The 143,712-nt window shown below is 49.7% G+C and overlaps 5 protein-coding genes across 5 annotated transcripts; 2 read left to right on the top strand and 3 right to left on the bottom strand.

The window, feature by feature from the left end:
• Nucleotides 1-25,882: 25,882 nt before the first annotated feature.
• On the bottom strand, nt 25,883-34,369 carry LOC114662935 (uncharacterized). Its single transcript, XM_028816681.2, has 4 exons — nt 34,045-34,369; nt 29,317-29,979; nt 26,511-26,668; nt 25,883-26,099 (listed from the first exon to the last, which is right to left on the bottom strand). Exons 1-4 carry the CDS (start codon nt 34,196-34,198, stop codon nt 26,052-26,054), a joined length of 1,023 nt encoding a protein of 340 aa, XP_028672514.1. The 5' UTR covers nt 34,199-34,369; the 3' UTR covers nt 25,883-26,051.
• Nucleotides 34,370-43,265: 8,896 nt separating this feature from the next.
• jund (JunD proto-oncogene, AP-1 transcription factor subunit) lies at nt 43,266-44,935 on the bottom strand. The gene has a single exon (XM_028816682.2). It carries the CDS (start codon nt 44,684-44,686, stop codon nt 43,703-43,705), a length of 984 nt encoding a protein of 327 aa, XP_028672515.1. The 5' UTR covers nt 44,687-44,935; the 3' UTR covers nt 43,266-43,702.
• Nucleotides 44,936-56,697: 11,762 nt separating this feature from the next.
• lsm4 (LSM4 homolog, U6 small nuclear RNA and mRNA degradation associated) lies at nt 56,698-106,165 on the bottom strand. Its single transcript, XM_028816684.2, has 5 exons — nt 106,050-106,165; nt 85,420-85,461; nt 79,044-79,142; nt 63,934-64,120; nt 56,698-57,117 (listed from the first exon to the last, which is right to left on the bottom strand). Exons 1-5 carry the CDS (start codon nt 106,050-106,052, stop codon nt 57,017-57,019), a joined length of 432 nt encoding a protein of 143 aa, XP_028672517.1. The 5' UTR covers nt 106,053-106,165; the 3' UTR covers nt 56,698-57,016.
• A 12,094-nt stretch (nt 106,166-118,259) lies between these two features.
• Nucleotides 118,260-139,217, top strand: pgpep1 (pyroglutamyl-peptidase I). Its single transcript, XM_028816683.2, has 5 exons — nt 118,260-118,435; nt 122,348-122,400; nt 129,379-129,495; nt 135,250-135,482; nt 138,179-139,217. Exons 1-5 carry the CDS (start codon nt 118,402-118,404, stop codon nt 138,369-138,371), a joined length of 630 nt encoding a protein of 209 aa, XP_028672516.1. The 5' UTR covers nt 118,260-118,401; the 3' UTR covers nt 138,372-139,217.
• A 735-nt stretch (nt 139,218-139,952) lies between these two features.
• LOC114663206 (intraflagellar transport protein 46 homolog) lies at nt 139,953-140,883 on the top strand. Its single transcript, XM_051935435.1, has one exon. It carries the CDS (start codon nt 139,953-139,955, stop codon nt 140,844-140,846), a length of 894 nt encoding a protein of 297 aa, XP_051791395.1. The 3' UTR covers nt 140,847-140,883.
• The last annotated feature ends 2,829 nt before the right edge of the window (nt 140,884-143,712 follow it).

The raw sequence follows: 143,712 nt of genomic DNA, 5'->3' as shown, positions 1-143,712 counted from the left end.
TTATGATGGTAGTGGGTGAAGGTGGGGTTTGCGCGCGGTGCCCCCTCTGCTCTAACAATCGTGTTACCGTGACAATGGGGTCACAGTGCCCACATTAACACTTGGGGTCATTCAGGGGGTCAGAGATCAGCCTTGAACCGGTCGCCCTGTGGTGCTGAGGCTGGTAGCCCCCACATCTCGCCACTCACCTCCCTTTGGCTCTCTTAGAAGCCGTTTAATAATTCACAAGGTTTTTATTAAATTCTTTGTCATCTTCACATGGCAGCCTTTGCCTCTGGCATGACTGATGCAGCCTCTCACTGCCTTGGCACAGCGATTCATCTTGACTGGTACTAAAGCCGTCACTGACCGTCCGACTGTCCATCAGGCAGACAGACTCAGCCCGGTTATTTGACCCGAGGGTCTGCGGCTCTCTCATCTCATGTCTCAAACGTGGGTACAACAGACAGACACACTGGCAGCTCAGTAATCCTCACACTGCCCCCGAGGCAGGTGCCAGTTAAACCCTGAAATGGAGCAGCAGGCAGCCCACTGTTCCAAAGGTAGGTGCCCGCCATGGATGAGGGAGTCAGTGGCTCATTTGCACGGGGTCAGACTCAGCTTTGCGCACCAAATCCAAATCTGACTGGCACCTGCCAGGCTGAGACTGGCATTGTTAGTCCTCACAGTTGCAGGCCAGGTTCACATTTAAGGGTCCAGTGATGTGGTCTCTGCTGCCTATGGCACAGTATTGCCTGTGTTGGCTGCCTTAATCCTGTGCCAGGCTGCCAGGGCAAACAGTCCTCTTTCAAAAGATGGCACATCAGTGCTGTCGATATGAGTTGTAAGACCCCCCCCACCACCACCACCCTTGGCTACTACACCCCTTGACCGCCCAGGAACATGCTTTGGATGATTTAACTGCAGGCTCAGCCTCGGGCATTGCCATATCTGCTATGACTTGGCACACTCGAGATGACAGTGTCTGTTCTATCAAATCTGAGGTCCGAGATTTCCTTAAAGTCCACCAAATTCAAGAACAAAGGTATCACATTAGTACCCACATAATGCCACCCTAGATAGCACACACGTTCCATACAAGGCCCTCAGACACTGGCAACAACATGCAAGCACAACAGGATGAAAGTCATGCAGATCTGGCAAACTTCTGTAAGACTGCATGTGGGCACCCCCCGGTGGCAGGAAGGGGAGTTGACCACAGCAAAGGCACATTAAAAATACTCCGGGCATCAAAGAGCGCCCCCGTTACTACCACCTGGGGCTTTGGGTCAGTAGACTCCTACCTGAGTGTTGGGTCTCCGTCGCCGATTTCAAAGATGGCCGGTCTGGAGGTCTGTGGCTCAGTGTCTTGCCCCCTTCCGCCATCGTGACCTGAGAGTCGCCAAGACAACGGTGGAAGTTGGGGCATCCCGGAAACGAGGCGCCTGACTGCACTGAGTGTCGGAGCTGCAGGACTGGCAAGGGGGTCCACTGCATCCCTGCATCTCTGAAAAGAAGATGGAGATTTCAGTTAGAAATTGGAATGAAAGGTGTGGAACAGGTCAGAAAGTTGGAGAATAAGTTGATGCCCAGCTATGCCCACCACTCTTTGAGATAACCAGGAAATAAGTGGTTTATGTATTCAGACTGCACAGTGAATTGGAGGCTCCACAGGATCTTACAGATCCACCAACACGTCTGATCCTGCCGACTACACCAGTCCTCCTTCTCAGTGAGCCTAAAGGCACACGTCTCCTTCACCCTGCCATACACTGGCACGACTGCGCTTGGTCACTTGGCATCTCAAGCATAATCCCAGGCGTTTGACTCACATCTTGCTGACTACGCCATTCTTTCTTTGTTAGGAGTCTGAGGCCTCACATCGTGCCGGCAGTGCTGAGACCACCGAATGCTGCCGGATCTTCCAAGTTTTTAGATTCTGGCATATTTAGGACGTGACCACCAGACTCCTAAGTCACCCACCCCAAGCATAAGGCCACCACTCGTGAGATGATCAAGGAGACATGCCCTCGGACTACTGTGGCACAACACCCTGAGGTCAGCTCAGGAAGCCTGCCACCCCTGCTCCTAATCGGGGCACCTCTAGTAGGTGCTGACCCCTCCTGGGATTGCCAATGTAGAGACCCTGGCTGCTCATTGGACCTCCACGCTCTGTCCCAGGTATATTATTATTTAGGATCCTGAGCCCCCCAATGCTCATCTGTCCCACCCTTTTCTCCCCTACGCCTGCTCACGTGAGCGGCGCACCCTGCAGGATACAACGATGAATTGCAATTAGGAACAATCAGCCTCCGAGGCAGCAAGGTGGAGCTGGCATGAGAGCCCGCTGTGCCAGGCTGGCCTGTTACAAGGGACCCAAGGGACCCATAGGCCTCCCCCGCACCCCCCAGGAGGCAGGTGCCAGTTAAACCCTGAAATGGAGCAGCCACCATTCCAAAGGTAGGTGCCCACCATGGATGAGGAAGTCAGTGGCTCATTTTCATGGGGTCAGACTCAGCTTTGAGCACCAAACACAAATCTGACCTATAGGCCAAGGGTCTGTGGCAGAGGGGGCACTTTAGGCTTTGAAGAACTGAAGTGGGCTGCAGAGGATGATGGGCAGGCAGTGTGCAAGGCACTACATCAGATGGGCGGCTGCTGAACGGCCTCAAAGCAACATGACAACATACAAGTGAGAGCAAAGTGAAACCCTGGGGGTCCGAGCCTAGTGGGTTACCTCATGCCACTGGCTGATTGTCCACCTACCTTGCATGACTTGGAGTGACCTCAGGGTCAGAGTGCAGTGACAGAAAGCCTTGAGAGGCCACAGGATTGTCAAGTGAGAAGGAGCAGAGTCACTGGGGACCCAAGAGGCCAAGAATGACCCCTAGAGGGCACTCGTCACAGTCCCAGCTGGACAACGTGGGCATTAGATGAGCATCACCACTGTGTTTAAGTAGACCTACTGTCAGGTGTGCCCAACAAGATAACTCTCCAGGGGATAGTGGCATGTGATGTGGAAATTGATTGATTGATTGATTGATTGATTGATTGATTGATTGATTGATTGATTGATTGACACCCGTTTGCCCCCTTTGACTGCCTGGTCTGAGTTCCTTTCCTCAGGTGGCTCTTGGTCTGCCTATTCAGAATGCCACTCACATGTTTTTGATTTGGTGCCACCTTCACGTGTTGCCTTGTGCATGGACCCCTCACACCAGGTCTCTTTAGGGGCTCAGGCCGACTTCCCAGCTGGACGCCCATGCGACTCGTGCCCCTCGTTAATAAATCTCCCGGAATCGATCGAATTTGGAGAGAGCTGAGCACCAAGCAGACAAGCTGTGGATTTATGAAAATCAATCCTGAGTCATCTGTGGCTGCTCTCTGTAGTGACAGGAGGGAATGGGGGGCTCACGGTCAGCAGGTGATGGGTGGGATAGCCAGGCTGGCGACCTCTGACAAAATGAGCCTTTGCTATGCAGAAGCCACACAGTGGCCTAAATGCTGACATCCCACTGCTGCCACCACTGAAGACTCTCCCGAGACGCTAAGAAAGGCGCTATATAAACGATAACAGGAGGTAAGCCTGGACTTGTGATTGTCACCTCCGTGTCATTTCTCATGCCACTCCATTTTCATTGAAATGCTTCCTAAGGCGCAGAACATGGAGAAGGGCGCTATGAGGTTAGTGGCCATCTGGGCACCCCTCCACTGACCAGTCAGTCAGCCTTCACTGTCATAGGCCCCCTTGCCAACACACTTTGCTTAGCATCTGACAGGGCACTTGTGTGCCAGTGGTGAGCCAGTCCTTTGCGTGTTGGAAACACAGGGCATATGATGTCATATAGCGCCTTTTGTGGATGGCATCAGCCCAGCGCCAGACGCTTGTCAAGTGTCTCACACAAAGAGCACACAGCAGAGCAGGAATGACAGGCGCCAACTGTCAGTGACAAAGCCCAAGCCAAGTAACGGTGGGCCACATCACTTCTCAGTCAGAGGCCATTAGACAAAGCGAGGCACACGCTGTGCGGCATCTGGCCGCCGGAATTGTCATCTTCATGGAGATGACACGAGTGCCCAGCAGGGCTCACGCCAGAAGAGTGGAGATTGATCTGGAGGGGAGGGCACAAGCACTGGCATCACAAAGGGCACAAAACCCAGCTGAGCCGCCATCTCTCTGTCTCCCTCCCTCAGTCTGTGTGTCTGTTGGGAAACTCAAAAGGTGGGAAAGAAACTTGAAGGTGGGCATCTTCAGAAAGCCTTGAACACCAGCTGGATGGGCAATGGCTGAGGGTGTGTGGCATGTGATCATAACATTCACCATCTGTCTATGCCCCTTTTCACTGTGCCGTCCAGCGCTCTCAAGTTTTTACTGAGGGCAGACCATTAACTGGGCACTGGAGAAGACTGTGTCGAATATAGCGCCTTTCCTGAGGAGAAAAGTCACAAGACACGCCCATGGGGACACTGGCATAGCCTGGACTCTTTATAATGTGCTGGGCCTGCGTGCCCGCCTCTGTGCCGATGGGGCAGCGGTCAGCCCGCCATGGCACATGGTGTGTGTGTGTGTGTGTGTGTCTCCTCTGCTCGTGTGTGGTTGGTTCTCTTCATTTTAATAGTAAAACCCCGGCCCACCCCCCACCCCCATCTCAACACCGCCCCCAGCTCACCCTCCCCTTCCCACCCCCGGTGGGCTCCTTTAATTCGGCCGTCAACATCGCGAGAGCCAAAGCGATTTCTGCGAGTCCCGCTCGTTTTGTGAGACCCCCGGGATGGCCGTTGTGAAGCCCCCCGACTGATACGCGCTTACCTCCATGGAGAGGAAGGACAGGGAACTTTTGCTCTTCCTCATCGTCGCCGTGGGACGGAATCCAGTCGCTCTGAAAGAAAGCAGAGAGCAGAGCGGCCGTTAGCGGGGGGGACCCCGACACGACAGGACCGACTGGACACGACTCGTCACCCCATGTAGCGCCCCAGTCGCGACAATGACGTCTGCTTAACAAACATTTGATTAAATGAGAAGCTCGAGGGAGCGCCGCGACCCGCGGGAGGACACACAATGGAGGCCGGGGGGCAGGAGCGGCACGAGGAGCTGCAATGGCAGGCCATAGCAACGCGAGAAACACAAGAGGACGACGTGTCCTGGGGGGGGGGGGGGGGGGGGCAACCAAAGTGAAGGCCAGAGCCGTCAGACCGGACCGGTAAGGGGGCGGGGCGCAAAACAACAAGGAAGCGAGGGCGCGCCGTGCGCACACCCGAGAGCTTAGTGCGTTCCGTGTGACGCCCCCTCGGGCTTTCTCTTTGGATGGCACAAGTGGCACCTTGGTACTGCCATTTTTCATGTAACCGTTCATAGAAGAGTGCAGGATACCCCTCAATATAGTGCCTTGCATACTGAACAGAGGCAACAGGGTCCATGCCGGCGGGCTCCTTTCTCATGCCTGGTGCCGTTGGCTTTCCGGGACCTTACAACGGATGGATGGCAGCTGCGCCGATTGTGGGCATTTCACGGTTTATAGCGCCTTTCCTAATGGGCACAACGATGTATTCCGTTACGATGAAAATCAAAGCGGTGGACTGACGGCCCCTCTCTGCGAATGGAAAGCGCAAAGTGCGTTAATTAAGCACAATGGCTGGGTTTCGGGGGTCCTCAGATGCTTAAGCCCCTGATATATCATGATGCGGTAGCCAAGGGTGGCAAAAGCTTGGGGGGGGGGGGGGGGGGTAATTTTCTTTAAACGCTGAAGACATTAAAGAAATAATTGGAGCCAATGCTGCACAAAGGTGGCTACCCCATAAGCCCCCCCCCCCACTTACTATAAAATGCGTTGTTTGTCAAAATGCCAGTAGGAACCCAAAACCACATACAACCCCCCCCCACCCCCACCCCCACCACCACCACCTAAGCCCACTGAAACAGTGCCCTCATCACTGAGCTATAAAGAAGGTCTGGAGTGGCACTGCGTACCCCCTCTGCCACTATCCCAGGAGGATCCCCCAAAATGAAACCAAAGGTAGAACCCCTTCACACAAAGACTGATAGAGAGGTGGACCCCATAAATGGTCCTCGCAGCATCGTGTGTGTGCTGACGTCGCTGAACATTCAACTGAGAACCGCAAAGAGGAACAAGACGCCAACAAGGGGGCTAAGACCCCGATACCGTCACATCTGAGAAATGCCCCTGCCATGGGCTTTTTGGGTTGGAGAAGACACGGGAAGAGCAAACAAGCTGCCAGCAGAGGAGACTCTCGGACCTCAAACGTTGTCTTCTTCTCTCCCTATTTGCTCATTTGATGCCTTCATCCGCGGTGACTTATGACATTTGAGACACAACTCGTGACAATTCTTTTGTTTTTCTAATGGGAGCACAGCCAGGTGAAGTGACTTACTGATGGTGTCAGAAGTGGGATTGGAACCCACAACATCAGGGTTTAAAGTCCAAAGCCTTAACTACTACACCACACTGCCTGCCAGTTTAGGAGAGATAGTGTGTGTGTGTGTGTGTGTACCCACTGTTGGACTGGCATGTCACCCAGGTCACCTTCCCATTTTGTGCCCACTGCTGTCTGAATCAGCTTGACTAAAATAAGCAGGTTACAAAACAAACAGAATGTTAGGGGATGCCGCTGTCCTGCACTGGTGGCATATTGTTAGGATTCGTAAGCCTCAAGTCGCGGGTTCAAATCCTAGCACTGTGTGTGACTTCACGTGCCAGCACTCCAAAGGGCAAAAAAAAAATGTAAACCAATAAATAGAATTAATAAAAAGTCCAAAGGACAGCAGCCCCCCAGAAGCTAACAGCTAAGGGGAGCAGCTGTGACAAATGCAATGAAACGTTGACAGGGCAGTCACTGCGCCTCTCCAGGAGCGACCCCGTCAGAGCTGAGCCCACCAGAGCAGACTGGCAGGAAACTGAGGACAAGAAAAACAAAAGATATTGAAGTCCGCAATGCGGTCTGAGTGCGTGGATGCCGATAGTGTGGAAGGCGCTATATGGCGGGTGGGTGTCATGTCGCACCTTAAGGGTCACAGGGACGTTGTGACTGCACTTCCTCAGACAGCCCAACTCTTTCTTGTGTGACACGAGTGAGTGGACGTCCCAGCCTCAGGACACCAGTTGGGCCCAATGGAGCGGACATCTGCAGCCCCCCGCACCGACGTGTCCGGCCATGGCTCACTAATTAGGGTTTCCCCTTGGGATTAATAAAGTATCTATCTATCTATTTATTATATAGTGCCTTTCACATATCTCTATCTATCTATGATATAGTGCCTTTCACATATCTATCTATCTATGATATAGTGCCTTTCACATATCTATCTATCTATCTATCTATCTATCTATCTATCTATCTATCTATCTATCTATCTAACGGGCTGATCGACGGCTGTTTGGCGCCACCTTGCGGATTCTGAACGCGATCGCCCGGTCACTAGGAGCCGCTGCCCAGCCTAGTCCATCACAGGGCACGCGCACGCGCACGCGCACTCTCTCACTCCTACAGTACAGACACTTTAGCACCAAAGTTTCACATAGAAGGATGGTGGTGTCGTGGTGGGCGTCACCCACACCTGAATGAAATCGTGACGTCAAATGCGAATATAAACCCGCCATTGTTTAAAGAAACGTTTCAGAAGGCAGGCCACTGTTTGAACGTGCCGATCGCAAAACTGACCAAACAGGCCACGTGGCACCACCGACCACCTCGCTGCTGTAAAGGACACGTGCACGTGCCCCCGGTCTGCCGTCACATTAGTCTGTCCCCGTTGTCATGCCCTCCCATCAGGCTTACGACCACGAGTGCCACCTCTGCTCATCAATGTGCTTGTGTTAAGTGCCCAATAAGGTCACTCACAGCCACACGGCATCCATAAGGCAGAGTGGTGGGTGGCATGGTGGGGGACATTGTCAAAACACAAACAGGGTTCAAATAGCGCACTTCTCAATTGGGCACCACCCCCACTGCTACCAAGACCAGAGCGAGTGCCCAGTGTGAACACCAGAGGTATCAAGATGGGCAAAGGGGCTCTGAGCTCATGTGCCCATCCCTCATCCAATGATGGTGGCAGTTATGGACCTGCTTGATCTGTGGTCCACTAAACCCGGTGGGATGAATGGAGGCACAACTTCTACAGGCTGGCATGCTCTACCGTTCTTTACTATTATTAGTGGCACCTGAAAATGGCATCCAGTTCAGAGTCCAGGGAAGTGACACTAATGGTGTCAGCAACTGGTGCAATGCAGGGCGTGCCCAGTAGGGCCCTGCCAGTCCAGCACAGAGTTTACACACTCAACAAATGGTGCCAATGTGTCAGAACACAGAGAGAGCATACAGGCAGCACACAGAGGACAATAATGTCCTCCATGCCATCTGCTGTTCCACCATTCAATTCCAAGAGTGGTACCCACTTCATTGAACACATGACAGTGCCCACCTGCAGCTTTGATCCAACACAAACGTCACGACACAAAGCTCATAGTGAATGTCACTGCTGCTACTCCACATTACGGGCACCGCTGTGTCTGTTGACCTCCAAAGTGCCCACAGCAAATCTGGAGTGTGCCAGGGCTACCCCTTGCTGGCCCCCCTTCCCCCTCTGACTAGGGCAGGGTGACGTAGGCCACTCTCTGCGCCTGCCCCGGTCACGTGACGCCTGCCATCCGCTGTACCCTCAGTCTGCACGTCTCCCTCTTCCTGTGCCAGCCTGCAGACCCCCGTTAGAAAAACAATGGCGGCCACGCCCTGCCACTCTCCTCCTCCTCCTCCTGCAGTGCCCCTTCGCTTCTAGTGGCACGTAGTCGCGGCACGTCACCGGATGGCCCGTCTGCTATTTTTACACTGCAGCCACTCATCGGACGACAGGCGGCACTTCCACCCTCAAGTGCGGCTCTGGGGGTCAAACGGGGGCCACTTGGTTGTGACTGACCTGTCCGTGAAGGGCGCTATATAACAGATGGTGACCACCTGCATTGCTCTGAAACAGGGGGGATTGCGGGCAGGTACGCGCACAAGACCCGCGTGTCCCACCCCGACCTCAGCTCCAGTCCTCTGACGTCACGAGCCTATTGCCAGGGGGAAGAACGCTCGTCCCGCACAGACGCCCGCTGCCCACCTGCTGCCGTTGTACCCCAAACACGAGGTCCGCAGAAGTAATGGCTGATGAGCCCCTCCACACGACGTGCCCCACCGTGCAGCCGACAAAACCTTAAAGTGAGGAGTGGACACTAAGCGGTCACTCACTCTCGCGCTCGCTAAGGTGGGCAGCCAGCGTCCTGGCAGGTGGCATCCCAGGGGACCCTTAATGCTCACTCCAGTTGGGGTTTACATTATATAGAATAAGACTGGCTCTGATTTGCTGAGCAGTGCCCGACTGGCAGCGCACGTGAATGTTTCTTTGTCGCATTTGTCGTTATAGTCACGTGCCATTTGAGTTTCATACAGCGCCTTTCAAAACAGCAAAGGTCGTTTCTCTGCCAGCTTCAAGGGGTTGGGGAGCGGGGGCTGTCCGGTAGGCCCGAGGAATTGTCCAAGTCACGGTGAAAGACGCTATATCACCCGCAGTAATGCCCTGATTCTTGATTTAATTACTGACGACTTACAGATCCCAGACGGTGAAGTGACCTGCTCAGGGTCACACTGTCACAGTAGCGGGATGTGAACCACAGCTCAAAGTCGGAGGTCCAAGGCCTTAACCACGACACCACACTGCCTGATCTGAAAGGCGCTATATTACGCGCCAAATGCACTTTACTGGCCTGTCCATCGCATACAAAGCCCCCCGCCGGCCCGTCCTTCCGCCATGACGCCGGCGCACACAATAGAAAATCTAAACAAAGCGCACAGCCAGCGCCGTCAAGGGCGACCGTGAGGCGAGTGGCCGCTGCGCATCCGGGATATCCTGTCGCCACCCCTCTGCCCCTCCGCAGCTGGCACTCGGGCGTCCCGTCCTGGAGCCGACGTTAACTAATAAAGCGTCTTTCACAATCACGAGATGCGGTCAGTGCGGCTAACAAAGAAAATGAAAACCGCAGTATATCCATCCATCCATTTTCCAACCCGCTGAATCCGAACACAGGGTCACGGGGGTCTGCTGGAGCCAATCACAGCCAACACAGAGCACAAGGCAGGGAACCAATCCTGGGCAGGGTGCCAACCCACCGCAGACCGCAGTATATGCCAACGTTAAAAACTACAAAAAATGACCAGAAGGCGGCCCCTGCTGGACAGTCCCCATTGGAAACGGGGGCGTGCTGGCCAGTAGAGCCCAGAGGGACATCGGCAGCCAATGGTCAGGCTGGCGGGACGAATTCGGGGGTCCCCACAATCAGAGGAACGCGTCTGCGCCGCTCTGCTTGTCGCCAGTGAAGGTTGTAAAGTCATCTGTTGCCCGGTAGCGCACTGAAATGTCGCCCGCGCTCCGTTTCTCCGCTTCATTTGCAAATGGCGTGAAGATAAACGAGAATACAAAGGGCGTCAGTAAATCAGATCGGGGTGGCATGGCGGCGCAGCGCTCAACCGTGAGTGACCTTTCGATGTTGAATGGCGGACTGTGTGGCGTGGCGGTTAAGGCTTTGGACCTCAGACTTTGAGCCCGTGGGTTGACATCCCGCCAGTGACACAGCGTGACCATGAGGAGGTCACCTCGCCTATTGAATGTCAGATGTCGTGGTTGTGCTGACATAGTCCCCGGTGCGCTTTTTTAAGTTCGATGCCGATACTTTCCCCGCTTGCTAAGACCCCCTAAAATGGTCTTTGAAATCAGTTGCCACCCAACCTGGCACAAAGCGCACCCCTGTGTGCCCATCCAAGCGCCTCTGTTTGAATCAAACATTTCACAAGACCTAAGACGGCAACTTGGAGGAGCAGAACGGCTGCGCACGCCGGCGTGTTAATTCAAAGCCTGCATTGGCGCCTGGCCCGAAACCGAGGACCCCCGGACGACCAGCTGGAACCAGATAGACGTTATGTGGCCACAAAACGGACTGATGGGCTATAGGATCGGTAAGCCGAGGACTCGAGGGATCGGGGCAACAAAATGGGACGATTCTAACGGACCTGGGGGGGGGGGGGGGGGGCGCGGTGGGCATCAGGGTCACACAGCGTCAGTAGCGGGGCTTGAACCCGCAGCCTCGGGGTCTCAAATCCAGCGCCACGCTGCCTGTGAAGGAGTGCCTGCTGTGAAAGGCGCTATATAATGCATTTATTTGATTTATGTGAACTAATCCTGCGTTGAATGATTTGGAAAATCAACATTTAGCGTTGAACCTGAGAACCTGTCATGGTGCACCGTGAAAGGCGCAATAAAAAATAAACGGAATTGAGTCCACCGTCAGGGTGATTTGGGTGCGCCCCCCGGGGTCCGCCTCACAAAGGGGCTTCGGCACATGTAAGAGAAACAAAAATAAAGAAAAACTTCATAACATGTAAAGAGGAACCCTGATTGGCTGATGGGTGGGGCACGGCAAGAGCAGGTGTCTGATTGGTCAGTTTAATGAGCTCGAAAACCGAAAAAGTCCACATGGACGGTCATTCAAAAGGAGAGCCCGGTGGGGCAGCGAATAGCAACATCATAGACGAAGAAGCAAAAGACGTTGTGCTGCCGAAAACCATAACTATCATCATCATCATCATCAACCGTAAACACTGCAGTGGGCACTAAAAACAACGGGGTCGTCAGAGGGCTGAGATGGACGCTTCTAGCAGCTTTAGCGTCAACGCGACAGACGACAGGGACACAGAAGGAGGGATAGACGCACCAAACGGCGACAAACCCGAACCAAGGATCCCCTTCCGGTCTTTTCTTTGGTTTGGTGCAGACCCCAAAACACTCCATTACGGTGTCTGTCACCTTTCACCTTATAGTAGCGACATGCCTTTAAAAACGTTAAATTGAGGTTCATTAACTGCGATAAAACGTGGATTTCCAGGCACACGTGATGTGACACTTGCCATTTATAATAATAATAGTAATGCTAATTCTAGGGCAGGGTGGCACGGGGGCGCAGTGCAGTGCTGCAGCGTCGCCTTCCCTGGTCCTCTCTGTGTGGAGTCTGCATGTTCTCGCCGTGTCTGAAAGGCTTTCCTTCCATAGACATTTATGTTAGGCGAACGGGTGACGTTAAATTGACGCTACTGTGTGTGTGTGTGTGTGTGTGTGTCCTGCAATGGACTGGCGCCCTGCCCAAGGTTTCATCCTGCCTTGAGCCCTGGGCTACCTGGCATTGGCTCCAGCACCCCAGCGACTCTGGTCTGGATTAAGTGCGTTAGAAAATGAAATAATAATCCATTCTGTTTATATAGCGCCTTTCCCAGGGTTCATCGTTTGCGAGTTCCTGCGCAGGCCTGGTGGGTGGCAATGGTGAGCGGGGTCTTTTGAACCCTGGGGCCGGTTGGGGTCTTCATTCGCCCTTTTTACGAGGTGAGCACCTCATTTTCGCCAAGTGGCCGTTCTGGTTTGTTGTCGCCATGAGATGCTCTAATGACCAGAAACGACCTGACAATCAGTGACTTAAAAAGTAACTGGCCGTCCAAAGGCGGGCGAGCTGAGGTTTAATATTTAACGACAAAAGGCCGCCTCGGTCGCTCTTGTGTGACAGAATCCAGTGAGTCGGTAAGGCGCTATATACACACAATGCATGACTAGTCGTGGCAGTAATGCCGCCCACGCACGCGCCTCCCTGACCGTGACGTTTCACAGCCCCCACCCCACGATGAAGGCGTGAGATCGGATTTGTAAACCAACGTGTAAAAATGAAAGATGCGTTACCTGAAATTGGACAAACGGAGGGTGGGGGCGACCCTGCTCGCTCCGTGAGTCCGTCACATTGAGTGCAGGAAGTGGGGTTTGCTCTTCTTATACGGGTGGGCGTCTGTTCCGTTTTTGACACTTTGCCCTGAATTCGCCACCCAACGCCTTGATGTTTTTAACATCCATCCCGAAGTTCTGCTGTGTGGGAAAAGAAAGAAAAAAGCAAACGAGGAGCCTCTGGAAACTCCAACTATGTGACCGCTCGCCACCCGGGCGTTTTTTGCCAAAAATAGAATTTTCCGTAACAGCCCGTGCCGCGCGCGTCAGGATCTGCGAGTCTCATTAAAGGTCGGCGTGTCGCTTTGTCACGTGAGTCCCCTCTCCTGTCACCTGCAGATCTCATCGCGCCCACCAAGACGCCACGCACCATTTGTGGGATTTGAACCCGCAGCCGTGCGCCTTGCCTGCCGCGACCCACACCCCACACACACAAACAGAAAAACGCCGCCCACGTGTGACTTACTGTCGCCTTCCGAGGACCGCGCAGGTGCCGCTCGCAGCCTCAGTCCGCCCGCCGGCGTCCCGACGAAGTGCCGCGACCTCAGTCCGCCCGCCGAGCACTTCGCCTCGGTGCCGGAAGCTGGAAGGGGCGGGAGGTGGGACGGGCCGGGATGCTCCGGTGCTCTTTGGTGGGAGCGCAGCGGAAAGACCAGCCGCCTCGCTCGGACCTCCGAGTGCCCGGGAGGGGGCGTGGCCGGGCGGGGCGGGGCGGGAGGTGCGGCTTCAGTGTCCTGCCAAAGTTCGGCTCCGCCCCCACCGGGGGCTCCCAGCAGGTCACCAGGGTTCGGTTAACAGTCCAAGTGAGAGCCCGGGCCCCGGTGAGGTGGTCCTCAGCCCCCCAGTGCTCGCGCGTGCCCAGCGCGGCCTCAGCGGCTTCTTCTTTCTTGCCCACCTGTGCCCACGTATAGCGCCTTTCCACTTCCTCCACACTTTGATTTGTGAACCTCTCAGTACCGCAGAACGGCAGAGCAAAAGTGGAATTTTGGACTTTTGTGTAAATTCAGTAAACGTAAACGTAAAACGCTGACTTCACTTGGCGCTTCATGATGCCAGCCGGGGGTCTTCTTGGCTCACTCAGCTGGCTCTCCTTCTCTATCTGGTTGAATGGACGGCCCCTCTCAGGTCTCTGATGTTCAAGTCTGGGCTCTGGTCGGGTTGTCTTTGCTTTGTGACTCTTCAGCCCACTTTGGGGTCCAGAGTGTCCCTCAGCAGGTTTCCATTATGGTCCTTCCTCTGTCCAGCTTTCCCTCCACCCTGATGCCCCCCAGTCCCTGGTGCTGCGCCAGCATGTTCACCCTTGGGATGATATCGTGCTGGTGAGCGACAAGTGGGGAGTGTCGCAGTGATGGTGGTCCTTCTGGAAGTTTCTCCCGTCTCCCACAAAAGACCATATAAATATTTGTATCTTAAGAGCCTTGAGCAAGGGAAAGGCGCTATATAAATAAAATGATGATGATAATGATTATCAGGTTCTCTGGAGCCCATCCAAGGTGACCTTCAGGTATTCAGTCACCTTTCTTACTGAGATCCCTCCTTCTCCCCTGATCGTTCAGCTGCTTGTGCCAAACGTCTCCCACTTAAGAATTCCGGCGACCGCTGTGCCTTTGGGACCCTCCAATGTGGCATCCTTCCCAGATCTTTGTCCCAACACACTCCTTGGACCTCACGGTCTGGCCATTGTCACCTGAGGACATTCGGTGCTAATCGGTCCAATCCACTGAATCGAGCCCAGAATGGGATGCACCTGAGCCACAGCACGGGGGTCTCAGCCCTGGCACCAGCGGGACAGTTCAGTGTTTAAATTTAGTACTTTTGCTGAAATTCCTCTGATGTTGCCCCCATGCTGCCATCCTGGGGGCTTGAGTGTGGATGGACGACGGTCTGAGCAGAAGACTACCACACGGTAAAGGTGACCAAAGTGCCACTCAGGACACTGTAGACCCTCCTAGGTCAGTCTGGGGGTCTGATATACATGTCCTAAGCTGATCAGTGGCTGGACCTGAGCACCCCCACCATTAAGGACAAAGCCCAGTACCAACCAGATTAGCCCAGACCTTTGAGGGGACAGGGGGAGACCCTCCATTGAACCTGCACTCAGCGGCCCACCTGAACGTGGATTCATTCAAAAGCCGGGGATGTGACACCACCAGGACAGCTGGTCTTGGGTTCAAATCTCGGAGGGCAGTGCCATTCTTACCTCAGGGTCATCCCAGGGATGGCTGTTGGGGTCTTCTGGGTGCCCAAAGAAGGCACAGATACTGTATGGTGATCATTTGACTGGCACTCTGCCCATCTTGTCAGCAGCTGGCTGTGCCATTGGAGTGCTGACTGTGGAGAGGATGGCCAGGTGCAGACTGGGTGGCATGCTGGGTGAGTGTGGACAGCGCTGTCTTCGGGCAAAGCGGAAACAGTAGGGACCTCGAGCGGCCACCCCAAGTGTGGGGGTCTTACTGACTGCTGTGAGCAGAGATGATTGTGAGGATGACCACCGTGGTGGTGAACTGGGGCTCTCAGCACACAAACGGCTCAGTCTGCCCACCCGTCTCCTGCCCGCTCCTGACCTCTGATCACCAGCTTGGGTGGCCCCATCAGATCAGATCACGTGGAAAGGTGGATGGTGAGATCCCGGCTCGGCTCAGCTCCACGGTGGACTACATATGCAGCCCGATTCATGTGCCAGTTGAGCCAAGTCAGGACTTTGGTGGTGCCCTCCTGGCTCGGCTGTCTCTCCGCCTTTCGCTTTCCTTCGTTTATTTATGTGGAAACTAAACAAAGGCGTCCTTTTGTTTAAAGTCGTGTAAACTCAGTGAGGACCTCAGATGCTAATGCCATGACGTCCAGGCCCCTGCACGCCGCTCTGACGTTCTGCATGGCTCCACTCCAATTTCCACACTGAAGCTGTCCCTGGTCAAGGGCCGGTGAGAAGCCCACCTGCTGCCAAGACTCTCTGCCCGGATGTGCCATCTGTGATGACGTTCGCTGGGTGGATTTGCATCATGGCCTGAGTGAGCACCGGCATGCTGTGGACGTCTGGGTCCTGCCATGTCCCTTGAGCATGCAGAGTGTCACACATGTGTGCCCAGGGACCACCTTCTGCATTCTGAGAAGGTAAGCAATACCATCTTGGGACAACAGGGGGCGCTGTCGCTAACCATTTCTTCTCTCTCCACTGAGGGATGACGCATAGCCCCGCCCACAATAGCTGGCAAAGTCTCCGCCCCCTCCACCCTACACGCCATAAAAGCGGGTCGTCCCCTGATGAAGGAGCTCCTATTGGACGGTGACAGAACTCCCACCGAAGTGCCATTCCTTCTGGCCGTGAAAAGCCTTTGTGACTGAAGAGTTGAGGGCACCTCAGTCTGTTCACCCATTCGCCACGGTTATTGACCAACCGGCTGGCACCCAACCCTGTTTGTCATTATCTTCACCCACTTGATGTGTGTGACTTCATTTCATTTCCTTCACAATGCGAGGACTCACTTTATTATGCCCTGCTGTGTTTGGTGTGGGCACACGTTGGCTCTGAACTTGGCTCTTTTACTTGGTGGCCCCAAGCTGTCCACAAACATGGGCATACATCTCAAAGCAGGTGACAGAGGACAAAATGGTATGGCTTATTGTGGGGACCTAACAAAGTGTTTGTCACCTCATCACTGTCACCGTTGTTACCATCATGATTGTCATCGTCATCACCATTGTCACCAACATCACTACAGTATCACTGTCATTATTACCACTGTCGCCATCATTATCATTGCCATTGTCACCTCCATTGTTACAGTCCCCATTATCATTATGATCACTGTCACCATCATTACAATCATCACCTTCACTAAATGCCATTTTCCCCATCATTATTATCACTATTTTCATCATCATCACCATCATCATTGCCTTTGTCACCTTCATTGTCATCGCTGACCTGTCACCTGTGTCCAGGCAGCTTGGACTGGACAACAGACCTCCAAATGCCTGAGGGCTCGATGACATCTGACGTCTGGCCACATCTGGACATGACACCATTGTGACCAGAAGACCGAAGCAGCAGGGTGGGGTGGTGTACTGCATATTCTGTGTTGTACTGAGGTGACATTGTTTTGGGGACTCAGCCTGACTTGTGAGGACAGTACGCTCCACTAGATGGCACTCCAAGGGGACTGAAGTGTCCCTAGAAGTGCTTCAAGGCTGAGCCTTAAGAGAGCCTGATGTCCCATAAGGCCAGCGAGCCTGGAGTTGGGGTGAACAAAACTGGCGAGAGGAAGGAGGAAAGGGTGCATTGTGGGTAAGTGCAGCGGGCACTCACAGGCCAGTAAGGTGCCAGTGGACACTTTGGGCAGCTCAAGGGTGCCCCCATTGGCCAATCTAGTGGAGTGTGATGGACAGCACATGGGCAGCCAATCAATTATTCGTCCCTTGTTTATCTCTCATAGCACCACCCAGCATGGCCACCGTGGGGCACTTTATGGGGACAGTAAGATGACAAAAGTTCATTCATCCATCTTCCTCCACAAACCTGAAGATGGGTTGTGGGACAAAAGTCTTAGCGGTGAGGCCCATGTGTCCCTGTCCCCAGCCTCACTTGCCAAGGCATTCCCAACAAGCCCTGGGTCTTCCCCAGGGTCTCCTCCCAGCTGGTCATGACCCATAAACCTCCACAGGGTGGCATCCATGAGACCCCCGTATTGACGCCTGAAGCAGCTCAATTGGCTCCACTCTCCCGGATGTCTCACCGTATCTCTGAGGGGGAAACTCCTTTGGGCCACTTGAACCCACCGTGTCACCCTTTGAGTCATCACCCAAAGCTGATGGGCACAGGTGAGATTAGGGACGCCCAGTAGACGGAGAGCTTCGCCTTCTGACTCCACACCTCCTTCCCCACCACAGATCTGCTTAACGACCATCCCAGTCCGTCCATCGAGCTCGCAAAGAAGACCCCAAGGGGCTTAAACTACTCCACACTCCTCAAAGCGTATAGGCATATAGCGCCTGGAGCATTGGAAAGGCGCTATATAAATAATTTTTCTTATTAAAGCCAGACAATAACACACTGCCCAGTGAGTCCTCACCTTCCCCTTCTGAGACCCTAATGCTTTGCCAGGACCCCTTCGACGCGATCGAGAGTCACCTTCCATGGTCCCTCCGAACTCCTCCAGCGCCCCTGACCACCAAAGCTGCGGCCCTTCTGCTGCTGACTTCACGCGGAGAGCCTCCTGTCTCAGCCTGATGGCAACCCTCACCCCTGGTGTCCACCACCTTGAGAGGCACCGGTGGTCTTCAGGCCGCAGACTCCCCTGGGGTGCAGAAAGGTTGGAGATGAAAGTCTCCTGGACATTGGCCTCTCCTAGATGTTCCCAGCCCACCTTCACTACTCACATGGGCTCTCCAGCTGTGTCCACCTCACCCACCATCCGAGCCAGGGGGTGATCAGTTGACAGCTCTGCCACACTTATCAGTCACAGATCTTTGGCCTAAGGTGCTCTGTCACCACCTTATGTCCCAACATGGTGCTCGTTGTGGACCAATCCTGCTAGGCACAGAAGTCGGCTTGGGCTCAGGGAGGCAGGCCGGTCCCACCAATGGCACCTCTCCAGGTGTCTCCATTGTTGAAGACTCCCAGCAGAACTATGGAGATCCCCACGCTGGGAACCTTCCCAGGATCCCCTCCAGTGACTCCAAGAAGGCCTGGTGCTCCAGCTGGCATTTGGTGCCCAGGCCTGCCCTCCACCACCTTCTCTTTTACTCTGGAGGTGCCCGTCAGGCGGTCAATGACATGTAGGCATTTGTCTCAGTGATTACAAAAGGGTGTGGAAATGAAGGGTGCGAGTAGAGCATCAGGAAACAGTAGGGGGCGCTGGGGTGGGTGTCCAGAACAGAAGACAAGGCCAGGCCATCCGGTGGTCTCTGTGTCTTTGTGAAGAAAGAAATGCAAACGAGCACAAGAGAAGTGATGAGCACACAAGTGACAGAATCAAATCTGGATGGGACGGGATGGGCCGGGCCACTTGAACCCAGAGTCATCGAGACCTCGATATTCAGCAGGCTTGGAGCAAAGCCTGGTATCAGCTGCCCCCTGATCACCGCTGCTATGCCCTCCATTGTCAGTCTGCCCAGTGAAGCACCTCATGACCTTCAGCTCGATATGTCCCACCCAAAACTGTCAGATAATCTGCTACATGAAGATCGCGGAGACCCTCCACAGATCGGCTCGACCCCCGCGCCACGGCACAGCACTGAACTTACAAGGCCGGCGGAACGACCAATGTGCGCATGGTCAGCCCGTCGCGCTAGCCGCCGCGTTGCTTCATGGGATTTTGAGTCCAGGTACTGAAGCAGTGACGTCACCGCGGCGCTCTTTTCTGCCGATCTGCGCAGCGGCTTCGGTTCACGTCGCGATTCTTTCAAAGAGTGGTGTTCGCTACTCAAAGACAGAAAAACGCGACAGTTCGTCCTTTTAGGTAAAATACCGAGGAGCTTTGACGTTATGTGCTCGTTGTGGTGACCCAAATCCCCCAATTTTGGATCACATTTTAGGGGGAAATTGACGCCCCTGTGATAAAGAAAAAAAACACTTGAGGATGAGCATCAACCGAGCCTAAGGGGTCACCCCGAATGGGATACGAGGGGTCATAAAACGTATAAAATGGGGGCACCTGGAGTGTCGTCTTGTGCTAGTTCGAGTTTGCTGATCATATTCTTGATATTTGGTTCTTTACCGGTGGTCGTCGCCCTCTAAGAGACATTCGAGAAAGTTCGAATGACAAATTCCAGATATACAGTGGTGTGAAAAACTATTTGCCCCCTTCCTGATTTCTTATTCTTTTGCATGTTTGTCACACAAAATGTTTCTGATCATCAAACACATTTAACCATTAGTCAAATATAACACAAGTAAACACAAAATGCAGTTTTTAAATGATGGTTTTTATTATTTAGGGAGAAAAAAAATCCAAACCTACATGGCCCTGTGTGAAAAAGTAATTGCCCCCTTGTTAAAAAATTACCTAACTGTGGTGTATCACACCTGAGTTCAATTTCCGTAGCCACCCCCAGGCCTGATTACTGCCACACCTGTTTCAATCAAGAAATCACTTAAATAGGAGCTGCCTGACACAGAGAAGTAGACTAAAAGCACCTCAAAAGCTAGACATCATGCCAAGATCCAAAGAAATTCAGGAACAAATGAGAACAGAAGTAATTGAGATCTATCAGTCTGGTAAAGGTTATAAAGCCATTTCTAAAGCTTTGGGACTCCAGCGAACCACAGTGAGAGCCATTGTCCACAAATGGCAAAAACATGGAACAGTGGTGAACCTTCCCAGGAGTGGCCGGCCGACCAAAATTACCCCAAGAGCGCAGAGACGACTCATCCGAGAGGTCACAAAAGACCCCAGGATAACGTCTAAAGAACTGCAGGCCTCACTTGCCTCAATTAAGGTCAGTGTTCACGATTCCACCATAAGAAAGAGACTGGGCAAAAACGGCCTGCATGGCAGATTTCCAAGACGCAAACCACTGTTAAGCAAAAAGAACATTAGGGCTCGTCTCAATTTTGCTAAGAAACATCTCAATGATTGCCAAGACTTTTGGGAAAATACCTTGTGGACTGATGAGACAAAAGTTGAACTTTTTGGAAGGCAAATGTCCCGTTACATCTGGCGTAAAAGGAACACAGCATTTCAGAAAAAGAACATCATACCAACAGTAAAATATGGTGGTGGTAGTGTGATGGTCTGGGGTTGTTTTGCTGCTTCAGGACCTGGAAGGCTTGCTGTGATAGATGGAACCATGAATTCTACTGTCTACCAAAAAATCCTGAAGGAGAATGTCCGGCCATCTGTTCGTCAACTCAAGCTGAAGCGATCTTGGGTGCTGCAACAGGACAATGACCCAAAACACACCAGCAAATCCACCTCTGAATGGCTGAAGAAAAACAAAATGAAGACTTTGGAGTGGCCTAGTCAAAGTCCTGACCTGAATCCAATTGAGATGCTATGGCATGACCTTAAAAAGGCGGTTCATGCTAGAAAACCCTCAAATAAAGCTGAATTACAACAATTTTGCAAAGATGAGTGGGCCAAAATTCCTCCAGAGCGCTGTAAAAGACTCATTGCAAGTTATCGCAAACGCTTGATTGCAGTTATTGCTGCTAAGGGTGGCCCAACCAGTTATTAGGTTCAGGGGGCAATTACTTTTTCACACAGGGCCATGTAGGTTTGGATTTTTTTTTCTCCCTAAATAATAAAAACCACCATTTACAAACTGCATTTTGTGTTTACTTGTGTTATATTTGACTAATGGTTAAATGTGTTTGATGATCAGAAACATTTTGTGTGACAAACATGCAAAAGAATAAGAAATCAGGAAGGGGGCAAATAGTTTTTCACACCACTGTAAGCATATAAATTGGGGGATCTTTTGGACTATTTTACGAATGTGAGGTCATTTTGGAGTTTTGATCCTCCACTTGGGGTCTACGGTCAGCGGGTGACAAGTGTCCATTTTCCGTTAAAATCGAGGAGAAGTCACCTTTGTCAACTGAAGGGCACATTTCAGACATGTGACGCAGCCTTTCTCGTTTATTCATCGGGTTAGACTTTGGGCTTCTCGATCATTCGGACGTTTATCTGCTGTGGCAGGGAGCGATGAAGAGGAGGGTGCCAGTCAAAAATAAAATGAAGCTTTACAGCAGGAGACTCCTGACAGCGCGTGTTCTCTCCCCTGGTGGGACCGACGGCGTCACTGAGCTCAGACACGCTGGCCCGCCGGCGCGCGCTTTCCGGACCCTCCGTGAGCGCGCGTCAGGTTAGGATGACGTCGCGTGTCGTCATTCATTGTTTAGTTACACTTAATCGTCAAAGGGCGGCGCACCTCCCGAGTCAAAACGCGTCGTTGGCCACGTCAGAGGATGACAACGGGGTCCCCTCACCCCCCCCTTTCAAATGGCACCGTGTGACCCTGAGTGAGTGACGTCACCTGCCTGCCCTCCAGTGGAGAAACAGAAAGAAATGAAGCGACTCGCAATTCAAATGTGGCTGAAAGTCCTGTAACATCTAACAGGCCGGAATGATGAGGACCTCAGACAGGACAGTGTGACATCCAAACGAAAATGGAAATCTACTTGAGAGCAAGATGGCGGTGTGCGTTGAATCTCACAAATGCCTGGCATCTTGTAAATGTGCCAAGTCTCCCTGGCACTGAACGGACTGTCCATGACAAATTGGCAGCGGCGAGGCTTTCTGGACGAGTGTGTCGTTGAAGAAGCCCATCTGGGCAGAAGTTCTCTCGGCCAGCGCCCAAAGAAGAGGGCCACCCCAGTTCTGTCACCCTGTCACATTTGATGATACGGTGACTTAACGTTTGCTTTCCTGTAGTTTTTCCAGTTGGAGCCCAGGCAGGTGAAGTGACCCGCTCAGGGTCACACTGTGGTGCCAGCAGTGGCATTTCAAGGCGCTGCCTCAGGATTGGAGGTCCAAAGCCCTACCCACTATGCCACGCTGCTCTCCTATTGGCTGTCACCTTCCACAGTCAGACAGCTGAGGGGCCCACAGAAGACCTGTGGGTTGGGAGCACAAACACAGCAGGGCACTAGGAATGCCAGGGCCAACATTGGCATTAATGACATGGTCAGGTGTAAATTAGTCACCTGAGAACTCGTCACAGTCTCAGTGCAGAGTGCTATTCAAAAATAAACTGAATTCCCCCAAATTGAGCTGATCGGGATTAGGGTGGCATGGTGGCACAGTAAGGAGTGCCAGGCTCTGTGTCTCAGGTTCTCCCCAAGTCCAAAGACACGATGCCCCCACAATCTTCTGGATCACAGAAGGACTACGTGACCAACAGATGGCAGTTTGTGAGGCTCAGGGGCTGCGTGCCAATGATGGTGGAGTGCAACACCAGGGTATCCCAAAGTGCCATCTGCTCTCCCTTGCTGTTCACCTTCCACACAACGGACCACCAGTACCATACCAGTGCTTGCCATCTACCAAAGTTCTCAGCTGCCTCCTCCATCAAAGGCTGCATTAATAACGGTACAGGGGGCCGGTGGAGGACTTTGTCTTGTGGTGCGGAGAGAGACACCTGCAGGTCAAGGAGACCCCCGAGGCCAGTCACTACGCAGGATGTGGAGATGATGCAGAGCTATGAGAACCTGGGGGTCCATAAGAACAGCAAACTGGACACAGAATGCCAACATTGTGGTGCCTCCCTTATAAGAAACGCACGCCAGAGCCAACTGTGGAGACCCCCGGCTGTGGTGGGGTGCAGAAGCCACTACAGAGGTCTCGCCTGGGGTCCTACAGTGTGGTCTCCTGGGGAAGCAACTGAGAAAAGCCATCTCCATGCCAGGGCTGACCCCGAGCACTCTGGAGGCTGTGCTGGAAATGAGGATGGTGGCCATCCCGTCGAGGGGACGCAGGCTTGGAGTACGTGAAGCCTCAGGCTCAGAGACACACGAGGTCCGGGCAGTGACATTACCATGTGACATGGGGGCACACGACTGGCATGTTACATTTGTGTGACTCTGAGGGACTTTGTGGGACATTTGTGTGATGCTGCATTACCTTATGTTGCATTAAACACTGCAGTCCGGAAGTTTCACCCGCCATCGTACCCTCATCTTGGTGAGTGCCAAGGTGTCCCTACGCTGTCACGTTACACGCCATGGCAGCGGTCAGCGATGTCACGTGACCTCGTCAGATACCCCGATGGAGTGACGGGAGTCTGGGGCCCTGAGTTGGCTCCTGCTGTCTAAATTTCCGTTTTTGTCCCACAACTCACCTGCAGGTGGCACACGAGCGCCACGACTGACTTTCTTCCTTTTTTTTTTTATTTTTTTATTTGGTTGCCACCGTCACCCTCAGGAGGTCCAACATCAGTCAGGGGGGCATCTACAGGGTGTGGTGTCATAAAGCTAAGAAATCCAAAACACAGCAGTGCAGTGGATACCATCTGGGGGGCTCACCACAATATCTGCGGGGGCTTTGCCAAGCTGAATGACCCCTGGAACCAGGCCTGGTCTGAGAATTTGGATCATCGGGGGAACCAGGCATCAAAATACGCATTTAAAGGGGGCGGCAACTTGATTAAAGAATGAAGAATTGAGGTGCTCAGGTGCATTGGCAGCTGTGCCCGCATGTTCCCTTGATTGTGCCCTCACTCGAGCCTTTTGGTGACTTTTGAGATTTCGGTCTTTTAGGGAAAGTGAGCGAAGGAGCAAAGCCTGGTATCAGCTGCCCCCCAATCACCGCTGCTATGCCCTCCATTGTCAGTCTGCCCAGTGAAGCAGAGCGTCTCAGCCTCATGGGGGCGCTAGCCCGTTGCCAGCCCTTCTTACCCATTGTGAGGGGCAGCAGATCCTATCCCTGGGCATCAGACAGCAGGGCACTTGTAGGGCACACATCTACATTTACCAATTTAGAGTCACCTTTTGTGTAATTGGGATTGAAAACAAGAGCCTGGAGGTGACCATGCCAGCCACTGTGCCACCATGCCACTCATTTTATAAGCCTGTTTAGGCTCCCTGATTGGCCTCACCACATTTATACCCAACACTGGTGCCAACGTCATCAGATTCACCTGTCGTTGTCGTGTTCCTCCCATTTCTGCCCCATATGGCATTGAACTGAGCTGCCTGAGGTGAGAATCACGCCAACGTCTGTCCAGCTTGACCACCATCAAGTGTCACCTCACTTGGCTCCTCTGCCAAACGCCATTGGGACCACTGAGGTGACATAAGGCCATGTGGGTCACACCAGGAGGGTCCTGATGAGTCCAGCATGGCCTGGCACACTGACCAGTGGCTCTTCTAAAATCAGCTGGGATCTACACAGCAGGGGACAAAGGGACAAGGACACAGAAACATTGACATGCACAGACTTGGGTTCCAAACATCTATGCAGTGGTTGGGGGAGCTGAGGAGTGCCCACCATACACACCGACCACAACTGAGTGGTCAGACTGATGAACAGCCGATGTCAGGATGGATGGATTCCACAGTGGGTTATATAGTGCCTTTCATGCCCATCCTCTTCGGTGTAGACAGGTGGCCAGGGGCTTTGACCAGGAGGCCTGGCACCGTCAGTGTGAGCAGCATGGCCATCATCTCATCCTCAGCCTGCAAAGGTCCCATGGGCCACACTAGGATATAGCGCCTTGAGCAGAGTGGTGAAAAGCTGTGGTCCCCTCACACTTCACTCGAATTGGCGTCGCTGTGAGGACATGGGCATGGATGGACGGGCATGTGCCCCCACCCCATATGAGGCTAAGCAGCTTCAGTGAGGGTCACACAGAGACATGCAGTTAGGGAGTCGAGACTCTTAAGGAATGATTATTGTTGCTTTATATAGTGCCTTTCTATAATAAGCACCACCTGGTGGCACTTTTTGGGTTCAGGCAAGTTGATATATAGTGCCAGTGTTCAAAGGAGTTCATTAGGACATGCCTAGGGGGTCCACAAGGCCCAGGGGACCACACACTACGTGCTGGATGTGACATGCTACCCTAGGCTCACAAAGTTGTCACAGCGTGAGGATCAGCATTGGCACCAGAGGCCAGGTCAGCTCATTCTATTCCCCTGCCAGATAACATGGGCACTCAAGGCACTGACGTGGTCACCCCACTGCCAAGGTGGCACCACTCAATGACCTTTTTGCTTCACCAGCTATATTGGCCAGCATGCCCACACCTGTATTACATTCTTCAGAACACTCCTTGGCATGAAGCTTGTTGTTGTGAAAGGCGCTATATAAATGGAGTGTCTGGGATTCCTGATCTGCTGCCGCACAGTGAGAACTCAGTGGTGATGGTCAGCTGGGTGGCTCAGCCTCTCGCTCCACTACAAAAACCAGCTGCTCAGAAATGTCCTGTTGAGATGGGCATGTTTGGCTTCAGTGCTGAAGGTGCCCACTGGTGGGCACATCAGGAAGTGACACCAACAGGAGGCTATTTAGCACACTTAAAAGGCAGTTCAAGGGACTAGAAATCTGAGACTCATGCCATCCACCATGCTGTGTTCAGCCACCCACCCCTTGCCCACAGTGCCCGTGACCGTCACCTGCTGTCTGGGAGTCTTGGAGAAAGACTGGGCACCTCAGCTCTTGGGCACTCTTTTATTTGTTAGCCATGTCTCGTGATTTGCTCGGTAATAATGGGCCCTACTGAAAGGTGCAAGTAGACACACCAAATGTCCAAATGTCCACTTGCCACAGGAGCCTGCTTTGGCAGTGAAGAGGCGCTGGTCATGGGTGCCCACCGGGGTCAGAGGTCACTTAGGGGTGTAGTGTGCAAAGGGCGACTCCTCGTTGACGTTGTTCTGAAAATGAAGAGAAAACACAAGCGTTACAAGGGCCACCGATTTTATGAGCAGCCCACCTGCAGGGGGCACTCTGCGCAATCGTTAAAGTGCCTGGTATTTGACTACCAGCTGTACGGGAGGGCGGTGCAGGACCTCAGCCGCTGGGTCACCCTGCCACGTACTGAGCCAATCATGACATCCCGTCATGAGGGGTGGGCCTGGTAAGGTCATGTGACATCAAGGCCACAGGGCAGGCAGGGCGAGAAACTGGCCCAGAAAGTGCCAACAGGGGCCAAAGGAAAGAAGTGATGGACGGTATCCCACAGTCCTGACCCACTTGTGCCAACTGGTCCAGCCAGAGGATTAGGAGCACTGAGACCCCTGAAGTCCAAATGACCACAAACAGCAGCGAGAGCCTTCGGTACCCACCATCTGCATGTCCTCCAGGCGCTCAAACTGCGGCTTGTGGGGTTTACATGCCTTGGCGATGACCACCACCAGAACGAGGACCACCACAATGGCAAAGATACACAGCACGGCCACCAGGCCCGGGTTCTTCGTCACGTCGCTTATTGACATCCCCGCAGCTGAAAAGCAAAAGGACAAAGCAGAGTGAGGCAGTGTGGCTTTGGTCGTGTTATATAGCGCCTTACACGGGCACAGGTCTGATTAGTGGAACTTTGTGGGTGCCAGGCCCTTGAGAAGGGCACTCTATTAGAGTTATTATATAGTGCCTTTGACACCCACCTCCATAGTGACTCTTAGAAGCTGCAAATCCACGTCTCGTACCTGTCTGTCTGTCTAATAAAGATATGGCGCCTTTCACACCTGATCATCTATTATATGGCGCCTTTCAAGTCCCTCTGTCTCTCTATTAGCGCATTCTCATCTATCTGCCATCGACTGCTGTCACAGCCATCTATGAATTCTACTGTACAGTGCCTTTCATACTCGCATATATGAATTACACAGTCAGTGAAAACGTCTGGGAACTCGGAATAACAATTGACCTTCAACACCAAAGAGAAGAGCGGCATGTCTGTCATTACCTGGGGGTCCTGCGCTGTTATCTGGACAATGAAATCAAATGTGACAAACTGGCGCTGCACAAATGGGGGTCCCCTTGTCATTGTGCTCATTTGAATGCCTGTCACTGCTCAATGCTGATTGGTTGATGAGCTCGTTACACCTTGAGCTTCACAGACAGGTGTGTCCAATCAGGAGACATAAAGGGATTTCAGGTGGTCAATCACAAGGTGGGCTTCCTACCCTTTGACTCTCCTCTGAAGAGTGACAGACAGCATGGGGTCCTGAAAAAGCAACTCTCCAAAGATCTGAAAACAAAGATGGTTGAGTCTCCTGGTTTAGGAGAAGGCTACAAAAAAGCCATCTCAGAGGTTTAAACTGTCCTTCAACTGGAAGGAATGGAATCAGGAGATGGAAGGTCACAGGCACAGTTGATGTTAAACCAGCAGGTCTGGCAGGCCAAGAAAAATACAGGATTGTGAGAATGGTGACAGACAACCCATGGATCATCTCCAAAGACCTGCAAGAACATCTGGCTGCAGATGGTGTATCTGGACATCGCTCTACAATTCAAACATCTGTATGGCAGGGTGATGACACAGAAGCCACAAACAGAGTCGCTTGTTGGATGCCAATGCTCATTTAGACAAGTCAGACTCATTTGGGGACAAAGTGCTTTGGACTGATGAGACACCAATGGAGTTATTTGGTCAGAACAAAAAGTGCTTTGCATGGCGGAAGAAGAACACCGCAGTCCAAGAAAAACACCTGCTACCTACTGTCACATTTGGTGGAGGTCCCATCATGCTGTGGGGCTGTGTGGCCAGTTCAGGGACTGGGGCCCTTGTTAAAGTCGAGGGTCGCATGAATTCAACCCAATATCAACACGTTCTTCATGATAATGTTCAAGCATTAGTCACAAAGTTGAAGTTATGCAGGGGTTGGATATTTCAACAAGACAATGACCTAAAACACAGTTGGAAATCTACAAAGGCATTCATGCAGAAGGAGAAGTCCAATGTTCTGGAATGGCCGTCACAGTCACCTGACTTGAATATCATCGACAATCTATGGGATGATTTGAAGCAGGCTGTCCATCAAATTGAACTGAACTGGAGAGATTTGGTATGAAGAATGGTGAACAAGACCTCCATCCAGAATCAGACACTCATCAGAGGCTACAGGAGGACAGCGTCTAGAGGACAAAAGGAGGCTCAGCTAAGTACTGATGTCACATCTCTGTTGGGGGGCCCACATTTATGCACCGGTCTAAGTTTGTTATGATGGATATTTCATCCATTCATCCATCCATTTTCCAACCCGCAGAATCCGAACACAGGGTCACGGGGGTCTGCTGGAGCCAATCCCAGCCAACACAGGGCACAAGGCAGGAACCAATCCTGGGCAGGGTGCCAACCCACCTTAGGACACACACAAACACACCCACACACCAAGCACACACTAGGGCCAATTTATTTCATATTTTCTGTTAATCCAATAAACTTAATGTCACTGCTGAAATCCTACTGTGTCCATAAGGCATGTCAGATATGAAAAGGAAGTTCAGCCAATGAGAAACAAGAATCTGAAGAATTAAGAGGGGCTCCCAAACTTTTTCACGTGACTGTGTAGTGCCTTTCATATTTATATATGCCTCAATTTTTCTCTATATAGCGCCTTTCTTGTCTGTCTTTCAACGGTGCCAGTTGTTTCTCTCTTCTTCATTATGCAGTGCTCCTTATACCAGTCTGTGCAGTGGCCTGTCTGCGTGTCTATTATATAGCGCCTCTCACTTCTATATATTATATAGCACCTTTTTGATCTATTCCTCCATCACTTAGTGCCTTTCCTACCCATTGGTCCACAGCACCTTCCACACTTCTCTATTCCCTACATTGTGCCTCTCATATCACAGGCAGGTATCCCCTAAAGACTCTGCTGAGTTGCCCAGCTGTGCCCTCCCTTACTGGCACATCATCCCCTTCTCAGTATACCAGGTTGCCACCCTGTGCCCAACACGTCCCCACTCCTCACCTCACCTCTCCTTTGATAATCGCAGCTGAACCCCCCTGAAGGAGTAAACATCGACACCCCACCCAATCTCAGCTGGGCACAGCCAGTGAACAGCTGGAATGGCTGGAATGGCGCCAGCAGGCACTTCAAAGGCACAGAAGTGAAAAGGAGAGTGGCACACCTTCCTAACACCTACCGGTAGGACTGGTTGTGCTCGTTGTGTTGGTGCCGTTGACTCCCGTGGGCACTGAGGCTGTGGGCTGAGTTGAGCTGGTGGTATTTGCTTCAGGCTTGGTGGGCACCGAACCCCCAGTGGAGCTGTGGTTTGTAGAAACTGTGGAGGCACTCAGGGTGGTGTCATTCTTGGTGCTTGTTGGGGTGGCATTGCTGCTTGTGGGCATTGGACTGCTGCTCTGCGTGCTGTTGGTTGTGACCACCAAGGTGCTAGTCACTGTAGAGCTGGTGGTGGCCACTGTGGTGACATTTGGCATAGAGCTGGCAGTCACTGTAGAGCTGGTGGTGACCACTGTGGTGGCATTTGGCGTGGAGCTGGCAGTCACTGTAGAGCTGGTGGTGACCACTGTGGTGGCATTTGGCGTAGAGCTGGCAGTCACTGTAGAGCTGGTGGTGACCACTGTGGTGGCATTTGGCGTGGAGCTGGCAGTCAGTGTAGAACTGGTGATAGCCACTGTGGTGGCATTTGACATAGAGCTGGTGGTGGCCACTGATGTGCTGCTCTGAGTGCTGCTGTTGGTGACACTTGATGCCATGCTGGTGGGTGGCACCAGGATGGTTGTGGTGCTGCTGGCTGAGCTCTTCTCACTCGTGGTGGAGATGTCTGGCTGGGTCCCTTGCAGATCTGTAGACGATAAGCACACATGAGCCGTCAGTTAATTGTGACCCCCACTGGTATCACAGGAGGACCTCAGTCTGGTCCAGGGGTCTCAATGTTTAGGTCTAGTGGCTGGCCGGTCACCATCCTGGACACTGTCCTTATTTCTTTAGGTTTTTGGGTGAGTGGATGATAAAGGAAATTCAGGATTAGGTGAGAAGTGACCTCCCTGACCATCAGCAAGGTGTTTGTTAGTTTTTTATGCCAACACAGTCAGTAAGCTATGTGCCCATTCTGGTGCCCTTTCAACTAAAGTGCTGTCTTAACATCCACTGTCACCCCCTTAATAATTAGAGGAGCTGCCCCAGTCACATGGAGGCCACCTTCAGGCAGGTGTCTGTCCTTCAGCTGTCCAGTCGGAGCTGTGGACGCGTCACTCTGAGCGTAAAGCGCATGCGCTCAATCAAACCTCATCCCGGCCGAGTCTCCTTCTGTACGTGGCGCACAAAGGCGAGGCGCGGCGGAGATCACGGCGGAGATCACGGGGTTCAAGTGACGTGACAGCAGGGCGTCCCCGTGCCGATCGCAGCCTCAGATTTGGCGGCTCTCACATTTCAGCTTGGAATGTCGGAATTCTGGAAGGTTCAGGTGAGCTGAGCGGAGCTCCACATGCCCGTCTCGATGGCCGGCGGCTTTGACCACGTGCGTTCCCGATTTTTCCAAGGGGGGGCACAGGTATGCGCGGTGGGGGTGAGGGTGTTGGGGGGCCGAACACAGCATTTAGCAATGCGCGCGCACGCGGGCGCACTCCCGAGCCTCCTACTTTGAGATGCTTCGACTTGCCGCCGTCCGCGCTCTCGGCTCCTCCCTCTGCTCCGCGCACCTGTCCCCAAGGGCGGGGCCGGCTGACGTCACTACGGGCGAGGCTTCAGCTCCAGCACCGAGCCGGACGAGCGCCACCGCCCGGCGGCTCACGCTGTCCATCCGCGCACATTCGAGCTGGCATCAGGAATGGCGATGGCGCTGGTGCCCCCGGGCGCTAAAACGAGAGCTCTTTGGCCCGTTTCTCACCAACTACGCCCTCAATTGTTCTTCTCCTTTTCAAAGATGCCAAGAGTACAGCAGGGAGCAGCCGGCTTCCCTCATTTTTCACATGGGCACAGCCAAGTCTCGGAGGCAAACAGCAGATTTAGGGCGGCACCGCGCCCAGCCAGCTCAGCAAAGCGGAGAGCCTGGCAGAGGACCTTCTTTAAGGCGCCCAAAGAAATCTGAAAAGGTGGGCTGCTGCAGCTTGGCACTGGGGGCGTGAGGGGCGCACTCCTAGGCTTCCAACAGTAAAAACTTGCATATAGCGCCTTGGCAAAGAGACCTCGCCAGTCGGCCCACAGTTTGTTATTTACTAGCTCAGGGTCACATGGGGTCCGCCACATGATTTGAACCCACGGCCTTCACCACTACACCCCACTGCCTGCCGGTGTTTACCATTATGAAGACCTTTAATGGTGGTGTTCTCGTTTTGAAAAGGCGCTATATAAGGCGGGTATGATGGATGGCCATTCTTCTGGCCCATTGAGGGGTCTTCTGGCCAAGCAGGCCACACAAAGGAGTGGAGTGGACACCAGCAGGACACACACAAGGCTGAAGGTGGGTAGAGCCAGCAGATGCCCACAGCCTTGCCACCCCAGTTGTACTGGTGATGTACTGGTTCAGGTGGGCAGACTGACTCTCAGAGCATGGCACAGGAGCCTGACAGTCGGGCACATCCATCCGTCCATGTTCTTTACCTGTTTGAATGGGGCAGTGGTGTGGAGCCTATCCCAGCAAGCACGGAGCACAAGGCAGGAAGACCAGCTGGACAGGGTGCCAGGGTGAAACACACACAAACGCGTGCTAGGGCCAATCTACCTAACTGCCATGGCTTTGGATTGAAGGCCTGCGGAGAACGCGGACCCCAGGCCTCTTACTGCGAGGCCGCAGTGCCACCCAAGGGCCCATCTCTTACTGCCTAGAGAGCAGCACCTCAAGGCGCTTTACACTGTAAAATGGGCACAGACAGGAGACCCGACTCTCGGAGGGTCCCCCACTTTCCAGCCCAGTAGTTCAGCCATTAGGGGTCCACACTGCCAGCCCCTGTTTTCATTAAAGTGACTATGCCAAGGCAGTTCACACAGGCTGTGTGATTGCTTTACCACAATGAGCGCTGGCACATTTAGGGGCAACAGGGGGGAAGCCCCACGGCCTTTGACTTTCACCCCCGGGTACCTATTTCTGGTGGCACACAAAATGCCCCCCATGCAGTCACCTCGGGCACTAGGGGGCGCACAACCTGCCCTCGTTATTCCTGACAGAGCCTCAGGTGTCCCCAGGTGTCCCGACCCTGATGGTGGCACCACTAATAATAAATAATAATAATAATAATATAATTATAATAATAATAATAATACATTTTATTTATATAGCGCCTTTACCATGCTCAAGGCACTTACAGAATAAATACTAAGAAAGTGTGAGTCCTGTGACGCTAAGGGGGTCGCAGACTTGTGACCTGAAATGTAATTATGGGGGAGGGGAGAGGTCCTTTCTCTTGTCTTCTTCTCTTTCTTGGGGGTCCGGCAGCCCCAGGTGAAGCGCAGGCGGCTCAGCTCCACGTCTGCAGAGGGCTTTGTGTTTGAACAGTTTGCACTAATTAAGGAAATGCAAACAGGCCTTGGGTCAACAGCAGAGATTAGGTGGCCTGCGGGCAGTCCTGGCAGGAAACAGGGCAGCAGCCCTCCACGGAGGGCCATGCCAACGAGTCGTTAGGGCTGGGTGGGTTGTGGTGGCCTCTAGTAGGTCAGTCTGGCTGCTGTGCCCACCGCTCTGCCCTCATAAGCTCAGCATCACAAACCAGAAAGCCAGCAGCCGAGGCCAGCGGACCCACCCTGAAGACACCGCATGACGCTGACCCTGCGAGGTGCCCTCGCCCCATGGCGACCTGAACAACCGAGCCCAGCAGCAAAAGGCGTGGGCCCAAATGTCAAGAGCTGGGCGTGGGACACAGTGAACAGCACTCGGGGCAGTAGGGCGAGGACACAGGGGCCGAGTCCTGCATAGCAGCCTGTGCCAAGTGTGCCTTTCACACGACCCCTCCAGGAGCATCAGCTCTCTGAGTAGAGGAACGAGGACACAAGTGCCACCTGACCAGACCTTTAGCCACGTTACGGACATCAATGAGGCCAGAGATGTGACACAGCCACTTCCACAGCAGAGCAGGTCATCTAAGTCTGGTGACAGGTGGCATACCTGTGAACGGGTGCTGCTCACCTTCTACAATATAACCACTCCAAGGTGCTTGTGGTTTTATATAGCGCCTTCCTATGGTGTTGCCTCATGCCCGATGCTGCAGCCTGCCAAGATGAAGCAGATCAGGAGAGTGGATGGCTGCCACTGTGTGCCCACCAGGAAGTCACTTCACCTGCCTGTGGTCCGACTGGAAACCCAACACAACTGGGACCCTCAAATGTGGACAAGCATGTCAGCATACAGGGGGCCAGGTTTTATATAGCGCCTGACTTGAACCCCCTGCCGTGTCCCGCTCCTATTATCTTCGCGGCCTCTAGGGGGAGACAGAAGCTGCGACGCCGCCGCCCAAACTTTGTGTTTTCTTCCTGGATTTGACTTGTAAAGTGAGAGCGGAGTGCCCGCTGTAGATGGCACTGATAACCCTGATTTGTGGGCACCGTAATGGGAGGACTGGGCACAGCAGACCTCAGAGCCGAGCCCGGGCACGCGACCACCTCCGACGAGGGCTGCGCTTCCGCTCAAATACATAAAAAGTCTGGGGGGCACCGCGCGAAGTTCGTCCCGGCCTGGCAGGTCACCAGGGGGTTGGGGGGCAAAGCTCACAAGGCGCAATACGAGGGTTTTGGGACCACTTGGAATTCAACAGCGCGCCCTCCCAAACGGCGTCAGGTGAGCCCACCCCCGCACCCCCCACCAGGCGATCAGCGGCAGGTGTCCGTGCGGGCGGGCGCGCGCCTCGGGTGCGCGACTTCGGCTTTTTGTGGTTTTTACACCCCCAAACCGGAGCACGTGAATTCGGTCCCCACTCACCTGAACCGAGAGCCGATCCGACGCCGAGGAAGACGAGAAGCAGCGCCATCCGAGACGGCGCCATGGCGAGGACAGCGGCGACAGCGACAGGAGGACGCGTGTCTCGAGCTCGGCGGGCGCAGCGCGACTGCTTCCTCGACACGTAAGGAGACATCCTTGAGTGCAACAGGATGTGCGGCCCGATGGCGAGTGGGCGGGCGGGCGGGCGGTCCGGCGGGGGTGTGTTCACCGCCTCCCGCACCGCTCTCGGTTTGCTTTCGAAACGCCGCACACGCGGGCCGCTCGCCGCTCCGCTCACTTTGGTGGCTTTTATTCGTTTTCTTTTTTTATTACCTGAGACCCCCGCCCCGCAGATAGCCCGGCGGGGGGGGGGGGGGGGGGGGTCTCAGATTCACGCGATGGTTCAGCCCCCTAAGCTGCTGGTCACGGTGACGCCCCGGATTTAAGGATGGCGAGTTAATGCGCTGGCCAGTCTGCACGCTATATAGCGCCTTTCATGGGCTTAGTGCTTTACAAGAATGAAATGAGGAGGAATGGAGGACCACAACAAAGACGGGCGGCGGGGCGGGGCTCCCGAGGCGCGCGTAAAAGTCCTAGGGGGTCCGCAGACAGACACAGCATGGCCGAGGGCTCAGTCCGCGCTCGTGTGGGCATTGCATTCATGCCACAGCATGGCCGAGGGCTCAGTCCGCGCTGAGAGTGGGCTCTCGGGGTCGTTTGTGCTCATTTGCGCTTCGTTTTTTTTTCGGGATTCGCTGAAAGACCGGAGAGTTCGGGTCAGCAGCTCCTGAGCGGCCATCTGCAGTGAAATCCATCCATCCATCCATTTTCCAACCCGCTGAATCCGAACACAGGGTCACGGGGGTCTGCTGGAGCCAATCCCAGCCAACACGGGGTACAAGGCAGGAACCAATCCCGGGCAGGGTGCCAACCCACCTCTGCAGTGAAATGAAATGTGAAAAGGCCGGCAGGTCAGGAAGTTCTGGAATAAATCGGGGTGACGAAGACGTCTGAGGAAGGAAGAAAGTCACGGAATGGCGCTATATAATGCCATATATGACTCGATTAAGCAGACTCCTACGTCGCTTACCTTGCTGGAATGCTGGGGGGTGGGGGCATTAGAAGTGACACTCAACACCTTGTGAGGGCCACGACCCCCGTGACTGACCCGCTGGGCTGGCTATTTCGGGGTCCTCGGTCCTTGAGGCTGATCGTCCAGTTAGCTGTGAACCCCCCAGTCTCACTGAGATGGCACAGGTGGTGAACCAGCTGAAGGGGAGGGGGGGGGGTGAACTTCTCCAGGCTGGTGGTAAGGCTGTCTGCCTGGCATTGCAAGCAATCTTTACTTCCATTTGGGAGACTGGCATCATCCCAACTGACTGGAAAACGGGACTTGTGGTCCCAATCTGGAAAGGGAAGGGGGATCAACTACAGGGGGATAGCACTGCTCTGGGGGGCGGGTGAGGTCCTTGATGGAGTCATCCTCAGTAGGATCCGTGATCACCTGCTCACCTACCAGCGACTGGAACAGTCTGGTTTTACGCCTAAGAAGTCGACCATCGACCGCATCCTGGCACTGAGGGTTCTCATGGAGCGCAAACCCGAATATCGATGGAGTTTCTTTGCAGCCTTTGTCGATTTTCACACTCAGTTGATCGAGCTGCCCTGTGGGACGTCCTGAGGGTTCGCGTGATCCCCTCGAGGTTGCTGGATATCATGGCCGGCCTGTCCACTGGTAATGTGAGTGCTGTGCAGAGTGGAGGTGACAGACCCCCTGTGTTTTCCCAGTTGATTCTGGGGGTCCGGCAGGTGTCTGTTCTGCTCCTACTCTGGTCAATGCTTATATGGACTGGGTGTTGGTCCGGGTCATGGGGTCCAGCAGCTTTGGGGCGTCTGTTGGTGAAGAGAGATTCACCAATCTTGACTTTGCTGACGATGCTGTGATCTTCAATGGAGGCTCTGATCGGGGGTCTCGAGAATCTGAGTGAGGGGTCTGAGTGTCTGGGCTTGGATGGAGATGGAGGCCTTTAATGACCTCGTGGGCACAGCCGTCAGCGATGTGTCTGTCTGAGTGTCGACCTCATCGAGAGGTTTACTGACCTCAGTGGTGACATTCATGTGACTCTGGTGACTCTTCCTATGAAGTCAGTAGACGGATTGGGAGACCATTGGGGGGGGGTCATGGGGTCATGAGGTCACTGAGGGGTGTGTGGCGCTCCTGATATCTGCAAAATGACGAAAGTCCAAGTCTTTAGAGTCCTGGTGCCCCCCATTTGTGAGACATGGACACCATCCAGTGAGCAGAGATGAAGACTGGACTCCTTCATGTGTGTCTCTTCGGAGGGTCCTTGAGTGCCGCCGGTGTGACTTTGTGTTACTCAAGGGGTCCCAAATGAGTCACATGACCAGCATGGTGAGGGGGCGTCAGTTACAGTGAGGTTCCCCGAGGGTGATCTGTTTCGCAGGACCCTCATTGTTGGGGACCCGAATGGCTGGACCAGACCAAGGGGACACCTATGTCCAGATAGAGGGTCATTTCCAGAGGGTCTGCCTGGGGGGGATGCCAACTAGGACCCCGAGGTGTTTCATTGTGTGGTGGGTGTGGCAGCACACTGTACCAGTGCATGCCAACCTGACCTGACCTGACTTGATCAACAGACAGATGTGAAAGGCGCTATATAATACAAATGTGGACAGACAGACAGACAGACACCTTACAGAACAGAGACATTCAAGTTCCTCTGCTAGTACCGGGAGGCGCTCCGTTCGTGGCCCGTGTCGGCCGTATCTCGTGTCACATGACAGGCGCCATCTCCTGCTTCCCTGGGCTGCTCGTCCCGCCCTTTAATCAGACGACGTCACCAAGCGCGTCACAGGCCAGCGGCACGTGGGGGTCCCTTCTGTCGCTGTGGATGAAAACCAAAAAGGTTGACGAGGAGAGAAAACAAAAACGAGGCGAATAGTTGAGCGAACAAAAAACAAAAGAGACAGCAAATGAATGTTTAGAACGCCGTTAAAGTCACGCGGGGCGACCAGAGGGTCAAAAGGACGAAGGGACAGGCGCTGTGGTGCCCATCAGTGCCCGTTAGTGCCCGTGCGTTTTCCTTTGTGGGATTTTCAGTTTCACAGGAACAGCAGACGTAACTTCAGTGCTGCCTGAGCCCCCCCGGCTTTCGGCCCCAGGAGAGACACGTCAGCCCCTCTCAACATGACAAACGTGCGGCCCCTCGAATGTGTTGGGGACATTCACAGCTTACGTTTACTTATTTGGCCGATGACTTTATCCAAAGCGACTTACACATTGAGATACCGTCGGCTCTCTCATTGGCTCCATTTCTGTCAGAGTGCTGGCGGGCGAAGTGACCAGCGTGGGGTCACACAGTGACAGTGGGGGGATTTGGACCCTCAACCTCAGGGTTTGAACTCCAATGTTAACCACTGGCACCCCAGCGGATGTAAATTAAAGGCCGCATTATGATGATGATGATGATGATGACTGCGTTCCTAAGAATGACTTCTGAACGCTTTGAAATCACTTCAGGCCCCCTGACTGACCGCTCCCTGAAGACCACCACACACCACTGGGGTCCGGCTGTGTGAGATGTTGAGCTTTTTGCCCCCCAGACTCTAGCCCCTCCCCCTTCATACCCGGGGCACGCCCTCGATTAGTCGGCCGACCCGTGACGTCACTCGGAGGCTCAGGGTTCCCCTGGTGGCTGCGGTCGTCTCTAATTTCTTGCGTGGAAAAGTCGAGGGAGAAAAATCTTAAATCTTTCTATGAAGTGAATGCGCATATTTAATATTTACAGCGACATTCCAAAGTTGGGAACCCCCCCGAAATGTTTGTGTTTCACCATCAACCCGTAAACAAGGCCAAGACGTCCCCGGAGTGTCAGACTGTGCAGCCGTTCCTGCGGGGTCCCACTGCGGGGTCCCACTGAAGAGCCCCCTGAGCTCGTCCTTCATCTGATTGGTTATTAGAGGAGCCTTTGTCACTGCATGACCACCGCTGACACCTGACATTCTCTTCACGTGGGTCTCGAGGTCCAAGATGAAGGCGACTCCATGTGACATGAAATGGACGATTTGATAAGGGGGTTGGGGGGTCTGCCACCGTCCCAAGAGAAGAAGGAAGAAGAAGAAGAAGAGGAGGAGAAGGACATCAGAGTGAGCAATGTGAGGAGGCAGTGGAGAAAAGACCACTGAGGGACGCAGACCTTGAAGGAAGAGGCCACATGTGACACAAGCAAATGAAAAGAGAAGGACAGACGGACGTCAGACAGAAGACAACTGGCAAAGAGAACTGTGTTCTCCTCGTAGGACCACTAGGGGGTCCGGGCGGGCTGTCGATTTACATGAACCGAATGGCACCTTCAAAAACACACACACACACACACTCGCACTCACACACTCACAACCAAAGTGTGGATTTCTCCCAAACAGCAGAAGACTTCAAACTTCTGCACACACCTGTGAGCCATGACATCTGACATTGTGCAGGTCCTCCTCACGCCAGCCCCTCGAGGTGCCCTGTGGCACTAAGGTGGTAGCTGGAAGTTGCCAGGCAGGACCTCCATGGGTGGACTCATTCCTCTGATGCTCCACCGGACTCAGGCCTGGAGAAGGTGGAGGTCAAGTCAGCGCCAGGAGCTCCTTGTTGTGTGTGGCGGCACTGCCATCTGGGAATACCTGGCATGAAGGTGTGCACACGGTCTGCAACAATCTTTAGGTAGGTGGTCCACATAAATGCCAGGACCTGAGGGTTCCCAGAAGAACATCACATTGGCACTGCCACCCTGCCCTCTGCCCACAGTGCATCCTGCTGCCATCCCTCCCCGGGTGAAGGACACCCACCTACCTGGCCATCCACATGGCCTAATGTCATTCAGCAGACCAGGTTACCTTCTTTGACCTCTGCAGGGTCCACTTCTGACACTCACATGCCCATGTCAGGTGCTTTCTGCAGTGGACTTTGGTCAACATGGGCACTCTGATCGGACATCGCCTTCTAATGGCCAGCATGAAGTTTGCATTCCATAAGCTTTTCTGTGGGATTCGACCAGTCAGACATCAATGAGCCTTGGTGGACTGGACGCCCATGATCCTGTGGCCCACTCACCACTTGTCCTTCCTTGGACCGCATTTAGTGGGTACTGACCACTGCAGAAGACCTGCCGATTTGGAGATGTTCTGACCCAGTGGTCCGGCCGTCTTGGTGTGGCCCTTGTCAAAGTCGCTCAGATCCTCACATTTGACCAACTGAACACCTTCAAGACCTGATTGTTCGCTTGCTGCCCATTATATGCCACCCTTGACAGGTGCCACTGGAATGAGATCATCATCATTACTCATGTCATCTGGCAGTGGTGTCTGGTCAGTGTGTGTGCCTACAGAACGATCCTGAGATGCATCCACATCATCAGCATTGGGGTCATTGGGGGCTTCAAGACTTTCTACATCAGACACCCTCACCCAGGTGGTCCAGCAGCACCCATCACCCCTCCTGAGCCACAGCCATCTCAAGCCCACTTCAGCCACTGCAGGGTGGGCATCAGTGAACTCAGAACATCCAACTAAACCAACGCACCATTTGGGACGAAAGTCCGAGGGAGAGCCACTCGGCCACAGGGAGAACATGCAAAGTCCACACAGAAGACGAGGGAGCGTAGAAGGCAAAGCCAGAGAGATGAAGAGTTGAATGTGGAAGACGATCATCAGAGCAATAGGAAAGGCGCAATATGACACAGTGATAGCACACGGGACAGCCACCAAAGAATGGAGGGGCTGTGTGAGATGAACAGAGAGGGACGAAAAGCACCACACCAGGAAGAGCACGAGACGGGAAAATACTGAAAGGCGCTATATGACAGACAGACAGACAGATGTGAAAGGCGCTAGCTATACAATGAAGAGGCAAGCAGACAGACAGATGTGAAAGGCACTAAATTATAGACATTAAATGTGAAAGGCGCTATATGAGAGAGAGACAGATGTGAAAGGCGCTAAATTATAGACATTAAATGTGAAAGGCGCTATATGAGAGACAGACAGATGTGAAAGGCGCTATATGACAGACAGACAGACAGATGTGAAAGGCGCTATATAACCCGTTCACTTGTCATGTCAGGTTCGTAACTTTTTAAAGATCAGCAGACAGCACCCAAAGGGACGCCAGTGCAGACACAGACAGAAGCTGCAATGAGCCCACGGATTGGGGGGGATCAGGCCCAGTCAGGTAGACCCCACCATGCTAAGCACTGTGCCCCCCCCCCCCCGTGCCATTTCACCTGTTGCACTGTCCCCTAAAGCTCATAATTTAATTTCAGTGTTTCTAGTTGTAGTGGCACCCATGGCATTCACCTCGCGTGTCGGGGGGTCATCTAGTGGTCTACAAGTTGGCACGTGCCCCTCAGGTGATTTCTGACCAGCTCCCTTAGGTGCCCCCCCCACCCCATTACACTTCATAATTACAGCACATCAGGTGGCTTTGGCGGTCGAGTTGAGCCCCTCAGTCAGTTGGCTACACGACGGGGTCCGCTGACAGCCCCCCACCTCAGGCTGATTACGTCACTGGTTCACATTCCCGGCGTGCCTTTCCTTCAGAGATTCCCCCTCCCCCGCCGTCTTGTCGATGGGCTCCCGCCAGGACTACACGGGTGGCCTTTGTCACTTCTTGTCACCCTTTTGATTGACTTCTGAACTGGAGCCGCTTGCCGGACAGAGGCACGTGATGACACAAAAAAACCACAAGATGGCGCTCCGCCAGTGCCAATGCCCTAAAGAGCAGCGCGTCCCGTACGTCGGTGCCACACAGCGCCCATGCCACATGGTGCCCACCGGTGTCTCAAGTTCACTTCATACAGCAAACAAACGTCCGCTCATATGGCGCCTTTTCAGTCCTCAGCTGCTCTCAGAGTCCAGCAGTGCGGCCACTAGGGGGCCCCCATGTCCCACTTACAGTAACTACCGAGGTGCACTGCGGCCGTCAAGAATCTTAAGAGCCTGATATGACAAAGGTGGGCAGCTCGGCCACAGCCACCAGCACAGAGGAGAAGGCCGCTGTCCGTGTCTGCGGTTGTTTTCAGATGGTGACCACGTGATGGAGGGAGGCACGGGTTTCACTTCTCTTAAAGTCCACCCGGGGGGTCACATGGCTCTCAAACCGCCACTTGAAGCCTGTGGACCCAAGGTGTGGACCCTGGCAGAGCGGGCAGCCATTTAAGTGTTTTTCATGCCAATTCATCGGATCTTCTCATCACTGAAAGACAACACAACCAAGCCAGTGGTGGCTATCGAGGGCACTGACCATGACAGTTGGTCAAAGGGGCTTGGCGTCCAGTTATTACTGGGACCACTAATGTCAAACCCGGGGCCAAGCACTTATCTGGAGGTCCACACCCCCACAGTTGTCCAACCGTCAATCTGCATGTCATTTGTGCTCCCCAGAGGACACTAGCAGGGGTGACAATGTCGGGGACTGCAGAGCCACAGCAGCCGGGGTGGTGACATGAAGTCCTGCCGTGTTGTGTTTTCTCCTCATGTCGCTGTGCCCACCCTGCCCACTCACACCACAAATTCTGGTACCGTTCCTGCCAGTCCATGCCCATTGAAGGAGATGCAGTAGGTGGCTCACCAGGGTGGGTTCCTCCCCTGATGTTTAATGAGGATAGGAAGATAAAAGGGGACACACCTGTAAAGCCCACCCTAGTCAGAGGTTCAGCTCCATGTCGTCGTCATCTAGAGATCTGAGGTCACCTCACATGTCAAAGGCGCAGACGTGTGTCTGTTTGGGGACTCCAGGGTGTCAGCCATGATGTACCCTCCCATCTCTAACTGGCACCAACACTCCACTGCCCCTCATAAATGTGACAAGTGACCAACTGACCGTCATGAAGACCCAAAGCTGAGCACTCACTGCTGCCCCCTACCAGTCAAACCACCACTGTGTGCCCACTGCAGGCTGCTTTCTGCCCCTTCAACCAACTAGACACTTTGTAGGGTGATGAGACGCTTTTCTCCTTTTATAGCACCTTCTACAGGAGGGAGCCCCTCGCATCCTCACCCACAGCTTCATGGAAGTTGGCCTGCCAGTCTCAGGTGGCACCAGCAAGACAGCAACACCTGGCACAATTGTGGGCCACCAGTCAGCATCATCCCCCACAACACCCCACTGTCCACCTCTCATACACGGCCAAAGTGGCCTGCTCCACCCCCACCTCTGTGGACTCTGGCATGCCCATCTCAGGTGGCACCAGCAAGACAGCATCACCTGGCACAATGAGCTCATCTTCATGAGGGGAGTCACCAGTGAAGACCCCCAAAACATCCCAGTGCCACCAGTGCTGGAATATGAAGTGGCACCGCTTAATGAATGAATGTGCGGGCACTCAACCTGTGCCCGCTGCAGTGTCTCAGACAGACAGGGGTCCCTGCCCTGCTACAGGCAGTTTACCCTGAAAGGCGCTACAGAAAATGAACTCCGAGAAGTGGGAGCACTGGTATACTGTAAGGAATGTGACGCCAAACGTGAAGGACACTTACAGCCTGCCTTGTGCCCACTGCCAGCTGGGAGAGGCTCCAGCAGACCCCCGTGGCCATGTTCAGGACTAAGGGGGTAAGAAAACAACTGACGTGGAGCTAAAAGAACTCGAGAGGCACCATACGTATAAAACGATTGTGTCATTCAACAGCGGGCACGGGGGCACAACTGCCTGCATCAAAGCTTCATATAAAGCGATCAATGGCACTAGATCTACACTGACTCAGGTGGGTCGGCTTGGCACCCAGTGCTGCCTGGGCCTTGTGACCCCACTCGGATGGATGGCACAGCAGTCCTCTGAGCTGTGGGTGCCAAGCTTTGCCCGGCCAGCTGACTGGGGGGTTTTACTCCACAGATGAACCCAAACCAGGCCGTTTTATTTTCTGTCCCTTTCACTCCACCAGATGCCGGGCACACACACACAGTCCCACGCCAAGCCCCATTGAGAGCTGCCCGTCAAACCAAATGGCGCCCCATCTTTGAAATTTAAGATGCACAAAGACACAGGGAGAACACACAAAGGGTACAAAGGCAGCCATCTGATACACCAGAGCCCCTCGGGCACCCAGGGTGGCACAGTGCCCCGCTTCTACCTCAAGAGCGACCTCAGCGATAAAGAACAACTGAAGGAGGTGTGTCACCTGACAAGAGCCGGCAGTAGCAGGACACTGAAGGACTGGCATACTTAAAACAAGGCATTTATTGAACATTGCATGGCATCGTTTTAAGATAAAAAATATAAAGCTGGAATGTGAAACCGACAAAGAGGTTCAGTGCAACATTAAAAACTGACAGACAGACAGACAGACGGACGGACAGACAGACAGACCGTGGAGCAGCGAAGGGGAACGACACGGAACATCAACATTGTCCTGTACAAAGGTGGTCGCCTTCTAGAAAACAGACGGCCGTCTCTCGTCGCCTCGTGTCACCTCTCGGGTCACCTCCCGAGTGCGTGTAAACAGTTAAGGCAGAATAGAGTCCAAGGGGCATGCGCCCGGCCGGCCCGGAGCCCCCCCCACACACCCCCACCCATCCGCCGGGCCATCGAGCTTGTCGTGATCGTCCTCTCCAAAACTCCTCCTTCTCCCCCCCCCCCCCAAAAAAAACCGGGGGTCCTCAGTACGCCTGGACCTGCTGTGGCAGGAGCTGGCAGCCGCTGTTCACGTGGTTGAGGACCTTCTGCTTGAGCTGCGCCACCTGCTCCCGCAGCAGGCTCGCCGTGGACGCCAGTTCCGTGTTCTGGTTCTTGAGGGTCTTCACCTTGTCCTCCAGCCGGGAGATGCGCTCCAGCTTCCTCTTGCGGCACTTGGAGGCGGCGATGCGGTTCCGCAGCTTCTTCCGCTCGGCCTTGATGCGCTCCTGCGTGTCCATGTCGATGGGCGACAGCGGCGGGCTCTCGCCGAAGCTCTGCACGTCGGGCACCGTCTGCGGCTCGTCCTTGAGCGACTGCAGGCGCAGGTGGCCCGGGGGCGGCGGAGGGAAGGGCACCGTGTCCGTCGAGTAGTTGACCGTGGTGGTGGTGGCGGCGGCGGCGATGCCGAAGCTGCTCAGGTTGGTGTAGACGGGCGGCAGCTCGCCGGAGTGCAGGCTGGCCGGGGCCGGCGGGTTGCCGTTCAGTTCTAGTCCTCCTGCTCCTCCTCCTCCTGCCGCTGCTACTCCTCCTCCTCCGCCGCCGCCGCCGCTCGGTGTGCCCAGCTGGTTCTGCTTGTGCAGGTCCTCCAGCGCCTTGACGAAGCCCTCGGCGAAGTCCTGCTCGTCACTGCCGGACTTGGGGAACAGGAACTGCGCGCTGGGGGTGGTGGTCACCATGCCGTTGGACTGGATGATGAGGCGCTCGAGCTCGGGGGAGGCCAGCTTGAAGAGGCCGAGGTCGGGCGAGTGGAGGATACCGTCGGCGTCGCCGCGGAGGTGTGGCGGCGGCTTCATGGTGGCGGAGGTGGGCTCGTTCAGGTTCAGGCTCAGGTCCTTCTTCATCATGCTGCTGCTGCTGCTGTGGTGGTAGTGGTGGTGGTGGTGGTGGTACGAGGGGGCGCGCCGGGCAGGAGTGCCGATCAGCACATCGTCGTGGTCGTCGTCGTGGTAGAAGGCAGTGTCCATCATCCGCCCGCCGAGCGGGTCGCCAGACGAGTTTAGGGCGGCCCCAGCGTGCTGGCGTGTGTGCGCGCGCGCGATCGGCTTAACGAGCAAATCCCGGAGGTCCGTTAGAAGCGGCGTCCCGGCCAGGCCGGCCGTGTGTTTGTTTTGATTTGGCTTTTGTTTTTTTTATTATTATTATTTTTTATTTTTTTGTTAGGCAGAAGCGCCTTACAAAGCGCCGCTCCAATTCCCCGTCTTGCCGACTCTACGAGGCGGCCGCCCCAGCGCCTTCTTTTCTAGCCTCCCAAATTCCATTATGTCACTTGAAAGGCCGCAGATTGGACAGAAATGACGTGCTCTTCCTGTGCAATTAGCATTCGGGGCGGGGCTTAGGCCCATCGCCATGGAGAAGCCGGGTAAACTGCAAACAGCGCGGGGCATTGTGGGTTGATGTCATAACAAACGCGGCCCGAGAGGATGGGGGGAGGAGGGCGGAGTAAGGGGCGGGACTGGGAGTGGCGGGGTGGGACGGAGGGCAAAACACGTGGTGTTGTGAGACGCGCGCACGCGTCGGCACATCTCGCGTCACATTTATTTATGGACGAGCGCCTACGGAGCGAAGTGGTGGGCGGCGGAGTTCGGAGACGGGCGAACGGGTCGCGGAAGCTGAGAGAGGAGTGAGGCTGAGGCTGGCATCGAGCGCCGTGCCGCTGGGGTTTAAGAGGTGCGCGTGCCCAGATGGCGACTCGAAATACAAACAAGCCCCCTAACTGGACAGAAATGTAAAGGTGGACTTCAGAATGGGAAAGAAGAGCTGCGTGAGGCTTCTGCGCTCCTCGAACGTGGGCTTCAGTGTCAGTGTTTCCAGTCTAAATGTCCCCGACCGTAACAGGAATGTGTCATTTGTCACCGTCTGATGCAGGTCCAGAGAGGGACAGTGAAGAGTGAAAAATCACCTCCCCGACTTTGACTTTTTACTGGTGGTCCTGGCCCCCCAAGAGCCACTGATGACGCATTTCAAAGATCAAAAATAGGCTCATATTGGTGATGAGAGACCTCGAGAGAGCAGAAAACGACACCCCCATATGCGGACATTAAGTTTGGTGAAAAGGGGTAACTTTGTCCCCCGTATCCCATTAATTGATGTCGCCTCCACAACTTCAAGTCCCCCTGGTCAGTTTTGCTGAAGACACCAGTTGGTTTATCATCAGGCTGTAATGTTCTTCACAAACTATGATCCAAAAAATGAGGAGTTTTAGGGTCTAGCGTTCCAGACATATGAGGGACCCCAAAAAGCTGGACGTAGCGAGGCATCAGGATGGGGGTTTCTAACTTCTTAGGCAGATGGAGTCTGGGCCGTCTCCTTATGGCTGCTGGAGGGAGCATTGAACTGCCCGATGGCCAGCAGTCCGAAAAGACCCCCAGAGGCTGCTTAGTACACCAAATGAGCTGAAAGAGCTGCAAGAAAACCCCCTAGCGGGACGGGCAGAGTCGTTCATGGTGGCATCCCATTCCATCCCCATCCTCTGCTCCAGCCCACCCTCCCGCGTGTCCAGCTTTGTTCAGGTGTTGCCCCCATTCTTGTGCAGTGCCACTTGCTGTTCATGTGGACCCCCCCCCGGCACTTCTAATAATACATTTTATTTATATAGCGCCTTTCCCAGGCTCAAGGCGCTTGCAGCTCTGCACATCGCCTCCCCGCTCTCGCTGATGCCGAGTTACAGGTGGTCTCCACTATTAATGCCACCTGCTGTGACAGAGGAGGCCCCTGAGAACGTCTGTAGAAGGCTGTGATTACACTGCAAATCCATGGTGAACAGGATGGACCCCTGAGGTGCCCCAGTGTTACCCACCACCCTCTCTGACACACGGCCCCCCTGGGTGTCACAGACTGCCATCGAGTGGTCAGGTGGTCCAGGAGACCCCTAGCTTGTTCCCAACCTGTGAGGCAGGAAATCCAAGGACCTGCTCCCGAGTGTGGTGCCAGCTCTGCCATCATCTGCCCGCGTAGCAACACAGAAACAAGTAGGCATTGACAGTACCTGCAGGCTGGCGTCCCTCCGCTGAGTCCTGCTGTGACCCTCGGTGAGTCACTTGAGCCGCCCTCCACATCTCCAGCTCTATTCATTCTTGTTCCGTGTGCTCCATGATAATTACAGATGAAGAGAGGCAGCCCAGAGCGTGACATTTAAACACAAAGAGGCTCATGCCACGCCACGCCACGTGTGCCCAGGCCAGCTGTCCTCGGTTTGACGCATCACCGCACAGGCAAATGACAGGAAATGAGTTTGTAAAGGGGGTCAACACCGATGAGGAAGACTTTACAATCGGGTGCCAGTGGAAAAAATGGAAATCGTAAGGAGGAAAATGCAGCCAGACAGTGGGCAACAGTGCCACGAGAGGTGTGAGGTAGCAGAGCCAACCACCGTGGTACCCCCAGAATCAGGGGTCCAGGGGCTGCCTCTGTATGTCTGCTATGCCAAGGTCTGCCACTAGAGGGCCTCACGTCGGACACACCTAAGACACAGCAGAGCCCTTTGGGGACCCGGGCAATGCACGCTCAGAATGTGCCAACATCACATGTCATGGGGCTGTTGGTCACATGTCACCTTGGAAAGATGCCATGGATGTCAGCAGGAAGTGTGAGAGGTCCAGGACAGGAGCCGCACAACAGAAGACGGGAGGGATGTGATGGGACATCGCATCACCAGCACCTGATGGGGACGGGAACTGGCTGCTCGTCATCGCCATCTGTGCTGGGCTTGATTTAAACTGGCATCAGTCACCTTTCTCTTAAGATAACATGGACATTGATGGCTTCGACCTGCTGAGCCGTGGTCTTCATGGTTCAAGACTCGCTGGCCACACGTGGAGCCTCTGTGGGTGAAAGTGAGACCTCCGGGATGCCATCCTAGGTCCACCCTGCAGAGCCTTCACTGGCTGCCAGCTGGTGACATTTATGACCTCACGTGTGACCCCCGTTATTCACCCATTTTGTGCTCACGTGTCACCTGCCCGGTACTTTGCCTTGCAGGGCCATCAGTGACATTGTGTAAAGAAACAATATAAAATGACCAGCTACTGGCCAGAACGTCCTTCAGGGTGCGGTAAGTGGCTCCCTGTGTCACATAAGGTGTTTGACGGACACCAGGAGTCCACCTGGCACTTGCTTGTCCCAAAGCCTTTGGACCCCCGTTATTAAAAGACTGGGATCTCATGAGCTGGCGTACGTAGGTGACCGAGTGGCATGGATATGACTTGTGTGTCTCCAGCTGACTGCTACGTGGCACCCATGTCACTGCAGGGTCCACAAGTACTCAGTGGCCAGCAGGAGAAGACCACGACTCAGGGTGGGCACTGCAGATTCGCAGAGCTCTGAGCTAAAACATGGGTGGGACAGCCAGACATGGTGGGCCCCACTGAACACTCACTTGTCATAGGTGGTCAGATGTGACAGAGACCCTGAGCTCCCATGGATTGGTGCCCTCTTGTGCCCGTGTTGAAGGTTTTATTTTGTGTCCATCCTGCTTAATTCCCTCATTATTTCTTGTCACCCGTTAGCCCCCTTTAATTAAAGTTGAATACCACCTGAGCCCACCAGGCTGAGCTCCGACCCACTCGCTATTCTCTGCTCCTTTAAAGATGGAGGCCGAGGCCATTCTACATGAGGCCCCTTAAACTGAACCTCTCACACAGCTGCTGAGACCCCTCGCAGTGTCTGTGAAGTGCCCACCATTGTGTTATTTTCACAGAACGTCCTAAACCCGCTTTGGTGAATTCAGGGTCAGAGGGTATTACAAAAAACCTCAGCGGGGCACAAGGCAGGAATCAGTCGTGGAGTGAGTGCCAGTCCAACCTCTTTGGGAATGTGGAAGGAGCACAGAAGAAGCTGCCCTAACACCTGTGCCACCTCACCCTGTCCTCATATTAAAGACTTGGGTGGCGAGGCTTTTATTCAACCAGTAAGTTTTAAGACGTCCATCCCTCCCTTGTCCAAGCCCAGCTGAGCAGGGACACAGGGCACCTGGAGCCGAACCCGGCAAGGATCGGGCACAAGGCAGGAACAACACCTGTACAGGCCTGTGGGCCATTGCTGGTGAACACATGGGACAAGATGGCATTGCCAATCCACCCAGCCTGCGTGGCTGTAGCATGCGCATTCAATACAGGACTTGAACCCCAGCCTCCTTAACTCTGTCACCATGCCATCCACTTTCAAGGCACTGAACTTTAAATCCCCCTGCCAGTTCATTTCCCACCGCTGACCTTATTGGGTCACTCATCTCGTCACGAGTGATGGCTGCACCTCAATATATAAATGACATCCGTTCTGATTTTCAACCCATCGACAGCATAAATTAAAAACGAACGGCAGCCCGACAACTTCGCACTGAGCGCCTCATGCTGTGCTCTGGAGCCAAGAGGGTTAAGCAGCGCGGCGTGCGTCACAGGTGCGCATCTCAGAGCGTCTGCGGGGGCGGGGCATACAGTGACGTCATGCGAATGCGGAGGAAGCAGACAGCGCTAAAAAGGGGAGAGAGAGAGAGAGAGAGAGAGACCCTCCGAGCACTCATGAGTGGCCACAGGAAATGGGGGGTCGTTAGTAAGCAGCACTGCGGCCCTCCGGTGCCCTGGGCGGTGTGCCCCTAACCCTAACCCGGTTCATTTTGCCCCGTCTCTTGATGCTCCTCTGTATTTAACATTTGTACGCCTTCAACGCGCGGCCGCATTCGTGTAGCGATTTCTCCGTTTATCGGACGAAGCCCCAGGGTTTACTGGGGACTCCACGCACATCTCTGCCTACGTCACACCCACCGTGGTCGCCTACTTCCGGTAAGGAAATCTCGGTCCAGGTTTCTCGATCGACCCCGGGTTCAAGAAGAGATCGCTGCAAGCAGAATGTTAATCCACACCACTTACGGCGGGTGGCACTCAGAGCTGCTGTTGGCCATACATCATGCCAAGGGTGCCCAACCTGACAGTGTGACCCCAATCTAACGGAGTGTAGACAGTACTCTGTAACGTTGTTCGAGATGGAAAGGTGCTATATGCACTGACTTGATTAAGACCATATAGTCAGAGACAGTCACACCTGGGGCAAGGTGTTTGCGACATAAGGTGCTACATAACGTGACTAGGACTCAGTCCACGGGCTGGGGCTCACACTGTACCTCTAAGGTGGCCAGTATACACTGGTGCCATAGGTCATGGCCCAGGAAGACCTCCAAGGGTGCTTGTGGTTTTCCACACACAGTCCAAAGACAGGTGGCAGCCTTGGTGGATTGGCACTGTTAAAGTGGCCTGAGTGTGCTCACTCAGTGATGGACTGGCACTCTGTCTAGTGCCCAATGAGATGGGTTCCAGCATCCCTACGACCTCCTCAAGATAAAGTGGGCTGCCAGTTCTCCACGTACTCCGGCTCAGATGTGCCACCATATAAAACAGTAACTCACACTCCAGTATAAGAAGAAGAGGGTACCATGTAAAATAAAGTCCGCTCAATCCGGGTGTGTGGGCCACTGAACTGAAGCCCCCCCCCGTGAGGGGCACAAGCATGAGTGCCAAGACCATGTGAGCAGAGTGGTTATTTCTGAGAAATAGGGGCACAGAGGTTGGCATTGCTACCTCACAACTCCAGGGACCCAAAGTCAAGTCTTGCTGGGCCACAGTGCAGTCCAGTGCCCTTCCACCTCCCAAAGACATTTAGCTCAGGTTAGCTGGCAGCTCCAAGCCGGCTGGCCTGGTGTGCCAACCAAACTTCTCTCCTGCCTCAGACTGCCGATCACAAGTTCAAAAGTTTAAAAAACTGCAGGGGGGACTGGAGAGGAAAGGAAACAAAGGAACACAAACTGATGAACAAATTAGGAAATAAAACGAGCGGCTGGCATCCAGGGCATGGAGGAGGGCCGGCAGGCTGACGTGAGGCATGGCATCTCAAGCAGACCCCACTGGCACCTAACCACTGCTCTGCCCTCAGAGGATGTAAAGCACAAGCTCAGCCACAGGGGGTGCCACCGGCCTCGGTGACCCTCTGCCTGAATGCTGCCTTGACTTGTCCCTCCTTCTCCACATTACACAGTAGTGCCCCCTGCTGGTGGAGGAGGACCTCTACTTTGCAAGACCCCAGCTGATGCCTGTGGCTGTAAACAGACACCTCTGCCCTGCGCCCCACCCCAAGCTCCCTGATGCAAGACAGCTCTGACCCGACCATGTGCAGCTTTTGTGGAGTGGCCTTTTGTTATATGAGTTTGTGTGCCTATGTTTTGTCTGCCCACCTGAGGTCCTGGCACCAGCCTGCACTCGAGGGACAGGAGACTCTGTGACTGTCCACCATGACATGAAATTGGGACATGAACTAGGGAGGTGCCAGTGTCACTCACCAACTGCTCACTGACAACTGCAATGACAGCAAAGGCAACACCTCATGCCTGTCACCTGGGCAATTGTGAAAGGCACCATACAAAGTTAACGGTGATCTTCATGAATGTGGACGGGTCACCTCACTGGAGTCACCGTCCTGCTTTGGCTGATCGAGCTGCTAGGCTACAGCTGGCAGAAATGGACGTCTCTTTGACCGTCTGCCATGTTTAACAAATACATGTCCTGGCAAGGGCACTCTGCCAGGCTCACCGCCTTTCCTGATGGTCAGTCCAGTAAATCCCCCCCCCCCCCCATACACACCCTGACACCAAGGCTATGGTTTCGCTGTGCCTGCTTCTGTGCCCACTGCCTCCTGGGACACCCAGTTTTCTGAGTGCACATTGGGTGGCATTATCACGACACTGCCAAGTCTCGTTGCACCTCAGGCACTTGTCATTTCCACTGACTTGCTGTGCCTAACCTCACCTGCGGGGGGCACTTAACGTACATGGACTGTACCCCTCTAATCAAAACTTACAGATGTCCTGACTTGATGTTGGGCTCTGCGCATCTGTGTCACACAAGCTGGTGCCAGGCCTGTGACAAAAAGAGAAGCACTATGGCTTGATGGCAACAGCCGTGTGGCTCTCGGCGACTGACTCATCAAGACCTCAATGTCCCCAAAGGATGCTGAGTGGCGCTAGAGCAGAGAGAGCACCAGGCCACCCAACAGCCATCCTGCTGCCCCGCCCCAGCCACCATGACGCAGTTTGAGCAAGTGGGCGACTTTCCACACGGCTCACCGCGGGGAGTCCCTACCACGAGGACGTGGGAGAACAGCAGCGTGGCGCACACATCGCAGCAGGCAGCAAGTCATGGAGGTTCCCTAATTGCTGAGCCAGCCAGCCACCCACATCCTCCTTGAGAGACAAATCAGCGTAATGAAGCACCCTACTGGGGTGCACCACTGCGGCCCTAATGCCAGCGCACACACGCAAGAAGATAGCAGCCTGACAGAGTGCCCACTGTACCACCACAAGCAGGCCCCACCTGGCACATTCTGTGCTGCTCTGCCATTTCCACTCCCTAATTTGGGCTCCAGTGCTTTAAAATGCAGTCCTACAGGCCGCTGGCACAGGTTGCCTCTCTGCCAGTCCTCCCTGGTTTTATACAGTGCCTTTCATAGCAGCACAGATGGACACAAGTCTTACTACCTAACAATAAAACCCTCTGCAGTGCCTAGTGAGCTATGCCAGGTGAATCAACACTATCTGCAGAGTAAGAGGCATGCTGCCAAAGACCAGAACTGGCACACACATCCATGCGCACAGTTGGCAGAACATTCACATACGTCATCAATAAAGTGTCAGAGATGCGCAGACCAAACTTGGAGGAACAAAACAGACAATAGTGTGGCGCCAGCAGGAGCACAGAGGTGCAGGACCCACCGGTTTGGCCGCAGTGGATGCCTGAAATTGCAAAGTGTCTTGCCAGTTACCCTTATTATGTCCTACCCCAGTACCACCCTCTGGTGTTGCCCCAGAAATGGAGGATAATATTGTCAAAGATGAAAAGGGTGGCACAGCATAATGGAGTCTCGTGAGACTGCAGGGGGCCATCGGCCACCGTGTGACCTTCCAGAATCTGCCATCTTACTAGGGGCACCTCAATCTCCAACTGCTGCCTTTGCTGTGCCATAGCGGGGAGTGTATAGGTGTAGGGCCCCTTAGTGTGTGCCCCCCAAGCCAGCATGGTCTTGGATTTCTATCCTCTTCGTGATCCTGCCCTGCCTTTATCACCCCCCTGGTGGTAAGTGAGGGTCAGACTGGCGTAACCTAAAAGTCCCAGCCACTGCCCTTTTATTCTGCCCACCTCACTTGCTGGCTGGAGCTCCTCCTGGCATGCAGCAGTTTGGATGAAGCAGGGCCACTAGGCCGGGGCCCATGACAAGCTGGCAATGCCTGGACCTGCACCTGATGACCACTTCCACGCAACATTGTAAGTGGGCACTAGAACCCAATGAAGCTCTTAAGAGTTACAAAAAGTAGAAGCAGAGACGATGACGGCATGAGACACAGGAAGACGGGCGCCGATCGTCACTACACACTAAACAGAGGCAGCAAATATAGAAAAGAGCCGCCTTCCCTGGGGCACTGGTGACGTGCGGCAGGCAAGAGAAAGGCTGCCATCTGTTTCCATGGCAACACTGACATCCTCTGACGCAGGAACAGGTATGCCATTTGTGAGGCGGTGGGCGTTCAGGCCTCTCAGACAACATGCTGAGAATTGCAATGAGATCAGAGCAGCCAGCGCTTACAAAACAAACACCGTGGGCCCACTGAATAGTAAAGGGACGTCCCCTCACAGTGCCCGGTGGCGCAGCCTAAACTACACCCCTAGGGAAAGTAGTGCCTGCTGGCATTAAAGAACATCCAGGAGTGTGGAGGGGTGGGGGAATAAACTCAAATCAAGGGGTCAAGCATCCCACAATGCATCTCGGATAAGTGCCAATTGCACATCCTTCAGACCCACTGAGAGAGCAGGGCTTAGCTGGCACACCACTACCTGAGCAGCAGTGATGCCCCCTTACCAAACCTTAGAGATGTGCACCTTAGACACACCAAGGGTTAACGGGGTGCGGGGGGGGGTGGGGGTGGACCAGGCCCACCACACAAACCAGAGCCTAGCAGAATTGGGTAGAACCCAGCTGAAGGGTCACCACGCAGAGATTCTGGAGAAGGCAAACAAAGGCTGCAAGAACTGCACCAAACTACTACTACTTCTTTCAGCTGCTCCTGTTAGGGGTCACCACAGCAAGTCATCTTCTTCCATATCTTCCTGTCCTCGTCATCTTGTTCTGTCACACCCGTCACCTGCATGTCCCCTCTCACCACATCCATAAACCTTCTCTTAGGCCTTCCTCTTCTCCTCTTCCCTGCCAGCTCTATCCTTAGCATCCTTCTCCCAATATACTCCGCATGTCTCCAAGCCAAACACCCTCTCGCCTCTCTGACTTTGTCTCCCAACCGTCCCTCTAATGTCCTCCTTTCTAATCCTGTCCATCCTCGTCACACCCAATGCCAGTCTTAACAGCTTTAACTCTGCCACCTCCAGCTCTGAGCCTGGGGGTGAGACAGCAGTCAACAACAACTGTGCTCCTGCGGAAAGGCGCTATATAAAGGATTTTCTGACAACGCCCTGGCAAACGCCTCCTCCTGCCCGCGGCCCCTGCTCTCTGTACATCAGCCGAGTGCTCCCTCCTCTCATACCCTGCTGCCGTTGAGAGTCCCTGAGCCATTTTGGGTTTGTATTCTGCCAGGCCCTTACTAAAATCAAGATGCCAGGCATGGGGTCAGCTGGGTTTGGTCCCACCAAAGAGGATTGCACAGGGCAAGTCACACTTGGTGACAGAGGCACCTCGTTGGTGTCATCCATCAGTGTCAAGGTGAAGCTTAGCATCCCCTTGGAGGAGCTTTCTGAGGGATTTGTGGCAAGGGAGTCTTTGCAAAGTCACATCAGTGACACTGAAATGCGTTATTTAGGCGTCCTAAACATTACAGCAGCAGCAGACCGCAGTCATGCCAAGCCTCTTCAGAGCGTCAATGTGTCAAATACGAGTCACTGAGAGAATCTTCAAGTGACATCAACACACGAGGAGGCCAGCCATAATGAGTGGGCAGCAGGGGTGGCACAATGCGCCAGCTCCACAGAAAACAACATTCTAGTAATTCTGAGAGAGTCCTGGTCACCTTCACACACGGCCAGGCACACCTGAAACACTTGGCTGCTTCAAGAATGGGCCGAGTTGGACATTTTGGTTTGGGAGGCAAGAGGACTTTGAGAGTCACATCCACACTGCCACATACAGTATTTACATCAAGTCGAAAATCCTACGCGGTTCTTAATTTAAAGGCACAACGTCACAAACGTTAGGATACATTTGGCATATTTAAACTTTTTCTGTTTGCTTGTCTGCTCATTGGAATTGAGGCCAAACAAGTTAGAAGATGGACACCCGGCGTTCCACTCGGGATTGGGTGGCCAGCTTTGAAAGTGGGCCCATTCTTAATGCGCCACTGACTTCCTCGAGACATTTGTTTAGTAAATCTCTGTCATGGGGACATGAGTGACGTGTCAGGACGTGTGCTGCCTGCGCCGCTCGTAACGACTGCCGAGAATCGTTTTGCAAACGGAAGAAAGAGAAAAATAACCAAAGCAAGACAGAGGGGCGTCTGTTGAAGCTCAATGCTGAACACCAAACTAACGCAGCACTTGAGCTTCGCTGCTCGTTTAATGGCGGTCAGTGTCTATGAGTAGCATATTGAGGTTAAAACCACAGTTGAGGACATTGGATCTCTTTAGTAACATAGTGCAGGGGTAAGGCCTGGCCAGGCCCCCCAGCCGCACCACTCACCCAGTGGCTCAAGTCTGACATCTACAATCAAAGGTAACTTGAGTAAAGTCACCAACATTTAATTAGCGATGCCACGGAGTTGCCACGCAGCCCCTCTCGCTTTCTTAACAGCAGACCGCACTTATGTTTGTGTAATTCTACACAACCTCAAATGGTGAAAAGGTGAGCAGTAAAGGATTAAATGTAAAGTTAAGGTTAGCAAAGACTGAAATAAAAAGGGAATTTACAACTCACAGGTTACAACCTACTGATGTTCTGCAGCAACTCAAGTCAATGAAGCCTTGCAAGGAGAAGCAAACAATTTGCATGGGTGTCCCAACTTCTGCCGATTACTTCAAAACCGGCCATCTACCGTGACTGTGACTGGCTGAGGCTCTACTGGAAGAACAAGGCTTACACGAGCAAGACGTCTCCATTTGGTAAGCGTGCTTCAAGGAATACCCACGTGGTCTTATTCTGCTGAGGTGGGCAGCTATGCCATCTATAACCACACTCACTCCAGGGTCTCAAAGGGCAGACAAGCAGCCCATGTTCACCCACCTGACTCATCGGTGGGAAGGCAGCAGCACAAACCCTCACGGGAGGTTCAAGCCAAACACTCGGCGTGAAGACCTGCCCTGCACAAGCACACACCACCACTCGTCTGGATGACAAGCCCATCATCAGTTTAGACGGCCACCCTGATAGAAGTACGTGAAGACGAGGGTGGCAGCTCCGGCACAATAAGCAACAAGCTAATGCGAGGACTGGCAGTAAGGGGCACACAAGCTACTTGTGGGAGCAAAAGAGCCAACACATTGACAAGAGTCACAGAGGTTACAAGACCCCCACCCCGAGCTCGGACGTCACATCAGCAGTTCAGTACCTCAGTCTGGGGACGTGAAGATCATCCAAATGACTTTTATGTCTTGCACTTATTTTTAACAGCAGACCATACCGTGTGCCAGAGGATGCCGCCACTCTCCTGGGTGATCTGCCAACTTCTTAGTCATGTGCACAGTAAAGCAAGCAGCAGAGCGTGTGGCAGGCCTCGCGTGGCACCAACTGACAGGTGTACTAACAAGGGCAGGCTTGGCTGTATGGACCACCTCGGCCCACCAGCTCATTTACTCCACACCTGCTAGCAAACACTCCGATTTTAGACTTTTTTTATTATACAAGATTTTAACAAATGTCGGACTCAAATTCACATAAAGGAGGCTACGCTTGCCCTGCCAGGTCTTTCTTGTCGAGACCACTCAGACTCTTCCTTCTCCACCACAGAGCACAGCATCTTCTTGCTGTCTCTTTGCAATGCACAACTTTATTTAACCAGCAAAAAATTAAAGAGCACAATTTTCCTAAAGCAGTGGCACTGCCATCAAACTAAACGCTTCTGACACCAAGGTAAAAACACAAAGAAATTCAGGGCTTACAATGCCAACGCTTTCCTTTCAAGTCTAAAACCTCCATAGAAAGTCTCAATGCACACAATGAGAAGGAGCCCAAGTGGAGCGGCGCTCCCTCAACAAGCAGTCGGGAACTGGGAAGACGCCAAGCATCTCCTGCAGCACACAAACCACCACGCGCCAGGCTGGGGCTCAGTGCTGATTCTTGGCCCCCGTCGGCTTGCCAGGCTTTTTCTCTTGCTGTCCTCCTCTTCCTGTCCCGGGCACGCCTCTGCCACGGCCCCCAAAAACACCTGTGGGGAAGACAGAGAAGCAAAATTGAGTTTCGCTACATCAGACATGCTAGACTGAGGCTGCCATCTTACATGCGGAGGTTTCACATGCCAAGACCCTGAATGCCCAGCTCGTCATTTTTATTGTGACTACTGGGAGAACACTTACAATGACAACAATGTGTCCTTTATTATCTGTGAAACAAAGGAGGTCACTTGGAGGGAATTCAGGGGGCGAGATCCTTTGACCCCTTAGAGGAGTGCACATCACCGAGGATCTCTCGTGGTCTCATTAACTTTAAACCCAAACCCCCCCCCCCCATCACACTGTAAGACTTTATACGGATTTCACTTACATAATCTTAGGGAGTCTGGGGCAGTCGTGGCCCCCTGCTCTGTCATTGCTGCCAGCTGTGCAGGGCGACCCGGGCAGAGCGGTGTGGGGCCTGCAATGAGTGCTCACCTGCAAGTAGCAATAGAAGGAGCCCACGGGTTTTAGAACTCACAAAAGAGAGACTTGTTCGTCTGTCTGAAGTCTTGGGCTTGTCGTACCACAATAGAATTGGAAAAGAAAAAGCTTCGAGGACTCGTGGAGGTGCCAGTGCTTTTGGGCAGCACATTGGTCATCAGAATGTGGCGAGCTTGTGGTACTCTGCGAATGTGAAGCTGTACCAAAATGTATTCTGTCACCTCCTGCAACTTCTAGTCATGGGATCTGACATCCTCGAGGCCTCTGACTAGAAGTCCTGTAATGTGCCAACGGCTTAAGGTGGGCTCAGCAGTGCATCACAGGCTCATATGACAGATCACAAAGCGCTGAGGTGTGCGGTAAAAACAGAATACTTGGGGCTTGTTTATCGTCCATCATGACGCGAGAAAACTGAAGAAAGGACTTTCCATCATCTCAGACCCCACACACCCCAATAACAGCCCCTCAGCTTGGTCTGTGGCCAAGACTCCATTATGTACAGGCCATGTCACACCTGATGACATTGGCAGCGATTTTCAGTCCTTGCCTTCATTTACATGATCTCCGTGAGTTGGAAGCCGTGGGTAGCACACTCCCATGAAGAAGCCATGCGTGTAACACGTCAGGCCCAGCGACTCACTCCAGGGTCAGATCCTGTGTGCTTGAGAGTGGAGAGCCAATAAAAGCTCATCTGGAAGTACAATGCAGCAGTGAGGAATAAGAAACACGGGTGACTCGGACCTCATGAACATAAGAGAGGCTCGTCTCTCCAAAGTCACGCCAGAATGGGGATGGGGGTGGGGGGGTTGAAAGGCCTGAAATCACCTCTGAACCCCCCCCATACAGCATGGGCTCCATCAAGCAGCAGGTTATTAGGCATCAGCAAATGGGGCGAGGCGGGCATGCAATTGCTAAATGTGACATGGCCAGCCATTTTTAGTCATTAAAACTGACCTGCAAGATCAGCAACTGCAGTTGGCAAATGTGACTTGCCCCATGACAAGAAGTCGTGTAATGTGTCACTGGCTTAAGAACCCACACTCCCTACTTATTGCAAATGACCGCCTGGCACTCATATCTACTATATGCTTTTGGGCTACGTCTGTGTGATTCTATACTTCACATATTTATTGACACTGGTCTGCTTACTCATTGCCTCGGCTACGCGATGTCAACTGATCGTGGGTATCCTGTATGGCAATTCGGAGCCTTGTGCACTGCGTAGCATTCATTATACGCTGAGGTATGTATGGGCACCGTGGAGCCAAATGAACCTCCAGGTGGACAGGTAGGCGACAGCAGCAGGTCGGTCAGTCAGTCAGAGTTAGCACAGCGCCACTCGGGTCAGCAGCTCTTCTTCCTCATTCCACCATTTTTTTTTGTTAATAACACAAACTCATTAACCAGATTACTGTGATCTCACGATACGTCACATTAAGTGTGCTGGGAGTGAAGCAGCGGTCCGCGGCTGCAACTAAAGACCAGTTTGATAATTGAATCAGCTGTCGATTTTCTAGACTAATCAATTAACTGGATTGTTAAATAATTTAAAAAAAAAATTCAAAAATTTATTTGAACTAAAGCACAACGTGGGCGGCACGGTGGCGCAGTGGGTAGTGCTGCTGCCTCGCAGTTGGGAGACCTGGGGACCTGGGGTTCGCTTCCCCGGGTCCTCCCTGCATGGAGTTTGCATGTTCTCCCCCGTGTCTGTGTGGGTTTCCTCCCACAGTCCAAAGACATGCAGGTTAGGTGGATTGGCGATTCTAAATTGGCCCTAGTGTGTGCTTGGTGTGTTTGTGTGTGTCCTGTGGTGGGTTGGCACCCTGCCCGGGACTGGTTCCTGCCTTGTGCCCTGTGTTGGCTGGGATTGGCTCCAGCAGACCCCCGTGACCCTGTGTTCGGATTCAGCGGGTTGGAAAATGGATGGATGGAAGCACAACGTGCATGAAATGGAACATTTCTCCAAAAAACAGGTTTGTATAAAATTTGCGGAAAGTATTCAAAAAAACAAACTATTTGTGGCTATTTTAAACATAATGCAGGTTTTTATAAAACATTTATTAACAACACTAACAAACTGTATGGGGAAATCCACACTTAAACGTAAGACGTTCTGCACTCGCTCTGACGTTATCGTGTTCACGCTCTCTTTGAGCTGCCGCAGATATGAGAAGACCGAACGCTTTATTCTGTTAACACTGCAGGCTTCAACACAAACAAACAAGTAACTACAACCTCTGCGGAGAAACTCAAGGCAGAATCACCATAGGAAGTAAACGGTCAGCGTTACTCTCCAAACTCACAGAGCCGGGTGGATAAATAAAACTCCTAAGAATGAAGCTCAGATTAGGGTTTCACTTTTTAACGATTACCTGTCCCAGCGTTACAGATGGAGTAGACAAGAAGCTTACTACACTCTAAAGCAGGGGTCTCAAACTCCGCTCCTGGGGTCCGCAGGTTTTCATTCTCCCCCTTTTCTGAATCAGTGACCTCTTTTTGCTGCTAATTCACTTCTTTTGAATTCATTTTAATTGATTTGCTCTTGAAGACTCCGACCCCTTCATTAGCAGTCAAACAAGAATGAGCCACAAAATGAGCTAAAACAGGAGCAGCAAACTGTGACCATCGCACAATATCTGAAAATAAAGAAAGGTGAAGGTCTCAGGACTGCTGATGTGCTCAGTGCTCTTCCAAAAACAAGAAGGCACCGCTGGGAGAGAAATTAGTTGGAGTTTGAGGCCCTGACTTAGGTGGTCTTCTGCTGGCTCGCTCACTCACTTCACGTTTCATTTCTGTTTGGGTGCCATTTAAGGAAAGAAATGAAACAACTCAGAGGAACAATAAAGAAATTCAAGGGAACAAAAAATGTTAATCTAAAATAGCAGCAAAAAGCAGGTCACTCATTAAGAAAAGGGTTTGAATGTAAACCTGCCGCCATTGTGGGCCCCCAGGAGTGGAGTTTGAGACCCCTGCTGCTCTAAAGTAGGATTTATTATCAACACATAACGCACTGTAGAGAACACTTCCAAGAATGAAGTACACTCACAGTGTGGCTTACGTATTCAGAATTCAAGACGTAAGTGAAGTCTACGATAAGAGACCGTTTACTGGCAGACCATCATGGAAGTATCAGCAGCCATGTTTGAAATGAGTTCTGCACGACGAACCTCACAGTCGTGTGCTGAAGTGTCCGGACTACAACAAGTGCTTCATTTGTGTGGCCCTCCGGCCTTCCTTTCCTAGGTGATATTCGGTGTCTAATTTCACTGACAGGCCGTATCTTTTTTGTGTGCGTGTCTGTAAACCTTTTACCACCTCAGATTCTTTAGCACATTTCCTCGCAGCGCACTCACCCTCCTGGCGTGCTGTATGTCATTTGCTGTTCAGATTTGTCACGTTAGATGCTGGGTTGTTCTGACACACACCAGGACTTGCACATCATCACATCTTTCTCCTGATTGTGTAAAACTGGCAGAGTTAGCTGAAGTCCAATAGCAAAGTGTGGTCAGTTTTCCAACTCAGACAGGGACTTTTCTTTCTTCACTAATGTTGGGTTATACCATGAAAACTGAGGCCGTTGTGCTCAAACTATAGAACCACATCTGCAGGGCTGTGTGCAGTTGTGTTCACCACAGTACAAGACAGACATAGCAGCACCTGAATGTGTGCAGAGACCACCAACCAGGACCGTCCCAGGACTTAAGGACATGCTCTACAGGGACAGATGCTGTAGTCTGGGCAGAGGAGACTGCGTGTGGACCTCATCCAGGTCTTTAAAACCCTCAAAGGCTTGGAGAAAGTTGGCCCAGCAACATTCTTTCATCTTAAAGGTGAATCACATACTCAAGGACATCAATGGAAATTAAAGCATTTAAAAGTGAAGACAGGAAGCACTTCTGTACGCAGAGTTGTGGGACTCTGAAACAAACTACTGGGACACGGCGCTGAAGCAGAAACATCTGGATGAGATCTTTGGGGGCTTAGCTATTAGCTGAGCAAACAGGCTTGTTGGACTGAATGGTCTCGTCTTGTCAAATTTCTGTCTACTGCTTTGTAATCAGACACACGCCAACCTTACATGAGTGTGCAAGCAACCATGCAGGGTGGTCCAGATCTAATTATGCAGATCGTCTGGAGGACTTTGATTTATATGGGGACGATTCCAGTTCGGTGCAAAGACGATTCTTCATGTTGTCAGTTCGCACACTTCTCGATGGTCCAGGATTTTTCGGGTGATTTTCTATGTAATAAACTTAATAAGTTATAGCGTAATGAAAATTGCATAATTAGATCTGGACCACCATATATAATGCAGCACCACAATTCACAAGAGTGGCCGTGTCAAAAAAATACAAGTGAAATTCTGAATGTTTACTAGCAAGTGGCTAATGACACCCATTTTAGTCGCCTATCATGAAATTCTTTTGCAGAGAGCTGAAGTTTGACTCCTTACTTCAAACCGACAGTCGTCATGCCTAGCCATGCAAACTCTGAGTTCGGCGATCTGTATCACATGATGCTGAAGTAACATTCGCGTTACCAGGCTGACGTCAAGTCTTCCTTCTTCTTTTCAAAGGTTTGTGTGTTAGCGTTGTGCAGACCTACACATCTCTAACTTTTTCTTTTTTCCTGTGTTCTCCCCGTCTGCCATTATTCAAATGTCTTGCCAGCTAAATGAATTAGCGATGTAAGTTGCGCGCCACAACATATTCTGCCTAATGACATAACCAACTAATCAATCACAGTGATTCGCTATCTGATGATAACGATTAGCTGTTACAGCCCTACAAACATCCAGGTGCTCCATGTCACGTCCTGCCAGTCTTGCGTCTTTCTTTGCTTTGCTGTGCAGTGACTGAATTTATCACTACGTATCTGTGCAAACTTAAACGGCTCCAGAACTGGTGGACAAAGTCAAGGCAACTGTACAAGTAGCGCAAGTTTTTAATGTAAATTTCATAACTACATGTTGCTGTAGGGGGAGTCCGCCATGCTGGACGGCTTGGCAGGTGAGAGTTCACTCTGCACAAGAAGGGTGAAGGCCCGGTGTGTCCTCTCAGACCCCAAACGTACCTCATCTTACTGCCACCTACCAGCCTGCTATTGACAACAGGAGCTCCCGGTTACCCAAGTCGTGTGTGTGTGTGTGTTTGGGGTCTTTTTTTGTGAGCTTCTATAAAATTGTAACTTCCCCTTGAGGAGGGATCGGTGAATACAGAAGATACAGGGTGGCCCATATTTATGGATATGATTGAAATGGCACTACTGTCAGGAAACCACCAATGTTATTATCAAGTAACATAATGAAACACAAACATTAAAACCAATGCGCCATCCTGATCGATACACGCCTGAAGACGAGGAGCAATGTTGTCTCAGGCGGCTTGGCACATCTGTACTGGTATCCTCTGCGCACAGCTCAGCCACACTGTGGTTGTGATGTTGACACCTTGTCTTGGTGGAGTCAAATCAGGAGACCAAGCCGGCCATTCCACAGGCCCACGTCGGCCAATCTAGTGTTGCGGTGATGTTTTGTTCAACCCGTCGCACTGGTACAGCGTAGTGTGGTGCTGCCCCATCTTGCTGCCACCACAGATCATCAATGTCCGGTCATCACATTCTCAGGCTACATCGTGATGTCATTTTCGATACTTTTTGCACAGTAGTTTAAACGCTACAGCCTGTGAAACGTAATATACATAAATATGGGCCCCCTGTAGATAAAATAAACTAACTGCCCCTTGTTGGGTGATGTTAGGGAATCTGGCATTAGGGTTTAAAGTATAATCTAATCTAACGGCTACCATTAGCAGCCTTTCTGTTGAGGACTGCATTAAGAATTTCACAGTTAAGTAACAGACGAATGATGCATCGCACCTTACATACAAATGGAGGCCTGCAGGTTTATATAGCAATACAAAAGTGATATTTGGGGAAACTGGTTGTGGGTTTTCTGATGGGCCAGAAACTCATTATTATTATTATTATTCCCCACATTTAAAACAATAGGAAACAACTTTTCAATATCCAATTTTTGGTTTTCCATTTTCAGAAACGGATTTGAATTTGATAAGCGATGACAGCCTGATGAAACATTTCTGTGATGAGCGTATTGCATGAAATGGGACACGAGTCTCATCAACTGCTGCATTCTACACAAACATTAGAAAAGTTTTCTTCACACAGAGAACCACAGAAGAAACAGCCAAGTAATGTGCTGAAGACTTAGGAGAATATTTGAGAAATGAGAACTTGCTCGGCTCCCAGCACTGTCCTCGTCTAAACTGCTCTGGTGTTGGATGTTGGACACACGCAGTTACTTTAGGTTGGCCACTCTGCTCTACCATTGTAAACAAGGGGGGTCTCACCTCGTCCAGGTATTCCACCTCCACGACCCTTCTGCTGCATTTTGTTAGGCTGCATACCGCCGCGGCCACGGCCTTTCGACACAACCTCCTCTTTCACCATATCAATGATTTCATCTGGAATACGCAGATACTTAATGGTGCTTCCTCGAATATAACACTCCGGCATCCTCCAGAACTTATCTCCATCCTACAGAGAACGAGACAAACACAAGTGTTGTCAGAACAAAAACCCAGACAAACTGTTAAAGATTAACCAACTTTCAGTTTTATATCCATAATACAGGTCACCTGCCCAATATTGTGTAGGTCCCCCAAGTGCCAACAAAACAGCTCTGACCTGCTGAAGGTGTCCTGTGGTATCTGCACCAACATGTTAGCAGCAGATCCATTCAAGTCCTGCAAACTGTGAGGTTTGGCCTCAATGGACCAGACTTGCTTTTCCAGCTGATCCCACAGCTGCTCACTCGGGTGGAGATCTGGGGAGTTTGAAGGCCGAGCCAACACCTTGACCTTTTTTTTTTTGGTCATGTTCCTCAAATCAGTCAAACACTTTGTGTAATGGGGCAGAGTGCATTATTCTGCTGAAAGAGGTCATTGCCATCAGGTGTGTACATGGTCTACAACAATCTTTAGGTAGGTGTCAAAGTGACATCCAGGACCCAAGGTATCTTAAGCAGAACGCTGCTCAGAGCATCACACGTCTCTGTGGGCTTTCTTCCCATAGTGCATCCTGCTGCTATCTCCATTCTTTCAAAAATGACCTAAAAAAATCATGCGATTCATCAGACCAGGCCACCTTCTTCAATTGCTCCATGGTCGAGTTCTGAGCCTCACATGCCCATTATATTGGCTTTCAATGGTAAAACAGGTGTTGGCCTGGGCACTCTGACCAAACAGCAGCTACGCAGCAAGCTGTGACGCACTGTGTGTTCTGACACCTCCAACTCACGGTCAGCATTAAGTTCTTCAGCCATGTGAGCTACAGTAGCTCCTTCGGTGGGATCAGACCAGAAGGGCAAACCTTAGCTCCCCACTTGCATCACTGAACCGTGGGTGCCTGTGACCTGGTTGTTGACCCTGTCCGCCCCACTGCTCAAGACCTACCGTTGGGGAGATGTTCTGAGCCAGTCCTCTGGCCATCACCATGCGGCCCTTGTCAGTGTCCCTCACATCGTTGCACTTGGCCAACACATCACCTTCAAGTACTGGCTGCATACTCGTATGTGTCACCCTGAACAGGTGTGTCATTGTGATGACATATTCACATCACCTGGCAGTGGTTTTAATGTTGTGGCTGTTTGGTGTGCACTTTCAATATTCCTGCTTATTTTTATATATTTGTGGGTGCTGAATTCATAATTTCACAAAACATTTTTTAGCTTTCAATTTTAAGTTGTTTACATACTGTACTTTATTAATATTTTAATAATTGAATGTAAATATTTTCTGCCATTCCTTGTGGAAAAAGTGTTGTCATTTCTATGTGTTGTGACTGAAATGTGTAAATCACCCTAAACGAAAGTCTGTAAGGTACACTTTAGTCTGGTTGGAATTGTGGGATTTGTAACTTTAAAATAAAGGAAAAATGTGACCTTATCCCAAACATGGAGGGCACAAGACCTCCTCCATATTTACAATGGGACTTGAATTTACTACTATATATAAGGAAATCCTGGGATGAGACTTTCTTGGAGATAATTTCAACTCCCACGAGATAATGTCAAACATTTACAACCAGCCCTCAGTCCAATCACTTCTCATTCGTGTCAATGCTATGGTCAGACACAGTTCCTGCGCTCTCACCTCCAAGCGGGGTCAGAAATAAAAGACAAAGAGGGGAAGACAAAGTAGAACATCATAAAGAATTCAAAAATGTCGGCGTGTTACACATGCAGAGCAGGTTAGAAAGTACTACAATTCAAAAGTCTCAAAAAACTGATAGTGAAGATCGCATTAATACTAACAAACAGAAATTATTACTCGGTGAAAATAACAGAACAGCAAAAAAGAGATCAAATATATGGACACAGGTGATATGACAGAAGTATGTAGATATTGTTTGGATTTAAACTAAGTCTCCGACTTGTAGATTGTCTAATTCATGTTGCCATCAGAGAAAAGTAATGTTTCTTCAAAACGAAGAGGCGTTTCCACGAGAATTAAAAGATTTGTTATTTGGTGAAAGTGAAATCCACAAACACAAGCAGCAGAGACACGAAGAGGCTGGCGTGTAGCGCAGACTGGGGGGTTGGCAAGCGGAGCGTGCAGGGGGTGAAAATAATTATATTTATACACACGCAATACCAAGTTTATTTTTCATTAAATCTATTTAGAAGTTTGTTTTTAAATGTAACTTACATTGCAGGAGGGCTACATGAAATGTTCAGTCCATGTGTCCAGTCATTTAAGTGTTGTATCTGTTGACAATCCCGCACCTGAAAAGGTTCTGTCAGACCACCACGGCATTTACCCCTTCTTGGAGGTGGGATTTCCTGGTCTTCTTGCCATCTAAACTTCACTTCACACAAGTATGTGAACCAAAAGGGAGCAGCTCTGCCGAGGCACATTCCCACAAACACAGATATTCCTCCTCTGGGTCACACCACAAGCGTGACTGGGTGTTGCCATGCAGGACTAGCAGGAAGAGCCGTCGAATGTGAATGGACTGAAAAGTCAGCCAAGTTCTACAGGCCTTATGTCAGGGAAAATGTCAGATTACTGGAGGTTGAATATGTCTGCCTTCGGTGTGTATAAATGATACTCTGAGGAAAAAGTCCCCTACATTAGGACAAATTAGGAGAAAAAGAAAGAAAACTACAATCCATGCCCTTCTCCAAATCCAAATAATCTGTAAGACCGTACAGTAAGTGTGTGTGCGCATCTTTAACTTGGGGAGAGAGATGAAGGACATTTAGTTTAGCTTACTAAAAATGCAGTCAGAGAACAGCGTAAGCCCTCGGACAGAAGACCACCAAACTACATAAGTCTAGGAAGTGCTTTACTTACAAGAGCCCCAAGTCCACAATGGCTGCTCAGACAGACTGAGGCGCAGCGCAGCGACAAGTGATCATCAATTTGAGCAAAGCCAGGCCTCTGAATCAGAGTCATTGACTTACTACAGTGGATAATAAATCAATTTAACAAAAAATAAAAACAGGATTTGAACATTCAGCCCATCGAGTACAGAAGTTCAGGTCAATAGCCGACTGCCTCCCAGCAGACCCAGTGGTGGCAGCAGTATGAAGGCCATCTTCTCCAGCTTTTAGCCACTTACAGAACAGAACGTGCACACCGACTTAAGAAACGTCCTTGGGTGGCACAAATGTTGTTGGCTGAGGTGTCCAACTGTAGCGTAAATGAAATGGAGGGTTTCAGCTCTTCCTCCACAGCGTCAACTTTCAATTCAATTCAAATGAAAGCCTTTCAGGAGACTATGGGTGCTGATGAGAGGAGGTGCAGCGGTTAACGGACTGGTGTGAAGCCAACAACCTGTCTCTGAATGTAGACAAAAACAAAGGAGATGATTGTGGACTTTAGGAAGACTAAGAGTGACCCTCTGCTACTGAACATTGACGGCTCAACTGTGGAGGTCGCCAATAGCACCAAATTCCTGGGTGTCCACCTGGCAGAGAACCTCACCTGGTCCCACAACACCAGCTCTTTGGCCAAGAAAGCCCAGCAGCGGCTCTACTTCCTGCGTAGGCTGAGTAAAGCCCATCTTCCACCAGCCACAGTAACAACATTCTACAGAGGAACCATAGAGAACATCCTGAGCAACTGCATCACAGTCTGGTTTGGAAATTGCATGGTCAGGGATCGCAAAGCCCTACAACAGATAGTGAAGACAGCTGAGAAGATCATCAGTGTCTCTCTTCCCTCCATCATGGACATTAACACCACACGCTGCATCCGCAAAGCCACCAGCATTGTGAACGACCCAACACACCCCTCACATTCACAGTTTACACTCCTGCCATTGAGAAAAAGGTACCAAAGCATTCAGACCCTCACCACCAGAACGTGGAACAGTTGAGACTCCTCAACACTCATGGACCGGACCGATATCGGAGTTCTGTGTTCTGCTCTGCAGTGTTGCACATGTCTGCACATTTGACTCGCATGCACCTTGTTATAAATTATGGGTCGTTACGTTATGTGTGTTATCGTGGATTCTTCGTTGTCCTGTGTTTTATGTTGCACCACGGTCCTGGAGGAACGTTGTTTCATTTCATTGTATACGGATGAAATAATAATAATAATAATAATTCATTACATGACAATAAATACTCTTGACTTGATCCTGACGCACAACCACAACAATTAATAATCTAAAATTTTAAACTGGACATAAAAGATACGTAGGTGTAGTTAGAGAGTCGAGCTGCAGGATGACGGCACTCCGGTAATGCATGAGAGGCGAGTGTTTAGCCACAGCGGCTGATCCTGTCTCCTTCTGCTCGGCTTTGCTTCAATTCCACCACTCGGCTCCATCACTCCCATCTCGTCCACCCCACGCTGGCCTACTCTTCTTCATCCACAGCCCTCGCCAATTCAAAGTCTGCTTACCTGGGGTCTGAGGTAAACCCCACTTCTTTTCAACTCCCCCAAAACCGCACATCAAAAACGAGTCTTTTAATAGGCAAGAGTCGTCTTTTTCGGGGCCTGAACTCCCCAACGACAAGTCTACATGGTGTCTGTCTGTCTGTCTGTCCGTCTGTCTGTCTGTCTGTCTCTCTGGTCCAATCCACCAACATTACAATATTTTTAACTATCATTTTTATAACGGTCAGATTAATGCACAAGAATATGCAATGAGGAACAAAGATAAATGTGAATCATTATTAAAAAATAGGCATTATCTAACGTTAGATTTTAGTGTTTACTAATGGTAATCAACAACAGAACGGCCTTCATCCTTAAATACAGGAACAGGGCGAGCCTGAAGGGTACAGCCTAGAAGCCGACTCGGCCGCATGTTGACTTGCAGTTCTTTCGCCCTGAGGCAGAACGGAAATTCTGAACACTTCTTTTAATCTGAATTCACGTGGATTCTGTTCACTGGATATTAAAAGTATGGAAATATTAGGCTTTCAAATGTGTATTCAGAATCAATCCACTCTACTCTTCGGACATAAAAACACAACTCATTAGAAACACATTGGTCTTCCATTAGGCAAATTAAAACACACCCAACCTGACCCCCAAAGGCACCAGTAGTCACATGTTAAAACCCCCAGATTAGGGATGGGGGATTTGAGAAACATCATCAGGGGTACTTAAAAGTTAAAGACTGAACACACTGAGGTATTCCGAAGGGAAAGGGTGAGGACCCCCGGCGTAGAGACATCAGACATCATGGGTGCCAGCCAGCCGTCTACTGCAGTTAAGCACTTACTTTAATGGACAGGTGTGATGTTATCCCAAATCAGGCCGTGTGATGAATGTGAACAGTGACTGAGATCTAAGGTCATGAGGGGGCCCTGACCTGATGGTACAATGTTTTTGGGGGGCCTCAGCCTAAAAATGTGTGAGAACCCCTGGAACAAACTATTTACATTTAGACAAACGAGACTCGTATCAAAATGGAGTATCTGGAAACTAAGAGAACACATTCAGAACAAGAAATGTCATCGCTACTCACAAGTGTCACTTACAAGCTTTTCAGTCCTACTTTGGAGTTCAATTTACTTAAAAACCCCCTGAGATCATTTCGAGGCAACCTTTAAAATGGGGCTTCATCTTTTTGGAGGGTCAGCCTCAGCAGGGCTTCTGGGGTCCCAGTTTTATGCAAACTATTGAGGGTCCGTTTATGGGTGCAGACTGGTTAACCTGTTGGGGGGGGGGGGGGGGGTATATGTATTTATTTATTATATATTTTTATATTTTAGTCCCCAGTGTTGTTATTTTGAATCCAATGGCTCTGATTGAAGTCTCCATCAATTCCCAGCTCGACACTGTGATATGATTTTCTCGACTGCCCTTAAAGTCCACGAGGTTGCTGTTAAATCATCGGCCGCCGCTCTGAGCAACACTGCATTTCAGCCGTCGCCCCCTCGTCCGCTGGTAATTATGGTAAAGCCTACAGACTGGTAGTTATGGAGTAACGAAGTACAGTGTGTGGTAAAGGACAGATGTGTATAGATCTGTTATACAGTGCATCCGGAAAGTATTCCCAGCACTTCATCACTTCTTCCACATTTTGTTATGTTACAGCCTTATTCCAAAATGGATTAAATTAATTTTTTTCCTCAGAATTCTACACACAACATCCCATAATGACAACGTGAAAAAAGTTTACTTGAGATTTTTGCAAATTTATTAAAAATAAAAAAATTGAGAAATCTCATGTCCATAAGTATTCACAGCCTTTGCTCAATACTTTGTCGATGCCCCTTTGGCAGCAATTCCAGCCTCAAGTCTTTTTGAATATGATGCCACAAGCTTGGCACACCTATCCTTGGCCAGTTTGGCCCATTCCTCTTTGCAGCACCTCTCAAGCTCAATCAGGTTGGATGGTAAGCGTCAGTGCACAGCCATTTTAAGATCAGGATGTACCTGAGCTCAATTTGGAGCTTCATGGCAAAGGCTGTGAATACTTATGTACATGTGCTTTCTCAGTTTTTTTACTTTTAATAAATTTGCAAAAATCTCAAGTAAACTTTGCTCACGTTGTCGTTGTCATTATGGGGTGTTGTGTGTAGAATTCTGAGGCAAAAAATGAATTTAGTCCATTTTGGAATAAGATTGTAATATAACAAAATGTGGACAAAGTGATGAAGTGCTGTGAATACTTTCCGGATGCACTGTACGTATAAATATATACATACTGGGAGACGGTGGTTGGCTTTCCAGTCGTCGTTACAGAGCAGGGTGCCTGGATATACTTGTAATCAACAAATTAAAATGTTGGCACTCGTACTTCAGTAAAAAGAGGTTTTTAAATATAAAGCCAGGAAAGGGCCTTTCTATTAGGCGTTTGATGGCTATTCACCCCTTTTGCCAGTAACTGCCACTGACCTGCCCAGCCGCACACGGAGTTTTCCCACCTGCCCCACAGAAGGTACTGCAAGACTGGAACTAAAGGCAGCCATGAACAGGAAACTGGTAAGCAGAGTTGAAATATGGCACAGAGTTCAGTTAGGTTAGACAAACCTTCTCTCTTCACACCTCCGATGATAAATATAACTAGGGATGCACCGATACCGAAATGGGTATCTGGTATCGGCCTCGATACCACATTTTCTAAAGTACTCGTACTCGTTAAAAGTCCCCCGATACCGGGGACCAATACCATGGTCTGAGAAATGTCTATGTTTGAGCGGCGTGTAAGGGGTTAATCACAGGCGCCAAGTGCCCGCCCCGGCTGCAGCTCAGAGCGGGGTGAAGGCGAGGCGAGACATGTCAGCCGTGCGGAACTATTTCAAAGTGAATGAAGACGACAAAACAAAGGCGGACTGCAAATTGTGCTCAGCGAAATTGTCCAGAGGAGGCTCAAAAGGTAGCGCATTTAACACAAGTAATTTAATCAAGCACCTAAAATCCCAACATGACGAGTACAAAGAGTTTACCCACGCTTCTAAACCAACACAACCCACGCTGCAGCAAACTCTTGCAAGACGAGAGAAAATGTCCAGAGACAATCCACGTGCTGTGAAAATAACACAGGCAATTATCGAGTACATTGCATTGAGTGACCAGCCACTCTCGGAGGTAGAAAATGTGGGATTCCTGCGTCTCCTCCATGTTCTGGAGCCCAGATATGATGTCCCAAGCCGCCGCTACATGACTGACACGGAGCTGCCTAAACTACACGACTCCGTGAAAAAACATATCCACAGCCTACTGCAAGCCTCCTCTGCGTTTAGTTTCACCACGGATATTTGGACAAGCAGTGTTAGCCCTGTGTCGCTAATTAGCCTAACCTCCCAGTGGATAGACGAGAGTTTCTTGTTTTTTTTTGTTAAATTATATGACTAAAGCTGTTACCTGTAAATTTAAATCATGTTTTTATTAAGTACTCGGTATCGGCAAGTACTCGGTATCGGCAAGTACTGAAATGCAAGTACTCGTACTCGTTTTCCAAAAAAGTGGTATCGGTGCATCCCTAAATATAACAGCAGGCCATGTCACTGACGGGGCGTACTGATAAGGGGGATGAGACGGAGGAGAGGAGTCAGAGGGAACACTTTGAGAACTGCCTGCAACTTAACATCAGCAAAACCAAGGAACTGCTTATTGACTTTCACACACCAAAGAGCCTCCATGTCTGGTCACCATTAAGGGAGTAGATACAGAGGTTGTGCTCTGCTACGAGGACTCGAGGGTCCACATCAGTGACACGGTGGTCTTGTCTCATAGCAAACCGGAACTACAGAAGAAAGGGCAGAGCAGACTCCTTTACCTTAGGAGACTGTTCGTATAATGCGGGTGGGCACTGACGTCACTTACATCTCCTACAGATCTGTGATGGCCAGTGTGGTGTGCTGGGCCAGTAACATCACTTCAGGCAAGGCCCAGTGAATCAACAAATTAATGAAAAAGGAAGGTTCACTTATGGCACACACTCTGGACCCCCTGGACGGGGGAGGGAATGAGTGCCAGTGTGAACAATGCTGCACATCCTCTCTCCGATACTGAGCACTTTCAGCTACGGGGGGCTTCTTTATACCAACAGCAATATGTCGGTACAGCTCCTCACTGGGATTGAACGCACCAAGTAAGAAATGTTCTCTTTATTCCTTTCTTGAACACATTGAGCACTGATCATTTATGTTAGGTAGAATGCCTAGAGGGAGCTGGGTGGTCTCGTGGCCTGGAGATTTTATTTTTTTTTTTTTTCTCCAGCCATCTGGAGTTTTTTTGTTGTTTCTGTCCTCCCTGGCCATCGGACCTTACTCTTATTTTATTTTAATTAGTGCTCCCTTATTTTAATTCTTATTTATTTTGTTTTTTTTCCTCTTTCTCCATTATTTGTATGAAAATGTGTGACAGAAATAATTGTTGTTGTTTAGTCATACCGGGCAGAGTGGTGGTTCTGAGGTAGGGATCTGCACTGGTAATTGGAAGGATGCCGGTTCAAATCCCATAAATGCCCAAAGTGACTCTACAGTAATCCCTCGCTATATCGCGCTTCGCCTTTCGCGGCTTCACTCCATCGCGGATTTTATATGTAAGCATATTTAAATATATATCGCGGATTTTTTGCTGGTTCACGGATTTCTGCGGACAATGGGTCTTTTAATTTCTGGTACATGCTTCCTCAGTTGGTTTGCCCAGTTGATTTCATACAAGAGACGCTATTGGCAGATGGCTGAGAAGCTACCCAACTTACTTTTCTCTCTCTCTCCCTCGCGCTGACTTTCTCTGATCCTGATGTAGGGGGATTGAGCAGGGGGGCTGTTCGCACACCTAGACGATACTGACGCTCGTCTAAAAATGCTGAAAGATTATCTTCACGTTGCTACCTTCTGTGTGCAGCTGCTTCGTGAAGCAACATGCTGCACGGTGCTTCACATACTTAAAAGCTCGAAGGGCACGTATTGATTTTTGATTGAAAAACAAACTCTGTCTCTCTCTCTCTCTCTTTCTCTGCTCCTGACGGAGGGGGTGTGAGCTGCCGCCTTCAACAACTTTGTGCGGCGGTGCTTCGCATACTTAAAAGCCAAACAGCCGTATTGATTTGTTTGCTTTTCTCTATCTCTCTGACATTATCTGCTCCTAACGCGCACTGCTTTGAAGAGGAAGATATGTTTGCATTCTTTTAATTGTGAGACGGAACTGTCATCTCTGTCTTGTCATGGAGCACAGTTTAAACTTTTGAAAAAGAGACGAATGTTTGTTTGCAGTGTTTGAATAACGTTCCTGTCTCTCTACAACCTCCTGTGTTTCTGCGCAAATCTGTGACCCAAGCATGACAATATAAAAATAACCATATAAACATATGGTTTCTACTTCACGGATTTTCTTATTTCGCGGGTGGCTCTGGAACGCAACCCCCGCGATGGAGGAGGGATTACTGTATTCCGTTGGGCCCCTGAGCAAGGCCCTTAACTTGCAATTGCTTCGTCCTCGGTATGACGTTAATCTACATCCTGCCCCGCAAGTAGGCCCTCAAAACCTTCAGAATTGGCACCCCTGCCACCATATAAACCTCCCACTATTATTCCATCTGAACTCGTGTGGTGCTGAGGTGTCACCAGTTGTATGGCTGCACTCGGGTCCTAATCTAGGATCCTGGGTTGGTTTGTCATGTGGTGGGTGCGGCAGTGCACTGTATCAGCGGGGGTTCCTAACCTCTCTCACTCTCTCTTAGTCATTCTGGTGTGTGTGTTTATTTAATGTGCATCTGTAAAAGGAGAAATACCCCCCTGGAGACAAATACACCTCTATCTATCTAACTACACACCGCACTCTCAAATAACACTCTGGTTATCACACAGAACCCACCAATCCAACCTGTTTGAGGGGCGAGTCGTGGACTAGTTGGATGGAGTCGCTGGGTATGTCAGACTAGACAACAGGAGTGCACCACCACCACCACCACCACCACTACCAGACAGCTTGCTAAGGTTATCTAAATGAAGGCAACAACTGAAAAGCACTGGAATAGTTGTCAACTATGAAATGAACGTCAGATGCAGTCGTCATTTGAGACTGGTCTTTGTGAGAAGGGCTAAACGCTGTGCTGCAAAAACTGCAGCTCTAAAATGAGGAATTGAAATGAACCGAGCCAAACTGCTGGGGAGGTTTGAGTCTTTTCAGTTGACGTCAGGTCACTTGGCAACACAGCCCAGGGATGTAAATGACCCGTCGACTGATCAGTATTCACATATGAGGGCATCCGAGAGCAAACATTCAAACTTTGACAGAGTGGATACCAGCAGCATGGCAGCCAGTCCGCAGGCACAGACATCTCACAGAGGACTGGAGACGACGGTGGCAGGACAGCCGCATCAGGGAACAGAAAAGCAAACTCTCGAAAGTGACAAGTCGTTTTCATTCATATTCCCAATGTCTGACTAGCTGGCATTGCATATGCAAGCACCATGTGAGCAAGAACTGCGTTATTCAACAGACGATTCTCCACAGCAACTGCGCAGGTTCAAGGCAGGCTCTGGATGCACTTCATCATCTGAATGCAGGGAAGTCATCCTTGGCAGAGAGCTTTTGAAATAACCTCACGCTCCAACATATTTTACAAAAGGACTTTAACAAAAATACCAAAAAAAAACAAAAAAAACAACCCGTCATCATTTACTATCAATCAAATCAATCAATCACCTCCCGACCACCAATGGACTTTATAGCCCTAATCAGGAACCGATTGTCAGGCGCCATAAAAAGGAGCAAACAGGAAAAAAAATAATAAAAAGAAATCCACACACACACACAAAAAAAAAAAAAAAAAAAACAACCAATAGGTCGAGATATACGGGTAATGGCCAAGAAGCTAAATCAGGACAGCGGTGCCAAGGGGCTGCAGTGAAAACGCTCCCACACGCGGTAACACATACAAGGAGTCATCAGGAAAGTGCAGAGGGAGTCTGGTAGTCACTATCGGAGGGAGGCTCCTCCACAGTTCTTCTGATTGACATCTACATGCCTGATGGGGCCAACACCAGCACTGCACCGACCAGTCTGCACATCATCACTGTGGAACAAGAAATTAGGACTGAAGACAGGAGGGAGCCATGCAGTTGAAGATGAAAACCTTCAAGGAGGATCTGGATGAGACACTGAGACCACTCAGCGATCAGCTAAACCAGGGGTAGGCAAAAGCGGTCCTGGAGGGCCACAGTGGCTGCAGGTTTTTGTTCCAACCCAGTTGCTTCACTAGAAACCAATGATTGCCAATCTCAGACCTCATTTAATTTTATGGCTTGTTAGTCTACAATGTTAGGTTCTTATTTTGTAGATTTTTTTCCTTTCCAAGGGTATCACCCAAACCATTTTCAGTCTGTCACTTTTTCTATTGATTGTTTTATTAAATCAAATCAAAAAGTGCATGAGGGACACACATGGAAACAAGCTTGATGAAGAACTGCTGGCCGCGTTTTTTATTTACATCTTATAAGGAGCCATTAACATACTGAATGCAGCTGTTTAAGATTGACAGAAGCAATTAAGGGAGGGGAAACTTAACAAGCGAGACCACGAAAATGAAGCATCAAACTATCACTTAAGCAATATGTGCGTCATCATCAGCAATAACCGACAGCTCAGTAAGAAAGTGTGATGGGACAAAAACCTGCAGCCACTGTGGATCTCCAGGACCGACATCGCCTACCCCTGACCAAACAATTCAGCTTGGCGGAGTGAAGGGTCTCCTCTCGTGTTCTCATGAATGTGTACATCCCAAGAATCCCAGTCCTCACAGGTGGCGCAATGGTAGTGCTGCTGCTTTGCAGTAAGGAGACTGTGGAAGATTGTGGGTTCGCTTCCCGGTTCCTCCCTGTGTGGATAGCACTTTGAGTACTGAGAAAAGCGCTATATAAATGTAATGAATTATGTTATTATTATTAAGAATGTAGGAACTGCTGCTGGGGACTGAAACAGAACTGATGGAAAAGGCTCTGAACCTCACATACCAGCAGTAGGTCACCTGCTCCTCCAGACTCAGAGGAGTTGCACCCCAATCAAAGGCACCTGCACAGTGAAACCATCACCTCCTCCACATCCAGGACTAAGAGGAGCACTCCATGTCCACCTATTAGTGTCTGACCAAACTCAACTCCAACTCCACATTTCTAATTAGATCAGGACACCACCATTGAAAGCACAATCAGCAGCACAAGCTGCTAGAGAACAGGAGCTGTCAGCAAAACCAAGAAGCTGCTCACAGACCTCGGGCCACATCACAGCAGCTTTCATTTTCATGATGTTGTGAAAGAGACACAAAGGCTCACCGAGTACTTTACTGCTGCAGACATGTCCACATCTGTGCTCCCCAATTTGTAAAAGGCACACCGTGGAGCCCATCTTCAGTGGCAGAACACCACCCAGATATGGGACACCCGTTCAGTCCAGAGCCGTTGGGCACTACAGACTGCATGGAATAAAGGCACCCGACGCCATCCTGTTACAGTATCCTTACAGACCTGCGCCGTCCTACACAGTTGCTTTTCTCCCTAATCTGTTCTGGCGAACAGTACAGGACAAGCCTCAGCGTATTTGGAGCTTTTATCAAGCGGTAATAAGATTACTCAAAGGTTTGTACTGACGACGCTGTGATTCTCTCTTGTATACTTCATACCAGCCATCCCCTGCAGCTTCGCCCACGTGGTAGTGAAACACGACAAAAAAAAAAAAAAATCAATAAACAGACAGGTATCACTAGTGTGAGTGAGGAGGGCCCTGCCCAGACCCCCACTCCTGTAAATCTGTAATGTAGTTCTCTCATGAAAAGCAGGCAGACAGACAGATGTACATTGGAGGTTATATTTATATTATATATATATATATATATATATATATATATATATATATATATATATATATATATTATATATATATACACATATACACACACACACAGATTATTACATTCAATGTACTCCATGTGGCCAAACCTTTGCAGGCCTCTGACCATCACACCTATATGAGCTCCTTGGACATCCCATTCCAAAATAATGGACAGACGTGACCAACAGGGTTGAGGTCAGGACTTTGTCAAAATCAATCAAATCAAAATCTTTATGGTCATTGTAGCAATGAGATATTGTACAATGAAATTTTTAGGTGCAATTTTCCAGTGCAGAAAAAAATAAACATAAAAATAAAAACAAAACCAAAACACAATTACTCAAGTTTCAACTAAAATAAGGGAATAAAATAAGTATCCAAAATTGTCCATAACAGCAGAACAAAGTTTTCCACTCATACATACATACATTATATTGCACTGGTCCCTTATCTAATGTTAACTTAGAATGAAGGTGCACTCGGTCAGATTGACCACTTAGCAGCGTTCAGCATGGTGATGGCTGAAGGATACAAACTGTTTCTCAGTCTACTTGTCTTAGTCTTTATGGATCTGAAACGTCTGCCTGAAGGCAGGTGTTCAAACAATGCATGTCCTGGGTGTGATGGGTCCTGAAGAATTTTCTTGACATTCCTGAGACAACATGAACTATGTAGTTCTTCTAGTGAGGGGAGAGGACAGGCGACTATCCGCTGGGTGTCCTCTCCTCTCACTAGAAGAACTACATTGTGCAGGCCAGTTGAGTTGGACCTGGCTTTGTGCACAGGGACACAGTCATGCTGGCCTTCCCCAAACTGCCGCCACCAAGCTGCATGTGCACAATTGTCTGAGATGTCTTTGTCTGCTGTGGCACCAACTGTACCATTCATTAGCACCAAGGGACCAAGTTAAAACCCTGAAAAACAGCCACAGCCAACTGTCCCTCCTCCATCAAACTTTAAAGCAGGCACTCTACAGTCCACAGGACACTGTGCTCCTGACATTCACCAAACCCGGACTTGTGAATCACACTTCACTATCTGGCAGTCAGATGGACGACTCAAGAGAACACGTTACACTGCCCCACAGTCCAATGGTGGCACGCATTACACTGCAGCCAACGCTTGGCATTGTGCATAGTGGCTTGGGTTTCCATGGATGAGAAGCTTCTCAGATCTCACAAAGCGCCCAGCACACAGTCCTTGTGCTGGTGTGGCTTCAAGAGGTAATCTGGAACTCTGAATGATGCCACAGGAGAACAGGTCATTGTTAGGTGCTTCAGCACTCGACGGCCCTGCTCTGGGACATCCTGTGGTCTACCACTTTCAGGATGAGCTGCCATTGCTCCTCAACACTTCAACTTCACAATGACGGGGACAAAAGACAGCCAACAGCAGCTCCTCAGTATGTCCCATTGCTCGTCAATGGAGACTGCACGGCCGGATGCTCAATTTTAAGCGCCTGTGAAAACGAGTGTGGCTGTAACGTCAGCAGTCAGTAGTTTAGAGGGGTGCCCACACACTTTTGGTCAAGTAGTGCAGGAGGTGGTCAGCTGCTACAACTGTACAAAGTAGTCTATGGAATTAAACAGGAATTGGATTGTACCGCCGTATACACAACAGACTGTAGACCAAACAGGTCCACCGCTTACCCTGGATGTACAGATGACTTCACGCAGGTTGATGTTCATCCAGTTGTCACAGCTCACCAAGTGTCCATTGTAGGTCTCCCCATTCTTGAGCTCCACAAGCTGAAACACAATAGCACACACACTTGTAAGTAAACTCGTTTATCCAGTACAGTACACTAGTCACTCATTTCTCACAAAGGGTCTGAAGTGTATTGCAGGAGCAAAGGGCATCCGTCCATCACAGGACACCCTCACTCACACCTATCACCGACCAGCACAACTGACTTTTTTTGGGGCTATCGTCATCCTAAAATTTTGTGACCTAAAAGTGCACAGACACAAAGAGAATGCGGGAACTCCATGCAGGCAATGGCCGGACTGATAATCGTTTCCAGGACTTTAAGAGACGCGAGGCCCCGAGGTAATCAAAACAGAATAAAGAGAGTAGCATCGAAAAACGTATAATGTATGCTTGCATTCAGCACAATTCAAGCTATAAAAGCCAAAGGCATTGAGAAAAGAAAGTGAACCAGCCATCTTGGCAGAACTCAAGTCATTGCAAGGCACTTTACATCAGAGTCACGTCAGCTGCAGATGGTTTTAATGTCAACGGTCCTGGAGGCAGAATGAAAAGTGTATATACAGTTAGGTCCATTAATATTTGGACAGAGACAACTTTTTTCTCATTTTGGTTCTGTGCATTACCACAATGAATTTGAAATGAAACAACTCTGATGCAGTTGAAGTGCAGACTTTCAGCTTTAATTCAGTGGGGTGAACAAAACGATTGCATAAAAATGTGAGGCAATTAAAGCATTTCTTTAACACAATCCCTTCATTTCAGGGGCTCAAAAGTAATTGGACAAATTAAAAAACTGGAAATCAAATGTTCATTTCTAATACTTGACTGAAAACCCTTTGCTGGCAATGACAGCCTGAAGTCTTGAACTCCTGGACGTCACCAGATGTTGGGTTTCCTCCTTTTTAATGCTCTGCCAGGCCTTTACTGCAGCGGCTTTCAGTTGCTGTGTGTTTGTGGGCCTTTCTGTCTGAAGTTTACTCTTCAACAAGTGAAATGCCTGCTCAATTGTGTTAAGATCAGGTGACTGACTTGGCCATTCCAGAATTTTCCACTTCTTTGCTTTAATAAACTCCTGGGTTGCTTTGGCTGTATGGTTTGGGTCATTGTCCATCTGTATCATGAATCAATTTGACTGCTGTATTTAGCTGGATTTGAGCAGACAGTATGTCTCTGAACACCTCAGAATTCTGTCCTGTGTCACATCATCAATAAACACTAGTGTCCCAGTGCCACTGGCAGACATGCACGCCCAAGCCATCACACTGCCTCCCTCCACCATGTTTTACAGATGATGTGCTATGCTTTGGATAATGAGCTGTTCCACGTCTTCTCCATACTTTTTTCTTGCCATCATTCTGGTAGAGGTTGATCTTGGTTTCATCTGTCCAAAGAATGTTTTTCCAGAACTGTGCTGGCTTTTTTAGATGTTCTTTAGCAAAGTCCAATCTCGCCTTTCTATTCTTGAGGCTTATGAGTGGCTTGCACCTTGCAGTGCACCCTCTGGATTTACTGTCATGCAGTCTTCTCTTTATGGTAGACTTGGATATCGATACGCCCGTCTACCCCCTGGAGAGTGTTGTTCACTTGGTTGGCTGTTGTGAAGGGGTTTCTCTTCACCATGGAAATGATTCTGCGATCATCCACCACTGTTGTCTTCTGTGGACGTCCAGGTCTTTTTGTGTTGCTGAGTTCACCAGTGCCTGCTTTCTTTCTCAGGATGTACCAAACTGTAGATTTTGCCACTCGTAATGTTGTAGCAATTTCTCCGATGGGTTTTTTCTGTTTTCGCAGCTTAAGGATGGATTATTTCACCTGCATGGAGAGCTCCTTTGACCGCATGTTGTCTATTCACAGCAAAATCTTCCACATGCAAGCAGCACATCTCAAATCAACTCCGGGCCTTTTATCTGCTTAATTGATAATGACATAACGACGGACTTGCCCACACCTGCCCATGAAATAGCCTTTGAGTCAATTGTCCAATTACTTTTGAGCCCCTGAAATGAAAGGATTGTGTTCACAAAATGCTTTAGTTGCCTCACATTTTTATGCAATCGTTTTGTTCACCTCACTGAATTAAAGCTGAAAGTCTGCACTTCAACTGCATCGGAGTTGTTTCATTTCAAATTCATTGTGGTCATGTACAGAACCAAAATGAGAAAAAAGTTGTCTCTGTCCAAATATTTATGGACCTAACTGTACACACACACCAATAACGGCGCCCTGCTATAACGATAACACTTGACTTGACTTCTCATCCTTTTTCTTTCTCTGTACGTTTATCATTCGTTTGCTCAGAGGTTGATGCGTTTGCCGTTTCCTGAGCAGCTCTTCTATTCTCCACCCTAGCGGCCCACTTCTTCTCTTCTTTCCTCTGCATCTTTTCGGGTTAAATTGATTAAGTCAGTGTCTGCGTTGCAATTACTTAGTACGTTTTCCTTAATTTTCCACTTAAGCTTGTCATCTGCTGTCACCTAGGACAGATTAGTGGTAGCAATCGTCAATTTAGCGCTCGAGACGAATCGTTACAAGCTGGCACTGAAGTCTTCAATCTGCCTCAAGAATGATTTAAGATATGAAGAGGCAGATGAAGTGATGGCGAAGGTGGTAGGGATTGAGATCGGTGCCCGTATGCATGCGCCACACAGCTGCCCTGCTGGCTAGAATTGATTCTACAATAAAAAAAACAAAAAAGAGGAATAAAAATCATCACCCCAAAAGCGGATAGTAGACGTCATGTAGCACGTGTACCAAATTTCAGGTCAAACAGTTAGCAAGCTACACGTGATTTAAAATCCTGGACAGACAAACGAAGAGCTACAGTAGCATATTATATAAGAAGATGAAGATTATATATCTCTGTATTATAAAAAAAAAAAAAAAATGGTGGAAGGTTGAAAGGAGACGAGCAGTGACGAGACTTTTTCAGAGAGACACTTTCACGTCCCATGAGATGAGACTTTGTGCCAAGAGATTTAACCAGGCCCGGGGCAGGAAATAAAAGACAAAGAGTCAAACTAAAACATCATAAAAAGGTTCAAAAACATTGGCGCAGTACACATGCAGAGCAGGTTAGAGATAATGGAAGTACTAAAATTCAAAAGTCTCAAAAAACAGAGCAAAGATCGCATTAGCGCTAACAAACAAATTATTACTCTGTGAAATAACAGGACAGTGAAAAGAGATCAAATATATTGTTAGGCTTTAAAGTTTAAGTCGGAGACTTGTAGATCATCTCATGGGAAAAGTCGTGTTTCTTCCCAATGAAGAGGCCCATCCGCGAGAACTAAAAGATTTGTTGTTTGGTGAAAGTGAAATTCCGCGAGAGAAATCATTTCTCATTTATGTGAATGCTACTGTCAGACACAGTTCATGTAGACAGAAAGAAACAATATTCACTCACGGGCGGTTATACGTTGTGTTGTCACGATGGAATTCCAAATGATCTTGATGAAAAGGGATTGAATCTATGGACATGACATATGCTGTGATATGACAGCAGTGCGGTGAGCGAGATGCCGATCACACGACAGCAGCAGCTGATCGAGCAAAGAGGAGGTAAAAAACAAAACTGTATTTGTGTCCCATTGTATCACCGTTTAAAGAGGGGGTTTGGGAGGAGCGACACCCCTCTTCACAACACGAGTGACACAGACACAAAGTGGCTGGCACCTAGTGCAAACAGAGGGTGGGTTGGTGAGCGAAGCCCCCTAGTATATATATAAATAAATAAATAAAATGTTAAGCGAGTTACCGAGTGTACTGAAATGTCTTACCAAACATCAACTCTGCATTCTGCCTTGCAATGGAATCAAGCCGAAGACACGTCAGTAAACAGCAAGCACACACATACACACACACCCTCGCTCCGCCAACGTTGAGTAAACAAGGTGCAGTTTTCGAGGATGATGCCATTTTTCCTTGTCTGCATTTTGCAAAAACATTCAAATAAACACAATACCACATCTAGAAGAGCTTAGAAAGAAACTTTCCATGTCAGTTTAACGTAAAAGATCACAGCTGGAAAGATTTGTCTTCACACCAAAACAAGAGGGGCCCGCCTGCCATGTTCTATTCAGCGAACGGTTCTGAACGGCGAGTACCACTTCACAGTGTGTGTCACATACGACACGTCTCTCGCAAAGACTCAGACAAAAGGTGTGTGCACCAAGTACTGCTGACACGGTGAACATGACATGACACTGCATTCGAGGAAGCGTTCTCAAACTGGCTTTGTAATCATAGCTCAAACTGGTTTCAGTTCCCACATTTAAAACAAACCACAAAAAACGGAGTTTTAGCTGACAGTCAGCTTGCCCTGCCATCACAAAGCCCCCGCGCTGCCTACACAATGACGGATGGAGAATTACAGGAAGACTTAGTCAGAGTTAAACTGCTGTTTGAATGCAAATTTCAGTAAACAAAGCGAATGAGAAAAATGTCCAAATGAAAGAATACAAGAACAGAACATAAACACCAGCGGCTACAAGCATTCCACTCATAAACCACACACACACACACACACACACACACGGGATACAGACGCTCTTCTCCAAAGCGACTTACAACGGAGGTGAACCTAAACGACTGACATCAGACTAGGGTTAGGTTAGGTAACAAACGTCAAGTGAAACAGTAATATCTGTAATAACTAATACATTCACGAATATTAACAGACAGACACTTTAATAATTAGGGGAAATTCACAATTCACAAATAAAGCAATTAAACTAATGGGACAAATCAACCACCAACATGAAAGATCATAAAGTTTGTTTTTTTCCCTCTAATCGATTAGCCAGATATTCACAGAACAGATGGAGTCTTTGAGGGAGTCGCAGTATGGACAGCGGTGGGCAGCTCATTCCACCAACTGGGAACAACACAGTAAGAGAGTCTGGATTGAGACCGGATACCACGCAGAGGTGGCATCACTGCACGCCGCTCCCTGGCTGACCTGAGTTACGTTTCATGAAGTCCTTGGCACGCCGTCACGCTTTTCTGATTTTGCGCAAGAGCACAGACAGGCCATTTCATTCCAGTCGTTTTCCAGTTCATTTTCCGTCTCTCCCCAGGGCCAACCCAAATGTGCTCCAGTTACGATGCCAACATTCAGGGAAGGAAATGGATTTTTTTTCCTCCTTCTTCTTTAGGGGGCAATTTTTAACCCGGATGGGTGAAACTCAGGAGCATTTTCAAAACAAAACAGGCAAATTTTGAAAAAAACTAGAAATGAATATTTAAAATTTACCAGAATAGGCAAAGTGACTTATTGTGCCTCATTAATGAAAGAAAAGAATACAAGTGTGGTGTCAAGATTCTATTTCCTTACTTATTAAAAAAAAAAAAAAAAAAAAAAAAAAAAGTCAAAGTAATAAAACTACAAATTAAGCAGCAAAGAGACTCAAGAAGTCAAATCATACGCAGCAAGTCAATTCCGTGGCACTCCAAGTGTTTCAGAATAAGAATGAATCGCTCAAGTCGAAAGGTCCAGCGGCCCACCAAGAGACCAAGAGCTCACTCGTTAGCACAATTGTATTACTTTTTAAACTATTTTACTAAAGATATTTATTTGAAAAATACTAAAATTCAAACTCAGTGGTGCCAACTTGCATTTCATTTGGCCAATCCTCCATCATTACCAACCCTGAGCCCAGGAGAACAGCAGGCAGCCCGACAGCAGTGATGGTGCCAAAGTGGTGCACGTCAGCAGCGGCATGGAACTGAAGGACCCCAGTGGCCAGAGGTGGGCTCTCCAGGCTGACATTCATGAGAACTTGAGGGAGGCCAGCGCAGAGATGGATGAAGGGCGACCGAGTCTGAAGACAAGTCAAGTGAGAAAAAGAAAACGGGGGCATTCATAACAGCACTGAAGTAAAAGTCGTTCATGTATTGTGGGGTGTCAGTCTCGGAGGAAAACGGTTTACCTGAGAGGGACGTTTGCCCTCGACTATTTATTGTTTACACTGCTGCTTATTTAAATGGGGTCTATTCTGAGCGGTCACACTTTATGGACATTACACGTGCCGTGGCACACTCACTCTTTGACTTATTTGGCTGACACCTTTATCCAAGTTTAGGGTACAATTGGTCACATTGCTTTTTTTTGTCTTTCCAAATGGAGCGCAAGGCAGGTGAAGGGTCTTGCTCAGGGTCACACCGTGTCAGGGTTTGAACTCCAAAGCGTTACCCACTACTGTCCGCCCTACCCTACTCAAATATGTCAGACACATTAGCTAAACTGCATCCTGTCGACAACACGACTCCGACCCAAGTGCGCCCATCAGCTAACACTCAGATGAAGGTCCAGCTTACCATTGGATGATTCTGCGCAGTCTTCAGCAACGATAAGGGAAGCTGCAAAAACAAAGAGAGAGGTTAGAATGAGGCCACTCTGCCCAAACACACCAGAAATGTGACAGCCTAACCAAACCGACGCTGCCTGCTCACAGAAGGCAGATATACCTGTAAGAGTTACGATCACCTGGATCTCCCACTTCTGCATTTACTCACAAAAACCTCCCAGACCCAAGTAAACGATTAAGACGGGAAGAGCCAACAGAAAGTGACAGCACACCTGGGTGAGGACTTAACACCTTAGTGACTCCAGAGAGTTTGTGGTCTGTGGCCCTGACCTCTCTAATAAAGGACGTCACTTGAACATCTGATTCTTCAGAAACTCTGTTCTCCCCTTGAGCCTCTACGGTTTGCTCACTGTGCCAACAAGTCGGTCGAGGACGCAGTAAGTAGACATTTCACAGCATTTGGGCGTCTCTGCTACTTACGCTGGGATCAGACTTGTGTTTTCAATCATACCAGAGCTTCTTCTCCACAGCAAACCTCTCAGTATGAAGGTGCATTACACCGCATGTCCCAGGATCAGCACAAGACAGACGTCAAGTCGAGTTTTGAAAGTCCCCAACGTCTTACTGTCCACCACACTACTTGGTCGCTTATTCCAAGTGTCTACCGTTCTTCGAGTAAAGAAAAACTTCCTAATGTTTGCGTGAAATTTTCCCTTCAAAAGTTTCCAACGTTGTCCCTGTGCTTTCGATGAACTCATTTTAAAGTCACAGTCTCGATCCACTGGACTGATGCCCTTCATCATTTTAAACACTTCACTCAGGTCTCCTCTTCATCTCTGTAAAGGCTCAGCTCTTTTAATCATTCCTCCTAACTCATCCCCTGTAGCCCCCCCATAATCAGCCTAGTCGCTCTTCTCTGGACCTTCTCTAGTGCTGCTGTGTCCTTTTTGTAGCCTGGAGACCCAAACTGCACCCAGGACTCCAGATGAGGCCTCACCAGTGTGTTATAAAGACTTGAGCAGAACCTCCTGTGACTTGTACTCCACACATCAAGGCGCTATATAACCTGACAGTCTGTTAGCCTTCTTAATGGCTTCTCAACACTGTTGGGAAGTCGATAGCTTAGAGTCCACTGTGACCCCTAAATCCTTCTCAGAAGGTCTAATCTCCATTTTCAGACCTCTCATCGTGTATTCAAACCTCACATTTTTACTTCCTAGACTACTACTACCTACTTCCAGACAGTGAAGATGAGCAAATCCCAGTCAGAGTCCTCAGGCTGACCTCGGTCTCCTCACCACCAGAGACACCACCCTGACTGGACGAGGTGCCACACCAGAAGGGGGTGGCTTGGCGGGCCAGTTGGTGCAGCCACAACCATCTTAGCCTGAATTCCCTAAAGATGCTAGAAATGAGTGTGGATTTTAGGAGACCTTCTTACACCCCTAGTTATAAATGGTGTCACTATTTAGATTTCTTGACAACTTCTATCGCTGTCTGAACTGGGAAGAAAACCCGACTGCTCTCGTTAAAAGGGTGGATGTTCTCAGGCGGAGTGGTGGCTCTGAGGCTTGAGATCTGCACTGGCAATCGGAAGGTTGCCGGTTTGAATCCCGTAAATGCCAAAAGGGACTCTGCTCTGTTGGGCCCTTGAACAAGGCCTTTAACCTGCAATTGCTGAGCGCTTTGAGTAGTGAGAAAAGCGCAATATAAATGCAAATTATTATTATTAAGTTTAGCCGGTGCAGCCTTACGGAGCGACCACTGAAGGCATCCTCACTTTCTTCAGAACATGCAGGTACGACAATCCGTCTGCTCACTCAAAACAAACTGTAGGCCTGAAAGTAAACTCCACTGAGGTCCTGTTTACGTCTTGGTGCAGGAAACGTGCCGGAAATAACCAAAGACTGCACTCACCTGGGCGACCACCACTGTCGGTTATCACCACCGAGGAAATGCTAGCAGCCAGCAGAGGCGAGAAGTACTGGCCATCTCTGGTTAAACATGAGGCTCGGGTTCACCTCGTTGATTTCTAAACTCCTCCATCCAATCTACGGTGTGCTTTTCTTTGATTTTCAGTTCATGTCGACTTACCCGATACAGTCCTGGGTGGGAGTGCAGTTCTGCTTTACCTTATGGTCTTAATTGGAGTTTTGCGCAGTACGTTTTTCAAGGCCCTACTACTACTAGCGTTGAGAAGTTGACAAGCATTGTTTGCTGTGCTCTTCTCTTGTATTTACAGTACCTGGTTATGTGAACGGAGGCAACACCAAGAGAAACTCTCAGCAACCACAGTGCCTGGCAATAAAAGTTTAAACTCAATTCAAAAAAATGTCTGAAAGTCAAGACTGTGAATTGAGCCGAGGAGGAGAAGGCAAAGCCCCGTTAACTCCACTTGGAGGGGCCTGCCATCTGCACGTCAGCAAGCTACAGGCTGGCAGTGAAACAGGCGGCACACAGCCTGTCTATGGAAACCAAGCCGGAGAGAACTTCAAGGAGTAGATAAAGACGCGGCAATCCAAAACTCTGGAATCCCATTGTGTTAAAACGAGTATTTGAGTGACTGTGAACCGAACTTCACTGTGCAAAGGATATCTGGAAACTGCAGAAGAACAAGTAGGGGAAAAGCAAAAAGACATCACGGTGATAAATAGCAGTATGTACTAAAGCTGTCAGAGCTGATATGTGCCAAGACAAATACTTCAATGATTCGTATAAGGATTACAGTAACGACCAATGAACGCTGGATAAGAGACCCGACTAAGAGCTCCGCTACTCAGACAGACTCCACCTCTCAAACTCATAGGAGGGCAGCTGCTCTTACACACTCCCTTCTGCCACGGATGCCACGCAAACGCAGTACCCGACGTGACTTCTACCCATCAAGTCACCAATCAGGTGAAGCGTACAGTGCCCTGAGGAGTGGCCTCACATTTACTCATTTGGCCGACGCCTTTGTCCAAGGTGACTTACACCATTTATGATACGATTGGCTCCATGTCCTTTGGTGTTCCAGTTGAAGGACAGGCAGGTGAAGTGACCCGCTCAGGGTGTCCCAGCGTCAGTGGCGGGATTTGAACCCACAGCCTCCAGGACTCAAGTCCACACACTGAGGGCCTCATCATGTAGAATTCCCATTATAGTGCCAGCTCATCACTACTGCTGCACCACAGTGGACGGCACGTTTCATTATTAATGTCATTTAAATAATGTACACTGACAACAATGTAATATGCAAACTTGAACGCATTCCAACAGCACACAGCGCCAAGGAGATGGCGTTTCGAAATCTGAATCGACTTAAAAGCCAGTCGTCGTCTGTAAATACAAGGTGCTCTCCTTCATTGAATTGAATCAAATTCCTTCATTGTCCTTGTATGGTACAATGAGGTCCAATATACAACACCTCCATAAACTAATGCCCTGTAAAATAATACAATATGAAAGTACAATATCCATCTACATAGAGGGCTCATGAAGTGGCTCAATATTACAGTTGTAGTGCCAGTGTCCAGCGAGGTCATCGTCATTCTAAGTACAGACAGTCCTACATGATGGACTTTTTAGAAATGCAGGGTCTGTGGAGCGCTGGTGCAACCAAACATGAACTCTAAAGGCCTAAACTGACTGAATGTGTTCACTTGGAGTTTCCTCCTGCAGTCCAAAGACAGGCAGGTCAGGAGCTCACTGGCGTGTGTGTGTGTGTGTGTGTGTGTGTGCCATTACAGCAGACTGGTGTCCCGTCCAGTGATTGGCCCTGCCTTGTGCACAATGCTTGCTGGGTCATGGATTCAGCTTCTTCAGGACCCTGCTCAGGATAAGGCGGTTTTGGAAAATGGATGGATCCTCACTTTGAAGCAACACAGGTTTGGATTCAGAAATGGCAACTTCCTCATTCCTGAGGTGCAGTATGTGAATGACGACAAAGGAAACCGAAAGTAAACTCCAGCTCTAATTTATTGTTTGCACCATTTTCTCCTGAGGTAAGCACATTACTGTTCACAGGAACGGGCGTGAGTGGAGACCTCCAGCAAATTAGGAACTAAAAATCAAAAACATTCACACAAAGCCATCCAAAAGTCTAAAGCTGCCAGGCACTCCGCCGCACTACACACACACACACAGAATGACTAAAAAGGAATTAAAAATAAAAAAAATAAAAACACACCACCTTTGGACTTTCCAGTCTCACATCCAGGGAGGTGATATGCAGGCACACTGCCGATGGTAGAGAGGAGCCCCACAGCACAGCACTAAACACACGTCTGCTTAATAACGTGTTGGCTGAAAGTCCTCCATGTTGGTGCGTCACAGAGAGGATGTGCAGCGTTGTTCATAATGGCACTCAATTTGTCTTAATACTCTCCTCGTCTACCACTTCCAGGGGGTACAGAGTGTGTCACATAACTGAATGTGTCCTTTTAATCAACTTGTTGATTTGGTGGGCAACTATTGAAGTCATCTTGCCAACCAAGCACACCGCAGTGTAGAAAAATAGCAGCAGAGATCTCAGAGGTGTGGAAGATGTGCAAGATGTCACTTCCCACATTAAAGGAATGCAGTCTATTAAGAAAAAGGACAAAAGTCTGTGCTGCCCTCCTCTGTGGCATGAGAGCAGTCCAGCATGTCATTGATGTGGACCCCCCCCCCCCCACCCTTGTACTTGTATTTATATTTATGTGCATGTGTGTGTTTATCATATAAATATGACAGGGGGACCCAAAAATAACCGGAATCTGTACCTGGTGCACAATCTTGACTTAGTTGTGGCATATAGTATCTCACAAAAGTGACTGCACCCCTAAGTGACAAATGTCCAAACTGTGCCCAATTAGCCCTTTTCCCTCCCCGGTGTCATGTGACTCGTTCGTGTTACACGGTCTCAGGCGTGTTCAATTTGCTGTTCTCACTCTCACACTAGTCACTGGAAGTTCAACATGGCAAAGAACTCTCCGAGGATCTGAAAACAAGAATTATTGCTCTACATAAAGATGGCCTCCGCTATAAGAAGATTGGTAAACACCCTGAAACTGAGCTGCAGCACGGTGGCCAAGACCATACAGCGACAAGTTTAACAGGCCTCACCATGTCGATCAAAGAAGTTGAGTGCCCGTGCTCAGCGTCATATCCAGAGGTGGTCTTTTGAAAACAGACGTATGAGTGCTGCCAGCATTGCTGCAGGGGTCAGCCTGTCAGTGCTCAGACCACACGCCCGCCACACACTTCAAATTGGTCTGCATAGCTGCCGTCCCAGAAGGAAGCCTCTTCTAAAGATGATGCACAGTTTGCTGAAGACAAGCAGACTAAGGACATGGATTACTGGAACATGTGTTGTGGTCTAATGAGACCAAGATCAACTTATTTGGTTTAGATGGTGTCAAGCGTGTGTGGCAGCAACCAGGTGAGGAGGACAAAGACAAGTGTGTCTTACCTACAGTCAAACATGGTGGTGAGAGTGTCATGGTTTGGGGCTGCACGAGTGCTGCTGGCACTGGGGAGCTACAGTTCATTGAGGGAACCATGAATGCCAATATGTACTGTGACATACTGAAGCTGGGCATGATCGGAAACTGAACATGATAAAGACCCCAAACACACCGCCAAGACCACCACTGCCTTGTAAAGAAATGGAGGGTAAAGGTACTGGACTGGCCAAGCACGTCTCCAGACCTCAACCCTATTGACCACCTGTGGGGAAGGTGGAGGAGCGCAAGGTCTCAAACATCCAGAGCTCCGTGATGTCCTCATGGAGGAGTGGAAGAGGACTCCAGTGGCAACCTGTGAAGCTCCAGTGAACTCCATGCCCAAGAGAGTTAAGGCAGTGCTGGAAAATAATGGGAGCCACACAAAATATTGACACTTTGGGCACAATTTGGACATTTTTCACTTAGTGGTGTACTCACTTTTGTTACCAGCGGTTTAGACATTAATGGCTGTGTGTCGAGTTATTTTGAGGGGACAGCAAATTTACACTGTGATACACGCTGTACTCGGACTACTTCACATTGGAGCAGAGTGTCATATCTTCAGTGTTGCCACACGAAAAGATATCATCAAACATTTACAAAAATCTGAGGGGTCTACTCACAGTATTCTGTGCCAGTCTGCCAAGTGGCATTGCTCGGTGTTGTTCGTATGCCATTCTGTGTTGGTTTTTCTTGGTGCTTATTAAACATGTTCTGTGAATTTTGTGATGGATGATCATAAAGAACAGCGAGTCTGCGTTTAATTTTGTTTTCTCTTGGGAGAAAAGCAGCTGCTAAAAGTGTACTGAGGCTTGAAAGTGCTTTTAAAGAGGAAGCTTTAAGTAAAACACACGTGGTGTTCACATTTGAAACAAGGAGAAATGTCACTTGATCTTTGCTCCGTGCAAATTTCTCTTGTTCCTGCACATGAAAAAAAAAGAACTCAAAGGAAACCGTTTTTGTACCATGGAGGAAGTCAAAGAAAAATTGCTGCAGGCCTTGGACGATGTTCCTCTTTGGCAATTCCAAAACTATTTACACCAGAGGGGAAACCATTGGGACGTTGCATTCATTCATAAGGAGAGGACTTTGAAGAAGACTAAATTTTCAGTAGGTAAAAATTATAAAAACTATTTTTTTTTCAGTTCTGGTTATTTTTGGGTACCTCCTTGTGTGTGTGTGTGTAGATATTATATATATTGCATAATTTACTGTCAAATAATGCAAAGAGTACGCGACACATGTTTTGCCCTAATTCTGGGCTCATCAGGCGTACACACTCACTGCACCCCCCTCTTGGGGATCGAACCTCAGACGTCAGCGTCAAAGACGAAGCCTCTTTACATTGTGCCACGGCGTGTGGGTCGTTTATTTGACAGCATGTAGATCAGGGTAATTACATTCATGGCATTTGTAGTCTGAATCACAATCCGATTGTATGGTGGTTACTTACCAGGTAACGTTTGTGGTTGGTCTGCAAGTCGACAAACATCCGCCATGGTGCCCTCTTCAGTTGTGAGCAGATATTATATATATTATATAATACACACACACAGTATAGAAGATGCAAAGTTTACTAACTCGCTCACTCATTTACAAAAATGTTTAGTAAAAAACTTGACATTTGCGGTGGGCTGGCACCCTGCCCAGAGTTTGCTTCCCGCCTTGCGCCCTGTGTTGGCTGGGATTGGCTCCAGCAGACCCCCCGTGACCCTGTAGTTAGGATATAGTGGGTTGGATAATGGATGGATGGATGGAAAAGTTGAAATATGGCAGAACTGAATCTCTCTCTGGTGACAGGCACCTGCTAAGAACACTGATACATCACCCCCATCTCAAAATCTTAAACATGTCTTGAATTATTTGATTAAAAATTGGTGACATTATAGAAAAAAAAAATTAGCCAACTCTTTATGTGTTGATAAATGTTTAGTCAGCTTTTAGTAACATATTCTGCATATTAATGCGTATGCTCTGTGCTGCTCTTCAGGGGGCTTTATGCATTTGATGCTGACGCCACCATTCGGTTTCATCTAAAACTGTTGACTCCTGAGGGGATCCTCTGCAGCCCGCCAGGTAACACAATCAGCAGCAGGTGAGCCGCCACTTTCTGTCTAGTCGGCCCCTCATCCAGTGCGCTGAGCTTCATACAGAGGATTGCAATGCACTTAAAATGGAAACCTCGACATTGCTGCATTGTGGCTTCTACTCCATAAACAGGACATGGCAGCCTGAGGGTAGAGCTGCCTGGCACTGGGGCTTTGATTAAAGAAGGTTGCAAGTGAGTAAGTGGGCGTAGGGGGTACATATGGAGCCTACGATGGATTGGCACTCCTTATGGCTGGCTCTTCCCGTTTGGCTTAATGGTACTCAGCTGTATTAGAAATATTTGCTTCAGAAAGCAGAGCCTTTTGCTCAGGCTTTACCTTAAAATGCAAGACAGAAGAAGCCACAAGCGCCCTGAATCTGATGATGGGTCACTTTAATAGGCCAATTTGATCTTCCAGTTTTCCTTTATTTTTGTTTCAGACCCTCAAGATTACAATTGTATTCGCTGGCCAAACGTGTTCAGATTTTACAGGGAGTTAAAGTCGCAGTATTAACACAGTCCGGTTTCAGATTTAGATCAGCCCACATTTAATCCCCCCAGATAAGACATCTTTAAGTGAGCCAGCAAAACCAGAAAAACATCCTAGGCAGACGCTTTTAGCTTAACGCAACATCAGAGAAAAGCCTGTTTTGCAACTGCAACATTCTAGGAAACAGCAGGCAAGGTGTAAAGTCACAACTCATCATTTACAGGAGCGTCACCACACGGGAGGTGTTAAAGATGGGGAGGAAAAAAAAAAAAAAAAAACACAAAAAACTCATTCACAATAAAACTGAGACAAGGAAAGCCTTAAAGACGCAGCATCACGGGGACTTCAATGGCCAGCCAGAAAGCAGCACATCACGCAGCCTGCGGGCTCTGAAGAGATTTGACTGTGCCCTAAAAACAGCCAGAGTGAAGTTTAGGACGCTGTAGGTGGACAGAAACACTCGCTTTAAAAGACATTAGGAGCTCATGGGGGTGCTCAGATTGATCAGCTGCAGATCTAAAATCAGCCGATTTCACTAAAAAAACAAAACACACACTAAATCAGTGATTGGCTAATCACAAAACTGATATCTTCAACCCCTGCAGCTCTGAGCTTTACAATAATTTAGTTGTAATGCTCCTTTATACAAGATATTATGGGTGTCCAGCTAGTGCAAGGCCTGTCTGCAATGTAGACAAAGAGCAGTGAGAGGAGGCTTGTTTAATGGTGAATTGTATATTAGCTTTGACATTAAAGAAGGTGAAAAATGAATCAGACACGTTGTAATGCTCATTTAGACAAGTGGCAAGAAATAAGCTACGTTAATGAATTCAGACCTTTTCACTTTGCCCTGTTAAAACGGACACTCGGAGTCTGCACAACAAGTTGGTCTTCAGTGCAGTGCCTCCATAACGGCTAACAGGGTACATCACCCTACTACAACAACTGAAAAACAAAAAGATGACTCACATGAGTTTGAGACTGCTGCTTGGTAAACAACTGGCTTTCATGAACATTTGTACTGTCGGTGTTATTTGCTGCGGTGTGTCACACAGCATATGTTTGGGTAAGAAACAAGTACTACACAATTAAAATAGAATTATACCTCAAGAATTATAAATGTATGGCTGACACACTGAAGAAAAAAAAAAACACTTGAATATATATATATATATATATATATATATATATATATACATACACACATAAACAGCTGTAGGGCAAGTAATGATTTTAAATGATTCAAACCTACAAGTGCCTGTTTAATAGCCAATTGCATTTGATTGGGTGAGAATAGAAATTTTGTTCAGAGAAATGGTGAAAAGTACTTTTTTTAAACTTTATTTCAGAGAAGTTGATTACAGAAAATTTTAAAACAATAGGACACCTTGTAATTATGAGAAGCATGTATTCTTTTAATTATTATATTAATAGATACATATTGATAAATATATAAAAGTTATATATGACACACACACATTAGGTAAAGTATTTACTGTAACGAAAGTTTATCTATTTTAGTACTTTCATGCTCACTGAACAATAAGCCTACAGAATTTAAATTTTGTTAAGGACAAATGCTAATACCTGTGGTCCATATTTTAATTATAAGTTAACACTAATATAAGATATGACACTTCCATGCACCTGGTTATGCAGGAGCTTAGTATAAAAAGTTTTTTTAAAGAGGCAAAGGAGAAAAAAAAAATAAAAAAATAATTATATATACTAGTCATTTAGCCCGTTACAATAACAGGAGCTAGAACAGTAGTGCATAAACATTAGTAGGAACAGTCTGTATTAAATGGCAAGGGACTTTGACCTCATTCTTTTTGTTGGTTGTATTTTTCTTTCTTTCAGCCTTTCTTTTGTTGATGTTTACTTGCTGAGCCGACCGTTCTTCGTGGGCTGCCGCCGTATATTGTGTGTCTTTAATTTTCTGTGACAGTAATACTGTCTTGTACGTCCGCTGGCTTGTACGTCCGTAATATACCTTTAATTTTCTCTGGCGGTAATACAGGCGTGCGCGTCAGTAATATGCCTTTAATCTCCTCTGACAGTAATACTGGCTTGTATGTGGCTGTAATACGCGTCACTGTATTGTGTACCTTTAATTTCCTCTCGCAGTAATACTGGTTTGTATTTCCATAAAACGCCTCTAACTTTCTCTGACAGTAATATCGCGCATCGCACCGAGCCCCGCGCATGCGAACTTCACCAGAAGACACACACACACGGACACCAGGACGCACACAGGGATTTTATTAAAGAGGATACTTGCGTATAAATCGGGTCTTGAAATCCAAAAAAAAAAATCAATCAAACTCAGCTCCCGACTTCTACGCCTGTTCTAAAATACGATGCCAGTAAAAGCAAGAACTACTAGGCACCTGCAGACTGTCGTCTACTCAGCTAGTCCATAACTGGGGTCATTTTGCTGCACTTCTCCCCTACATCCATAAATGGCTGACACGGTACTTCACCCTACTACTACACTGCAAACAGTCTAAACTGGCCAGAGTCACGGAGTGCATAGGGGTGCCATGTGATGGACTAGAGTCCTGTCTGGCCAAGATGGGCACAGGCTCCGCATGACCTACAGTGGATAAGCAGGTTAGAAAGCGGAGGGATGAAGGAGACGTTGGGGGGATGAGGTGCTGCTCAGAATGCCAGCCATGGGCACACGCCAACAACATTACTCAGCTTCACCCCATGTGTTACTCTGTTTCAAATTAGATGCGACTGGCATGGCGTCTGTGGTGGTGCACTTGTTTAGTTAAACCGAGAGAAAAACCACAAACCAGCCGAGCCTAACATTTCTTCACCAGTTCCCTCCAATAACCTGAACTTTCTGGAGTTTCTTGTTTTCTGTTGTGGCGTCCTTCACATCTGTCACCTGATCACAGCAGCTTTTCTAACACACAGTTGTGCACTGGGGGGGGCGTATTGTCTCCAGCATCTCATCAGCTGGTTTCCCTCTCCTCCCCAGTCATGTGACCAGTGCTGTGCTGCACTCTGATGGCCTTAAAACGGACGTACGTTAACAAGGAATTTAAGTTACGTCTCCTTAGCTCCTTTTTCCAAGTCTATTGTTCTGTTTTTTTTTTGTATTACCCATTTTAGTTGGTAATTCTCTGTCAACTCTTGTAAAGCATTTTGAGCTTTGAGACGTGAGAAAGGCACTATACAAATGTAATGAATTACGATTAGTAAATGTGCTCCACAGGTTGTTGTGTTCAATTCAGAAACAACTGAAAGTCAGCTAAACGACCACCAAAGAGAAGGTGTGAATGGGATCACAACCTCCATCTCTCTTGTTTGACAAATCAACCTCCATATCAAAGTTAACATTACAGCCGTGAAGTCTGACTCGTGCTTCAGTAACTGGCCATGTTCAGATGTAGTTTATGCAGAACAGTGTCATGAAAGCAGCGTTACAACATAACGGCTTTAACTTCCATGCACATGCAGTGGCAGAGCTTCACGACTTTCCCTGACTAGCACAGCAGCGGCCTCTAAACGAGCACTGAGGTGAAGTCCTCCTCACCTTTATTTGTCTGGTTGGTCTGCACTTTCACCTTCAGAAAACGCCAAACCCAAGTGGTTAACTGAGTGTACTTGGATGTATTGAGAGAATGAGAAGTTAAGAGCATCAGATTATCATTCCAAACACACAAAGAGACGGAGCAAAGTAGTAAAAACTACAGTATGAGCACACAGTACGTGCAGCCCTTTGCACAAGTCATCCTCCAAAGGAGTCACCCGATGATCTGAGACCCTTACTCCATCTTTATCATTCTGTTGTCCATCCATCCATTTTCCAACCAACTGAATCCGAACACAGGGTCACGGGGGTCTGCTGGAGCCAATCCCAGCCAGCACAGGGCGCGAGGCTGGAACCAATCCCACTGCAGGACACATACACACTGGGGCCAATTTAGAATCGCCAATCCACCTAACCTGCATGTCTTTGGACTGTGGGAGGAAACCCACGCAGACACGGGGAGAACATGCAAACTCCACGCACCTGGGAAGCGAGCACAGATGAGTCTCCTTACTGCGAGGCAGCAGCACTACCACTGCGCCGCCCTTCTGTTGTCCCAAGCAGTTCATTCTAACATATCATGGAGGTGCTCCAGGAAAAGCCCAGAGGTAGGTGGGTTATACCTGATAGTTACTGTATTATAAAATTCCTTCCTAAAACCTAACAGACATAAAATTTGTATCACAGTCAAAAGGAAAGAACGGCTAGAACTTGTACATTAAAAGATGAGGAAGTCTGGTTTGGAAAGTAAAGAAAGCTGCAGCTTTAGAAAAGGACGTTTAGTGAAATGACCTCTGTGGTCTCCCACTTCCAAGTGCCAACTGCCTGTTCCCAGTGCTGCTGCAGAGTCGGCACACCTGACTTCACTACAGTCACTTTGTGGTGCGAGATTACAAGCAGAGCTGCTCAATTTGACACCTCAGACTGCCTAGCACGGTTACATGTTACTTGTTATTCTACCAACCTGCCAAACCACCAAGAACCTCTGATGCCAGCCTTCTCACAATTCCAAAGGCCTGTACTGCCACCTCATTCGGCTTCAGGGTTCTCCTCTGTGGACTTCTTCCCTGGGTGCCTTTCTAAAGCTTCCTCAGTGGACACACAAATATCACTTTAAGGGCCACCACTTGTTTGTTGTATTTAAAGCAGCTTGACTTGTGACAGCATGTGTGTCTCATTCTTCTGTTACACCTGTACCCATCCTCTCTCTTTTATTATTTCATGTCCTTCACTGTGCTGCTCTGTTGTTCTTTACTTATGGACACTTGAGCCTAGAACTGCATTTTGTCAGCTCTTGCACTCTGGACTTTATCCTCATTAGCAAGATAAAGCATCTTATGATGGGATAGTCTATTGTAACAGTTGTCACATATTGAATTTTGTGTGCTTTTATCTGTTTCTGCCTCTGGCTTCCTTTTAGTGGATGTCCTAAGGAATAATTTAATTTGGGATATCTCTTTAAAGGGAGTTGGGGGCCAATCTACGCCTGGGGGTCCTTGCAAAACGTATCGTGGTGTGACGTAAGGGAAACTGGCTTTAAAAGGAAAAGGAGGGAAAAAGAAGAAAAAAGTCTGTTTCAACAAGGAGTGGGGAAGGCGTATGAGGAGAAGCAAACAGTAAAGCCAGCAAGGAAGACTCCGGAGTAAAGACTGTTGGGTGCACGTATAGGAGTGCCATTGGACCTAAGAGGACTTTCGGAGCTCACAGCTTTTACTTGGATTGTATGTTGCGGGCGTCGGTCATTGACGAACGCTAGCGCAGAGACTCCCGGGTTAGACGGATCTCAGACTTCATCAAATGAACTGTCGACAGGCCGGGGAGATTGCTTCTTTTTATAAGTTCAGTAAACGGGTCAGCGGCACACCACAGGATTGGTCGCTAGATTCACGGCAGTCTTCCCAGGCTGTGTGAGAAAGGAAAACTTTTAAAACTAATTTAATCTCAAAAGAGACTGGGGTGAGTGTGAGGATTGTGTGGGTGTGTCTAATTGTGATTTATATATAAATGTAATTTAGGTTTAAGTAAATGTGAATATATGTGGGTTGTTTAGTTTGTTTTCATTTCTTTCTTTCTTGATTTCTTTTCTGTTGTGCCGTATTCTGGGAAATATATTAACTCTTTCAGGGCTGATGTCGACTTTTGTCAAAAGGAGGAGTTGACGATGGTAATCGACTGTAAACTGTGACAAAACCAACTGTTATGTTTTAGCTGGACTCTCGTTGCTAGAAGGAAGGTTAGCTTCATTGATTTGACCGAGATTTCCTGCTCTTGTGTAAGTAGCAAGGTGCAAACAACAGCAAAAATGGCATTGATCAAAGTGAATGCATAAAGCAAACGACTGCATGGACGACATTTGGCCCATTATCTCTGAACTGGACTATGACTTGTCAGACTCTGATTTTGATGCAACTGATCGAAAACGAATGTGAGGTTCCAGCTTCAGTTGACTGGTTCCCAGCTAACCATGGTGCTGAATGGGTTCATGTAGCTAATATGCCTATGGCAATGTTCACCAGGGAGGAGTGCCACTTAACAATGATAAGTGGTAGAAACTGATCACTGCTGCCTCAGCCACGTGAAGACAGCTTGGCAGCAAGCCTTGCCGCACATTCTTGTCAAACTGGCTGCCACAGCATTCAGCAACAGACATTTTATGTTGATTTCTGTGTGAAACCATTGCTTTTCAGAAACTATTTTTTGGAAAAAATATTCAGCCCTCAAAGAGTTAAGAGTGTTTAAGGTGTTTGTATAGTTTATAGAGTTTATAAGGATTGTTCAAAAGGGGTTTATTGTTGTTTGAGTTATAATATATATTTTTTGATTGGTTAAAGAATTGTAAGGGTGATTATTTCCTTGATATAATTTCACACTGTCTGGGGACACCAAATTGAGGCTTAGGTTCTATCGTTTTCCGTTCTTAATAGAATTTTTTTTTCCTACGAGTAGGAGATTTTTTGTGTGTGTGACGGGCTCTTCATCTAACAAAAAGGGGAGCTCACTACACTATGGCACAATAGAAAATACAGAAAGGCTGATAGAGTGTAGGGTTGAAAGAATGAACTGAAACAGTAAGAACACAAGCATCCACAACTCTTCAGTACAGACATTTACTTTAGTGGACAGACATCCTTCAATGGTGCGGTGGGTTGGCACCCTGCCCGGGATTGGTTCCTGCCTTGTGCCCTGTGTTGGCTGGGATTGGCTCCAGCAGACCCCGTGACCCTGTGTTCGGATTCAGCGGGTTGGAAAATGGATGGACATCCTTCAATGGATCATCTTCATCAACTACAGCTCTACATCTGACACAGTCCTCACTCCGTACATTTCTGAAGAACCAGTGAAAACAGACATTACAGACAGTACGTGTATTTTTGGCAATCTGGAGGAGCCCCTCAGCCAAAGGCAGTTTCTCTGCCAAGTTGGATCTTTTCAACATTCTCTTATTTGTTGCATATGAAGGACTGCAGGTCTACTGTACTATAGACAACACTTTTGTGAGGACTTCTCTCAAATTATCAAGAGTTTGTAATTCAAAGCCAAACAAACTGCAAGCCAAGTTATACAGAAGACAAAGGAGTCTGCAAAGGGGGTGAAGAATAGCCACTTGTAACAGGGGTGGTCTTATGGTCAGAAAAAGCTTACCAGAGGCTCTACTGTCTAAAACAGCTAAGGTCACGTCACATTACTGGACATTTCCCAGCTATTTTCGTTTATATAATCTTAGTGAGTTGGAGACAGTCGGCGGTGTGCTCCTGTGAGGTCAGTAGTCGCACAATGTGACCCGCTCATCAACTCACTCTGACAAGGTCTGATTTTCTCTAAAGTCATAGTGATGGGCTTTATGTGCAAGAGAGTCGAAAACCAATGAATGCTCATCTTGAGTGCAATGCATATACAACAGCAGTGAGGAATAATAAACCTCACAAACAGAAGAGAAGCTCATAGTCTGATATTCTCAGGTTTTAAAAACAGCAACAGAATGAAAAAAAGAAAACAAAGGGAGAAGATTGTGGCTGAACTCCCCACTTTTGTCATAACCCCTCACTACAGCATCGACTTCATCCGGCAGCATGTCTGGCTGTCAGAAAGTTGGGATTTTGGGCTAATCTGGAAGTTCTGCCAGCTATCACTTCATGTGACATGTCCAGTGATTTTTCACTCGTGCACACCTGCAAGGTCCGGAAGACAATCGGCAAGTCTGACATACCCAATGACTACAAGTTGCATAACATGACATCATCTTTAACTCTTTTAGGGCGGATGTCGACTTTTGTCGACAGGAGGGGTTGAGGGCGAATGTCGACAAAAGTCGACATCCAGGGATAGAGGGCGACAATCAGCTGTTAATGGCGACAAAACTCACGGTCACGTCACAGGCATTCCCTCTGTGCTTGGAGGAATGCTAGACTTGTTGACTCGGCAACTAATCCTTGCGTGTGCGTGAGTTGCGAAATGTAAACAATGGCAAGATGGCATCGCCATGTCACAAGGGAGCGAAGCGAGTGCAGAAAAGAAAACACTTGTCAGACAATGTTTTGCACATTATCGCGGAGTCGGACTCTGATTTTTCAGAATCGGATATTATTGACAACGATCAGGAGATCGAGTGAGAAGCCGGCATCAGCTGATCGGACACCAGCCGATGCCGCCCAGCTGATCTGCTGCCAGCGAACGCATTCGTGCAGCCGATGCATCTACGGCAAGGTTCGCGTGGGAGGAATACACAGACATTGATCCGTGGGCTACCGGAGTTCACAAGACGGCATGGCTTGCTGTTGGACACGACAGATCACCCACTGCTGGACAACTTCAGGCTGCTCTCTCCTGATGCTGCTTTTCAGCTACTGTCAGACAAGACAAACAGGTAGGCAGAGAATTTTTTTGAATCGCGGGCTGCGCTTGCATCGCATTCTTGTTTTTCAAAGTGGAAACCCACAACAAAAGACGACATGAAGTGCGCTGTGGCATTACAAATAGAGATGGGACAGAACTGGTGATATAACTTCAGAGAGCATTGGTCCAAACGTGCTTTGTCCCCTGGTGGCTTTGGACAGGTTATGCAGCGTGATGATAGGTACGTGATGCTGCAAAGTTTTATTCAGAAAACTTGGTGGCAGTGGCATGGCACGATGGCAAACGGGTGACAGTACACACTAACAATATATGTGAGAAAGTGCAGCAACAGACAATTGAAAAGTAGGCACCAAAGCAACACATATTGTAAGGAGTGCAATGTGGCAATGACTGAAATTGGCTGCTTTGAGCGAGATCAGACTTTGCTGTGTAACATGTATGTGATATGTATGTGAAATCATAGAGTATGCAGGCTCATACAACATGCAAGACAGTAACATTTGTCAAAAGGAAATATTTTTTGTTGATTTCAATTGCTTTGTGTTCTTTTTTTTAAAAAAAGTTAGTTTTTGGAAAAATATTTAGCCCTGGGAGAAAAGAAACAAAAAAAAAAAAATTAGCCCTAAAAGAGTTAAACAACTTCAGAGGGTGGCAAAAAGTGAGGTCCTTCTTCTACTGGGCCAGCACTGTGTGGTATGGAATATCTCCCATGGAGAGCAAGCAGCAGCAAGACAGAGTGTGCCATACATCATTTCTAAAACCATTGGCAGCCATCTACCAGCTATGGAGACTGAAGCATAAGGTGCTAAAAACATAATGTGTGTCCCATCACACAAATGTCCACCCACGCATCATGTGGTACATGGTCTGAGGCCTAACTAACAGAGCTTACCCAGAGGATGGGTGGGGACACATGAACAGCGGAACACTCACCAGCCAGCTCAATCCAAGTGGAGGGTGGCAGGGGTTCAGGGCTCTCACGGGGCACTGGGTGCCAATCCAACACAAGGACAATTCAGAATAGTCAGTCAAATGAACACGTGCCTGAGGAATGACTACCAGGGTCCTTATGTTGAGCGTTTCTGTTGACATTTTATGTAATTCAGTTTACGTTTGTATTGCCCACCTCACGGAGAGCCGGCGCAGAGCGCAATGCCAAGTTATCACGTAAATATTACAGAATTAGAACCAATAAAGTCAGATTTGGTAAAACACACCGCAAACAAAGTAAAAACTGACTGAGCACACATGGAAACCAACAATATCTGTGCATTAATTAACTGCTGAACTAGTGAGAGGAGGAAAAAACAAACTCGGTCAGCGGCATCAGAGGGGAAAATAAACCCGAGGGGTCCACCGTCAACTTTACGAGTTTTTACAAATCGAATTCCGCCCATCCAACATTAGAGTAGCGAGGCTTTGCTGGAGATTCTTCTGCCAATCTCCTTTTAACCCTCATCCATGAATGCCATCTTTATAACGTTTCCATGACTGGGGGGTCTTGCAGACCATTTTAAACTGGTTAAATCTGCCTAAAAAGCAATACAATAACTGAATGAAGTAAACGTGATGTCAATTTTCAAAGGTTTACATGTTACCTTCATAATAGTAATGCGTGTTCAGTGTTCTTTACACCAAATCATATAAAATACAGTCACAGTAGCACTAAAACAAGGCGTCAGTTCCACGTCCGATTCGCGTACAGAACAGTCCCTCAGAATCCGCCTCAACTTCAACTTGTTTGCAGGGCGGACACACAAGGGGACGCTCGGAATGTTCCTGGCAAACCGGAAGTTTGCACTGGGAGCAAGCGGCCTTTATCGTTCTCTCCTTGACAGCATCACTTCTTAACTACATTTGCTGCATCTCCATGGGTTGTTTCAGCGGAACAGCGACTCCAGTGCTCCCAACCGAACGTTTGACACTGTGTCGTAGTGCTTGTTGCATTTCAGAACGGCGCTCGATCAATGGCGTCGTCAAAGATTCACCTTACTCGCGCAGGAAGAGGCGACGACGAGATTTCTTGTGCTTATTCCAGTCAGGATTGCGGCACATCCAGATTACAAGGTCATTGTAGGCACCAACATCCACAACAATGGGCCTTCTCTTGGTTCTGCGCTCGACACTGTATGTGCGAACAATTTTGTCCAGATTATCAACACCCCTTTTTGTCTGATTATAGTCAGTTATCTTTTCAGGCTTCTTCGTTTCATCAGTGGCAGCTTTATCATCATCATCATGCATTGTGCTCAGAAGAACCAAAGCTTTATTCTTCTTTGGAATGTATGAGCACATTGCAACTTGGTCTTTGGATCTCCTTCTTACTCTCTCGTTGTGCCCAGGATTGTAGTCCGCTTCTGCATCAAATCCAACGCCAGCCTGCGGTCTGTGAAAAGATGATCATGTTATGTTCCTGCCTGTGCCGTACAGGTAGTCACAGAAGTCATGCACTACTCTTGCTCCTTGACGAGTTTCTGGAGCAGTTCCTTCTTTCCCGGAGTACAACTGTAAGTTTATACAATAACTTGTAACAGCATCGGCTACCATCCAAAATTTCAAACCACACTTCCCAGGCTTTGATGGTATGTAGACTTTCAGTTTCTTTACTCTGCCACGCCACACACACAGTTGTTCATCAACTGTAACTTGTGCATTGAGCTTGTAACTGTTGGTGCATGCAGCTGTGAAACAGTCGACGTATTTTCGAACATGAGCTAGTCTGTCCCTCTCTTTACATTGTTCGCGTGTTGCGTCGTCATCAAGACGGAAGACTGCCAGGATCTGCTGGAATCGTTTACTGTTCATTGTTGCTCGTATTTGGGGCCTTCCATACTTCTCTTCAGACAATTCTTGTACATCTTCATTCCTCGCCTTGAAAACTCCAAACAACAGTAGCACACCAATGAATCCATCAAACTCTATGACATCCATGTCTTTCCAATTGTCTTGAAACTTTTCATTTGAATATCTAATAATGTCTTTCATCCTTGGTGTAAGAAAGAGATCAAAGCATTCTTTTACATCTGCTGGACTGACTCCAGAAGCTGCCATTCCCATTCGGTTATCACGGACGACATTTCGACTTGGCGTTCCTTCTGTTGCAGGGTTTCTTCATCGACCATTTGATTCTGCCGTCACATTTCAGCAGATTCCTCATCACTTGTTGATCGGTTATCATCCTCTGAGTCACAGTCACCAGAACAGAACTCCATTTCACTGTCACGATGGTCATTATCAATTTTTGTTTCCTCATCACTTGACACAGTGTCACTTACCATCATCATTGTCCTCTTCATTTGAGTTGTCTGATGTATCGAAATCCGACAACTCCTTCATTATTTCAGCCACGGCTTCACTTGCATTGAATTTCTTTGTACACATCAACTGGACTTGCTCCTCAACAAACTACACACCAGCAATGTCTAAACCAAAGAAAATGCACATTTAAAAATAGTAAATTCAAATATAAAACGAAGCAAAAACGCTCGTACAAAAATGGTAACGTTTCCATGAATGGGGGGTCTCGGGGACCCCCAACTACTTTGTGCTACTGTAGCACTTATTTGCACTAAGCTACTGAGAAGCGGATTTCGGCACATTTTTCAAGACAACACAAAACGAAAAGTCAGAAAATTTCCAGGCCGTCGTATTACCGTGAAAGGGAAAGAATTTGAAAATCTGCCACTTTCCGAGCGGGTGGTCTCAAGCCCCGTCAGTTCTCGGCCATCTCCCCGCTCGCACCAGCGCGAGTTAAAATCATTTAAAGCCCTCCTACCGACCCCTTGACGACTCTTTATACCGGTGAATTACGCCTGTGGTTTTGTTCCCTCTTCTACGGTTCGTCATTCTCTCGCCTTTTTCAGTCCAGCGCGCTTCCAATTAAGTTTCATTTTAATTACCATTACTAATTACGTCACGTTTTCTCAAACTGAGCGGTCAACATCTTGCACTGGTCAAATGGCTTTTCGCCTACAAGCTGGAAGTTGTTTGTAAAATCTCGAGAAACGCCGCCTCATTGTCAGACGTGCGATTTAAAGAGAACTAACTGCGCTGTCTTTCCGCACGTCTCTCCCTTTCATGGACACATTTATAACAATTTAATTACAACTGAAATCACATTTATTTCATTCGTCGAGGTCACTTGGTCTTATCGCGTGTACAGGACTCTCCTCTATAATTTAAATTAATTCCTACTCACCATTTTCACCGTCGAAGTTTATCCCGCTCAGTAAAACGCAGTACAGCCTAACTAGAGGAAGTGCCGCGTTGGACGTACCAATCGCGTTCAGCTAGTGCTGCCAATAAGCCAATCATAGAAGCAAAAGGCGGGAGATCAGGAGTAGGTTGCACGATATCGAGTGGTGATTGGATTGACGTATTTACACCGACCGTGTATGGTGGCCGAGACGGATTGAGGCCCAAGTGTGATGAATGAAACGGGAGGGTGAAACGCGTTTCGTTTTGCACATGTTCGAGTCCATGGACCATGGCGACCCGCCACTGCACAACACACGGACTGAATATCGTTCTGTTGGATAGCTGGGCCACGCCGAGCCGCCTGCAGTGCAGAGTTCATCGGAGTCCTTAGTGTGTGAATACTTCATAATTATCTTTGGTGCTTGTTTTTCTTTCAAAGACCATGAGATGAGCTGATGATTTTTATTTTGCTCTTTCTTTTTCAGAATGAGTTCATCATTTTGGACCTCATCGTTAAGTCTGGGTGCATAGAGAACCGCCGAGACGTTTGGCTATGCCGTCTTTATTATCATGGCTGGTGAGGATGTCAAACTCTGATCGTGTTCCTGTCACTTTGGGAATTTACATCTAATTCTTAATGGAATGGACAACGTTTGTCTTGTTTTAAACTGACTTAATTTTTAATATCCAAGACCCATCGTTGTTTTATTCTTTTTTAGCCAGCAGCTTAGCAGTAATGACATGCAAAGGAAGCCAACGGATGACCAACTAGCCTGATCCCATTTGAACCCGTGGGTCCAGCGTGCACGATCTCTGTCAGTAAAATCTAAAGAGAAAAAGGCCTGAGGAACCCTGATGTGCTGTTTGGATGGTGCAACAGTTTGGGGGATATCTGGCATGTTAGCAGCAAGAAGCCATTGAATTAAACAAAACTGGCTACCGATTAAGAAAGTGGTTGGAGACCAAATGAGTCTTGGCTGTCTGCTAAACAATGTGGGGTCCCAAATTCATTCAAATTCACGTAACGATGTGTTCTGTTAGCCACAGCCATTGGTGATTTAGGAAGTTGCTGCTAGTGCGTCCCTCCAGGATCCGAGTCTGACACCCTGGAGATGGCTTGGTCCCCAAAGTCTTTACGTCATAAGTAAGAATACTGAGGGTGATTATGAGGTGACACAACTGATGTGTTTGAAATTATGAAGGCAGTTCATTCGGTGGAGCTCAGCTGTTACTTTAAAATACAATTTGAAACATCCATCCATCCATTTTCCAACCCACTGAATCCGAACACAGGGTCACGGGGGTCTGCTGGAGCCAATCCCAGGGCACAAGGCAGGAACCAATCCCGGGCAGGGTGCCAACCCACCGCAGGACACACACAAACACACCAAGCACACACTACGGCCAATTTAGAATCGCCAATCCACCTGACCTGCATGTCTTTGGACTGTGGGAGGAAACCCACGCAGACACGGGGAGAACATGCAAACTCCACCAGGTCCCCAGGTCTCCCATCTGCGAGGCAGCGGCGCTACCCACTGCGCCACCGTGCTGCCCCAATTTGAAACAGGAACACCAATCTTAGAATACTTTTGCTAAATTGGATGGACGAGCTGGTTGGGCTGAATGGACAGATCTTGTCATGATGTTCTAATGTTCTACCTGAGAGCTCATTACAGTTCCCTCCATAGTGTTTGGGACAAAGACGCATTTATTTTCCTCAATTTGCCCCTGTGCTCCACAGTTTTACTCAAACAATTCCAAGTGATTAAAGTGTTTATTCTCTGATTTTATGAAAGGGTCCTAGGATACACGTGGACCACCAGCCCTGCCGAGATGGAGGTTCAAGCCGCATAGTCTGTGAGTACCAGCAGGTCACCGTGCCACATATGCGTGATGTGCAGTGGACACCTGAGCTGTCATTCTTCTTCTTCTTCTTAACACAGCATCTGCAGTTTGCCTTGCACTCAGCAGATGTCGCTGCTCTTCTTTTTCTTTCTGCCATGTCGCCTTCTCAACCAGTTTGCCTGTGCAGTTTGTTGTAAGTAAAGCACAAACCCCAATAACTTCATGGAAGTTGTCAGCAGCCTGGGGTTTTGCCTCACCAGCATGTATCCCATCAAAAGCTTTCGATTAAGACCAAGATGGAGGTTCTAGTCCCAGTGGTTCACAAGTGACAATGGGCACAACCCTCAGCCTTTACTATGTAGGGATGTTGGTTCATCTGGTGCACATTTTTATGGACAGACTGCCCATTTCATGCCACCATCATGCCTGGCAGGTATTTGTGATTTCATTGCTTCATTTTCAGAGAGCTATCGGGCTCTAGTCTGGCCTCTAAGCTTCTGGTCATCCTTGTTGTGTCAATGAAAGTCAAAGAAGCCATTTTGAGGCGGAAAAACAAGAATAAAACAGTAGGACACATTGGCCAAACCTTGGGGTTACAAATATCAACTGTGTGGAAAATCAGCCCAGGATGACCTCCACTGCTGATGACTGAAGACCTCTCACCATCCTGAAGGAAAATCCCCAAACACCTGCCCTCAGGAGGCAGATGTGGATGTGTCAGAGATGACCATCTGCAGAAAACTTCATGGACAGAAAGGCTGCACTGCAAGATGGTGACTACTAATTAGCCACAGGAAAGGGATGGCAGGGTAACAACTTGCCAAAAAGCACTTAAAAGGGCCTGCAAAAAGGTCTTGTGGACTGATGAGACCAAGATGAGCCTGAATCAGAGTGAGGGCAAGGGCAAAGTGCAGAGACCACAAGGAAGTGCTCGAGATGCCAAGTAGACCCGCTCATCTGTCAAACCTGGACAGCTGTGGTGGCTACAGCTACACTACGGGCTCATGCTCGTCACTGATGATTGACCCGCTCAGGGCCGTAGCTCATTGAATTCTCAAGTGTACAGAGACATCTCATCTGGAGCACTGGACTGGATGATGGCACTTCATTCTACAGCACGACCAGGACCCCAAACATCCTTCTGAAGCAACCGAGGAGGTCTTCAAAGTGAGAAGCTAGAAAATTCTTCAATGGATGAGTCAGTCACCCAATCTAAATCCAACTGAGCAGGCCCTCCATGTGCTGAAGAGAAATCGTAGGACAGCTGGCAGGGCATCACCAGAGAAGGTCCTTGGCGCCTGCAATCATTGCATGCAAGAGAAATTAAACAAAGTACTTCTTAAATATCCTGTACAGACCACCACTGTGTCCCAAACGTTATGGTGCCCTGCAATTGTTTGTATGAAAAATTATGTGATTTCTGCAGGGTGAAAGTAACCCACCTTCAATGCAAACACAGTGCTTTTACAAATCCCATATCAACTGACACATAACAGAGACACACGGATTCCATTTATCATTCCAACAGATGGCGCCTCACAAACATGAATTCTGCTTTTGAGAATCTCGCACCCAGTGCCACATTGCATTTGTAATTCCAACAGATGGCACCTCACAAACATAAATTCTGCTTTTGAGAATCTCATACTCAGTGCCACATTGCATTTGTAATTCCAACAGATGGCGCCTCACAAACATAAATTCTGCTTTTGAGAATCTCACACCCAGTGCCACATTGCATTTGTAATTCCAACAGATGGTGCCTCACAAACATGAATTCTGCTTTTGAGAATCTCACACCCAGTGCCACATTGCATTTGTAATTCCAACAGCTGGCACCTCACAAACATTTAAGTCTGCTTTTGAGAATCTCATACTCAGTGCCACATTGCATTTGTAATTCCAACAGATGGCGCCTCACAAACGTGAATTCTGCTTTTGAGAATCTCACACCCAGTGCCACATTGCATTTGCAATTCCAACAGATGGCACCTCACAAACATGAATTCTGCTTTTGAGAATCTCACACCCAATGCCACATTGCATTTATAATTCCAACAGCTGGCACCTCATAAACATTTAACTCTTTTTTTAAGAGATTCTTAACAAATAGCATATACTGTAACTGGATTATATGCATTGTATTTGTCATTCCAACAGATGGCGCCTCACAAACATTAACTCTGCTTTTGAGAATCTCACACCCAGTGCCACATAAGCGTGACATACACATTGCATTGTGCACTGCAAACATTTACGTCAAGGCGCACATTGATTACTTTGATTTCAGTCTGTCTTAGATGGGCAGCACAGCTAGTTTGTATAACAATAGAGTGGCATCGCGTCAGTGGTTCAACACACGTCACAGACAGGTGTGACATGAAGGATTAGAAGCAAACGGAATGTGGCTTTGTGAACCACACATCCTGATCGCGCCAGATGGGCAGTCTCAGATGGCACCTAAACCTGCTGCTCCTCTTGATTCTCTGGTCAGGTCTTCCTCTGGCCTGCGCTCTTCTTAGCCACCTCATCAGCTGACTTTTCTATGACTTTCTTCCTCAGTGGCCTGTCCCGGTCACAGTAACTTTAAAACATCCCCCTCACTCCTCCACCCCTTCCTTCTGGAGGTCTCCGACACGTCGGTACATCACTGCAGCAAAGCCCCCTTGTGACGTTGCTGACCGGTTAATGGACTTTCATCTCAGCCTTCCTGTATTCCCTCAGGCTGGCTGGCCAGTCAGTGTTGAAGATTTTTCTCATCGGTACTTTTAACTCGTGTTAACTTTGTGAAAAACTGGGCTGTGACTCCACAGAGGGACTTCTTCTGAGTAGCGATTTTCCAGTACCCTAATGTCATTAGACTGTCCTCAGGACACATGCGTGTCCCGTTTCCCGTACGTCTGCACGACTCTCCTCCTTGGACTTTTTGTGTCAATTTTTGACAAACTACAATGAGTTTCTCTCCTTCCTGCTTTGTCATGTAAATCAGTGGAAGTGGGGGGGGGGGGGGGGGGGGTGGGTCACCAGCGCAGTGGCCCCTCTGTCTGCCCGGCTAAGGTGGTCGGTAGGCAGAGGCAACCTTCACACTGCCAGGACTCGAGGTCCCAATTAGAATCGGTGAAGAACTCCAAGCCAGCATCTGTGGTGTTCACGTTACTGTTATGTTTATTTTCTCATTTATTGTTACTTTTAAATTATTATTCTTTGTGTGTTTTTGTGATTTTTATTCATGTTATTTTGTGTGTACGTATGTATTGGGATTCAACCCGGCCAGGATGCCCCTGGAATGGAAGGGTGGGGGAAGGCAGCTACTTGCAGACACTGCTTCCCCCAAAATGCAAGATGGCAGCTCCCCTGGAGTGTAGCGGTGCCCCGGATTCCCACAGGGCATCCTGGGACTGGGAGTTCAATTTCTCAGCCCTGTTGGGTGCTGTGGGTGCCGCCAGAAGGAGCTGTTGAAGGGCCTGGGGACGAATTCTTTCCTTATAGCTCAGAAGTACGTGGTAGTCACGAGGACAGAATCAGTTCTTCATTAGACCCAGAAGTGCCAGCCAGTCACGTGGGTGGAAGGAGAGAAGCACTTCCGGGTCAAAGACTATTTAAAGGACTGATGGGAACCCAGCAAGTGAGCTGGAGTCGGGAGGAGCAGGACAGAGCTTGCTGGGAGGTGAAGAATATCGTGTACTAGTGTGCTTAGTGATTTATTGTGTTTACTGGTGGCTGGGGTGCTGGAGGAGCATGATTTAAAGATGAAATATCTTCTTAGTGCTTTTACTCTGTGTCTGCATGGCTGTCTGTCTGTTGAGTTTAACGGGGCGACAGCGACCCCATGCCACCTCACAGTATGTATGCTGTTGCCTGAGGACATTCCTTGGATTCTGTGGGTGGAACTGCAAGAGGCGGGGCCAGCCTGATGTCACTACTTTAGGACCGCCCTCCATCTTTATCCAGTCACACTGATGACCACACGTGTGCACACTCAGTAGCCTGTCCGGCGCCCCCTGCCTACCACACTGTGTTATTCCATCCATCGTGTCCATCGTCCCTCTGACTGCTGATCCATGGCTAAGCAGCACTGCTGTCCCATTATGAGGGATGGACAGGTGGACCCATAGAGCGGACGCCCAGTGTGTGAGGACCAGAGGAGCACGACCTGAAGGGGGCATTCGAGTCAGCGATGTCCACCATCCACGATGTGTCTATTAGGACACTGAGGATCCCGTGGCAAATAAAGACCTCCGGTCAGTCTCTCCATTTCCAGGGCACATTTGTGTTAAAGATGCCAAGGTGTTTGAGGCTCAGAATACAATACAATGTATTTATGTAGAGCCCAAAATCACAAAAGAAGTGCCGCAATGGGCTTTAACAGGCCCTGCCTCTCGACAGCCCCCCAGCCCTGACTCTCTAAGAAAACAAGAAAAGACCCTTGTAGGGAAAAAATGGAAGAAACTTCTGGAAAGGCAATTCAAGGAGAGACCCCTTACCAGATAGGGTGGGGGTGCAGTGGGTGTCAAAAAGAAGGGTGGGGGTCAATACAATACACAGAACAGAACAAATCCTCAATAGATAGATTGATAGATACTTTATTAATCCCAAGGGGAAATTCACATTGGTATAATAATAAAAATATTACAAGTACGGAGCAGAATTTAACAGTAGATGATATCCCATAATATGATTTGGATTTGTTTGGAGTCCTGGAGACCTCAGCCATCAAACTGCCTCCCCCTATTGGCCATTCCAAAGCTGAGTCAGCGCTGGGCCAGCCAATACGATGACAGGACCCCTCTACCCCACGATTCCTGTGATCCTCCATCAGAGATGACTTCACCTTAGGCAGGCAAAACAACTTGGCAGGTGGGCCGTGGCACCAAGTGCCACATTTGAGTACCAAGAAGAGAAACAGAACAGGTGAGGGTGAGTAACAAATTCTAACTGTCATGTGACTTATGTTTTAGTGCTAATGACTAACAACAGAGATGCAGTCTGTACAGTTAATCAGCAGCTCTAGTCAGGGTGTGCTAAACTGAAGTAGTGAGTCTTCAGCCGGGATTTAAAAGCTGTGACCGAAGGGGCATCTCTTATAGTAGCAGGCAGACCATTCCACAGTTTAGGGGCCCTGTAACTAAAAGCTCGACCTCCCACTGTTGTTTTATTAATCCTTGGAATCCTAAGCAGACCAGCATCTTGAGATCTTAATGTGCGCTCAGGTTTGTAACTCATGACAAGTTCAGACAAGTAAGCCGGACCTCGGCCATTTAATGCTTTATATGTTAAAAGAAGGATTTTGAAATCTGCCCTAAACTGCCAGTGTAAGGATTTAAGAACTGGAGTTATTTGTTCGTATTTTCTTGTTCTTGTAATAATTCTTGCAGCCACATTTTGAATTAACTGGAGGCTGTATAGAGAACAGTTTGAACATCCAGTGAACACCGCATTGCAGTAGTCAGTCCTACTAGAGATAAATGCAGGAATTAGTTTCTCAGAATCCTGTTTATTTAGAAAGCGCCTTAATTTCCTAACATTTTTAAGATGAAAGAAACTGGATTTGGACAACTTTGTAATATGCGCTTTAAATGACCTGCTAGAGTCAAAGATAACTCAGAGATTGTGGGCTGATTCAGTAAAATTAATTGGGATTCCAACTGAGTTAAATGATGACAAAATATTGTTGTGATCAGCATCATTCCCTCCAACAATTAACATCACTATTTTATCTGTATTTAAAGACAAGTAGTTCTCATCCATCCACTCCTTTAATTCACTAACACAACTAATTAAAGACAACATCAGAGAAACTTCATTTGATCTAAAAGAAAAGTAGAACCGGCTGAAGACTCACTACTTCAGTTTAGCACACCCTGACTAGAGCTGCTGATTAACTGTACAGACTGCATCTCTGTTGTTAGTCATTAGCACTAAAACATAAGTCACATGAGAGTTAGAATTTGTTACTAACCCTCTGCTCCTTAGGGACAAGCTGACAGAGATGGGAGTAGATTCATACCTGGTGGCATGGATCATGGACTATCTTAAAGACAGACCTCAGTATGTGCGTCTCGGGAATTGCAGATCTGACATTGTGGTCAGCAACACAGGAGCGCCGCAGGGAACTGTACTTTCTCCGGTCCTGTTCAGCCTATATACATCGGACTTCCAATATAACTCGGAGTCCTGCCACGTGCAAAAGTTTGCTGATGACACTGCTGTCGTGGGCTGCATCAGGAGTGGGCAGGAGGAGGAGTATAGGAACCTCATCAAGGACTTTGTTAAATGGTGCGACTTAAACCACCTACAACTGAACACCAGCAAAACCAAGGAACTGGTGGTGGATTTTAGGAGGACCAGGCCCCTCATGGACCCCGTGATCATCAGAGGTGACTGTGTGCAGAGGGTGCAGACCTATAAATACCTGGGAGTGCAGCTGGACGATAAACTGGACTGGACTGCCAATACTGATTCTCTGTGCAAGAAAGGACAGAGCCGCCTGTACTTCCTTAGAAGACTGGCATCCTTCAACATCTGCAGTAAGATGCTGCAGATGTTCTATCAGATGGTTGTGGCGAGTGCCCTCTTCTACGCAGTGGTGTGCTGGGGAGGCAGCATTAAGAAGAAGGATGCCTCACGCCTGGACAAACTGGTGAGGAAGGCAGGCTCTATTGTTGGCATAGAGCTGGATGGTTTGACATCCATAGCAGAGCAACGGGCACTCAGCAGGCTCCTATCAATTATGGAGAATCCACTACATCCATTAAACAGTGTCATCTCCAGACAGAGGAGCAGTTTCAGCGACAGACTGCTGTCACTGTCCTACTCCACTGACAGACTGAGAAGATCATTCCTCCCCCAAACTATGCGACTCTTCAATTCCACCAGAGGGGGTAAACGTTGAACATTATTCAAGTTATTGTCTGTTTCTTTACCTGCATTTTTTATTACTCTTTAATTTAATATTTTTTGCTGCTGGAGTATGTGAATTTCCCCCTGGGATTAATAAAGTATCTATCTATCTATCTATCTATCTATCTATCTATCTATCTATCTATCTATCTATCTATCTATCTATCTATCTATCTATCTATCTATCTATCTATCTATCTATCTATCTATCTATCTATCATCTGCATACGAGTGAAAATTAACATTATGTTTCCTAATGAGAGATCCCAGTGGAAGCATGTAATGTGAAAACAGTAAAGGTCCCAGTACTGAGCCCTGCGGGACACCATATTGAACTTCTGTGTATAATGATGGAGTCCTGTCAGCACATTTCTGTACGTATTGGAATCGATTTGATAAGTAAGAACTAAACCAAGCGAGCACGGTGCCTGTAAGCCCAACATCATTTTCTAGCCTGTGTAGTAAAATAGAATGGTCGATGGTGTCAAATGCTGCACTTAAGTCCAACAACATAACTACAGTGGAGTTTCCTTCATCAGAGGATATCAGAATGTCATTTAGAACCCGCGTTAGTGCCGTTTCTGTAATATGGCCAGTGCGTACACCAGACTGGAATTTCTCAAATAAATTGTAATGCATAAGGTGTGACTGAAGCTGACTGGCGACTACTTTTTCTAGTATTTTAGAGAGAAACGGTAAATTTGAAATAGGCCTATAATTGTTAAGTGTGTGTGGGTCTAGGTCTGACTTTTTAAGTAATGGTTTAATGACTGACACTTTTAGTGTATCAGGTACTGTGCCATGCAATAATCAACTACTGATAATGTTTAGAATAGGCGCTGCAAGAACATCCATTGCACTTTTTACTAGTTTTGTTGGCACTGGATCAAGGGAACAAGTAGTGGGCTTCATTTTAGAAATTAAAGTTAAGACTTCCTGCTCAGTTACAGGATTAAAATTACTAAAGTGATGAATGCAATGTGAGACAGGGTCTGCTAAGCTAGTATGTGGTGTACTGTGACGCTGACATCTGAGGTCTTATATTTTTAATTTTCTCATTGAAGAAGTTCATAAAGTCTGTACTGCTAATGTCTGTTGGTATTTTGCACTGTCGCTCTGAATTCCCATTTGTTAATTTAGCGACTGTTCTAAACAGTACCCGAGGATTTTATTATTGCCATCTACACTGTTTCAGCCATGGAATGGCCAAATGGGGGAGGCAGCTTGATGGATGAGGTCTCCAGGAGTCTAAAATTATCTGAAACTTATTATGTGATATCATCTACTGTTAAATTCTGCTCCGTACTTCTAAAAAAAATTTTATTTTTTATTGAGGATTTGTTCTGTTCTGTGTATTGTATTGACCCCCTTTGATTTGACACCCACTGCATGCCCAGCCTACCTGGTAAGGGGTCTCTCTTTGAATTTCCTTTCCTGAGGTTTCTTCCATTTTTTCTCTACAAGGTTTTTTTTTGGGAGTTTTTCCTCGTCTTCTTAGAGAGTCAAGGCTGGGGGGCTGTCAAGAGGCAGGGGCTGTTAAAGCCCATTGCGGCACTTCTTGTGTGATTTTGGGCTACACAAAAAAAAAAAAATCTATTATTGTAGAATAGTATTCTGAGCGAGCTTTAAAGAGGGCTTTTTTATATTTATTAACACTCTCTGTCCATGCAGTTTGAAAGAAATGTAGCTTTGTGAATTTCCCCTTGGGATTAATAGAGTATCATCTATCTATCTATCTATCTATCTATCTATCTATCTATCTATCTATCTATCTATCTATCTATCTATCTATCTATCTATCTATCTATCATATAGTGCCTTTCATCTATCTATCTATCTATCTATCTATCTATCTATCTATCTATCTATCTATCTATCTATCTATCTATCTATCTATCTATCTATCTATCTATCTATCTATCATATAGTGCCTTTCATCTATCTATCTATCTATCTATCATATAGTGCCTTTCATCTATCTATCTATCTATCTATCTATCTATCTATCTATCTATCTATCTATCTATCTATCTATCTATCTATCTATCTATCTATCTATCTATCTTTGTTGTTCTCCATCTGCGCTCCAGTTTTCGACACTCTAATTTAAGAGCTCGAGTGTTCTCATTAAACCAGTTAGAGTTCCTATGTGCTTTGGTCAGTTTTGTTTTAAGGGGCACCACTGCGTCCACAGCATCTCTCAAGGTTACATTATAATGTCATGTCAGCTGATCTTGATTGTTTTCCACATTTACACTCGACTTACTCAAAGTATCTATAAATTTTGAAGCAGAATTACAATCCAGAATGAAGATGCCATCCTGCCCATTTGAGTCCAGGGAGTCCCCAGCAACATCTCATGGCCACACAAGCAGACCCCACCTTGGTCAAAGAGGACCAGGACTGATCTGTGCTGCACATTTGATGGTGGTCTTTGAGTTTGGAGCCTTTCAGCTGGCATGCTTGCCCATTGGCATCCTTCCTTACACAACAGAATGCATGTCTGCTGAACTGTCTGCACTGTCTACGCAGGCCCCTGGTCAAGAGCCTAACTGTCACAGCGGTGCACCAACAATGACATGTGCTCAGTAATTCTAGGACTAAAGCTCCAGGCAGCCACCACGTTCTGCTCTGATGGGGTTTCTCAGCGCCCGTTATCTCCACTGTCCGTCATGCCCTGGATGTCTGGTGCTGGAGTCCCCTTACGGCGATCCGCCACTTGTCACTGTCTAAAGAGTCTAAAGAAGTCAAGTTGAGACAGGAATGGGACAGACATAATGAGGCAGACACCTCAGACAACGGAGCATTTCTGCTGTATGCCATTTTAGTGTGAGCCGCCAGATGTGTCCACTGAATGCCCGACTTGGTGGGGACAGTGGGGTCCTGAGAAAAGTGACCTATAAAAGCACTACGAGGATGTGCAACAGTGCCATGACTCACTAAGCTCATATCGCAGCTTGGGGGCACCATGTCCTAGGGATGCCTGCCTCTCGGGTGGACAGGGTGCAGTGGGCCTCAGGGATGGGTGCTCTTTGTTTCTTGTACCTTTGTTCATTAGTCTTCCTGCCTCACATCCCACACAGATCCGCAGCTTTGTGACTTTTTGATATTTTTATTCAGGGTTGGAATGCCCCCTAGTGGCGCTATTTCAATATCACTAGATTCCACCCTCTAAAGTCCAGGGGGCCGCCGTCCGCACAGACCGGCTTTCTGAATTACGAACCCTTGGCATTTGTCTTACAGATTCTAAATGGCTCGTCAGCACATCGGCGATGATGGCTTCGCGAGGCAGATTGGGCCCTGATAAGGATGTCTTCACCACAACGCATGCGCCTAACTTTTCTGCACTCACTGAAGATGGCCGCCTGACTCGGCTACCTAATCCAACCCACTCAAGATGTCCGCCCAACACACCATCGATATTTTACAGCCCGATCGGCGGTCAGCTGGATCTGACGTCACTGGCCGGGGGCCGGCGGACTCGACGGCTACAGTCAGACTGGGAGGAGTGAAGCAGCCGGAGAGGTGAATTTGGACTGGAAGTCGCTCGGCAGCTGTTGGCTTCACAAAGGATCGGACTTTGGCCACAGAGCAGTTTCGGCGACATGGATAACATGAAGAGGAACGTGGTGGTGACAGGTAAGCAGGCCCGGGTGCGGAACAAGGGACTCGCAGGCGGCAACACCGGCAACTTCGGTGCAGCGCGAGCATCTTTCGTTCCCGGAACCGGGGGGGCAGCGAGGCGGCGAAGGGGATGGGCCGTAGTGCTGCTGCCTCGAGTGAGCGGCTCGAACTTCTTGGCGTCCTCGGCTTGTCGAGATGGCCCGCTGGCGACGCGTAACAGTTGAGGAGCCGGGCGTCCTCCCCGCGGTTTCGCTCGCTTGCTCCGTGCCATTGTGTCGGCTCGGTTAGGCGCAACAGGAGCTCGTCAGTTACCGTCGTCCCGCACGTCGCTTCGGCGTTTTCGCAGTTTCTGCTGAATCATCAGACGCTCGGCAAAAGTTCACCTCGCAAGCCGCACGAGTCCCCGAACGCGCAAAGAGACGCAGTCCAGCCGCCGAGTCCTGTGAGACACACGCGACAAAGGCGGGGGGGACGGGCGGGCGGAGAATGCCTGGGAAACAGACGGGAGACACAAAAGAGACCCCCCGACAGCAGCTGCAGACCCGGCCAGCCCCCCCGCTCCCACTCCACAGAATGGGGGAGTTTACGGGTGTCCGTCTGAAGGCCCGCGGCGCTCGACGTTTTTGTTCTTCGGCGCCTGAGGACTTCTGTAGAAGAGTGACCGGGCCTTCCAGCCGGCCCACCCCCGTGTTAAGTGGAGACGTTGGTGGGGCTCGGGACTCGTTAACTTTGGTTTGAGACTTGGAGTTGAGCTCATTCGCCCCTCGACGTGACTCGTCTGCTTCCCCTTCGGATTCCTGGTCGTCTCCGCCGGCGGCTGCTAACAAAGCTTCAGACACTTCAATGGCTTAATCCTGTCTGCCCGCATGGCAAGTGGGGGTTGTGCCTTTCCGGAGTGTCCATTGGCGATGCAGCCCGGCTTGGAAATGAAGTCCTACCGTCAAAGCGAGGCCATGTGTGCCAACTTCTCGGGTTCTTAAATGTCAAGCCAGTCCGCGTTGTGCAGTGGACCCGTGGAAGTGCGAGAAGATCATTCTAAGAGTTCACTGCCATGGCAGATGCCCTTAAAACAAGGGTGGGCACTGAACATGTGCCTAGGTAGCCATGAAAGATGCCCTTAAAACAAAGGTGGGCACTGAACATCTGCCTAGGTAGGGGGGTCCTCTCCTCCTCGTATCTCACTCTGTGTAAAGCTTCTCAGAGTCCTGGTGGAAGTTGTTTGGTCATTTGGTGCCCACTTAGATTGTCTTCCCTCGCCACAGTAATTCCTGCCCACAGCTTTGAGACAGTTTCTGCCGGGTCACTCCGCCAGACTCCCTACTGGAGCAGATTCAGACGCACACCTCACCAGCTGTTTTGTGGGCGCAAATCAGATCTACTGCTCTGTAATTCTGCAGGGCACCCACCCCGTCGTGTGGTCCATTTTAGAAGTCGCTTTGTTCCATCAGCAGCGGCTCACCTTCCTGGTGAGGTGTGAGGGTTTGTCCAGATCCCAGGGGGGTGTCCCCGTGTCCTGTCCTGTCGGCTCTCCTCTCGCCCTGTGCACTGGCCTTCTGTACACCGAGACCCTCGATCAGTGTCAGCCTTCGGTTTCACTTCCTTGCCATTTAAGAAGTCACAAGATGTCCACCCTTCGCTGCTGTTTGGCCGAGCCGATGGGGTTGTCCATTTTCCTGCTGGGCCTTCTTGCAGGAGTTTAACTCGATCAAGCTGGCCAGCCCCATTAGTGCCAGGGTCAACCTCTCGTGGGGTCCGATGAAGATGTCTGACTTGTGTGTTCTCAGAGGGAGCCTGAAGTGACCAGTCAGCTGGTGAGTTGCACCCGTGTGGCGGCTCAAGGAGAGAATTAGCAAGGACAGTGAGATGGAGCTGATCTGAGAAGGAGACTTGAGGGTCTTCAGCAGAGCACAGTGGACATGTTTGGAGTTGACCGTCCCTCCATCTGTCTAATTCAAATCTATCTCGTGGGTACAATTTAGAAAGCCCACTTCTCAGTGAGTGCCACACGTGCAGCTCCACCAGGTGAGTGGTGATTTGAGGCATTGGGTGATCACTTAGGTGGTCAAAGGGGGCTCTGCTTGAACGGCTTTTTCAGTGTCCACCACAGTAAGATGCCCAGGCAGGTGGTAGCCTGTTGGGCCCCCAGCCTAAAGTCTGAAGGTGTGTGATGTCACAAGCAGAAGTCCCACTTCCAGGTGTGGATGCCCAGGCTGGAGTTGGTGAAGCAGTCCACTGTGGTGGTGCTCGCAGTGGGCACTTGGCGTTGTGTTTGGACACTCGCTGACCGCTTGCTTTGTCTGCCATGATTGTTTTTAACGTGTCACATGATGTACACAACTGGTGTAACCAAGCAACCTCCTGCCTTGGGTGAAAAACTGACCACCTTTGGGTGTGAATTGAGTTGGAATTCCATGCCACGTGTGAAGGTGGTCTCTAGCTGATCACCCACCAGTTGGACACTACGTGAGTTTGGGTGTTGACACCAAATTGGAATCGGCCTCATCAGTCTGGTACTGCCATCTGTTGAGTAAGTGTGCCTGAGGTGCCATGCTGCCCATCCTCACACTGGAGTCCAGCCTGGCGGTGGGCATTCTGCACAGCTGAGTGTCTCTGTGAGCCACGACGTTCTTGGACCCTGCTGTCTCTTCACGTCCTTGTAGGTGAGTTGTGTTTTGCCCGTTAGCCTGGTAGCTCAGCTTTCCTCAATGTGCCCCTCAGTCTGTGTGCCAGGTCAGACCCCCATGGCACCTCGCTCGGTATTCTCCGTTCTCTTTTAAGTTCATGAGTGAGGGAGCTGCATCCTCTGGCATGAGATCAACACACTGGCATGACACTGGTGCGATTCTCGGGCCCATAAATGAGGCGGTGGCTCAGCTGCCTGTTCTGCTCAGTGACTCGCCTAAAGCAGATCAAAGGGTTGTTGTTGGCACAGGGGTCCTCTAAGGCATGTGGCTGTGCCCCTTCTCTAAAGTTCACTTCTGCCTCTTTGTGCTGGTGTTGAGTGCCAGCGATGCTCTGAGGAGAGTGAAGCCGCAACACGACCAGCATCAGGTGTTGGCAGAGGTGGCTCCCTGAGGTGGCCCTTACTGCCGACGCGGTTGGCGCTGCACCGGTCAGTGCTGATCTGGGGAGGCGGAGCCTCAAGCCGACCTCCAAGTCTCCGCCCCCATAACTCGGGGCCAGAGGAGGAAGTACAATCGTATTACGATAAACAAAAATACGTAAAGGATAAATAAAGCAACGATCACGTCCTGTCTAATTAATAACGGGGATCAGGAAAATGAAAGCACCCTTACACATGCCAGGCATTCTGTGTGTGGCAGCGGGCACCTGGGTGTCCATTCTAGCTGGCAGAAGGTGACTGTCCGTCTCGCATGCCCACTCGGAACCCCACTTGTTGGCTTGGGACACGATAAATGAAGGAGGCTGGTACAGACAAATAAGAGTAAAGCCCAGAGCCCGGAGGGACCCACTTAAAGTGGCATATCCAGCTGGTGTCTGCTGGCACAGTCATGGTCACCCAAGAGTGGCCCTCATGGGGTTTCACTGTCACCTTCAGTCACTGATAAGACAAGAAGCGGGCAGAGCCTGCTCAGCTGATACGCTGCATGTTTGATTGGCTGATGTTTGTCCAGCTGGGTTTCTGCTGTGGTTTCAGTCTCGAGTCACCACTTGGTGTCGTTGAGCACGGCGGTCACAAGGCCAACTCGACGCCTCAGAGGACTTTTGTGACCCGGTTGTGTTCCGCTGCTCTGGCGTGCTGGTGATGGCCATGCCCTTCTGGACCTTTCCTGTAGCCACGGCCTCACCGGCTCCGCCCACTGGGTGTTCCTTGTCCTGTCATCTTTGTGTTTTTGTTATCCAAGGTTGGCACTGCCCTTTTGCTCTCGTGTGCCCCACTCACTGTGCTCTTCTTTCTCTCTTCAGGTTTCGAGCCTTTTGGAGAGCACACTGTCAACGCCAGCTGGGTGGCTGTTCAGGTATGTTGTCCTTGGAGTTGGGGTGTTCCCTGCTGTGCTGTGGCTTCAGTGTCCTGCTCTTTCTGGTTCTGACTGCTGCCCCCCTAACCCCCAGGGAAGTGACAGTAAAAACATTACGTGTGACAGATCCATGAAAATACTGGGACGTCACCAGTAGGGGAGGCCTGTCTAGTGTCCACTGCTGTACTGACGCAGATTTAGTGCTTTGTGTGACACATTTGAAGGTCACCAGCGCACAGCCCGACGTCACAGGCGTTTCTCGTTTTGTCTGTTTGCTTGTGCAGGAGAGTGCAGATCTCCATGGTTGGTGTGCCACGATGGTGTGCAACTGTCACACTCCCCCCGACACTAATTGTGACAGTTGCTGCATTGTGCTTGGGTGGAGCTGACGTCTTTCTTAGTCGCAGTTGTTTTGCCTTTTTGTCCCGCAAATCCTCGAGTCACCAGGCATGTCACACCGGTGGGATGCTCTCCGTGTCAGCGTCTGGTGACCGATTCTCATCGTCACCACTCGTGTCAGTTTGTTCTAAAACTGGCTTGATAGCTTTTGGGTTACACGCCATTGTGTGTGTGTGTTGGTTGAAGGCTCCGCCCCACTCATGAATATGAATTAGTTACCACTTCCACTAGATGGCAGCAGAATACCTCGTTGTGGGTCATTTGGGGCTCGAGACCCTCAGGCTCAACTGTGTTTACTTGAAATTCTGAGGCCGTGAGATGTGTGGGGTTCATGCCAAGGAGCGTAAAGGAATGCTGTGCCCTCTGCATGTGTCTGTTACTCGCCCCACGAGGTTTGTAGTGATGACCCGCGTTGCCAGGTGTTGAAGGCACAGGATCCCTGGTAGAACAGGCGTGAACACGGCCCACCTTTCAAGAATGGCAAAGATTGCCTGCGGTGACACTCGCTGACCGTTTGCTTTGTCCGCCATGATGTCACATGATGTGTCATATGATGTACTTCTTTGGGTGTGAATTGAGTTGGAATTCCATGCCACGTGTGAAGGTGGTCTCTGGCTGATCACCCACCAGTTGGACACCACGTGAGTTTGGGTGACGACACCAAATTGGAATCGGCCTCATCAGTCTGGTACTGCCATCTGTTGAGTAAGTGTGCCTGAGGTGCCATGCTGCCCATCCTCACACTGGAGTCCAGCCTGGCGATTGGCATTCTGCACAGCGGAGTGTCTCTCTAAACCACCACGTTCTTGGACCCCGCTGTCTCTTCACGTCCTCGTCACGTGATCCGCATGGTGGTGGTCTGTCACCCTGACCCCAGCCGTTTCCTGAAAGTCCTCTCGTGCACGACAGCAGACAGCCCCCCTTACGGGGCCCGCACCCTCGTTTGATTTCATGACTGATGCCTTCAGATTTCAAGAATCCTTTTGGTTTGTTGGTCCAGTGAGGAGTCCGCCATCTTTTATAATTTCAGAGAAGCAATGCCAAATGCATGATGCCAACGTCAGTCACGTGACGGCAACCCGCATAGCAACTGTCAACGACATGGCTGTACCCGTAAGAAGATGAGACCACCCCACGGGGGCAATGGAAAGTGCTTGAGGTTCACTTCACACAAACGTTGGGTCACTTGTCTCAAGACACCGTTCCGCTAGCGTGGTGACGACGTGATGTAATTTGGGAGAAGTGAAGTCCGCGGGATTGGGGAGCTTTGTCCCTGTGCAAAGACTAAATGGCATTGCAGCACAAATGATTCGTGTTATAAAGGGTACAGACGGGTTCATCGGTCTCTGTTGATTGGCAGCTTTATGGTTTGGCCGCATTTAGGCAGACATGGTGGCTTGTCAGGGTCACACGGCCGCGTTTCTAAGGAGGGCTCTTACTGTCTCGTGAAAGTCCCCCCTGGCTGGTGCTAATTGCCACCATGAAGATCTGCCTCACCCTAACCCAAATAATCTCTGAACAGATGTGTCGGTAACGGACGTTTATTAAGAAGATGTGCGCTCATCACGTTTGGTCTGCACTCTTCCTGCCGCGGTCACTGAACCTTCACGCAGGCTCACGGTGAAGTTGGCGTCCTAGCGAGGCCGTCCATCAGATCTGCGACTCCGAGCCCACTTGCTGTCCTCTGGACTTTCTCGAGTGCCGCTTTGGTTTTACACTCCACATTACAAAAAAGACAAACGCCACACGAGGGAGGCCTCACTAGAGGGTCACGACCCCCTCTGACGTGTACTCCACATGTGTCTCCTAGCAGTATGGAGTTAATAAGAACCTGTGTGCTAAAAGTTAGTGCGAACCCATTTAAACACAAAGCACTCGTGCAGGAGGAGGCTGGCAACGTACAGGTGTGCCACATTTGTGGTTGAAGGGTACTGCTGAGCATATGACCTGTGTGTAGGAAATGCGCCAACCCCGTTAACACTGAGCGGGACTCTGGGTGTCATGTGATGGCCCAAGTAACTGTCGGGACAGAATTCTGCTGCCATCTAGTGGATGAGTTAAGATTGTGCTGCACAACAGAGGGGTATTTCTGGGCTTTGTGCCCCTTTATGGTAACTCATCAATATTCACGAGGGGGCGGGGCTTAAAACAGCCGTGCAGGCGGTTTTTAGAGTCGGAACCACTGCTCAAATAATTCTAGCGATGGTGGTGTCGATGTGAGCCGATCATCTGACGTGACACTGATGTGTGGTATGGCACTGTGCCACTGAACCAGCGTGAAAGGCCCACTGAATTCAGTCACGTGAAGCTTCACCATGGAGAGGCAGTAGCTGCGAGACATAAAAAGGCAAACTATCTGTGAGCAGATGCCAAGGACAAACGAGCTGTCGGGCCCTGAAGTGCTGATCACAACGTGGAAGACCATAAGCCTTGGGCTGTGGCATTAACAATAACACAAGGGGCACACCGACTGTGCCATCTCTTGCCCAAGCAACAGATAAAATAGTAGAAAGGTGTGTGAGTGAGACTGGTGATGTGGAGCGGCTTGCTGTGTGTTGGCAACTCTTTCACAACATGGCACACGAGTGTGTATGGTGATGTCCTGCTATTTGCAGGTTCCTGTTACGTGTTCACATTTTCATATAAAGTGTTTTTGGATCTCAAACCACTCAAGGGGTGAACAGAACATTATGGAGGTTAATAGAATTACCCAGAGTGCTGTGCGGTCAGTGCCAAAGGAAATGGGTTTTGAGTGGCAGCCGCAGTGTTTTTTGGGTGAAAAGACGAAGCAACAAACTGTACTTCACGCTGTCTCGTCTGTGCAATGGAGTGTTAACGAGCGCTTGACAGGTACGAGGTGTGCCAACGAGTGTTTGTTACAAATCACGTTTCTGTCAGACAAGTCCAATGGAGTTCATTCAACCAGCTCTCCCGAAACGCTCGGAATTCTGAAGTCTTCGGTGAGCCGGACCTTTGGCTTTGCCCCCCGGACCATACTGTGTATCCTGACATCCCATCGGCGCTCTCGGTTACATCATGATGTCTCGTACGTTGTGACGTCTACAGCGGCGTCAGTGGGGTTTGCTGTTGTGCATGTTAATCTGTGAAGTGTGGCCAACTCCATGTGACGCCATTGAGCCAAAGCCCCTCGATGTGTCGGAGAATGTCGGGTCATATAGTGCCTTGATGTGTGCAGTTCACGTCCCAGGAGGGTCTGCTGAAGCTTTATACTCCACTGGTGAGGCCTCCGCTGGAGTCACGCGTGGCGTTTGGGTCTCCAGGCATGATGAGTGTCGCCTGCTGCTGGCTATTTATGAGCTTTTAGTTCTCTTCTCCCTCTGCAGCCTCCTCGGTGGTCCCGCTTACTGCCAGAGGTTATCGACTTCTTCACGTGTACAAACGTCATGAAGCGCGAGGCCTCACTAGCGACTGACGTGGCCTTTGACTTCGGTAGATTAGATAAACTTTACAGATGTAGAAACATAAAGAGGAGGAGACCGACTGGCAGGACAAATAATAATACAGCCAATCAGTCGATCGATCGATCAATACGTGTATATTGTGCAGATATTTCAAGATGAACTTAGTGAGTAGCCTGATAGTAGTGGGCAGACAAGACCCCCAGAGGTGCTTCTTAGCCCACTGAGATGGAATGAGCCTGTAGCTGGCAGTACTCCCAAGAGAGCGCCTCCTGGTTTTGCCACCACCCTCCTTTCTATGGGTGGAGTGGTGGACCTGAGGTTAGGGATCTGCACCAGGCAATTAGAAGGCTGCTGGTCTGAATTCAGAAAACGTCACCTTACTCTGTTAGGCCACTGAGGAAGACCCTTAACCTGCAATTGCTTCATCCTGGGTATGCCATTGACCTGCAAGCAGCCCCTCCAACTTACAGGGAAAACTTTGGGGTTGGTAGCAGGATTGGCACTCCAGCCAGCGTAAAAAAAAAAAGTGAATGTGAAGTAGTGAGGGGCTGAGGCGTCACCCGCGGCTCCTCATCTTCTAGTGTCTTCAGGGTTTATCCTGTGATGGCGCAGGCCTTCCTCATCAGTGTGCTCGGGCATTGTGCTCCTTTCCTGCTCAGGTTGCTTCCCCAGTTGAGTGCAGCGATGACCACCACACTGGCTGCTGTGGACTGGTAGAGCGTGTCACATCAGAAGACCCGAGTCCCCCTAGCAAGTCCAGCCTACTCTGGCGGATGTTGTTGTCTGAGTAGCCAGTCCAGTTTGTTGTTTATTCGGACCCCCTGTTACTTCCACATCCTCCCCCTGACTGGTGTTTGGTCTCAGAAGTCCACCACCGGCTCTTCTGTGCTGCTGATGTTGAGTTGTAGTTTGTTGTTGTCCCTACACCACAAGACAAAGTCCCCCCACAGCCTTCCTGTCCCCCGACTCGTCTCCATTACTAATGCAGCCCCTGATGGACACGTCACCTGACACGTTCTGTAGATGGCAAGCGCTGGTCTGCTGAGTAGAGGGGTGAACATGAATGGAGGCAGGACAGTCCCCTGAGGCACTCCAGTAGGTCACCCCACTATTTCTGACGCACAGAGTCCCTCGGTCTCACTAACTTCTATCTGTTGGTCAGGTAGCCCCAGATCCAGGAGATTGGGGAAGTCGAAGATGATGTTCCTGACTGAGGTGCCACCTTTGTCCATGTGAAAGTAGACTGTGTGGAGCCTGGAGATAACATCCTCCACACCTAGAAGGGTCTGATGGCCAAAACCGGCCGAGAATCCTGGACTTGTACCCCGTACATGAAGACGCTATATGGCCTCCCGTTCTTTTAGCCTCCTTCATCGCTTCTGTCCCCCGTCTGCTTCGTCTGGCCAGCCAGGTCCAGGTTCCCAGGTCCATAAAGGGTTCTTGTAAGTTTGAGAGCTCCCGCTGTGTCTTCAGATCTTCACATGTCAACATCTGAGGTGTGAGCACCTTTAGCTCTGGAGTCGGCCAATGCCACCACATGTCTGACATATGTAACCACATGAGAAAATGACAGGTGATGCCCGGTGCAGTGCGCTGCCCTGTAAGATTGTTGAGGACATTTGGGGACGTGGGGTCTTTGCACATGTGGGGTCCTCATATTCAGAGCTCCACTTGTCACTCGAAAAACGAGTAAGAGATGAAATCCCAGTGATGCCCCCACGACCACCTTATATCCAGATTTAGAAACAGTTTGGCTGCGATGGAAATTCAAGAAAAAAATGTGGAGAATGGAGGAAGAAGAGGAGGAGGAGACGTGAATGGACAAGAAGACCAAGCAAGGGCAGTGAGGAGACTAAAGGGCCTGTAGAGACCCGCGCCCGGTGCCGCCCACTTGTTCTCGGCTCTGATGTGTGTGGCACGCCCATGTCATTGGCATGAATTTAGGACATTTGGACGTTTCACTGCTGTTGTCAACATAACCCTTTGAAGACATGCAGAGCAGCCATTTGTGTCCCCTCAGACCTGAAGGGTGCTGCATAAAAGTGTCAGACCATAAAAGCAGCTTCTGTTTGGGCCTGCCCTGCCTGGTCATGTCAGGGGGCTCTGGGTACCACGCTCCATTTCTTCTGCGACCGTGTCTTTGACGCCCACAGTGCCACCAGCCTGATCATCATCATCACAAAGTGCACGTTACAAATCGATGGCCCAGTCGTGACTGGTGCACGTTTGGCTGCTGTGCCAGCACCATCAGTCCCCCTGCTGGACCCTCTGCACGCTCCATTAATCACCCTGCTCCTTTGTTTCCCATTTATTGATTTAGTCCACTCGGAGTAACCCCTGGAAACCAGCGAGGTGTGCGGAGCCGCGATGTTCCCATGGCCAGTAATGGCTGGCATCCGCCCACTCGTGTGTGATGAGCGCCACCCTCGTCTGTGTCCCCCTCTTGTTCTCCTCTGTGCCTGAGCCAAGGGGGGTTTGGGTTAAGATGTCTAGACGGGCTTGATAAGGATATTAAACCCAAACAAAGGTGCCATTGTTCAAAGGTCAAGGAGCCAGCCGGGCAGACGGTCCCTCTTCCATATTTATAAGGTGGGCTTCCTGAGGCCTGGGAACTGCGCTGGCCGGCTGCTCGGCTGCTTGTTACTCATTGGGGGAGACTTGAAAGGTAAATAAGTGACGAGTGCCAGTCTGCCAGCTTCTGTATTTGCCACCCTCTCCAACAAACCCATGGTTTCCATTGTCACCCCGGCTGCAGCACTCGTTGTCTTTGAGTAATCCCCCCACCATGTCTCCTGTACACATGGCATATCTCGGCTGGAGAGGCTGCTGCCGCCACTTCTTCTCCTCCTCCTCCTCCTCCCTGCCATGTATTGTTGACTTTTTTTCCACCAGCTGCTTTAACCTCGAGAGCAGACAATCGGGTGGCTTGAGGTGTTTGTGTGTGATGCTGCCTCGGGATCTGCGCCAGTCTCGGTGTGGTGATGGCACTCTGGGGCAGCCACCATGGTGCGTGATCCACAGAGCTGAGCTTGGCACTGTACACTAAGGCGGCGTGAGAGGCCTTTGCGTTGTCACGTGTGCCCACTTCAGGTGTGACCAGCCGCCCCTGTGCCCAGTGGGAATGCTGACCGTTTGTTTTCCTTTTCCTTCCCTTTAGGAGTTGAAGAAGCTTGGCCTGGGTAACGACGTGGACCTGCATGTACTCGAGGTCCCTGTGGAGTACCAGGCAGTCCAGCGCATCATCCCCACCTTGTGGAAGCGCTACAAACCGCAGGTCAGTCTCCGCGCTCCCCTGCTTTATGTCCGTGTGTGGCTCACCTCTGTCCTGTTCTTGATGGCCCATGATGCCCAGTGGAGGAGTGGCACCTTCTGGGAAGCACATTTGAATGGCGTAGAGAAGGGGGGGGTCATCGGACAGCTAGTTAGGAATGGACAGAGTCTGTGTCAAGGTAACTGTGGGTAATGTGAGATAACGGAGACTAAGGGGCTAAACGGAGGGAGAAGCGGACAGCTGTCAGGGGTCAAAACCAGTAAAGCCAGTAAGATCCACAAACTACACAGACTTTTGGGCAGGGCAGAGCAAAATTTAGCAGCCAAGCCAACTAAACACGAAGTGGCAACCTAAGAAAACTCGAGCAGACGCGGCCCGTCTTGAGAATCCCACATTGAGGATAAGCAGAGGCTCCGTCTTTACATACGCGACTTTGTGGACCCCTGAATATCACATCTGTGTGAGCTTCTTAGACGTCCGTGGGCAGTAAAACGGAGCACCACTTACACTGACAACTCTTTGATGTTCTTTTCTCTAAATGTCTCAGTCGGTTTTTGTGGACCTCTAACCATCACACCTTCACAAGCATGTCGGACGTCCCATTCCAAATCCATGGGCGTTAATAACCCTAATTCATATGGACTTGGCAGCTGCCTCAGCTTCCACTCCTCCTTCCACAGGATTTCAGGGGGGATTTGTGCCCATGTGTGCTGGTCAGGTACCTGATGTTGGAGGGCAGCACCGGGCTCACAAGTGACGTGCCAGTTTATCCCAAAAGTCTGCAGCAGGTGTGAGGTCGGGGGGCTCTCTCTGTGCAGGCCACGGGGGGCACAGTCATGCTGGAGCAGACAAGTGAACCATGGATGACAATGTCTTTGTCTGCTGGTTCACTGGAACCAAGGGGCCAAGTTTGTGCCCTGCCCTTATTCCTCCTCTACCGAACATTAGAACACTCTGGACGAGAGCAGGCCACTCAGCTCAACAAAGCTCGCCAGTCCTATCCTCTTAAGTCGAGTTTGGAAAGTCCCCAACGTCTTACTGTCTACCACACTACTTGGTCGCTTATTCCAAGTGTCTATTGTTCTTTTTCTAAAGAAACACTTCCTAATGTTTGTGTGAAATTTACTCTTTAACAAGTCTCCAACAGTGTCCCCCCATGTACTTGATGAACTCAATTTAAAGTCACCGTCTTGATCCACTGGACTGATGCCCTTCATCATTTTAAACACTTCAGTCAGGTCACCTCTTAATCTTCTTTTGTTTAAACTGTAAAGGCTCAGCTCTTTGAATATTTCCTCCTAACTCCTCTCCTGTAGCCCTGAATCAGCCCAGTCGCTCTTCTCTGGACCTTCTCTAGTGCTGCTATGTCTTTATGGAGACCCAAACTGCACCCAGGACTCCAGATGAGCCTCACCAGTGTGTTATAAAGCCTGAGCAGAACCTCCTGTGACTTGTACTCCACACATCAAGGCGCTATATAACCTGACATTCTGTGAGCCTTCTTAATGGCTTCTGAATACTATCTGGCAGTCGATAGCTTAGAGTCCACTACGACTCCTAAATCCTTCTCATAAGGTGGACTCTCGATTTTCAGACCCCCATTGTGTATTCAAACCTCACATTTTTACTTCCTATGTGTAATTCTTTACATTTACTGACATTAAAGTTCATCATCCACAAATCTGCCCAAGCCTGTCTGCTGTCCAAGTCCTTCTGTGACGTTATAACGGATTCCAAATGATCTGCTAATCCCCCTATCTTGGTATCATCTGCCAGCTTAACCAGCTTGTTACTTTATATTCCTATCTAAATCATATTTATTTATATACAGTGGTGTGAAAAACTATTTGCCCCCTTCCTGATTTCTTATTCTTTTGCATGTTTGTCACACAAAATGTTTCTGATCATCAAACACATTTAACCATTAGTCAAATATAACACAAGTAAACACAAAATGCAGTTTGTAAATGGTGGTTTTTATTATTTAGGGAGAAAAAAAAATCCAAACCTACATGGCCCTGTGTGAAAAAGTAATTGCCCCCTGAACCTAATAACTGGTTGGGCCACCCTTAGCAGCAATAACTGCAATCAAGCGTTTGCGATAACTTGCGATGAGTCTTTTACAGCGCTCTGGAGGAATTTTGGCCCACTCATCTTTGCAAAATTGTTGTAATTCAGCTTTATTTGAGGGTTTTCTAGCATGAACCGCCTTTTTAAGGTCTGCCATAGCATCTCAATTGGATTCAGGTCAGGACTTTGACTAGGCCACTCCAAAGTCTTCATTTTGTTTTTCTTCAGCCATTCAGAGGTGGATTTGCTGGTGTGTTTTGGGTCATTGTCCTGTTGCAGCACCCAAGATCGCTTCAGCTTGAGTTGACGAACAGATGGCCGGACATTCTCCTTCAGGATTTTTTGGTAGACAGTAGAATTCATGGTTCCATCTATCACAGCAAGCCTTCCAGGTCCTGAAGCAGCAAAACAACCCCAGACCATCACACTACCACCACCATATTTTACTGTTGGTATGATGTTCTTTTTCTGAAATGCTGTGTTCCTTTTACGCCAGATGTAACGGGACATTTGCCTTCCAAAAAGTTCAACTTTTGACTCATCAGTCCACACGGTATTTTCCCAAAAGTCTTGGCAATCATTGAGATGTTTCTTAGCAAAATTGAGACGAGCCCTAATGTTCTTTTTGCTTAACAGTGGTTTGCGTCTTGGAAATCTGCCATGCAGGCCGTTTTTGCCCAGTCTCTTTCTTATGGTGGAGTCGTGAACACTGACCTTAATTGAGGCAAGTGAGGCCTGCAGTTCTTTAGACGTTGTCCTGGGGTCTTTTGTGACCTCTCGGATGAGTCGTCTCTGCGCTCTTGGGGTAATTTTGGTCGGCCGGCCACTCCTGGGAAGGTTCACCACTGTTCCATGTTTTTGCCATTTGTGGATAATGGCTCTCACTGTGGTTCGCCTGGAGTCCCAAAGCTTTAGAAATGGCTTTATAACCTTTACCAGACTGATAGATCTCAATTACTTCTGTTCTCATTTGTTCCTGAATTTCTTTGGATCTTGGCATGATGTCTAGCTTTTGAGGTGCTTTTGGTCTACTTCTCTGTGTCAGGCAGCTCCTATTTAAGTGATTTCTTGATTGAAACAGGTGTGGCAGTAATCAGGCCTGGGGGTGGCTACGGAAATTGAACTCAGGTGTGATACACCACAGTTAGGTTATTTTTTAACAAGGGGGCAATTACTTTTTCACACAGGGCCATGTAGGTTTGGATTTTTTTTTCTCCCTAAATAATAAAAACCACCATTTACAAACTGCATTTTGTGTTTACTTGTGTTATATTTGACTAATGGTTAAATGTGTTTGATGATCAGAAACATTTTGTGTGACAAACATGCAAAAGAATAAGAAATCAGGAAGGGGGCAAATAGTTTTTCACACCACTGTATATATTAAAAATAGCAGTGGCCCTAGCACTGCCCCCTGCTGGTCACCACTCTTAACATCGGCCAGTTCTGATGAGGTTCCTCACACCATCACCCTCTACTTCCTGTGTCTGAGCCAATTCTGCACCCATCTACACTCCACACCTTGAACTGCCACTTCTTTTAATTTGATGCCCACCCTCTCAGGTGTCACCTTATCAAATGTTTTCTAGAAGTCCTCATCAATAATCTCATCTGCTCCACTCTGGTCGTCTCCTTTTGTTGCCTCCTCATAGAATTCCAGCCTGTTAGTAAAACACGACCTCCCTCTTCTGAGCCCACGCTGACTGTCCTGTCCTTGCCAGGTGTTGCTCGATCTTCTCCTTAATAATTCCTTCCATTAATTTCCCTGTGATGTTTCATGTTAATCTTACTGGCCTGTAGTTGCTCTGTCCTGTCCTGTCACCCTTTTTATATAACGGGATGATATTTTCTATTTCTTTGGAATCTCTCCAGTGTGCAGTGACTTCCTAAAACTATGTGCCAAGGGTTTCTATCTGCACTCGCTGGCCTCTGTGGTGAACATTATGTGCTCCTGGTGATCTGTTTGATGTCAGCCTATTTAATCATCACAGCTGTTCTCTCTCTACAATTTCCAAATCCCTCAGCACCTCCTTAGTAGTCCCTGTTACTGCTCTGAGGTTATTCATTTGCTCACTTATGAGGACAGTTTCGGGTGTCCGCTATTCCACTGTCTGTATCTTTGAATCCCCCTTCACTATTTCTGATGCACTTGACTGATCTCGTACTATTTAAAGAATCTCTTCAGGTCGTCTGTCACCTTCTCTGCTCTGTTAGTCTCCAACTGTCTGTCAGTCTCCCTGATATTCTTCTCGATGGTTGCCCTCATGTTCTCCTATGCTCTACGATTCACTTTGCACTCATTAGTCTTATACGCCTTATTCTTCTGGTTTTTCCTTTGCAGCTTCTTCTTTAAGTCTTTATTAATCCACCATGGCGTTTTCTTTAGTTTCCTATTAATTCCAGTTTTAGGTCTGTATCTGTCTGTCTGTCCTGCCTTCCATTTTTAAACCTGTCCCTCTGCTCCTCGACTGTCTTATCCCAGTCTTTCCTACTCAGACTTGTCACATCTGCTCAAAATCAGCCTATCAAAGTTCAACTTAACAATTTTAGTCTTTACATCTGCACTCTTACAAAACACTGAGAATTGTATTTCTGGTGCCTCCTTTGGAATTCTGACGCGAGTGACGTCGCGTTCGGTGGTCCCGCTCTGTGAGTTTGTGTGGTCTACCACTTGGCGGCTGAGCTGTTGCAATGGCACTTTGGCAGTTGACAGTGGCAGATGTAGCAGAGCTGAAATTTCACACATGGACGAGTGGCGGAGGTGACAATGCCACATTTAAAGTCCCTGAGCTCTGCAGTGTGACCCATTCTTCTGTCAGGGGAGATCACACGTCTTTGTGCTGATTTAATGAAACGCCTGAACTCGGTGGTTTGGAGGGACGTATGCTGGCTGTGATGATGTCACATGTCACGGGGTCAGGGGGTCAACCAAAACTAAAAACGACTTAATATTTTTATTTTATTAATTTTCATTGTAATCATTCCATACAAACAAGTCGTTTTTAGTTTCTTGGGTTATAAATTGATCTAACACAACAAAAGCCGAGCCTGAGCACCGAGTGACTAACAGAATTAAAATAAGGGGGTCCTCACCATTGCTGGCAGGCTGTGGCGACACTGGTCTGTTGTCGTTGCACTTATGGCTTGCACCAGACCACCTCGTCCACCGTGGGGGCATTGCCCAGGTGGAGACACCCGGAGTTGGTCATTTTTAATCTGTAGGTCCATATAGAGTTTGAGAGAGGACAACGCACACCTGGCACATGGCGTGGATGGGTACTCGCCCAGGGGACAGAGGCTGGCCACTTGAGTGATGACAGGTGGCCTTGTTTGGCTCACCTCTATCTCTCACTTTGTCTGCCTGGTCAGTGTCTGCCCTCAGGTATTGTCCCTAACAGGATGTGGGGTCATATAGCGCCTTGATGTGTGGAGTACACGTCTCAGCAGGTTCTGCTTCAGCGTTGGGGTCTCCATATGGTAAAAAAAAAAAAAGACAAAGCAGCACTAAAAGTCGATTGGAGAGCAGCCGGGCAGATTTAGGACCTCCAGGGTGTACAGCAGGTGAAGGCTGGGGCTGTGGGGTTGGTGGTGTCATAAATTGGGGAGTCTGACTGGTGACCTTCACACAAAAAAATGAGGACGCTGTGTCCGTGTGCCCTAACAGAGTTACTGACCCCTCTGTTACAGCTGGTGGTCCACGTCGGCCTCTCTGGAATGGCGACAACGGTGACGCTGGAGAAGTGTGGGCACAACGAGGGCTACAAAGGCTTGGACAACTGTGGCTTCTGTCCCGATGGTCACTGCTGTGTCGATGGGGGTCCGCACTGCATCGACTCGGTCATCGACATGGACTCGGTGTGCAAGAGGATGGCAGCCTCTGGCCTGGGCGTAGCCGTCTCCGTGTCTAAGGATGCTGGCAGGTAGGTGGCCATTTTGTGTCATTGAAATGGGAGGTTGGAAAGAGTGGTGTGGACCACCTGGTATGGCTGACAACCCACCAACATACAGGGGAGCCTCTCTTTTGTTTGAGTGGTCCTAAACGTCCGCCTTCCTTACAAAATTCCTAACATTTCATTCCTCAAAACTTTAATAGGAGTGACAGAAGCCGGGCTTGTAACAGAGAAGGGCAGTGGTAGAGCACAAACGGGCACATGTTACTGAGGAGAGACGGGCACAGCCAGAGAGGTTGGGGAGTCGCCATGTCTGTTAAATGCACGACTGAATATTTTTTCAAAAACCTCCCGTTTACTTAAAAAGCCCACAAAGCGATGGTTTCATTGTGTTGTGTGACTTCCATACTGTCTGCGGTGGGTTGGCACCCTGCCCAGGATTGTTTCCTGCCTTGTGCCCTGTGTTGGCTGGGTTTGGCTCCAGCAGACCCCCGTGACCCTGTGTTCGGATTCAGCGGGTTGGAAAATGGATGGATGGATGGACTTCCATACTGTATGATGATGTCACACGATGTGCTCCTGCCAAAGCAAAGGTGTGCTGCACTGGCGCCACTTTCTCAGTTGTGCGTGAAATGAAACCTCTCGCGAGTCTAAAAGGCACACCTGAGGTGAGCCATTCGGAGATCACTTCAAGTCCCGGGACACGAGCCTTTGTGCCAAGAGATTTCAGCGGGTCCTCTCACTGGTGTGAATGTGATTGGCGGGCACAGTTCTTATACATTTTTATGTTTTCAGAGTAGAAGACAAAGCAGAACGTCGTAAAGAATTCAGAAACGCTGGCGTGATAAACACATGCAGAGCAGGTTAGAGATTATGATAGTGAAGATCACATTAGGGCTGTTACAAATGGAGATGATCACTCGGTGAAATAATGGGACAGCGAAAGGTTTAGAGTTATGGTCACCGAGAGGTGATGCAACAAGGAATCGACATATTAGAAATTCATCGGCCAATAATGGAGACAAATCCATACGTCCAAAAGTATTGCACTTTACACAAAATTTATCTGAAAAACACAAAGAAGTTATCTTGGATTTCTATACAAAGCTGATAGATAAGAAACCAACATGAGACGGAGGCATCAAAGACAGAAAGCGCAGTGTGATTGGACACAAGCGGCAGATCGGACGAGCGCGACGGCCACACGGGGTTAGGGTTAGTGAGCAGGGGGCAGAGCCTGCTAGTCTGTCGTAACAAAAGAAAGGTCTCTAACGGGACAAGTCTGGTAACCTTCAGTCGGTAATCGGGCACAAGAGAAGCTCGGCATGGCCATCTGCGCCCCTTCTTACTCTTCAGCTGATGCTTGAGCAGGGGTGGCACGATCAGTACGGGTGATGATTGTTTACTTTTATATAGTGCCTTTCTCACTACTCCAAGTGCTCTCCATGTAGGGGGGACCTGGGAAGTGATTCCTCCGTCTCCGTACTGCAGAGCAGCAGGGCGCCCCCTGCCTTCATTTTATAAACGACTAGCTGTCCCCCGCGGCTCTGCCCATGTAGTGTAGTCCCTTTCTAAAGACTGGAGGATCATACCCTGCTGTATAAAAAGGCAAACCGGGGAAACGACAGGCCAGTGAGGTTAACGGGCATCACAGAAGGACAAGAGGGAGCAGCACATCAGTAATGGACGTGGCCTCAGACATGGGGGGGCTCTGGCTTCACCAATGTGCCCATGATGTCACTGATCTGTGCCTTCAGAAGGGGAGGGGGGGGGGGGGTGGGAATTCAGGGTCCTCGACTTGTAGGGGGTACAAAATGGGCACAAACACGGGAAGCTAAAGGGTTACTGTGGGTGGTGGTCAAAGTGGTGTCCAGCAGGGGTCAGCGGGTTCCATTTGCCAGGTGAGGTTCAGATGATGGAGTAACAGCGCCACACGGGTGGGCAGATCTGTGGACGGTGGAATTAAAGGAAGGGAAATGTAAAGAGAAATGGGGGGGGCATCTGTAAACGAAACCCTCGTCATCGCAGAAGGCCCAGGGGTGTCAACACCAGGCGGGGCTCAGAAGGCATATATATATAGCGCCCTGGTGGTGGTGGGGGGGGGGGTCACGGTCACATGACTCACCAGTGAAGCCCCCTCTCTGTGTTACAAAAAAGAGAAAGTCTGGAGAGGAGGAGCCCACCTGATGGAGGTCATTAAATGAGTGCAGTGGCTGGAGACTCTGGGGACACAGCTGAGGACTTGAAGGGGACAGAGACACATGGGGTAAGTGGCGTGGTGGACTTTAGGGACAGTCGAGGATGGACGAGCTTGTTGGGCCGAATGGCTGACAGTCGCACTTCCTGGGGTCTCGGCTCTCGCGCACACGTAGGCCGCCCCTGTGACTTGAGACCCCGTCAGGGGTTGACGATTTGCTGGGTGCCCCCCCTGATCCACTAGGATTTAGCCATTTAACCCCCTTCTCTGCTGGACTTTCTCTTTTTTGTAAACGGCCCACCGTACTCCAGGTGGGCGGCCTGACTTGTGGGCCGTGTGTGACCCTGTACTCCACCCATGGGGGGCGCCGTATCGCCTCTCGTCAGCGCCCCCCATATTCACATCTCCAGCTCCACTAACTGCTTGTTGAGGTCACGGACCCCTGCGTAGTCGGACCGGTCACCTCACCTGCCCCCTCCGGTGGTCTCCTGGAGCCCCCTTTGATTTCTCTCGTTCCTTTTCCCCGCAGGTACCTGTGCGACTTCACCTACTACACCTCGCTCTACCTGAGCCACGGCCGCTCGGCCTTCATCCACGTGCCCCCGCTGGGCAAGCCCTACAGTGGCGAGGAGCTGGGCCGCGCCCTACAGGCCATCCTTCAGGAGATGCTGGACATCCTGGCCAGAGCAGAGGAGGAAATCCAGTGCCAGCAGCGAGACTGAGGCGGACCCCAGAGGGACCCCCCGCCCCGACACAGTGCACTTAGAGAATCATAACTAAATCCAGAGCCTGTACTGCCACTGACCTCCAGGGGGCACTCGCCCGTGCCCTCCCACATTCCCGGTGATGATTGGACGGCGCAGGAGCGGCCTGGGCGGGCTTTGGACTTGGCCGCTTCCCCGTCCCCTCCCGTCTGTTTTGTCTTTGATCGTTTCCTGGAATATCTGAGATGCCAGCGGGGCGGCCGGACTGGAGCCCGTCGGCACTGGCAGCGGCGCCCAGGCCGGCTCCCTCACTCGTTCCTTTTGTGGCCTCGTGGCGTCTCTGTCGAGTTTGGACCCCACGAGGGCGCCACTGTCCCCTCTCCTGTCCTCGCTGACTCCACATTCCTGCACTTGTGGCCATTACTGTGAATGCTTACCGGGTTGTGGGGTGTGCCCAGTGCCCGAGGTGGCCGGTAGCCCAGCTTGTACCTCCTACTGACCACCGCCCTGGCGGACCCCCTGTCCCCGTGCCACTCTCCTTACTTTCTCTATGACTTTAGTCAGCAGGTGGGACGCAGGGGGCGCGTGGAGACTTCTGAGCCATGTGTGCCCTGGCACCAGGTGGCGTTTCCCCGCTTTTCTGCTGTGCCTTTGGGTGTCGCCGAGGGCGGGCGGCACACACTCAGTTACCTCATCGCCTTGTCCTTTGGATGGCGCCGTCGCGTCTGTGGAGCTACCTCTCGTGCCGTCCCTCTCGCCGCCGTTCTGCCCTCCTGTCCTGCTCTCTGGTGTCGGCCGTTCGGTGTCTTTGTAACTTTGTAAATGATTTAAAAGAGCAAAATAAATTTTAATGAAAATTGAAAAGTTGCCATTGGCTTTGCATCGCCTGGCCCAGACTGGCAGAGGGTGCCAGGTGGGCACACCATGGAACGCTCGGTCAAGTGGATTTCCGGTTTTACTGCTGAAAATATGCCCCGATTTGTGTACCCTGCTGTGATGAGGTTGGCATTTCCACTCTGCTCAGGTGATGTCCAGTGGGCAATGCCAGGTGTAGCGTGGCGGACTTTAATTGACCTGCTGTTAAGATGGCAGTGCCAGGTGGTTACCGCTCTTGAGCGACGTACACTTGGATTGAATCGTCGGTTGGCTTTGCTTCCTTGGTGTAAACTATGGCAGTGCCAAGTCAATGCCATCCCTCTTCTAAATCACAGTTGGCCTGCACTGTTAGGTCACACAAGCAGTTCTCAAGACATCAAAGATGGCAGTGCTGCCCACCAGTGGCACCACCTCAGCTGTGCGCATGAGTGAAATGAGTGCTGCCCCCTAGTGAGACCATTTGTATTGTCAGACCCTGAGGCCGACTGTAAAGATGGCAGTGCCCCCCTACCTTACCTGTGGTTAGCTGCCAGTTGGCCAGCCTGTGGCAGCACAGCCCAGTGGCCCCGCCCCCTTCCACAGGTGTGTTAGAATAGAAGCCCTCTGTTACTACCCAGCACGTGTGGGCCGCCTAGGGCTGGCAGACTCTTATTATGATGCCCACCCGGATGCCAGTCCAGGCTTCGGGTGTCTTCAGCGTCTCCTCTCGCTCCTCCCTTAGTCATGACAGAGACCGACGGGCGCTGCCAACAGCAGCAGCTGACCAAGCTGGTGGAGAACCAGCCGTATGACGAGAGCCTGGAGGTGAACGACTCGGAGGAGGTGGCCAGCGAGACGGAGGAGGAGGAGGAGGACAATGACGAGGAGTCGGACGAGTGTGGCGTGTCCCCCGAGGGCGCCTACGACCCGGCCGAGTTCAGCCAGCTGCAGGCGTCGGCCGAGATCAAGGAGCTCTTCCAGTACATCGGGCGTTTTGCGCCACAGGCCGTCGAGTTGGAGCTCAAGCTGAGGCCCTTCATCCCCGACTTCATCCCGGCGGTGGGCGACATCGACCCCTTCCTGAAGGTGCCGCGCCCCGACGCCAAGGCTGACAAGCTGGGCCTCCTGGTGCTGGATGAGCCGTGCACCAAGCAGTCGGAGCCCACCGTGCTGTCCCTGTGGCTCATGGAGAACTCGATGCAGCACAACGTCATGCGGGTGAAGGTCAAGAGCCTGGAGAACGTCGAGAAGAGTGGCAAGGCCATCGACAACTGGGTGGAGAACATGAGCAAGCTGCACCGCGCCAAGCCCCCCGCCACCGTGCACTACAGCCGGCCCATGCCCGACGTGGGCACGCTGATGCAGGAGTGGCCCCCCGAGGTGGAGCGGCTGCTGGGCCAGGTGGGCCTGCCCACCGCCGAGCTCAAGTGCAGCCTGGCAGAGTACGTGGACGTGGTGTGCGCCACCCTGGACGTCCCGGTGTACAAGAGCCGCGTCCAGTCGCTGCACGTGCTCTTCACGCTCTACGCCGAGTTCAAGAACTCGCAGCACTTCAAGGCTCTCGCCGAGGGCAAGAAGACCACCACGGGGGTGGGCCGCTCGGGATCGACGGACGCCGAGCGGCTGCCCTTCAACTGAGTCCCCCGAATAAAGGAGCGTCTGTGCAATGAAGCGACTTTGGGTGAGCGTCCTTTGATATAGCGCCTTTTGGGTCAGCTGATCACACGGGATTGTGGGGGTCTGTCCGGGACTGAGGCTGCACTCCCCTCGGTCTCCAGTAGGTGTCTTCGTGCTGGGGGCTCTCTCCCCCCTTAGCCCCTCTGGGCTCCTTCTGCTTTTGAACGTTTAGTCCGTTGCAGTGGTTGTCCAGCTTTGATGGCGGCGCCCCCATATTGCGCCTGGTGACCTGCTGAGGACCTCCATCGACGGGCTCTCTGTGTCCCCTAAGCCGTTGGAGGTTTTGTGTTGCGTCGTCCACCCTGGTCCTGCCAAAGCATTGCGTGAATGTGCCAGGTGGCCATTAGTAGGCCTACAAGGACAAAGACCCCACCCCGTCGGGCATGGAGTGGTGGGGTACACAAGCCCCTTGGTGGCAGTGCTGCCCTCTAGTGGTGACACATGCTTTCTATAAAATTGATTAACCAGGCCCACCCTCTGCTTCACCCCAGACTCCAACAGGGGGTAACCACTTTATTGGCCGGCAGTGGGCACTGCCAGCCCAATCTCACCAGGTGTGCCCTGGGCCCATCCAAAGTGACTCGCACACTGGCAGAGTCCTTTGAACGTATGGATTGGACTGACCATTCAGAGAGTGCCCACCGGGCTGCCCTTGGCACCTGAACCTGATGGTCTGGCCCTGCCTTTAGTAATGGAGGCCTGTGCCCCCGATGATCGAAACAGCGCAGGGTCCTGGTGCCAAAGGGGGCGGAGCTTGGGCAGTGTAGTGAGACTGCAGTTGAGTAGAAAGTTCCAGACCTGCTGTAGAAGTGAAAGGCACTATATGTAATGGCTGTGCCCACACTGGTGTGCCCATTTCATAAGTGCAAACCCCTTCATTCCAGTTTAAGGCCTCAGGCTTGTCCCAGCAGTACTGGGGACCCCCCCCCACTTTTACCAGTTCAGAACATCTAGTTAATGTGAAACTGTGCAGCCCATTGGGGGAGGGGGGGTGTTATGGGCATGAGCCGATGTGCCACCCTGCTCCGATGCCATTCATTTTTACAGTGCATTTCCATTTATTCAGCAGATACTTTTATCCAAAGTGACTTCCAAAGGAGGACCTCATCATCATCAGGTGAACATCAGTCTGGGCGACTGTTTGGAGACCAATGTGGCAGGGCAAGGGGGCAAAATCGACCACCATACGTGTAGAGGTCAGGACAAAATGCCAAGCAGTTAGGAGAACCTAGCAAAGCAGATGGACGCTGATGTTCACAGGGAGGTGGGCAGCTTGTCCACTCAGCCTTGTGCCACAGGTGACAAGAGTCTGGTCCGATGCCATTTATCAGCAGGCCCGAGTGGTCCAGAAGGGGTGGAGGAGCCCACTGGCTGGTTGAGGATTTGAATGTCACTGCAATGCAGTGACCTGAAGAGGGGAGGGACGTGTGCCCACATCAGCTGATTGAGCACCAGATGTGCTGCAGGGGCTTGGTGGCACAGGCCAGTCCAGCTGTGAGAAGACCAGAGGCTGGCCCAGATGTCGTGTGTCACCAAGAGCAGAGACCACCAGCCTGTCTACGGCCCTGGCAGGCCGAGCTGAACAAAGCTGGTACCACCAGGAGGTCCGTCTTAGGGGAGCTGGAGGGGGTGTCCCCAGAGCCAGGCTGCAGTAGGGGTGAGACAGGCAGGGGCCCGAGAGGAGGACCCTCGTCAACTGAGCACTGACGACTGAAACCATGGAAGTACCATAGGGTGGCAGAGTGGCACATCGAGCGTGAAGAAAAAATAAAATTCAAGTAACGTAAACTGGAGGAGGGCAGGCGTACAAACAGAAGAGAAGAGGACCACCGCTGACCCCCCGTGCTTGGCTGGGGCACCCTTGGCATCAATGGGAGGATCTGCCCAGCTGATGGCAGTGCCTGTGCTGCCAATGTCAGGAAGGACAAGAGGGTGATAGCACAGGTGACACTGATGAGGAGGGTCGTCTCGGTGGGGTGGCTCCTCTTGATGGGTCGAGCAGTCTGTGGTGTAGAAGGAAGGGATGGCATGGCTCAAGGGTGGGCTTCTTGAGTAGAGAAGCTACAAGGGTCTGGGCTGAGAGGGGAGAGTAGTGGAGAGCCCCGCATGAAGGCTGCACTGTCGCCCACAGTCACGGAGGCTGGCAGTGGGAAGGGCGAGGGGTGGAGTGGGCACTGGCAAATCAATCGTGAAATGGGCAGACCCCTGAGACCTTCCTGGACCACTGCGAGCCCCCCAGCCACAGAAACCGCGCACTAATATACCTTATGGCCGTCGTGCCGCCTTCGGCCACTAGAGGGCCCCGTAGCTCCACCGGAGCCTGGAGTTTGAATTCGGTCACAGAAAACGGCCAATCCCATAATCGCCATGGATATATAGCGCCTCACCCCTGTTCTTGAGGGAATCACCAGAAAAGCTCGGGCGCTCCGGGCAAGTGGGCAAACTCGGCGGACTCGACGTGACCGACCAACGGCACCACACACCGACACGCGACAGCGGCAAGAAAGCGACGTGCAGGGGCTCGGCCAGGTGTCCGCTAGCGGTCAGCCATCAACGCGAGGTGACCCACGAGGAAGGTGGCGCCCCCTCAGTGCGCGTTACCGTCGTGGCAGCTGGAGAGTCAAAGGTCGGTGTGCCCGCGCTTCCTGCCCTGGCACCGACTCGAGTAGCTTTACAGTTCACTTCTTGAACCCGATGCCGCCCTGAAGAAGGACGAAGGCGGAGCTGAGCGGCGCACGTGTCTGGTGCCAAACACAAACGGCAAGAAATGCCCACCGTGGACGGAGGTGGCAATGCCAGTGTGCCCGGGTCATGGGGGGGGGGCGCT

Source organism: Erpetoichthys calabaricus, chromosome 12 (assembly GCF_900747795.2).
Source record: "Erpetoichthys calabaricus chromosome 12, fErpCal1.3, whole genome shotgun sequence".
Lineage (NCBI taxonomy): Eukaryota > Metazoa > Chordata > Cladistia > Polypteriformes > Polypteridae > Erpetoichthys > Erpetoichthys calabaricus.
The sequence above is the reverse complement of the archived record's forward strand: the minus strand, read 5'-3'. Positions and strand labels throughout refer to the sequence as shown.

Excerpts from the sequence above, each read along its gene's own strand:
- jund (XM_028816682.2), bottom strand. The coding sequence starts at position 44,686 with ATGATGGACACTGCCTTCTACCACGACGACGACCACGACGATGTGCTG.
- lsm4 (XM_028816684.2), bottom strand. Across the intron at positions 79,143-85,419 it reads CTGCGCAGAATCATCCAATG|CTTGTGGAGCTCAAGAATGG; the intron begins GTAAGCTGGACC and ends ATTGTGTTTCAG. Across the intron at positions 64,121-79,043 it reads AAGTCATCTGTACATCCAGG|GATGGAGATAAGTTCTGGAG; the intron begins GTAAGCGGTGGA and ends CGTTCTCTGTAG.
- LOC114662935 (XM_028816681.2), bottom strand. The coding sequence starts at position 34,198 with ATGTCTCCTTACGTGTCGAGGAAGCAGTCGCGCTGCGCCCGCCGAGCT. Across the intron at positions 29,980-34,044 it reads CGGATCGGCTCTCGGTTCAG|ATCTGCAAGGGACCCAGCCA; the intron begins GTGAGTGGGGAC and ends TATCGTCTACAG. Across the intron at positions 26,669-29,316 it reads GAGCACAACCAGTCCTACCG|CTGCGGGGATGTCAATAAGC; the intron begins GTAGGTGTTAGG and ends TTTGCTTTTCAG.
- pgpep1 (XM_028816683.2), top strand. The coding sequence starts at position 118,402 with ATGGATAACATGAAGAGGAACGTGGTGGTGACAG. Across the intron at positions 118,436-122,347 it reads GAGGAACGTGGTGGTGACAG|GTTTCGAGCCTTTTGGAGAG; the intron begins GTAAGCAGGCCC and ends TTCTCTCTTCAG. Across the intron at positions 135,483-138,178 it reads GTGTCTAAGGATGCTGGCAG|GTACCTGTGCGACTTCACCT; the intron begins GTAGGTGGCCAT and ends TTTTCCCCGCAG.
- LOC114663206 (XM_051935435.1), top strand. The coding sequence starts at position 139,953 with ATGACAGAGACCGACGGGCGCTGCCAACAGCAGCAGCTGACCAAGCTG.